This window comes from Elaeis guineensis, chromosome 10, assembly GCF_000442705.2.
Source record: "Elaeis guineensis isolate ETL-2024a chromosome 10, EG11, whole genome shotgun sequence".
Taxonomy (NCBI): domain Eukaryota; kingdom Viridiplantae; phylum Streptophyta; class Magnoliopsida; order Arecales; family Arecaceae; genus Elaeis; species Elaeis guineensis.
In genome coordinates, this window is record NC_026002.2 from 32,943,329 (window position 1) to 33,087,507 (window position 144,179).

General features: G+C 35.8%; 5 protein-coding genes across 11 annotated transcripts; 3 read left to right on the top strand and 2 right to left on the bottom strand.

The window, feature by feature from the left end:
• Window positions 1-48,780: 48,780 nt before the first annotated feature.
• LOC105052734 (protein ALTERED PHOSPHATE STARVATION RESPONSE 1) lies at window positions 48,781-65,217 on the bottom strand. Its single transcript, XM_010933661.4, has 5 exons — window positions 65,089-65,217; window positions 63,922-64,991; window positions 60,322-60,497; window positions 58,618-58,841; window positions 48,781-49,782 (listed from the first exon to the last, which is right to left on the bottom strand). The coding sequence occupies exons 2-5, from the start codon at window positions 64,949-64,951 to the stop codon at window positions 48,990-48,992; spliced, it is 2,223 nt and encodes a 740-aa protein (XP_010931963.1). The 5' UTR covers window positions 64,952-64,991; window positions 65,089-65,217; the 3' UTR covers window positions 48,781-48,989.
• A 4,046-nt stretch (window positions 65,218-69,263) lies between these two features.
• LOC105052735 (uncharacterized) lies at window positions 69,264-80,065 on the top strand. 2 transcript variants are annotated; one of them, XM_010933663.4, is made up of 11 exons: window positions 69,264-69,493; window positions 69,575-69,622; window positions 69,844-70,011; window positions 70,117-70,183; window positions 71,040-71,098; window positions 73,157-73,235; window positions 73,852-73,970; window positions 74,077-74,156; window positions 77,933-78,002; window positions 79,431-79,508; window positions 79,608-80,065. In XM_010933663.4, the coding sequence occupies exons 1-11, from the start codon at window positions 69,317-69,319 to the stop codon at window positions 79,662-79,664; spliced, it is 1,002 nt and encodes a 333-aa protein (XP_010931965.3). In that variant the 5' UTR covers window positions 69,264-69,316; the 3' UTR covers window positions 79,665-80,065. The 2 variants fall into 2 exon arrangements, with proteins under 2 accessions (XP_010931965.3, XP_073100405.1); XM_073244304.1 differs by lacking the exons at window positions 77,933-78,002; window positions 79,431-79,508; window positions 79,608-80,065 and adding an exon at window positions 75,355-75,541.
• A 1,510-nt stretch (window positions 80,066-81,575) lies between these two features.
• Window positions 81,576-96,722, bottom strand: LOC105052736 (nudix hydrolase 16, mitochondrial). The gene is made up of 4 exons (XM_019853251.3): window positions 96,306-96,722; window positions 94,771-94,885; window positions 84,264-84,347; window positions 81,576-82,068 (listed from the first exon to the last, which is right to left on the bottom strand). The coding sequence occupies exons 1-4, from the start codon at window positions 96,374-96,376 to the stop codon at window positions 81,775-81,777; spliced, it is 564 nt and encodes a 187-aa protein (XP_019708810.1). The 5' UTR covers window positions 96,377-96,722; the 3' UTR covers window positions 81,576-81,774.
• A 5,597-nt stretch (window positions 96,723-102,319) lies between these two features.
• LOC105052794 (calcium-binding protein KIC-like) lies at window positions 102,320-104,685 on the top strand. Its single transcript, XM_073245177.1, has 2 exons — window positions 102,320-102,452; window positions 104,225-104,685. The coding sequence occupies exons 1-2, from the start codon at window positions 102,320-102,322 to the stop codon at window positions 104,683-104,685; spliced, it is 594 nt and encodes a 197-aa protein (XP_073101278.1).
• Window positions 104,686-106,932: 2,247 nt separating this feature from the next.
• Window positions 106,933-129,847, top strand: LOC105052737 (cyclin-T1-5). 6 transcript variants are annotated; one of them, XM_019853415.3, is made up of 7 exons: window positions 106,933-107,832; window positions 107,957-108,038; window positions 114,470-114,604; window positions 120,618-120,796; window positions 127,307-127,452; window positions 127,550-127,615; window positions 128,911-129,847. In XM_019853415.3, exons 1-6 carry the CDS (start codon window positions 107,297-107,299, stop codon window positions 127,579-127,581), a joined length of 1,110 nt encoding a protein of 369 aa, XP_019708974.1. In that variant the 5' UTR covers window positions 106,933-107,296; the 3' UTR covers window positions 127,582-127,615; window positions 128,911-129,847. The 6 variants fall into 6 exon arrangements, with proteins under 6 accessions (XP_019708974.1, XP_010931970.1, XP_073100190.1 ...); XM_010933668.4 differs by lacking the exon at window positions 128,911-129,847 and adding an exon at window positions 128,534-128,814; XM_010933667.4 differs by lacking the exon at window positions 128,911-129,847 and having other exon boundaries at window positions 106,934-107,832; window positions 127,550-127,855.
• The last annotated feature ends 14,332 nt before the right edge of the window (window positions 129,848-144,179 follow it).

The window sequence follows — 144,179 nt, forward strand, 5'->3', positions numbered from 1 at the left end:
CCCTCAAAGGATAGAATTGAAAATATTCCAATCTATCACAAAGAGTTTCGATGATATTGTGATAGAGATCATAATATATCTCACTACCAGATAGAATAGAACCTATGGGGTCACACATTAAGGGATTTAATCTCAAATTTATCAATTGGACTTATGAAGTTTCAATTGGGTTAGGGCTTATTAAAATCCTATTAAGTTTATGAGAACCATGCTAGCACACGGTTAACTTAATTCTTCTCGAGATTTTGATTTGATCAAGTCCATAGCCTTGAACCTAACCTAAATTTATTTGAATTTAATTGGGCTCTTAATTGTGAACCCAAGAGGATTTGATTAAGTCAATTAGTTGGCATAATTATCGTAACATTATCTCTTCTTTATCTTCTAATTATCTCTAAGTATGCATGTAAAATAGATGGAAGAATATGTGGCGCATCTTTTTCTTTTTAAAAATTATTAGGTGCCATATCCTAGAGGGGCCCACCCCCTCTTATGTATCATGGCATGGAGGAGAGAGAGTGGGATCCACGCTCCATCTCTTTTGGCTAGAGATCCCTTTGAGGGGTGCCAAAACCACCTGACATGTATTCTATGGATACCTGTTGTACATACTTAAAAAGGCTGATCAATTACCATTTATATCTGATTTTATTTGATATAAATTAGATTTAAAAGGTAGAGGATTCTTATGAGATAAGAATCTATCTTTTTAAGTTGATAGGATTTCTGATATGTGTCAGGATAGTGTCTATATATAAAGGGTGGTCTCTAGGATTTTATAGAATAAAATTTTGATCAACAAAACTCTCCCTCTCTCCATCTCCATGCCTCCTCTCATCATTTTCTTCCTTTTCATGTCCAAAAATTGGGTCCTCTCTCATCCACATGCCTAGAAGAAGTTCTGATGACTTAGAGATCAAAGATCGAGGAGAAGAAGAAGAAGGCTGCAGATCAAGGAGTTGATCTCGCAGTTAAGATCAAAGGAGTTGATCAAAGACTTCAAAGTTAAGATTTTTTTTGACAAGAAGAATCTCATATGAGAAGAAAAAGTTTAAGATCAATCCCGGTGGATACCCATAGAGGTCAGATACGTGTGCGGCTCAATCTTCTACGAATCCGAAATCATCAATAGCGGTGAATTTCTACCTGCGCAAAGATAATGAGATCCGATGTTATAAAATTTTACTAAATTTTAGATTGATGATATGTGCTTTCTCTTAGATTTGGATAGATTTGGATCTGGTATCTAGCATGTGGGGTTAAAGGGTTTAACCTATTTTATTTTTTGCTGTCTATTTTTAAAATTTTAAAATCTACACATGCTGCCTATCCAATTTTTTAACAGTGGTATCAGAGCCACAGATCTTGAAAATACATATGATCTAATTTTTAGATTAGATCTGAAGGTTTTAATAATTGAAAATTAATTTTATGCTGATATAAGGTTGTCCTGGTATAAGGTTTACCTCCTATACTGCAAAGGTTGTCCTAGCACTAGATTGATTGATTTTAAAAAATTATTTTTGAAATAATTAAATCAAATCTTTTAGATCTAAAAATTAATATATATGATATATTTAATTTATATTTAGATCTATAATTAAAATGATTAAAAGCTCAAATCAAACTGATATAAGATTTATCCCCTATATTGTAAAAGTTGTCCTAGTTTGATGTGAATCAATTTTTGAAAAGATATTTTCAAAATATTTTGATCATTATTTTAAATCTGATTTTATACATATTTGATATATGTAAATTTAGTTTTAGATCTAAAATTAATGTATATGTGATGCATACTTGATTTAGATCTGAAACTACATATATTCGATATATGAAATTAGGTTTAGATCTGAAACAATTTCAAGATCAAAAGTCATTAATTGCATGTAATAAAATATAATCTAAAAATTATTTTTAGATCTAAAATTTTGTTGTTACATGTGGGTATGAGTTGAACAAATTAGGTCTAAGTGCACAAACTACAATTAGGGTCTAATTGATTAGATCAGGCTAGAATCTATTTTTTAATTTTGAGCAGTTGATTGAACCTAATCAATAGATGATTAGGATTAAATCAAAGGGGCTCAAAATTGACTGTGATTGTAGTTGGTCGCATCGATTCATATTTTGATGTGAGTTGATTAACTCAAGATCGAATTTGGCTCAGTGGTTCGGACCCATTTTAATAGGTTAATCTAATCGATTCTAATCGATCAATTTGGTATCTAACACAAGTATTTAAATGGTGATTATTTAATTGATTTCGTTGTCTGACCTGGTTAATTTTGATTGATGTCTAAGAAAAGCAATGAGGGGATCCCCATGCATCTTAACTTATCTGATCATTTTGGAAGATTCAGTTTCATGTTAGGTTACTTGTTGACTCGAGTTCATCCATGCCAACTAGGATGGTTAGACATATTGATATGCTGACCTGATTTAATCAATCGAATATCAGATCTGCTGATTTAGAAGAGATCTAAACTCAAATCTCCTCATTAAATATTAAGTCTAGAGATCTTTCATCATTGTAAAGATGCAGGTATCTTCCTGACGTTGATCATTCTCAGTTGGTTACAGTATTTCAGTTACATCGAGAAGGTATAATCACTCTATTGACATTTGATGTCTTGGGATACAGATGGGGTTGGGTCCAATAACTATTAGGTGAGGATCCTAATGACGGTTTTGCATTCGCTGGCGAACAATGAGTCTGACTTAACTAAGAAATATGCCAATAACTGTTAGGTGAGGCCATAGGACTCAGAGACCAAGCTCACTGCATCTTGCTTAGTGAAACAATGGACAAAGTGTTGTCCACTCATCGTTCTGGACTCATCAATAACTATTAGGTGAGGTGCGTATAAATTAATGGGACTGCAGTACCCACTTGAAATCGATCGCGTATAGATTTTTATTTCTCCACCCGAGAAGTATGAGAGATTCGATAAAATAGTAAGAGTCATTATTTATTTTTAAAGTTTTTAGAATAAATATTTTTATAAGTACAAAATCTAATCAGAAACTGTTCTCTCTGTAGATAGTCATGTCGAGTTCAAACCCCTTAGCCCGAATTCTTGATACAAATAGGTTGATCGGTATCAATTACAAAGATTGGCTCCAAAATTTGAGAATTATTTTTAATTTCAAAAAACTCACCCATGTCCTCGACTAGGAAGCGCCTGCATTACCTGCTCGCCTATCCACTGATCAACAAGCTACACTTGAGAAGTAGATAGATGAAGATAATAAGGTAAAGTGCTATATCTTAGCATCCATGTCCAATGGTCTTCAGCAGTAGCATGAAGATATGAGGACTTCCAAAGAGATGTTGGTTCACCTACAAGAGTTGTATGGTAAACAGAGTCGCACAACTAGCTTTGAGATCTTTCGGAGATTTTTCAAAGTGAAGATGCATGATGGGCAGGCTATCAATGATTATTGTTTGACAATGATCAAAGACATAGAGGAACTTTAAAAGCTCAGGATGAATATGGACAAGGAACTGTAGGTGGATTTGATCCTCCAATTTTTTTCTGATTCATATGGGTGGTTCATCATGAACTACCATATGAATAAGATTGATGCTACTTTACCAGAGTTATTGAATATGCTGGTGACTGTAGAGGACACCTTGAAAGTTCAAGGGGCATAGTTCTAGCTGTGGAGCGAGCTTCCTCCAAAAAAAAAATCTTCTTTCAAGAAGAAGAAAAAGCCCGTAAAGAAGTAGAAGAATAAGACCAAGCCCAAAAAATAGGTTCTGAAGAAGGTTGATGATAAAAAAAAATATTTTCATTGCAATATCAAAGGCCACTGAAGAAGGAACTGTCCGGCCTATCTAGTGACTGTCAAGAGTAGGAAGAAAAATAGATCTTATGAAAATACATCTGAGTTACTCATTATTGAAACTAATCTAACGATTTTCTCTTCTTCTAGTTGGATTTTTGATTCTGGTTCAAGTGCTCATTTATGCATTTCAATGCAGGGTCGTGAAGAAGTTAGGGGGCTGAGGAAAGGCAAGATCACTCTCTAAGTCGGCAATGGAGCAAGGGTTACTGCTGTGGTCGTCGGGACCTACCCTCTGCGACTACCATTAGGATTTAGTTTACTTTTGAAAGACTATTTCTATATATCTGTAGCTAGTAGAAATTTAATTTCTATCTCTGTGCTAGCACACGATAATTATAATTTTTATTTCAATAAAGATATATGTTCTATTTATTTTAAAAATAAACTTGTGGCATATATTTCTTGATTGACGGTCTTTATCATTTGCATACGGATGCAAGTGTAAACATTAACGAGCAAATAGTAAATACTATAGGGTCTAAGAGATCTAGAGATAGGATCAGCCTAAAATATCTGTGGCACTTTAGGCTAGGCTATATTGGAGAAGATAGACTCATCAAACTGGAGAAAGATGATCTTCTTGGATCATTGACTTTCGAGTCTTATCCAGTCTGTGAATAGTATCTTCAAAAAAAAAATGGTCAAGCTGCCCTTTGTGGGACAAGAAAAAAGGGCCACTGAGATATTAGCCCTGATACACACTGACATATGTGGTCCATTTGATGTATAAGCCAGAAGTGGCTATATCTACTCCATAACTTTTACTGACAATTATTTATAGTATGGGTTCATATATCTGATGCATCAAAAGTCTGAAGCTTTTGAAAAGTTCATAAAATTCAGACATGAAGTAGAAAAACATATCGAAAAATCCATAAAAGTTCTTTGATCAGATTGAGGAGGAAAATACCTTGGTAGAGAATTTTGGACCTATTTAAAGGACAATAGCATAGTCTCACAGTGGACACCTCCAGAGATGCCTCAACTCAACAGGATATCCAAAAGGAGGAATCGGACCTTATTAGATATGATCCGATTTATGATGAGCTTCACAGACCTTCCTGACTTTCTCTAGGGACATGCTTTACTTTCTGCGATTCATCTCTTGAATCAGATTTCTTCTAAATCCGTTTCTACCACACCATATGAATTATGGCATGGTAAGAAGCCAACTCTTGAATACCTCAAGATCTGGGGATGTCCGGCCCATGTCAAGTGACAGTAGATGGACAAGTTAGAGGCTAGGTCTTTTAGGACTCATTTTACAGGATATCCTAAGAAAACTATGGGATACTACTTCTATCTTCCTGAGGATCACAATGTGATTATAAGCTGCTATGCCGTCTTCTTGAAAAAGGAGTTTATCCAAGATAGAGGTAGTGGGAAGAAGATTAAGCTCGAAGAAAAAATCTTTGAAGAGCATCAAGTCCAAGGACCTGAATCCAATAATAAGCCAGTAGATGTGATACCTCCTCCACCTCGTAAATCAAGTAGGATCTCCAATCCTCCTGAAAGATATTTAGATATTCTTACAGAGGATTTAGAGGAAGCATTCTTTATGGGAGATAGGGATTATAGGAATGATCCCAAAACTTACGATGAGGCAATGTTAGATGTAGACTCTGAGAAATGAATGGATGCGATGAAGTTAGAAATTGACTCTATGCATTTCAACCAGGTTTGGTCCTTGCTAGATCGACCTGAAGGTATTGTACCTATTGGGTGTAAATAGTTTTAAAAAGGAAGATTGGGTTGGATGGTAAGGTAGAGACCTATAAGGCAAGGCTAGTCGTGAAATATTATAGTCCACGCAAAGGCATCGACTATCATAAAATTTTTTCGCCCGTAGTCATGCTGAAATCCATCCATACTCTGCTTGCCATAATAGCTTTTCATGATTATAAAATCTGATAGATGGATGTGAAGACTGTCTTCCTAAATAGATATCTTGAGAAAGATATCTATATGGAGTAACCTCTGGGTTTCACATCCAGTGATAGTGATCACAAGGTCTGCAAGCTGCAAAGGTCTATATATGGACTCAAGCAAACATCTCGAAGTTGGAACACTCACTTCAATGATGTGATCAAAATATTTGATTTCATCAAAAACGAAGAGGAGCCGTGTGTGTACAAAAAGATCTGTGGGTGCGCTGTCACATTCTTCATATTCTACGTGGATGACATCTTCCTGATTGGAAATGATATTTTTATGCTGACGTCAGTCAAAGTATGGTTGTCAAAAGAGTTCGCCATGAAAGACCTAGGAGAAGCTTCCAATATTCTTGGTACAAAGGTCTATAGAGATAGATCCAAGAGAATGATAGGACTCTCACAGCATATGTACATAGAGAAAATGCTAAAGAGGCTCAGCATGAAAAACTCTAAGAGATGTCTTTTGCCCCTTCGATATGGCATTCATCTCTCCAAGAAGATGTGTCCTGACACACCTGAGGAGATCCAGCACATGAGTAAGATCCCTTATACTTCGGCAATAGAAAGTCTCATGTATGTCACGTTATATACACGCCTTGATATAGCACTTGCCGTGAGTGTCACGAGTAGATATCAGGCGAATCCAGGTGAAGAACACTGGATTGCTATTAAAAATATCCTTAAGTACTTGAGAAAGACTAAGAATTTGATGTTGGTCTTTGATGGAGGATCGGAGCTGAAAGTTAAGGGATACACTGATTCAAACTTTATGGCTGATGTCGATGATAGAAAGTCTACATCAGGGTGTATCTCCGTGTGTAATGATGATGCGGTTAGCTGGAAGAGTTTCAAGCAGCCGATCATTACAAATTCGATCATAGAAGTCGAGTACATCACCATCTCTGAAGCTGTTAAGGAAGTCTTTTGGTTCAAAAAGTTTATTGCAGAGCTGGATATGATGCCATCAAATGCCATTGCACTGCACTGCAATAACAATGGCACCATAGCTCTCGCTAAGGAGCTCAGGTCTCATCAGAAGTTCAAATATATAGAGTGGTGGTTTCACATCATATATGAATATCTCGAGAAGAAGTTCGTCGAGGTGCAGAGAGTCGACTCTGTACTGAATATAGCAAACCCACTAACCAAGCCTCTCAGCCAGCAGAAGATCGAAGCTCACCATGAGAAGATGGGTCTTAGGTATATGGTCAATTGACTTTAGGTCAAGTGAGAGTTTGTTGGATTTATATCCTAGAAGCCAATTGTTGCCTGACACATTATGTAATTCTTGGATCTATACTTGTATTTGTAATTTTTTATTATCAATAAAAAAATTTTTCTTTTCAATCATATTTGTGTGTTCATGATTTATCCTAGAAATTAACAAAGATGATTTTTGTATATTCTTAAAGAGTTAAAAATTTGAGACATATATTAATTAGTGGTTAATTTCTAAATGCTCCCAATCAAAGGATTATCACGGAGGATAAAGATTAATCCATTTGAGATCGGTGCATGATTTGAAGAAAAAATAGATAATTCAAAGCATGTATTTTTAAAATTTTACAGTAAAATAATAAAAGATTAAATTTTTTAATTTTTTAAATATATTTTAAATTAGATCTAAACTATCATTAAAGATCTATGATATAAAAAATTTATATATAAAATCTGATATAAAATAAAAAAATTACATCGATCACATCGATGCCTTGAATCTGATCTAACTTTTAGATTATGTCGATAGAGTTCCGAACTCATCACCTTTTTATGGATTGATAATCTTCACTGCTGGTAAGTATGGTACAAAGCTCTCACTGATGTCGAGCAGTCGTACAGATCGTCCGGCCTCTACAGATCGTTCACTCGAAGCTCTAATCGGATCTTCCTTTGTGGAAGTGCTAGCTCGTGTCGAAGGCTCTGGATGACTGATCCAAGCTCGTTTCTTTAGATCTCCCGGACTCCTTTGGATCAGAAGATGAAGCTTTACGAAGAGGTGGAGGTGTGAAAGATTGGACAAGACTCACTCTTGTATTTTTCTTCTCACAAAACTTGGAGATGAAACTCTAGAACCCACAGCTCACGCCCGAGAGGAAGAATACTTCCTCTGTTTCTCATGCATGGAAGCCCAACCCACTCTCAACTTTTTACGTCCGCTCTCTTAGATTTCTCATGCCAAAAATCACTTCTAATCTCATACAAAACTAATCTCTTTTTGAGGTTGGCGTCCTATGGAAGATAAGGATAAGAATAAGATAGTTTTGATTCAAATTCAAGTATTGATTGATCTTTATCACCAATTCAAATCAAATTTGAATTAAATTTTGAATCAAATTTTATTCTTATCTTATGAACTCAAAGAGGGGCTAACCAACATCAGAATAGTATAAAAAATCTCACATAAAAATATTTTATGCATGGAGAAATGTGGTGGCGTGAAGAGGAGAGTCCAACTCAATTTGGACTCTAGATTTTCATTCAAATTCAAATCAATTTGAACTCAAATTTAAACCAACCAATTTTTAATTCAAAAAGACTCAGATGAAGATATGAAAAAGGTATTTAGGCATGAAAAAAAATTATATAAAATATTTCTCATGTGAAAAATAAGAGAGCGCAGATAAAGGAGGTGCAAGGGATTCGAATTCGAATTATTTTTCTCATCCAATTAGATTCTTAACCCAACCAAATTAGGTTAAACCCAATTGGATCATTAAATCTAATCTAATTAGGTAATAAATAGTTTTGATCAAATCTTAATCAAATCAAAAATTAATCGAGCTCAAATCCTGATCATATCAGGAATCGAACACCCTTAGCGATTTGATCATCTCATAACCTAATCGGATCAAACCAAATTGAATCTAATTCAATTAGATTTGATCCAAACCTCAATGTTCAATCAAATTAAATTAATTAGCAATCTAATTACTAATCAATCCTCCCATAATTCACCAATAATTAGCAAATTAATTTATTATAACTTTTTTATGGGATTAGTCATCAATCGAATTGACTGTTTTATCCTAGAATGATTCTTAATCGTTGATCAGCTATATGATCAGTCAGAAACTTCTTTTGAGTGTGACCCCATAGGTTTGAATCTAAACCGATAGTATAGAAATAATCTTTCTATACCAATCAAAGTGACCATCTAGCAATGATATCCGACGTCCGAATAGGTCAAAAGATTGTAAAGCATCATTCAAGAATCTATTGCCATATGGTTACCGTATAATTCATCCCTTTATCCCAAATGCTCAAGATGACCTAGGGTTTAACTGTCAATCCTGATATGGTCATCCATATTATATTTTAATTTTTAAAATCCATCACATAGATTATCTAGATCAAGATTTTACTGAATTGAAACACACTAATATATTAACTTTTACTTATTCGGAGGGGTCAATTCCATCTTAACTCATACACCGACTTTGCAAGTACTTGACTATGTCCAAAAATTTTTCATCATTGAATTAAAAATTTAAGTAGTCTAACATCAAAGCATAGTGAGTTGCTTGCAAGTCACCGTGGTGATCTCAGGTCGGAGGGACACTTATACCCATATCCTTCGCGAGCTACTCTTGACAGCAGAGTGCTCAGCAATTGGTCACATTCAGTGAGATGTACTCTTATATCTCACTTGCATGCCATGCCAGTATCTCCACACTCTTTGGTTAAGAGGACAACCAACGTATATGGCACACAATGACCTATACTTGATATAGCTATCATCCTAATAATAGTATATCATTTGGTCATAAACTTAAGGTTTAAGGACTCAACGATATATCCTCCTATATCGAATCAAATAGTCCTAAGGACTTCATCACATAACATGAGTTCAAAATGAGATGTACACAGTGATGAGAAAATTAAATAATATTTATTAATTTAATAATTTATATATAATTATAATGATAAGCACAACCATCAACAGACTGACGATTGATTTTGGGATATAATTTTCAATAACTTTCACTTGGACTAAAGCCAATCGGTACAGTATCGTATACTCATCTTTGATTTGTAGTCTTCAAACTTTTTGACGTCGAGGGCTTTAATAAATGAGTCGATCAGGTTTTTCTTTCCATCGATCTTCGAAAGCTCGACGTCACCTCGATCCACGATCTCTCAGATTATGTGGTAGCAGCGCAGAATGTGCTTGGTCTGCTGATGTGACTTCGGTTCCTTCGCTTGAGCAATGGCACCAGTACTATCGTAGTACAACAAGATGAAGACATCAAGGGAGGATGCCACTCTGAGCTGGTTGATGAACTTTCATAACCACACAGCTTCTTTCGCAGCATCGGATGTCGCGATATATTCTACCTCACAAGTAAAGCCAGCCACAGTGTGCTGCTTGAAATTTTTTCAGTAGATTGCTCTACCATTTAGGATATAAATATATCCCGACAAGCTCTTATTGTCGTCATGATCTGACTAAAAATTGGAGTCCATAAACCTCACAAGTTTTAAGTCAGATTCTTCATAGATAAGCCACTGATCCTTAGTATTTCTTAAATACTTAAGGATGGTCTTTACGACCTTCTAGTGATTCTCATCTGGATTAGACTGGTATCTGCTCACTACTCCTAATGAGTATGCCACGTTCGATCACGTACATGTCATGACGTACATAATAGATCTCGCTATCGAAGTATATAAAATTCTACTCATACGCTCTCTCTCTCTTGAGGAGTTGTTGGACAATCACTCTACGAGAGAAAAATTCTTTGGCCTATCAGAAGATAGCCTTTCTTAAAATTCTCTATACTGAACTTTTTCAGCACAGTATCAATGTATGTCGACTAGGATAATCTAAGCAATCTTTTAAATCTATCTCTATAGATCTTCATCCCAAAAATGAAGGATGCTTCTCTCAAGTCTTTCATGGAGAACTGTGATGACAACCAAACTTTTACTCCCTGCAATGCAGGAATATCATTTTCGATTAAAAGAATGTTATCGACATACAAAATAAGAAATACTACCATAAAGTTATTAATCCATTTGTATATGCAGAATTTCTCTCCATTCTTAATGAAGCCATACATTCTGATCATTTTATCAAAATACATGTTCCAACTCCGAGATGCCTGCTTAAGTCCATAGATGGACTTTTGAAGCTTTCACACCTTAAACTCATTTGTGGATATGAAATCTTCAGGTTGTATCATATACACCTCTTCTTCTAGCTCTCCATTTAGGAAGGCTATTTTTCCATCTATTTGCCAGATTTTATAGTTCAGATGTGCTGCTATTACAAGTATAATCCGAATAGACTTGAGCATTGCCACAGGAAAAAATATCTCATCATAGTCAATACCATAATGCTGATGATAATCTTTGGTAATCAGATGAACTTTATAGATCTCCACCTTTCCATCTGCACCCCTCTTCTTTTTGAAGATCTACTTACACCCTATGGGTTTTATCCCTTCAGATGGGTCAACCAATATCCATACATTGCTGATTTTCATAGACTTCATTTCAGATTTTATGGCTTCCAGTCATTTATCGGAGTTAAACCTCTGCATCGCATCCATATAGATGATCGGATCCCCATTGTTCTCATCGAGTTCAATTGGATCTCCATCCTGGATAAAGAAACCGTAGTATCTATCCGGTTGATGTGGTACTCTATCAGATCTCCTTAAAGATATTTTTATAATAGATTTCAGATTTGATCTAATCAAGTCCGACTCTATGGGTTTACTAGATTGTGTTGGTTCTTCCACCGATCGAACTTCATCAAGTTCAATCTTTGAGGCATTAATTCTTTCACCAAGAAATTTTTTTTCTAAAAAGACTATCCTATTGCTGACGAGCACCTTCTGTTCGTCAACAAGATAGAAGTAATATTTTTTTTTATCTCTTTTGGATACCCTACAAATAGATATTTGTCAGACCTAGGTCCAAGCTTGTCAATTTTTAAATATTTGACATAAGTTAGATATCTCCAAATCTTAAGGTGAGAGAGTGCTGGCTTACGCCCTGTTCACATCTTATGTGGTGTTTTACTTACAGACTTACTCAAAATTATATTTAAAATATAACAAACTAACTCGAGTGCATATCTTCAAAAAAAATCGACAGACTTGCAAAGCCCATGATAGATCGAATCATGTCTAATAGGGTTTGATTCCTCTTTTTTGATATACCATTATGCTGTGGTGTTCCAGGAGGGATTCACTGTGAGAGAATTTGATTCTCTTTTAAGTATGTCAGAAACTCACTGGAGAGGTATTCTCCTCTTTGATCAAATCGAAGAGTTTTAATGCTCTTTTCAGTTTGTTTCTCTACTTCATTACGGAATTATTTGAATATTTTAAATGATTCTGACTTATATGTCATTAAGTAGATGTGTCCATACCTCAATAGATCGTCTGTAAATATAATAAAATAATAATATCCACCTCTGATATTAGTATTCATTGGTCCACATACATCAGTATGTATCAGACCTAGAACTTCACTGGCTCGCTCATCTTTTTCGGTAAAAGATGATTTGATCATTTTTTTAAGAAAATATGACTCATAGGTTGGGAGTGATTCACAATCACTAACTTTGAAGATTTTCTCTTGTGTCAACCTATTCATTCTGTTCTTGTTAATATGACCTAACCTACAATACCACAGGTAGATATCGGAGACATCACTAATTCTAGAATATTTATTGGATATGTACATTATACTAATAGGTTGTGACAATACATAAATACTATTATTCAGCTATCCATTCATCACATTAACATCATTCATAATTATATTAAAATTATTTTTTTTATTAAAATTTTATAACCGTACATGGCTAAAAAGCCTACAGAAATAATATTCAATAAAAAAGAAAGACAAAAGTGACATTCACTTAAAATAATTACATTAGACTTGAATATAAGCTTAATAGTCCCTAACGCTAGAACTGAAACTAATCTTCCATCTCCAACATTAAGAAACCTTTTATCTTCTTCAAATCTCCTACTAACTTGTAGACTCTGTAATAAATTATAAATATTAAAAGAACTTTCGGTATCTAATACCCAGATAGTAGAATTATAAATTGAGAAATTATAAGGTGTTATCATATAGTTACCTTGTCCAGCAACAACTTGCTTCTTTCTCGACCTGTTCGGAGCCAGAGAGGTAATGTATTAAGGATAATTCTTTTTTCAGTGCCCCTGTTTCTTACAGTAGAAGCATTCCACCTAACTCTAGTCGGACTTGAATTTTTTGATCTGATTGGGCTTGGGTGCCCCAGCATTTTGCACCATTTTCTTGTTCTTCCTGTTCTTCTTTCTTTTCTTAAAGGGTCGACATCCAGAAGAAGATTTTTCCACAACATTCACCGACTCCTTTTGTAACTAGTAATCCTTCTCAAAGTTTTGTAGCAACCCCAATAAACCGTGGTAGTTAACTGCAAGCTTTGTCATTTGAAAATGAGTAAGAAAAGGGAGGTAGGACTTGGATAGAGAGTTCAGAATAGCATCTTTTCCCAACTGCTCTACAGAAGAAAGTCAAGCTTGCTTAGGTGCTTAATCATCTCGATCATGTACAATACATAATCAGTAACTGATGCTCCTTCTCTTATTCGAGCGTTGAAGATGGTACAACTAGTCTTGAGCCTCTCAACGTCATCGAGTGTGCCAAAAGACTCGTTTAATATTTGCAACATGTTCTGTGGTTGAACATTCTTGAAACGATGGCTAAATTCATCATCACCAGCATAATACAATGAACCATAGTCCAATTATTAAGCCATTTTTTATAAGTATCTCTGATCGAGCTACGTGCATTTGGAGCTAGCTCCTCGGGTGTCGAATCAGTTAATACATACAAGATCTATCCGTGCTCCAGAATAATTTTAAGCTTTCGATATCAGCTATCAAAATTTGGTCCCATCAATTTATCACTATTTAATAGTGATCGGAGCGACAAAGTGGTGGCCATAACTGTAAAAAAAATCAGAACTAAATTAATATATAAATTAATTAAGCCTAAAGGTATGGATTTTAGTCTAAAGGTTCTTTCACTATTTTATTCGAATTGATAGCCTCTACCTTCAATTCAAAGAATTACACTAATTTCTTAGTGGGTACTAAAATCCACATGGACTGCACATAGATCCGAGTGTGGTTCGACCAACTCATATGTACCCAAGGGTAGGTTCTTAACTAATTATTTAATCAAATAATTTTTAGTATTTAATTTTACCTCAGACACCTCTTCAGCAGGCATATGGCGTCTCTATTGAAAGTTCTGATTAGATCCAACAATTAATATACCAAAATTTAGTGTATCTAACAAACAAGTAACCAAGCCCGAGTGTGGCTCGACCAACTTGATCATCATCAGAAAGATAACAAAAATAATATATTATGAATGATAATTCTGACAGTCAGATGAGCACCAAACGTGTGGCACCTCTAATGATCATCTAAATCGTTGGACTCATTATCACCCAACTTAATGAGAGGTTATCATCTAGTTATCACCATAACTATTTCATTTTTAGGGACCTAATAATTTTAGAAGATTTAATTAATTGAATTGAGAGATAAGAATAGACTTGACCAGTTAATCTTAATCCTTCCACTGACTTCACCAAGTCAGATTAAAGAAGATTAGGCTAAAGCTGATCCAGCTAACCAGTCATAAATCCTCCCATTGACTTCACTGAGTCATGAAGAGGACTCAAGATAAGTCAAACTAGAGGCACCTAAATCAGTCACACTGATTTTTTAGTTAGCATGGGTCAACTCCGATCATTAAGTGACCTAATCAAGATATGATTCATCATATTGGTCAGGTAAGTGAGATCGATGGGAGGGATATGACATTAACTCGACATAGACTCAATCTATGCGAGTAGCTCTCAATTAATGACTACCGATCAAAGCTGCCATACTTTTCTTAGACACCAACTGATTTGTCATTTTTAATTTGATCAACTTATAGACTTGGATTCAACCATAGAGCTACGATCAAAGTCCATATTGGTTTAATCAAAGACATGGACTTGACCAACTACTTCTATTGAAATTGATCAAGAAAAAAAATTGATCCAATCAGAATTAACTTTTAATTAGATTTGATCAATTACTAACATGATCCATTATTAATGATTTCTAACCCTAGGTCTAACCCAGTTAAATGGACTTGACTCGAGCTAACCCATTAATCCATGAGTTATGAAATTAATGTCTTAGATCCTTGATTCTCAAATCTAGATCACTTTGGCCTCCCAAGTCCTTGATAAAGACCTAAGAATCTTTCTCATGAGGTCACTGTTAGAATAAGACTTACCAAGACTTTTTAAACCATTAATAATATCAGTAAAATGAGTAAATATTTCAGTTATTGACTCATCATGCTCCATTTTAAAAAGTTCATATTTATGCACAAGCATGTTGATTTTTGATTTCTTCACTTGATTAGTTCCTTCATAAGTTACTTCTAATTTATCCTATATTTTTTTAGCAAACATGCATGTTGAAATATGATTGAATTCATTAGCATCTAGAGTACAATACAAAATATTCATGGCTTTAGCATTTAGTTAAGCCATTTTCTTATCAACCTCATCCCATTCTTTTTTGAGTTTGGTTGATTCCACACCATCAATTAATTTAGTGGGTGTGTGTGATCCATTTACTATGATCTCTATATATCATAGTCAAGTGCTTGAATAAAAATTTTCATCCGAACTTTTCAATAGGTATAGTTTGACCCATTGAAAAGTGAAGGTCGGTTTGTGGACTGCCCCTCGGCTAGAGAAGTGCCAACTTGAGTTGTCATAGATCTTTAACTCTTTGATGGTTAAATCAAAGTAGGGCTAGAGCACCGAGCTCTGATACCACTTGTTGCCCAGCTATACAACCCAAGAGGGGGGGACGAATTGGGTTTTAAAAATTTTAAACTTAACTTACAACTATGAAGATTATTTAACAATGAGCAAGATAAGTATGGAGAGTGTAATTTATGCAAGGTGTAGAAGTTGGATGTAAGAATGCAAGAGGATAAAGAAATTTAAAAGGAGAGCAAGTAAGCACAACACAAACAAGAAGATTTACAGTGGTTTGGTGCCAACCTTGCATTTACATCCATTCTCTAAGCTCCTACTTGAGAATTTAAATCTACTAGACTGTATTCAATCCAAATACAATGTCGGAACCTCTGACTCTAGCTATCCCAAGCTAGAATACTTATTTTTCGGGTACAAGCCAATCCAATACAATCCGATTCAAGGTTCGGATCAACCTTTCCACATTTTAGATTCCTTCCAAAATAAACTAAACAACTCAAAAATAGAGTATAGGAGTTAATCACATAAAAGTACAGATGTAGCTCTTTAATGAGCAAATAATGCTTTAAATATACTTTACACAATTAGAAGAAAGCTCTTTCTAATTTTCTCAAGGTGGTTGGAGACTTGAATGAGCTCTTGAGGAGTTGGTGAACTTAAAAATAAAAGCTTCTTTTACTTCAAAAAGGGTCTTTTCTTAGGGCTGAAATGAATGCTTGAAGAACCTCTTCAAAATCTCTTTCTTATCTTTGATTTTCTCCTTTAAGTGCCTTTTATAACTTCAAATAATGGTGGAGAGTAATCTGGGCTGAAATAGAGTCATTAGAGCACATTAAATGAGCATTAAATGCAGCCAAAACGAGCAAAAAATTAGCCGTTACGAAACTTTTCCATCGCAGGGGTCGACTCATGCTCATGGGTTGACTCATAGGATCGACCTCTGTGGAAAAGAGCAGAAAATGACTGTTCTGTAATTTTGGCCTGTAGAGCAGCAGAGGTCGACTCATAGGATCGACTCATGGGATCGACTCACAGAGTGTGCCAGCCAAAAATTTTGCATGCCGTTCAGTCCTGTTAGCCATGAGTCAACTCATGGGATCGACTCAAAAATATAAACATGATTTTCTTACAAAATATACTTCCAAAAATATTAAAATTACCTCCAATAGATTACATATTTTTTATTCTTGCTCTTGAGGCTTCCGAATCAGGTCTGATAAAATTATGATTTTGCTCCTGAAATACAATAAATCTTTTTTCAAGTCAAAATCATTAGTAATCCCTTCAAATGCTTTGTAATCATCAAAATCAATTCAAGGAGCAACAGGATCCTAAACCGAAGGGCATCCCATGGTTTTGGAACTTCTTTTATAGGTTTTGTTCGTAGTTCAGATCAGCTCAACCCTCAACTCTTTAGCTTGGTTCATTACCAATCTCACCTCCAGAACCTTGCAGCAACATACACACACACACACACACATATATATATATATATGTATGTATGTATGTACATACGTATGTATGTATATATATGTATATGCATATGCATACATGTACTTACATTTTGGTCTTTTTAATTGCAAAAGGGAGAAATCAAACAGAGGGTAATCAACTATAAGCCATCTTGTTCCACGAAAATCCTATCATGTCATTAAGGTTAGTAGTTGTTATTAATAAGTTAATTTTTTTACAATATATTTGTTATGATTTAACATCTATACTATGTCTAATTACTATTGTTGGATTTTTTTTCCTCCATGATTTCTTGCTACATGGATACTTGGATAACAAAAATAATGATTGAATATATATCCTCTTTTACGTACAATTTGTCATTTTTGTATAAAAATTTTTTGAAAAAAATATATTTTTATAATGGAGTTTAGAGGTACTAGCAATTGAATGACCTAAGTTTCATGTTTGTCAATTTGGTCAATAAAGTGGTAAGATCAATAAAAATTAGAAAAATAGATAGACGGAGCTTAGCGCTGTTTGCCAATGACCGCACGTTGCCCACTAAACAAGCAGATATGGCAAAAAAATTGTTAAGCACTACTGACATGGCATCTTATTATTTTATTCAATAATTAAAGTTGGAATATAGTCAAATTTCAAGCAGCACCTCTCTTTTTTCCAATCTTTTTGTCGTCCTCATCTAGGGCTTCAAATGGAAAGAAAGGAGAATGGAGATGGAAAGAGAAAGAGAAAGGCAAAGGAGAAGCTGTTCATTCCAAGTATTAAAGAGAAATTTCACTCTTTCTCATGATTTTGATCCTTTCTAAGCCTTGAATGTAGTCATCTAGCTGTAGTTCGGCCTCTTCATCAACAAGCAATATTCCACCTTCACTCTGATAATCTACTCCATTCGAGAAGAGCACTGTTTATTTGGAAAAAATGTAACTATAATATATTTGTTGGACAATGGATATCATGGACTAATGATAATCCTGATAGGAGATTTATAGGCTGCTCTAACTATCATATAAGTATGATTTAATATAATCAAATATTATGTTTCTCAAATATTGATTATTTTTTAGTTATTGAATGGTTTCGTTGTGTACGATGGGAGTCATATTATAGATATTTCGATTGGATAGATCCTCCTATATGTGCTCGATTAGTGATGATGATCTCTGAATTATGTGATAAAATTTAGAATTTAAAAAGAAAAAATATAAATTTACGGGCTTCTGCTTATCAAACAAAGTTTACTATAGCTGAAAAAAAAGCAAATAGATTTTGTGAAGTTGAGTCAGAGTGGATTCAAAAGTTGTAAAAATTAGAGGCCTGATATAGGAATTTTAGAAAAATAGCTTTGTTTGCATTGTTTCTATCATGGGTTGTGATTTTTTGGATTGTGGGCATATTGGTATAATCTATAAAGTGAAAAAGGGGCAAGGGTGGTTGTCATTTAGATTGAGTATGTTCATAATTTTGGATTATTCAGAATGTTGATTATAATTTCATATTCTCTGAATTAGACTTTTCCTATTGTTAATGGAAGAAGCAAAAGCATTTTGATCAATTTTAGTTACATCTGTTTAATGATCGAGTTTTTAGTAAGCTACATTAATTATGATTTTCTTCATATTACAATTGGAATGTTTATTGATTACATCAATTTCATCTACAATTGTAAAATGTTCATATATTACATGTGGGTTGTGATTCTTAGCTATCATGTTTATTTGGTAAGGTAAAATCCATGACGTGGAAGGTGGGATCTTATAATATCGAGTGATTCTAATAGCCGGACCTTGTAACAAATTAATGAAAAAAATAATAAAATCAATCAGTATATTCTCTAAGATATTGGAGAAATAAACTCCCATCCCCTTTTATATTTATAAATCAAACAATGCAGAATATGTTGAAAAATAGCAAATAAAGCTACTAATACAAAATTACATTATACTAGTTGCCTATAGCTATTGATTACTTTGAATATACTTCTTTTTCAATTACAGATAAAACTGCCTACAACTATTGATAAATATATAAAATTACATTATACTATCTAATACATTATACTAGCTAATACATGATACCAACTAATACTTGTGAGCACCTACAAGCAATGTAAATTTACATGATACCAGCAAGAGCCTTGATGTAAAGTTACTTGTTATAGCAACACAGTAACTTCAATCATTTAGTAGCAAGAGCCTTTATTCCACCAAATCATAGCAGCTAATATTTCAACTTCGCATACATCCTCACTATGCTCACGTATTGATAGTCCATTTTGTCAGTTGACATCAGTATCACAGAGTTATTATATCCCTATTTTCTATTAAACTACCAGCTTCTTGTTAAGTAATGAATAGACATGGACTGACAAAACAAATAGCAATGAGATGGGAATTCATAAAGACTTGTTAAATTTTATTGAATCGGCCTGCACATTGTATCCAAGCATATAGTGCTATGAATAGCATAGCAATAATTTCAATGGCCCTAAGTAATTTGAAACACACTAGAGTTGATCAACCCTAACATTATAAACAGTCAAAACAATTTTAGTTTCCATTGGTCAATGATAACATTCACAAAGTCATAACAATAATAATTTCAATTGGCCAACTCTAACATTCACTTAGTCAAAACAAGAACCATTTATATACATACAACTCTAACAATTTCATGTTCAATATACATATAACTTTAATAAAACGACAACCATAACCCAAAACTTTAACAATTCATATTTGCTATTGTGATATTTGGCTTGATTGATTGGAAGTATTTAACTCTATCAGTGATGTCTGAGTGCTGACAATAATCCTCCTTTACTCATGTGGATTCATGGCATTGTCCCTTATGGTGCAGTACCTTAAAATATGGTCTTTGTTAGGATCTTACAAAGTCATATGTAATATGTTAGATGATTGATGAATTAGCATAACACCACATTGACCATAATCTTTCTCACTTATATTATGACATTAGGCATGCAACTTACATTCGTCTTGCACCTTTCAGCCATAAAAAAGATTTCACTTTGATCTGAAACATATATCCCATAGCCAACAGGAACTGTTGAGGCCTATATCACCCATTAAACAGTCTTTGTTAGTATGTTTTCAAGATAACTTCAGAATAAACTTAATCAATCAATTACCTTTCTTTTATACTTCCTCTTTTGTTGTTGATTTGTTATTAATTTTTGCTTTATATTGCTACTCTACCTCTGAGATTCAGTCTGAGATGACTAATGCAGAAAGTCATTTAGATAGTACATGGTATCCTTATATGAAGTGAAAATGGGCAAACATATACCTACAATGTCTCTTGAGAGCTATGATCCTGTGGACTTATATACTACCTCTTCTATTACTTGCACATGTACTACCTCTTCTATTACTTGCACCTTATCTCTTCTTCGCTTGGCTGTTGGTAGGAGTTGTAGTTTGACCTTTCATACTCTTTTGTTATGGCCAACCATATGACACTTAGAGCAGGTCACTGTTCCCCCTTCTTAGATAGCCTATATGGATTATTAGGCTTATCCGAGTCTCTTCTCTGCTGCTTTTTGAGTCTATTAGGGGGTCTTCTGAGTGATGATGGTTCTGATGGCTCGTACCTAGGCTATGCCCATAGTCTTGATCTATTGACTGACTCTATAGCATAGTCATATATCCTCCTATAAGCTTAAGTTCTAAAATAATGTGCCACATAATCTTTCACAACTTATCTATTAAACTATATCATTATTACTGTATGGGGGCATGGGATTCCACTAGACTGTCATGCCCTATAGCTATACATTTCTTTGCTTGGATCTATGATCCAACTATCAACCCCATGCCTAATTGCATAACAACTCTTTTCATTGTTAGTTAAGATATAATATTTGATATCCATCTTTATTTTTTCTATCTTTACTTGGATGTCAAGACAAATAGGTGATGCATTGTCGTCAGTGCGTAATAAGTAGTAAATTTTGAATCAGCTAGATAGCTAGAGTCGGATCTAATCCACAGGGATTATAGACTAAGTTGCATTTAAAAAATTATAAATTTTGAAACAAAATTTTATAAGAGAATTAAAGAGATGATGCAAGAAAAATAAAATCAAAAAATTAAAATCTTAATATAGATCAAGCAAAAGAAAAACCTTAGGATTGAGAATCCATCTTGAGTAAACAGACTGGTATTCTTTTCACATACAAAGATAGTTTGAGATTTAGATCTTGATATAACTTATCCTTTATGAGCACGAGTCGTATCCTAAGATCACGGCTCATCCTTTGGAGTATAAGTTATTCAAGTTAGTTCTTACGAAGAGAGTTAAGTTGGGAGACAACCTATCTCTTTTTCAAGTATGAATCATATCTTTAGATGATCACACTCATCTCCACAGAGCATGGATTGTACCAAACTTGAGAAAAATACTTAAAACAAGAGATTAAGCAAAAGATTACTCTTCAATAAAAAAAAATTGATTTATTGCATAGAAAAGAGATACAAAATAAATATGAAAAATAAGCAAAAGACTCTTTACTACAGGACTTCATCTATCTCCTAAGATTGATGACTCTAGCCGCTCATGTTGTAGATCTTGCTTGCTAAAATTTTTTGCATGCTTGCACTTGAAGAAGATTCCTTGGCCATCATTTGCTAGAGGATGAGTTGGAGAAGGAGGCTTAGATTGGAGGAAGTAAGAGGGCTTGATGATGGTGCAGGAAGCTAGGTGGAAGGGGAGGCTTGATGAGAGGAAGAGGCTAAGATGTAAGGCTTTGCTTGATGCCTCTAGGATAAGGAAAGGGAGTGTTATTTATAGAGTAGGAAGTGGGGCTCTAGGGTTTGGAGGCTAGGCGTGAGAAGGATTTATGGCCTAAATATGGGGCAAGGAATTTGTGTGAAAAAAATAGCATGAAAGACTTGAGAATTTTATGGTAAGAAGTTGGCTTGGAGGAAGCTGGTTGTGTGAGGACTCTTTATTTGGTTAGTGTGAAATAAGAGATGCATGGGATATTAGAAAAGAAGGGGATTTAGGACTTCTTTTGGCATGGAAAATCATGAGTTGGTGTGGAGGATTCCTTAAGATATGGAAGAATTGAAAGCACTAATATGAAAAGAAAGAAGTGGGATGAAAGAAGGATTCTTGGAGGCATGATTTCTTAGATGCGTGGAGTAGATAGACGAGTGAGGGGAGTTTGAATGAAAGATGGATGTTGGTGATATGGCATTAGGGTGTTGGCATGAAATTTGAATTGGGATGGGGCATTAGATTAGGAAGGAGGGGGAGCAAGAGTTGGGTTTTTGCATGAGAGAAGATGAGGGCATGGACTTCTTTTGGAAATAAGTGATGCAAAAAAATTAGAAGAGGTGTTTGATTAAGAGGAGTCTTGGGGGCATGAAGATAAGGTAGATAAGAGAGGACGCATGAAGAAGATGGAAACTTTGGTGTTTTATGGTAAGAAATTGGCGTGAATTAAAATAGGAAGGAATGGGGTGTGCATGAGAAATCTTGGTGAGAAGACTTGGCATGGAGGAATTTGGGTAAGAGAAGACGACGCATGAGAGATCTTTGGAATACTTTAGGGTGCTTCTTTCATTCCTTCTTTTTCTCCATACTAAAAAATTTTGAAGTAGACTTTGTGGCAATGTGAAGAGCTAGGGCGGCATCCTTTCTTTCTTTTTATTTCCTTAAGTAAAAAAAAATTCCATGCCAAAAAAAGAGAGGTCGGGGCGGCACAGGATGGTTGGATATGGCACCTCCTTCAATTAGGGCTTCTTTTGGTTGTAGCTCCTTGAATGTTAGCCCTTAGATTAAAAAGATTTGCTTCCGAGCCATTGATCATGACTAATCCTTCAAATGGCTAAACTTAATTCCTTTAATGTTTGATTCCTGCTTTGAGTTTGAGCCAATTTAAGCCTGGATTAGCTTGTATGAACCCAATCTTCAAATTAGCTGCAAAAAAGACTAAGAAGCATCAAATTCTTAATAATAATAATCAATTAATAATAAATCAGGTACTTCTAGCATCCTAATTCATGTATTTATCACATCTCCTAGCTTAAGTTTTACTCATCCTCGAGTAAAAGATAAAATTAGAAGTATCTATCCACCCGTTTAGATATAAAAGTTTATTCAGACAATTTGAAAATTAACTGATACCTGATCAGAGAATTAACAAAATACGTCATCAGATTATTAATTCAATTTCAAGTAATAGTTAATTTGAGAATATAAAATTTTAAAACTTTTTTTTACCAACTCCCCACTTTATTCTTTAAATCCTCTAACTTTAATCTGGGCTGGAGTTTGAGTCATAGCTTCTTTTTTTTTGACAACCAGTACAATGTCTTAACTATTTAAGCTTTCTAATTAATTTTTATAGAGAGTGTTAGGCCAATGACTCCTAAACCAGTTGACTTTAGGGTATTAAGTATAGAACATCCCTCGGACTTACTAATTCAAGTCAAACAGGCTACGAGTCAAGACTAACTATATGACAGAGTTTCTTCACATCTTTATTTTTTGATGTATGACTCACCGCTTGCTTAGGCGAAAAAGTCTGATTACTCGATGAGATAATGTTAAAAATTTATCTTTATTTAATTATATTTTTTACGTATATTGATATTTTTCACTCATATCCATATAGAGTAGATTCTTTATTAATATAAGTTGGAAGAAGATTTTAGAATCACTCAGAAATTTATTCTATTCTAGACTTAACCATTTATTGAGTTTCTTTAATAATTGAATCTTTGATATTTTAAAAATTCTCTAGACCATTAATCAATCATTGATTAAATTTCTTGATTAACTTCAATCGAGATGAAATCAGGTATATAAGACTAATTGTTACCATACTTGAGGACTTAATTAATTTATTTATCCTCCCTCTAATTTAATCAATATTATCCTTAATGGAGGAGAGAAAATAATAGATTAGAGGGGTAGATAAAAGAAGAAGTTCACCTGAGCTTGGTTTATTCTTGGCTTTGCCCGAGCCTTAAAGATAGCAGGTGTGGTTCTCCCCCCAACTTGACTTTGATAATCCTTTCTGGAGTTGGGTTCCTAAATAAATTGAAAATAAATAAAAATAAAATTCAAAAATTTGGATTGCCTCCCAAGAGCGCTAAGTTTAAAGTCTTCAGCTAGACTTTTATTAAGATTACTCCTAAAAAATTGGATTGCCTCCCAACAAGTGCTAAGTTTAATATCTTCAGCCAAACTAAACTTGATACAGGGTCAACCAATACCAGACTTGAGGTGTTTAAGGAAAGCTTTAAGATCTAACTTGGGTGCTTCCTTAGTCGATGGTTGGTATAATGGTTTGCCTATTGTCATAAGTGGTTGGACTGGTAGTTTTCATCTTGGTTGAGTCTTATGTTCAATAGATACTTCATTGACGCTTTCTAATTTTTGGTCGAATTCTTCATAACTAATATCAATAGGCTCATACATAGTGTCTTGGATTAGGTTCACATTAAAGGAGTGTTCGAATTCATTTCCCAAGTTAAAGATATTCAAATCAATGGTCATGTTCTCAAAGGAAATCTTCATGAGTCCATTGCGACAATTAATCAAAGCGTTGGCAGTTGCTAAGAATGGTCTCTCTAGAATAACTGAAATGTGACCCTTAGGATTTGATATTGATTCAGTTTTCAAGATTATAAAATCTATCGAGTATATGAGTTCACCTATTTTGATCAATACATCTTCCATTATCCCCTTTGGAACCTTGACAAATTGGTCTGCTAACAGAAGCATGATTCCTGTTGGCTGGAGTTCTCTCAACCCTAGTTGTTTATATATGGAATAAGGCAAAATGTTTGCACTAGCCCTTAAGTCCAATAATGTCTTCTCAATTATGATCTCTCCTATGACACATGAGATTATGGGAGACCCTGGATCTTTATATTTGATAAACGTGTGGTTTAACAGGTATGAGCTCACACCGACAGTCAATAAAGCTCTTTTGGACATATTAGTGGTTTTTTTCTTCGTGCATAGATCTTTGAGGAAGTTCCCATAGGTTGGGATTTGCTGGATCACATCTAGCAGAGGAATATTCACCTTAACCTATTTGAAAACTTCTAAGATTTTGTCCAATTGGATTATATATCGGTTAGACCTCAGTCTATTACGAAAAGGAGCTACAGGTCTAGTGGTCGGTTCAGCTACTCGTTCGGATCTTGACTCTACAAGTGGGTTAAATGACTCATCCGATTTGGATGGCTTGGTATCCTTAGCCTGGCTCTGAGTGACGAGTGGTTCAACAAATAGTTCAGAAGATGGGTCTTCCTAATTTTCAATTGTACCTATTTTGTTATTTATCTCTTTCCCAGATCTTAATGCATGAATTTCATTAACCTGGTTAACCTGATTTCCTAACTGAGGTCTTGAGTTATTCTGGGCTCTGGGGTTAGGCTCAGGTTGGCTTGATAATTTATCCTTCTCTTTCTTACTGACGGTAGTAGCTAACTGACCTAATTGCATTTCTAAACAGACTATTGCTTGTGTATTTGCTGTTAGCAATTAGTCAGTGGTTTGCATAAAATTATTAAGAGTAGTTGCACTATCAAAAGTTGATTTTACCTAGACCGCTAACTATTTTTCCAATGTACTAAGCCTTTGGTCATTGCTGAAGCCTAGTGGATTATTCAGTGATTGAGTGGGCCTTGGGTGGGATTGATTAAGGGCAAGTTGACAAGAGTTTGACCCTTGTAACCTAAAAATATTTGGATGGTTCCTCCATCCTGGATTGCATGTTGGTGCGTAAGGATCATTCATCATTCTCTGGTATGCTGCATTGACTTGTTCAAACCCATTTTCAGTTGGGCTCATTAGTAAGGGGCACTCCTCCAAGACATGATCAGATACACTTCATCCATTGCATATGGGTACAAAAACTTGGTTTGCTTGGGGTTATCCTCGAAGCTCGAGGGCTTCAATTCTCCAGGTCAAGGTCACAATTCTAGCCTCTGCAGCTAAGGATGTTAAGACTTGGTGCATACCACCTCTTATCGGTGTAGGTTCCCTAGTTGCTTCTGTTGAAAATTGTATCTCAAAGTCAATCATCGGCCTATTAATAATTGTGCTCACAATCGTTATTGTATATAAATTTTTATTAATAAAAATTATTTGATTTTTTCATCACATTTTATCCATCTTATTTGAACTCCTGTGTTGTGATAAAGTCTTTAGGACTATATTTAATCGATAAAGGAGGATTTATCATTTAGTCCTTAAAATATGTTCGCGATCGAATGATATGCTATTAATAGGATGATAGATTTATCAAGTATAGGTCGTTGTATGCCATATGGGTTGGTTGTCCTCTTAATCAAGGAATATGAAGATACTGGTATAGCATGCAGGTGGAATATAGGTGTACATTTATACCGAACGTGACCATTTGTCGAGCACTATGCTGTCAAAAGTAGCTCATGAAGGGTATAGGTATAAGTATCCCTCCGATCTGAGATCACCATGATGACTTGCAAGCAACTCACTGTACTTTAGTGCTGGATCATCTAAATTTTTAATTCAGTGATATAAAATTATTAAGTACAGTCAAGTACTTATCAAGTCGGTGCATGAGTCAAGATGGAATTGATCTCTCTGAATAAGTAAAAAATATGCATCAGTATATTTTAATTTAGCAAAATCTTGATCAGGATAATCTATGTGATGGATTTGAAAAGTTGAAATACAATATGGTTGACTATATTAGGGTTGATAGTCAAACTCTAGGTTATCTTGAGTATTAGGGTCAAAGAGATGAATCATACGGTAACCATATGCTAGTAGGTTCTAAAATATTGCTTTACAATCTTTCGACCTATCTAGACGTCGGGTCCTATTGCTAGATGGTTACATCAATTAGTATAGAAAGTTATTCCTATGCTGTTGGCTTAGGTTCGAACCTATAGGGTCACACATATTAGAAGATATGGTCTGATTTGATAGCTAAAGAGTCCAATTAGATTGTGACTCTAGTGAAGAGTCCCACTGAGACTGAGACTCTGGATGAGAGTCTCACTGGACTAGGATTCTACTATTAATAAAAAATTAATTAATAATTAGATTTCTAATTGACTCAATTTGATTGAGCAAAGAGCTTTCGATCAAGTCTAATTGAATTAGACTCAGTTTGACTTAGATTGGGTTTGATTTGATCCAACCTGATTGCAAGAGAAATTTGATCCTGATTTGATCAGGACTTGGGCTCAGCTAATTCTTAATTAGGTTAAAAATTTATTGAAATGATTAGGCTCCTAATTAGATTGGATCCATTCCTATCAATGGGTTCAAATCAGATTTGATTTGGTTTAGAATTAAATTAAAAATGAAGAGTCCAAGCCAATAAGGACTCTATCTCTTCTCCTTGCGCCACCTTAGATCCACCTCTTCTTCTTAATGCCAAATTGGTTTTTGCATAAGATTTTTGGTGTGAAGAGAGAGGGCCCAGTAAGGGTGGGTGGCAAAGTATGATTAGTCATGATCTTATCTCCTACCTAATTTGAATGCAATCCGAATTAGAGATAAGGAGATAAGAAGGAAGAAGATTTTTTATGTTTGGAAACAAGGGTGGCGCCAATTGATTTTTTTTCCTCATTTTCTTTGAAATATTTTGAGGCATGAGAAAGATCAGATCTCTTTCTCATGCCATCATCAAATTTTTGAAAATTTGGGATGCCAAAAATTATTTTAGGCATGGAGTCTTTGGCGCCCTCCCTTTTGACCAAAACCCTAATCCCTTGTTATAAAAGGGAGGCTCCAATAGTTGATGCCTCATCTGGTTTCCAGTTCAAGTTTTTGTTTCTTCTCCATAGCCTCTATCATTCCTCTCTTCCTCCTCTAATTCTTTATCTCCTTTGGAGCATCCCAGAGATCTAAAGAAAAAGAGGGAGTTCAGCTTTTGAAGATCTTTACAAGCTAGCACTTCCAAAGAGCCTGACCTGCACCGATCTTCATATGGATGATCTGTAAAGATCGGACATCTTCGTGTGGCTGCAAGCAACCTAAAGAAACTTTCTCCTACATAAGAAACTTGTGGAGATCAGCAACCCATAATCTGGTAATGAGTTTTCAACTTGTTAGACTAGTTTTGATAGATCAACGATTAGATCTAGTCAGCAGCATTGATTAGATCGATGCAGATTTTTATTTTCAGATCTTAAATTCATGTTAAATTATATTATAGTTCTTAGTATGGTAGTCTAAATTAGATCTTATGCATATAAAATAGATTAAAATATTTAATCTAAATAATCCACCATGAAAAATTTTAAAATTATATGCTTGAAACTGTCTTATTTTTTCTTCAATTAGTATCAGAGCCTTGTTTCTTATGATATGATTTTATATGCTTTTAGATCTGATTATATATCATTAGATCTGATTATTTATTATTTAAATTAGATTTAAATATATTTTAATTTTATATCTGATATTTGATCAGTCCTGTACATGTTAGATTAGATGATCTGAGTAGTAAAGTACTCGGATGGGATAATCACTAGGCCATCCGATCATAGGAGCAAGTAGAGTTATATGACTCTCTCCTCCCATTCAATGGGGTACTCTTATAGGGTGTAGGGGTGCCATTGTGAGGTCCTGTGAAGAAAAAAGTAAAAAGAAAAACTTACTTTCTTGCAAAATCTTAGATCTTGAAATCCTAAGATTTGTTGTATATGATATAAATTGCAAAGAAAATAGTTACATCTAATCTTAATAATCAAAATTATTTTGATTTAAAATTATTAAAATTTAGATGTGATCTAAAAGATTAATTTTATGATTGAATATAAAAAGTTTTAATGAGAAATAGTTTCAAAACCTAAACCATGTTGATGCTAAATTTAATTAAGAATTAAGTGTTGAATTGATTAGATCTAGAATTATGATTTAAGATCTAATGACATTGCATAAAATATGGGGCATGGGTTAGTTCAAATCAGATCCTCTTTATTGGGTTAGACCTAAGGTTAGAATCAAAGAGCTAATTGACTATATAGAGAAATTGATTAAGTCTAACCAAATATTGAATTAGATTAAATCAGAATTTCTCTAATACAATAGTTATAGATGGTCAAGTCCATATCTTTGATTAGACCAAATGAACCTTGATTATGGCTCAGTGGTTGAATCTGAATCATTAGGTTGGTCAAATCAAAACTAATTAATCAATTGATGTCTAAGATAAGTTTGGCATTTCGATCAATAATTTTTAATTGAGAGTGGCTTATCTAACCATTTCGATAGTGTCTAAGGCAAGCTTAGCAGATCCTCCCATCGATCTCACTTATCTGACCAATTTGATTGATTATATCTTGATTAGATCACTAAGTGATTCGAGTTGACCCATGTCATTAAGATTGATCAATGTGACTGATTTAGGTACTAGTTCGACCAGCATAACCTTAATCCAATTCAATGACTTGATGAAGTCAGTGAGAAGATTGTGGTTTACTGATCGATCTCTTCTTTTCTCTTCTCTTAATTTATAAATTAAAATTTTTAAATTATTAGATCCCTAAAATGAGATAGTTATGATAATAACTAAACCATAGCCTCCCATTAAGTTGGGTGATAATAGGTCCATTAGTATGATGATCATTGGAGACCCAAAGATCTGGTGCTTATCTGCTATTGAAATTATCATTCATAATATGATGACTTAGTCAAGTCTCTCTAGCAAGTGGTTAAGTTCGCCGGCCAAAATCGAGCATGATCATTTGATAGTTAGATTTTTAAGTATGATTATGTTAACAGTTGGACCTAATCAGGACTTGCAGAGAAGATCAAAGTCAACTGAAAAATTATCTGAGGCTCAATCAAATATTAAAAATTATTTGATGAAATAATTGGTTAATGAACCTACCCATAAATGTACATGCGTGAGCCGACCAAAGTCGGGCTCATGTGCAGTCTGTGTGGATTCTAGTATCTGTTAAGAATTAAGATAATTCCTCGAATTGAAGGTAAAGGCTGTCAATTCGTATAAAATAATGAAAAAATCTTTAGACTAAAGTTCATATCTTTAAAATTAATTAATTCATATATTAATTAGATTTTAATTTTTTTTTTGTGCAAATATGACCTCAAACTCGCAGCAATCATTATTGGATAGTAAGAAATTGATGGGATCCAATTTTGATAACTGGTATTAAAAATTTAAAATTATCCTAGAGCACGAGCAGATTTTATATGTCATTACAGATCTGGCACCTGAGGAGCCTACTCCCAATGCCGTGGTGTGGTTCGAGACACTTATTTGAAGTAACTCAATGACCATACTATGGTTCGTTGTATAATGTAGGCTTCCATGAATGACGAGTTCGGCTGAAAGTTTGAAGAGACTCAGTCAGAAGACATGCTCAAGGTATTGAGAGAGTCTTTTGGTACTCTCGATAATATTGAGTGGTACAAGATTAGTTGCATCATTTTCAATGCTCAGATGAGGGAGGGAGTATCGATCACTGATCATATATTGTATATGATCGAATAGATCGAGCGTCTGAGCAAGCTCGACTTTTTCTTGCATGAATAACTTGGAAAGAATGTGATCTTAAACTCTCTGCCCAAATCCTACCTGTCTTTTCTCAGTCATTTTAGAATGACAAAATCTGTAGTCAACTACCACAGTCTGTTGGGGTTGCTACAGACTTTTAAGAAGGATTATCAGCTCTACAAAGAAATGGTGAACGTAGTGAGAGGATCTTCTTCGAATGGACGTCATCCCTTTAAGAAAGGGAAGAAAAAAAAAATAAGAAGGTGCAAATTACTGAGAGTCAGACCCAGAAGCCTAAGTCTAAGATCGACCAAAGTCAGACAGAGTACTTCTATTATAAGAAACAGGATCATTAGAAAAGAAACTATCCTTAATACATAACTTTTCTTGACCTAAACAGGCCAAAGAAGAAGAAGCAATCGATTACTAGACAAGATAATTATATGATAACATCTTGTAACTTCTCAGTTTTTGATACAATGACCTGGATATTGAATACTAGTAGCCCTATTAATATTTGTAATTCATTGCAAGATCTTCATATCAGTAGGAGATTTGGAGACGGTGAGAAATTTCTGAACATTGGAGATGGAAGATCAGTTTCAGTTCTAGCTTTAGAAGTTATCAAGCTTGTATTCAATTCTCATTTTATTATTCTAAATAATTATCATTATTGTCTTAGTTTTCTTTTGAATGTCAATTCTGTAGGCCTTTTAGCCAAAGCAAATTATGAAAATTCAATAAAGAAAAACTTTTATGATATCATTTTGAATGGTGTTACAATAATATGTGGATAGTTGAATAATGGTATTTATATTGTATCACAGCCAAATGTATTGTACACATCTAATAGCTGTCCTAGAATAGTTGATGTCATAGATGCCTATCTTTGGCATTATTGGCTAGGTCATACAATAAGAACAGGATGAACAGGTTAGCTCAAGAAAAAATTCTTAATGACAATGATTATGAATCATTGCCAACCTATGAGTTTTGTCTACTTGAAAAGATGACTAAGTCACCTTTTACTGAAAAAAATGAATGAGCCAGTGATATTCTGGATCTTGTACATATTGATGTATGTGGATCCATAAGTACTTGTGACAAAGGGTACTACTATTTCATTTTGTTCACAGATGACCTATCTATGTATGGGTATGTCTACTTGATGAAACACAAATCTGAATCATTTGAAATATTCAAACGATTCCATAATGAGGTAGAAAAATAAACTGAAAAGAATATTAAAATTCTTCGATCAGATCGAAGAGGTGAATATCTTTCTGATGAATTTCTGACATACTTTAAGGAGAATGGGATTCTCTCTCAATGGATACCTCTTGGAATGTCACAACATAATGGTATGTCGGAAAAGAGAAATCGAACTCTATTGGACATAGTTCGATCCATGATGGGCTTTTCTAGTCTGTCGATATTTTTTTGGGGATATGCACTCGAATCGACTTGTTATGTGCTTAATAGAGTTTCTAGTAAATCTATAAGTAAAATACCATATGAGATATGGATGGAACGTAAGCTAGATCTCTCTCACCTTAGGATTTGGGGATGTCTGGCTTATGTCAAATATTTGAAAACAGACAAATTTGGAGTCAGGTCTGATAAATATATTTTTATAAGATATTCTAAAGAAACTAAAGGATATTATTTCTATCTTGCTGATGAACAAAAAGTGTTTGTCAGCCTTAGGACGGTCATTTTAGAAAAAAATTCTTTGAGGAAGGGATTATGCCTCTAAAGCTGAACTTGAGAAAGTTTAACAGGTAAAACTGACACAGTCTAGTGAATCCACAGAATCAGATTTGATGATGTCAAATTCGAAACCTATGATAACACTTTGTAACTTCTCAGTTTTTGATACAATGACCTGGATATTGAATACTGGTAGCCCTATTAATATTTGTAATTCATTGCAAGATCTTCATATCAGTAGGAGATTTGGAGACGGTAAAAAATTTCTGAACATTGGAGATAGAAGATCAGTTTCAGTTCTAGCTTTAGGAGTTATCAAGCTTGTATTCAATTTTTATTTTATTATTCTAAATAATTATCATTATTGTCTTAGTTTTCTTTTGAATGTCAATTCTGTAGGCCTTTTAGCCAAAGCAAATTATGAAATTTCAATAAAGAAAAACTTTTATGATATCATTTTGAATGGTGTTACTATAATATGTGGACAGTTGAATAATGGTATTTATATTGTATCACAGCCAAATGTATTGTACACGTCTAATAGCTGTCCTAGAATAGTTGATGTCACAGATGCCTATCTTTGGCATTATTGACTAGGTCATACAATAAGAACAGGATGAACAGGTTAGCTCAAGAAAAAATTCTTGATGACAATGATTATGAATCATTGTCAACCTTTGAGTTTTGTCTACTTGAAAAGATGACCAAGTCACCTTTTACTGAAAAAAGTGAATGAGCCAGTGATATTCTGGATCTTGTACATATTGATGTATGTGGATCCATAAGTACTTGTGACAAAGGATACTACTATTTCATTTTGTTCACAGATGACCTATCTATGTATGGGTATGTCTACTTGATGAAACACAAGTCTGAATCATTTGAAATATTCAAACGATTCCATAATGAGGTAGAAAAATAAACTGAAAAGAATATTAAAATTCTTCGATCAGATCGAAGAGGTGAATATCTTTCTGGTGAATTTCTGACATACTTCAAGGAGAATGGGATTCTCTCTCAATGGATACCTCTTGGAATGTCACAATATAATGGTGTATCGAAAAAGAGAAATCGAACTCTATTGGACATGGTTTGATCCATAATGAGCTTTTCTAGTCTGTCGATATCTTTTTGAGGATATGCACTCGAATCGACTTGTTATGTGCTTAATAGAGTTTCTAGTAAATCTATAAGTAAAATACCATATGAGATATGGATGGAACGTAAGCCAGATCTCTCTCACCTTAGGATTTGGGGATGTCTGGCTTATGTCAAATATTTGAAAATAGACAAATTTGGAGTCAGGTCTGATAAATATATTTTTATAAGATATTCCAAAGAAACTAAAGGGTATTATTTCTATCTTGCTGATGAACAAAAAGTGTTTGTCAGCCTTAGGACGGTCATTTTAGAAAAAAATTCTTTGAGGAAGGGATTATGCCTCTAAAGCTGAACTTGAGAAAGTTTAACAGGTAGAACTGACACAGTCTAGTGAATCCACAGAATCAGATTTGATGATGTCAAATTCGAAACCTATTATAGGAGTATCATTAAGGAGATCCGATAGAGTATCGCATCAACTGGACAGATACTATGATTTTTTGATCTAGGATGAGGATCCTGTTGAACTCGATGAGAATAATGAGGATCTGATCACCTATATAAATGCAATGCAAAGGTTTGACTCTAATAAATGGCTTGAAATTATGAAATCTGAAATAAAATTCATGAAGGTCAATGATGTATGGACATTAGTTGACCCAACTGAAGGGATTAAACCCATAAGATGTAAGTGGGTCTTCAAAAGGAAGAGGGGCGTAGATGAAAAGGTAAAGATTTATAAAGTTCGTTTGGTTGCCAAGGATTATTGTCAGCATTATGGTATTGACTATGACGAGATATTTTCTCCTGTGATAATACTCAAATCTATTCGGATTATGCTTGCAATAGCGGCACACATGGACTATAAAATCTAGCAAATGGATGTGAAAACAGCTTTTCTAAATAGAAAGCTAAAAAAAAAGTTGTATATAATACAGTCTTAAGGTTTTATATCCACAAATGAGACCAAAGTATGCAAGCTTCAAAGATCCATCTATGGATTGAAGCAGGCATCTAAGAGTTGGAACATGTATTTTGATAAGGTTATCAAAACGTATGGCTTCATTAGGAACAGAGAAAAACTCTGTATTTACAAATGGGTAAATAACTCTGTAGTTGTATTTTTTGGACTGTATGTGGATGATATTTTCTTAATCGAAAATGGCATCTCTGCATTATAAGGAATAAAAATCTGGTTATCATCTCAGTTCTCTATGAAGGACTTGGGAGAAGCATTCTACATCCTTGGGATGAAGATCTATAGAGATAGATCAAAAAGATTTCTTGAATTGTCTCAGTCCACGTATATATATACCATGCTGAAGCAGTTCAGCATGAAAAATTTTAAGAAAAATCATCTCCCGATAGGCCATAAAATTTTTCTCTCGAAGAGGGATTGTTCGATAACTTCTCAAGAGAGAGAGCATATGAGTAGAGTTTCATATGCTTCGACAGTGGATTCTATAATGTACGCCATAATATGTATAAGATCAGATGTGGCATACTCACTAGGGGTAGTGAGTAGATACTAGTTTGATCCAGGAGAAAATCACTGAAAGGTCGTAAAGATCATCCTTAAGTATTTGAGAAATACTAAGACTAGTGGCTTGTTTATGGTGAAACTGATTTAAAACTAGTGGGGTTCACTGACTCTAGCTTTTATTCAGATCATGACGATAGTAAGAGTATGTCAGGATATATTTTTATCCTGAACGATGAAGCAATCTACTAAAAAAATTCTAAGTAGCATACCATGGCTGACTCTATTTGTGAGGCGAAGTATATCACGGCATCCGATGCTGCAAAAGCTGTATGGTTGTGAAAGTTCATCAACGAGCTTAAAGTGGCATCTTCCGTCGATGGCTCTATCCTGTTATACTGCAACAGTACTAGAGTCATTGCTCAAGATAAGGAGCCGAAGTCCCATCAGTGCACCAAGCATATTCTATGCCTCTACCATCTTATCCGAAAGATCGTGGATTGAGGTGACATCGACCTTTAGAAGATCGATGAAAAGAAAAATCTAGCCGACCCATTTACTAAAGTTTTTGAAATCAAGGAGTTTGATGATCACAAGTCAAAGATGGGTATACAATACTGTACCGATTGGCTTTAGTTTAAGTGAAAGTTATTAAAAATTATATCCCAAAGCCAATCGTTAGCTTGTTGATGATTGTGCTCACAATTATAATTGCATATAAATTTTTATTAATAAAAATTATTTGATTTTTTTATCATATTTTATCCATCTTATTTGAACTCCTGTGTTATGATGAAGTCCTTAGGACTATCTTTAATCAACAAGAAAGATTTATCATTTAGTTTTTAAAACATGCTCACGACCGAATGATATACTATTAATAGGACAATAGCAATATCCAGTATAGGTCATTGTGTGCTATATGGATTGATTGTCCTCTTAATCAAGGAGTATGGAGACACTGATATGGCATGCAGGTAGAATGTAAATGTACATTCGTATCGAACATGATCATTTATCTAGTACTCTACTGTCAAAAATAGCTCGTGAAGGATATGGGTATAAGCGTCCCTCCGATCTGAAATCACCACGGTGACTTGTAAGTAACTCACTATACTTTAATATCGAACCATCTGAATTTCTAATTCAGTGATGGAAGATTACTGAGTGCAGTCAAATACTTATCAAGTCAGTGCGTGAGTCAAAATAGAATTGATCCCTCTGAATAAGTAAGAGATATACATCAGTGTATTTCAATTTTATAAAACCTTAACCAAAGTGATCCATGTGATAGATTTGAAAGAATGAAATATAATGTGGTTGACTATATTAAGGTTGACAGTCAAATCCTAAGTCACCTTGAGCATTAAGGTCAAAGAGATGAATTATACGAAAATCATACGCCAGTGGTTCTAGAATATTGCTTTGCAATCTTTCGGTCTATTCGGACGTCGAGTCCCATTGCTAGATGATTACATCGATTAATATAGAAAGTTATTCCTATGTTGCTGGTTTAGGTTCGAACCTATGGGGTCACACCCATTAGAAGATACAGTTTGATCTGGTGGCTAAAAAATCTAATTGGATTGTGACTCTGGTGAAGAGTCCCACTGGGACTAAGATCTGGAGGAGAGTCCCACTAGACTGAGACTTTACTATTAATGAAGCATTAATTAATAATTAGATTGCTAATTGACTCGATTTGATTAAGCAAAAAACTTTGGATCAAGTCTAATTGAATTGGATTCAGTTTGACTTAGATTGGATTTGATTTAATCAAGCCTGATTGCAAGAAAAATTTGATCCGAACTTGGGCTCAACTAATTCTTAATTAGGTTAGAAATTTATTGAGATGATTGGGCTCCTAATTAGATTGGGTTCATTTCTATCATTGGGTTCAAACCAGATTTGATTTGATTTAGAATTAAATTAAAAATGAAGAGTCCAAGCCAACAGGGACACTATCTCTTCTCCTTGAGCCACCTTGGATCCACCTCTTCTTCTCAATGCCGAATTGGTTTTGGCATGAGATTTTTGGCATAAAGAGAAAGGGCCCAATAAGGGTTGGCGGGAAAGCATGATGAGTCATGATCTTATCTCCTGCCTAATTTGAAGGCGATCTGAATTAGAAATAAGGAGATAAGAAGGAAAGAGATTTTTCATGTTTGGAAATAAGGGTGGCGCCAATTGATTTTTTTCTCATTTTCTTTGAAGTATTTTTGGGCATGAGAAAGATCAAATCTCCTTTGGAAATTTGGGATGCCAAAAATTATTTTAGGCATGGAGTCTTTGGCACCCTCCTTTTTGACCAAAACCCTAATCCCTTGTTATAAAAGGGAGGCTCCAATATTTGATGCCTTATATGGTTTCCAGTTCAAGTTTTTGTTTCTTCTCCATAGCCTCTCTTGTTCCTCTCTTCATCCTCTAATTTTTCATCTCCTTTGGAGCATCCAAGACATCTAAAGAAGAAGAGAGAGTTTAGCCTTTGAAGATCCTTGCAAGCTAGCACTTTCAAGGAGCCTGATCTGCACCGATCTTCATGTGGATGATCTATAGAGGCCGGACATCTTCGTGTGGCTGCACGCAATCTGAAAGAACTCTCTTCTACACAAAAAGCTTATGGAGATCAGCAATCCATAATCTAGTAACGAGTTTTGAACTTGTTAGACTAGTTTTGATAGATCTAACAGTTAGATCTAGTCTGCAGCATCGATTAGATCGATGCTGATTTTTGCTTTTAGATCTTAAGTTCATATTAAATTATATCATAGTTCTTGATATGGTAGTCTAGATTAGATCTTATACATATAAAATAGATTAAAATATTTAATCTAATTAATCTACTATGAAAAATTTTAAAATTGCATGCATAGAACTGTCTTATTTTTTCTTTAGCCTCCTGCTACAGACTTTTTTTTGTTAGGTCCTCTAAAAATTGTCAAGCCTCATTAGGTTCCTTGTGCATGAACTGACCCTGGCGTATTGACTCTAGCATAGTTGTGGAACTTAGGTCCAAACCTTCATATATGATTTGGCACAACCTCCAAGTCTCTGTCCTGTGGTGTGGGCACTGACTCAAGAGATTCTTAAATCGATCTAAATATTTTCAGAAAGGCACTCCCTCTAACTAATAAAATTGATTAATTTTCTTTCTCAAATTGGCTGTTTTATGATGTGGAAAGAACTTCCTCAAGAATACTTTTACAAAGCCCTCCCATGTTGTGATCGACTGGTTGGACAAACTTTATAGCCATTTCTTGGCATTTTCTCTGAGGGCAAAATTAATCAGCCTAAGTTTAATAGCATCTTTAGGGAGTTGGTGTACTCTCATGGTATCACATACTTCCTCAAATTCTCTAATAAAAATATATGCATCCTCAATTTCAATGAATTTGGGGAGTATGTTGATAATTTGAGGTTTAATCTCAAAATTAGTTGCAATAGTCTGGGATAGTCAGATACAAGATGGTTGGACTGATCCAACTGGGTAGCAAAGATCTTTCAAGACTTGAGGTTCATGATTGAGTTCATCCATAGTGGACTCGGAGACTACTTGGCTTAGGATAAGGTTTAGATCTATTCTCACTAGTCGATCAAATTTTTTTTTCTAAGTTATAATTTTGTAAGATTTAAAAAAAAAAGAGAAGAGGAAGGAGAGGGTTCTAAAGATGAGTTGTAAAGAGTCCTAAATCTAGAGATGAAAGAGAAGAGTATTTTAATTAGGTTTAAATTTAATAAACAAGTAAGTTATACACATAAACCTAACTAGAATTAGCCTAAATCTAGATAACTCCTAATTGTCAAGATTACCTTCGAGCCCTCCAAATTCAAAATCGACTAATCGAATCGACCGGATAGATGTAAGATCGATGGGAGGATCTCCGTGCTTTTACAATGGACCTAATTAAATAATCATCTTTCTTCATAATATAGTTTCTGAACGATTTTCTTAGACACCGACAGGCTAATCAACTTGAACCCGATCAAACTCTTGAGTTTTTCTATCCTAATGAACTTGGATATCCCTAGGGTTGACGTCTAATTGATTTTATTTAAGGATTAAGTTATGCAGATGCAAGGAAGTAATTTATGGATAAGAAAGGATGATTAAATCTTCATCTTATCTTAGTTAATGGGCTGTACCCTTAAAATATTTTATGAAAATATAATGCAGACAAAGCAAGATGTCCAAGCACAAGTGAAAAATTTTTAAATTTTAATTTATTACTCTATATTAATTAAGTATTATGATGTGTTAATATTCTTTCTTTTTTGAATTTGTATATAGCTAGGGAAATAAAGAAAAGGATGTTTGAATTAGATTCAAATACTAAGAATCCACTAGATATAAAAGATAGAAATTAAAAAAGTATAAAAGAGGGAATTAATCAATTATGAATATAAAGTAGTAAACAAAAAAAAAATTGATTTTTTTTTAGAAAATTGAAGCAATCGTGCTATAATCCCCAGCAACGGTACCAAAAATTTGATGCGTAATCATCAGTGTGCAACAAATAGCAAATTTTAAATCACCTAGATAGTTGGAGTCGGGTCGAATCTACAGAGATTATAGGCTAAGTTGCATTTGAAAAATTATAAATTTTAAAACAAAGTTTTATAAGAGAATTAAAAAGATGATGTAAGAAAAATAAAATTAGAAAATTAAAGTCTCAATGTAGATCAAGCAAAGAAAAAATCTCAGGATTAAGAATCTGTCTTGAGTAAATAGACTGATATTCTTTTCACATGCAAAGACGATTTGAGATTTAGATCTTAATATAACTTATCCTTTATAAGCACGAGTCATATCCTGAGATCATAGCTCATCCCTTGGAGTATAAGTTATTCAAGTTAGTTTTTATAAAGAGAGTCAAGTTGGGAGACAATCTATCTCTTTTTTGAGTACGAACTGTATCTTTAGATGATCACGACTTGTCTCCACAGAGCATAGATTGTAACAAACTTGAGAAAAACACTTAAAATAAGAGATTAAGCATAAGATTACTCTTTAAAAAAAAATTGATTTATTGCATAGAAAAGAGATATAAAATAGATATGAAAAATAAGCAAAAGACTCTTCACTACAGGACTTCATCTATCTCCTAAGATTGATGACTCTAGCTGCTCATGTTGTAGATCTTGCTTGCTGAAATTTTTTGCATGCTTGCACTTGAAGAAGATCCCTTGGCCACTCTTTGGTAGAGGATGAGTTGGAGAAGGAGGCTTGGATTGGTGGAGGAAGGAAGAAGGCTTGATGATGGCATGAGGAAGCTAGGTGGAAGGGGAGACGAGATGAGAGGAAGAGGCTAGGGTATAAGGCTTTACTTGATGTCTCTGGGATGAGGAGAGGGAGTGTTATTTATAAAGTAGGGAGTAGTGCTCTAGGGTTTGGAGGTTAGGCGTGAGAAGAATTTTTGGTGCAAGAGATTTGCGTGAAAAAAATAGCATGAAAAACTTGGAAATTTTATGGTAAGAAGTTGGCTTGGAGGAAGCTGGTTGTGTGAGGACTCCTTATTTGGTTAGTGTGAAATAGGAGATGCATGGGATTTTAGGAAAGAAGGGGATTTAAGACTTCTTTTGGCATGGAAAATCATGTGTTGGCATAGAGGATTCCTTAAGATATGGAAGAATTGAAAAGCACTAATATGAAAGAAAAAAAGTTGGATGAAAGAAGGATTCTTGGAGGCATGATTTCTTGGATGCATGGAGGAGGTGGACGAGTGCGGGAAGTTTGAATGAAAGATGGATGTTGGTGATATAGCACTAGGGTGTTGATGTGGAATTTGAATTGGATGGGGCGTTAGATTAGGAAGGAGGGGGAGCATGAGTTGGGTTTTTGCATGAGAGAAAATGAGAGCGTGGACTTTTTTTGGAAATAAGTGATGCAAGAAAATTAGGAGAGGTGTTTGATTAAGAGAAGGAGTCTTAGGGGTGTGAAAATAACTTAAATAAGAAGAGACGTGTGAAGAAGTTGGAAACTTTGGTGTTTTACGGTAAGAAATTGGTGTGAATTAAAATAAGAAGGAATAGGGCATGCGTGAGAAATCTTGGTGAGGAGACTTGGCGTGGAGAAATTTGGGTGAGAGAAGACGACGTGTGAGAGATCTTTGGGATACTTTAGGGTGCTTCTTTCTTTCCTTCATTTTCTCCAAACTAAAAAGGTTTAGTGTGGACTTTGTGGCAATGTGAAGAGCTAGGATGGCATCCTTTGTTTCTTTCTTCTTGTTTCCTTAAGTAAAAAAAAAAAAAGAAAAATCCCAAGCTAAAAAAAGAGAGGTTGGGGCGGCATATGATGGTTGGATACGGCGCCTCCTTCAATTAGGGCTTCTTTTGGTTATAGCTCCTTGAATGTTGGCCCTTGGATCAAAAAGATTTGCTTCCTAGCCATTGATCATGACTAATCCTTCAAATGGCTGAACCTTACCCCTTTAATATTTGATTCCTGCTGCGAATTTGAGCCAATTTGGGCCTGGATTAGCTTGTATGAATCCAATCTCCAAATTACCTATAAAAAAGACTAACAAGTATCAAATTCTTAATAATAATGATCAATTAATAACAAATCAGGTACTTCTAGCATCCTAATTCATGTAATTATCAATGGGTCCACTGAAATTGTGCAACTCTTCCTTTTTCTATCTTAACTTAATCATCATAAGGATCTTGATCTCTTCCAATATTATGATAATAGGCCTATCTTTGCTCTTCAAGATGTATAGATTAAAATATTCTACAATGTTATGTACCATATCACTACATATTCTGTCTATGAAGAAAGCTCTAGCCTATGTTTGAGGAGGAGTATCTTGATTTTTTGTGACATCCTTACAAGCATCTTCACCTAAGACTCTTCAAGTATTCCGATGCAGCCTCATACTTCTATACTGTGTAGGCAAGTGATACCTTCCATAGTATATTTTTAAGGACCTTTCATTTGTGCTTTTTCTGAAAATTACTTTGTTTGTGCCTAATATAAAATTTATGCTCAACCCATCCTAAAACTTTCTGAAAGTATGGTACCAGACCCTGTATTGCGAGACAAAAAAATACAAAATAAGTTTGTGTGATTGGAATAAAAAAATATAGAAAATAATTGAAAGAAAATAAAAAATTATTTGCTCAATATTATCTTTTATTGGATTGACATGAAAACCCAACATTTCTCTTGTACAAAGCCAATACCTATTTAAAAACCACTCCTATGACTCTCTTGTTTCTGCTTCTATTAATATCCAAGCTATAGAAAATATTCTTTTATTGACATCTCTCCCAATTTCTATTAGTAGATGTGTTTGGCAAACAGACTTAAGGTATGAGCCTACAACCAACAAGAAATCATTTCTTGCATACATCAAAGCATACATAAAATCTTTGAGAAATAGGTTTCACCTCAAGTTATGACCTCCATACATAAATAATAACTATGTTGTTAGGTTTCGACCTTTTCAATTCTTGAGCATAGTCATACAGTCTTGCATACTGTACTTTATAAGATTCTTGAATTTTTTCAGGTGCCCTCTTTTTTGCCCTATAGCACTAGTATATTGAAACATTAGCAATTAGGTTCTTGTGAACATCATCCTATAACTTTTTAACTTTAACATTAAGATTGCTCGTAAACTAATCTAAGTAGTGCCTAACAAGCCTTGATGAGTTTATCTTGCAGTTTTTATAGCTTCTACTATATTTGTGTTTAAGACAAATACATTCTAATACCAGAACATCATATTGGATGTCATCATTCTAATTTTCTATACATTCAAAGACAAATATATCTACTACATTCAAAGATATTTTCTATACCATAATATCATAATTTTAATATATAATATTATAATTTTGATCAAGGATGTCATCATTCTATATTCGAAGATATTTTCTGTGCTAGATTGTTATAATTTTAATCTATAATATCATAATTTTGATTCAAAATTTTATTATTTTGTATTCGGAGATGTTTATTATATTGGATGTCATAATTTTAACCTATAATATCATAATTTTGATCCAAGATGTCATAATTCTATATTCGATAATATTTTATGTACCAAAATATCATAATTTTGATTTATGATTTATAATTCTATGTTTAAAATTTTTTTATATCAAGATATTATAATGTTAACCTACAATATCATAATTTTATTTCAAGATATCATAATTCTATATTTGAAGATATTTCTTATACCTAATGTCATAATTTTAACCTATAATATCATACTTTTGATTCAAGATATCATAAGTTTGCATTCGATAATATTTTTGATACCAAAATATCATAATTTTAATCTATAATATCATAATTTTGATCCATGATATAATAATTCTATATTCGAGAATATTTCTTATGCCAGATGTTATAATTTTAACCTACAATATGATTCTAGATCAAAATTATAATATTATAGATTAAAATTATGACATCTTGAAATAAAAAATACTTCAAAATATAAAATTATGATATTCTAGATTAAAATTATAGTATTGTAGGTTAAAATTATAATATCCGACATAAAAAATATCTTTGAATACAGTATTATGACATCTTGGATCAAAATAATGACATTATAAGTTAAAATTATGATATCCTGATACAAAAAAATATCTGAATATAGAATTATAAATTTTGAATTAAAATTCTGATATTATAAATTAAAATTATGATATTCTGATATAAAAAATATCATCGAATATAAAATTATAATATTCTAGATCAAAATTATAATATTATTGATTAAAGTTATGATATCTAGCATAATGACATCTTTGAACGTAGAATTATAATATTTTGAATCAAAATTATGATATTATAGGTTAAAATTATGATATTTTGATATAAAAAATATCATCAAATATCGAATTATGATATTTTAAATTAAAATTATAATATTATAGATTAAAATTATGATATTCAGCATAATAAATATTTTTAAAAATAGAATTATGATATTTTGAATCAAAATTATGATATTGTAGATTAAAATTATGATATTCTGACTTAGAAAATATCTTCAAACACAGAATTATGACATTCTAGATCAAAATTATGATATTATAAATTAAAATTATGATAATCTGATACAAAAAATATCACTAAATATAAAATTATAATATTTTGAATCAAAATTATAATATTATAGATTAAAATTATGATATCCAATACAAAAAATATTATTGAATATAGAATTATAATATTCTGAATCAAAATTATGATATTATAGATTAAAATTATTACTTTTTGATACAGAAAATATTTTTAAATATAAAATTATGATATCTTAGATTAAAATTATGATATTATAGCTTAAAATTATAAGATCCTGACACAAAAACCATTGTCGAATGCAAAATTATGATATCATTGATCAAAATTATGATATTATAAATTAAAATTATAACATCCTGTAAATAAACATTCTCGAATATAAAATTATAACATTCTGGATCAAAATTATGATATTATAGATCAAAATTATGATATTCTGGCATACAAAATATTCCTGAACATTGAATTATGACATCTTAAATCAAAATTATGATATTATAAGTTAAAATTATAATATTCTGATACAAAAATTATCTTTAAATACAGTATTTATAGAAATATGATATTCTGTATCAAAATTATGAAATCATGTGTAAAAAACTTTTAAAAAGTAGAAAGTATTATATAATTATGATAAGTCCATACAATATATTTCAAATTTAAGATCATATTTTATTAAAATAATAAATTTTTAAACCATCTATTACAATATATTTTATATTTTGATGAAATTAAAATATCTGATTTATAAATTATGATATCCAATAGAAAATTTATAATATGTTATTTTCATCCTTCACCCTTTCCTCCCTCATTCCTCCTATGCCCCTTTTCTTGCCATAAATCATTGCTTCTATAAGATAGAAATAAGATCTTTTGATCCACCAACAACCTTGCAATAGTAATGAAGAGTAACATCCCAATCCTCCTTCATCCTCACACTCCATCAACTCATTATCTGTATTCGATGCACTAAAAGAAGATGGATTCTTAAGACAACCATCACATAAAGCCTCATCCAACTGATCATTTATAGAAGTCTCTATAGAAGATATACAGAAGATTTTTTGAAATCAAAAAATATATATGAAAGATATAAATATAAGGTTCTTTGAAAATATACTACAAAATATCATAATTTTAATTTAAAATATCATAATTTCAAGCTAAAATATCATAATTATGATATCTTCTTACTTTGAAAGCAATTTTTACTGTAGAATATCATAATTTCAAATTAGAATATCATAATTTCAACCTATAATGTTATAATTTTGATTCAAGATGCCATAAGCTATATTTAGAGATATTTTCTACCTATAAAATTTTATAATTTTAATTTAAAATATTATAATTTTGATTCAGGATGTCATAAAATTATTCAAAAGTATACTTAGGAGGTGTCTTACCTATAAGATATCATAATTTTACTCTAAAATATCATAATTTTAATATAGAATATCATTATATTGTCAAAACTATCTTTGAGATATTTTATCTATAAGATATCATAATTTTAATATAAAATATTATAATTTTGATCTAAGATATTATAAAAATATCAAAAAGTATACTTAAGAGGTATTTTAACTACTAGATGTTATAATATTAACTTATAATATCATAATTATTTATCTAGGATGTAATAATATTATCAAAATTATTTTTAAAAAATATTTTACATATAAGATATCATAATTTAATATAAAATATTATAATTTTGATCTAAAATATCATAAAAATATCAAAAAATATATTTGAAAGATATTTTACCTACAGGATGTCATAATATTAACCTATAATATCATAATTTTGATCTAAGATATCATAATGTTATCAAAACTATTTTTTAAAGATATTTTATGTATAGAATATCATAATTTTAACCTATAATATTATAATATGAATCTATAATGTCATAATTTTGATCTTGAATATCAATATTGTTAAAAACTATTCTGGATATAAATCATGATATCCCAACTTATTATATGACTTTGCAAAAAAATTTATATGACATGTTGTATTTAAAACTAAAAGAAGAACTCCATTTGAACCTACCGAATATATTAACTTTATTTAACTACGAAAGGAGCTGTTGTAATAAAAAAACTACAAAAAGGTTATAATAAAGGATCTACATACGGTATTTTATTTTTTGATGGATAGAACATGTTGCTTGGATAGATAATATTATCTAAATACTAGCCAACAACCTCGGATGCATAATTTTCACTGCAGAATAAATTTTAGACATTCAGATGCTCAGACAGAAGCTCAATAAAATGAGGAAGAAGGTAGAGAAAAGAGCAGTATTCGTTATGTCCAATCAGACTTCAAAATAGTAAAAACACTTCATTTTGAAGGAAAAAGATATTTTTATCATATTTAATTTGAAAGCAGATTGTGACGTGTATTAAATGTATTCGACTATGGAACAACGCATTGCCTCCATTTTTTTTGCATCTTTATATGTCCAGTTTGATGCAAAATGACATCACGTCATGCCATAAGGGTGCTATATGGACCAATCGGATAATGCGGTGCACTCTATGTCGCATTTTTTACACTGCAACCGATGTACAAAGAATTTCGATTATTCTAATATTAGACTCTTCAAATTTTTTATCACTTCTCCTAACATCATCATTATCACTATTAAAATTAACAAAATCAGATTGAGGTATTTTTTTCTTCTGTCATATCCTTAAAAAGTTGATTAGATAGACCTAAGTCTTTGTACATGTCTCTATCTCAAACTTATTTTTGGAGTCAGTACTATTACCATCTTCCATCACACTCACATCTATAAAATCATTATCACAGTCAGCAGTACTACTAGCATCACTATTAAAATCATTATCAATATCACTATTAGCACTACTATGAGCATCATTCTCAGTACTATCAATATTTTTATCAATCTTTTTATTAATATTTTCAACAGAAGTATGTGCATCATTCTTACTAGCACCCACATTCTCATCCTTCTAGATTTATTTGCAAATTGAGTAGTATCAAGGACTTTAGGTCTATCCAAGTAATATCAACAATATGTTCTATATCTCCAAGATTGACTTGACTAAATGTCTCAAAAATCTGTTGGTCATCATATAAAAGTATAAGATTATTCTTGAAATCCCTTCCTGGTACCCCATAATACACTTTTCCATATTACTATAATCCAAATCATTTAACTTATTAATAATACCAATATATGATACTTTGTCTATATCAATATCCTCTATCTCTATCACTAATCCACTAACATAATCGAATGTAGGATAGTTGACAAATGAGCCACCAAGATGAATAATAACTGTAACAACTATATCCATGCTGCAAAGAATTAAAAAATTCATATAAATATAAAGATACTACTTTGTTTCTAAACAAAACATAATAGATAATCTAAACTATTAGATAATAACCAAGTGCAAACATAAGGGGTCTACTGAAATACCATATAATAGGTCTTTTAGCAAGCAAAAGCAGACATTAGGGGTCCTATAGCAGATCAAAAGTAAACATAAGATATCTTATAGCAAATCAAAAATAGACATTAGGGGTCCTATAGCATGTGGAAGCAGACATTATGCTACGTATTTTCAATATTTCAGCATCCCAAAATAGAAATTAGGGATCACAATCATGACTTAGAGAAAAAATAAAACATAAACATATTATAAAAAAATTATAGAACAAATAAAATCCAAAGTCCAACATGTAAAGACTCATGCAAAAATTCTAATGCCCCCTCATCGTAAATCATTTTTTTTTAATCCACACCTCTTGAGTTGCCATAGAACCTTCGATATATATATATATATATCCCAATAATTCTTTTCTACACAATGATAGTGGCATTCCAAGGAGAAACAAAAAGATGGTTGATTTGGCTGACCAAGTTGCCGGATGAAAATGCAGCCGATGTTGGAGAAGAATACTTGCAACTATTAAGTTGGAACTTAGGAGGGAAGTTGGAACTTAAGAGGGATGGAAGAATAGGAGGGAGGTTTTTCTTTTAACAGACCGAAGTTCTTAATTTTAACTTGTCATAGCTGCTTGTTTAGTGAGCCACGCATGGTCATGTGATGATCACAGACAAATGACTTTGACATCCATTTGTCCATTGTTCTGATTTTGATTAATCTTGCTACTTTATTAATCAAATTGATAAATATGAAATTTGAATCACTTGATTACTAGTATCTCTAAATTTCATTGTATAAAAATATATTTTTCTTATATTTTTTTTCTTATTTTTTAATTTTTAAATAATTTTTTTTGTTGTATTAAATAATGAAAAAAAAAGTTTAAAAGCTTAGTAAAATAATTTGGTAGCTACCCAATTTTCATCCAAACTAACCTGATATTCGATCTTTTTAGGCTCTAATATTGGCTATTGCGGTGTCCAGTTTTAATTGGCTTTTGAATCTAACACATACTTTGGGACCCACCAACACCCCTATGCAACATAAAATCTCCTCTCTAAGCAATTTTCCATTCCAGTTCCAGATCAGACAGCCTCTCATACTTACTAAAAGAAAATGCCAACAATATTTGTAGATTAAGACTGGTTACATCTCTTGTACCAAACCCTTTTACGTGGATCTTCTCACTCCTGGGAGATTCACTTCCATCACATGCGGGTTACGTTGAAGGAATAAATTTTTCTTGCAACTTCACAAGATAAGAAAATCAAGGACTAATTTGGGTAGTGTCAGCCCCACATATTCGATAAGGACATTTCTTGCTCTGCTGTAAGCACCTGGCAAGAATAATTTAGGATGCGGATCCAAACCTCAACCCGTTGTTAGTAAAGTAAATTAGCCTTGGCACACAATTTTTGTCCTCTCACAAGCAAACTAAATGAAGATTTTGTAGTATGAATGATATTCAGTAATCAATAGATGTTAACAATATACATTTTTTACATTGACAGACGGTCCAAAATCTCTTCTTCATGTCATACAGAACAAGAAATAAACAGCAACAAATATAAATCGAGAACTTGAAAATACATAATACATACAGATTGAATAACCATACAAAAAACTTCTGGAATCCTGAGCTAGTTAATCAGTGTTCAGTGACCGGGTAACAGATATCAACCTCTTATACATCTCAGAACATTCGAGAGCAAAGTCTGACATGGATCTGAAGAGCTCTGGCAGATGTGTCCTAAGACTCCCAAGCGACTTGTCCCTCACCTGCTTGCACAGCTTTCCATGGTTTTCGTCCTCCGCCTTTAGCCTGGCATCCAAACCATCTACTTCAAGCTTTCTTTCTGCCACACGGTCCTGATTGGATCCTTCACCACCCTCAGGATTGGCCTCCTCACCTGATGCTGCCTTTTTCTCTAAATACTTTTGGTACCAATCGTCGAAAGCCCGTTTCTTTCGCATAAACTCTTTACGCATATCCTCACATTTCTCTTTCATTTTCAGTTCTTCCTGCTGATGCACGACAATTGTACGTATGACTTCTGAAAAGCTATAAATAGCAGACCTGGCCAGCTCATCTGGGAGTTTCTCGAGCTGATCATTCCATGAATGCAGCAGGGGCTGGATAGGGGGTCGAGATGGCCGTGGAGGTGAAGACACCTTCTCCTTCAAGCTGCTCTCAATTGGAATGAGGTTCAACTTTAGCCAGCTATTGAGAGATTTGATGTATTCTTTCTGATTTTTCATTAGTTTTTCAAACTGTGAATGCCACTCTCTCACAACTCGCCAAAGCTGGACGGTACATTCATGGTGTTGTTCGCTTGTTTCCTTGGGAGAAGATGAGATGGCAAATGCTCTGAGGTTTGCAACAATCTTATGCTGGGTGCCATGATGCACATGCATTGTTTCCCACATTTTCGCCATCCTGATTAAAATGCAACATTGAAAATTTAATATATCAGAAGCTCATTGTATTTGAGCACACTTATGGAGGGAATTATCAAAACTGATATATATATTACAGAGTAATGATAAGGAGGCAACTTTTTCTCACACATAGATGTGAGTTGTTTTCTATCATATTAAAAGAAAACTGCTGGCTAATACTAGCGTTCAATTTAAGGAACTTAAGAGACAAAATTAACAAATTATTTAACATTTTTACTGTTCTTTTCATCCCTCCCCACCCCCACCCCGCCCCCACCCCGGCGGGCGGTGGCAGGATTCTTCTTATTCTTGAAAAAAACAAAAGGGCAAAAACAAGAAAGAAATTGAAAACGTGTAAGACATTAAGGAAATACAAACTCCACGACAAGCCTATTTTATAAGCAAACCACTTCCTCAGGGCCAGGATTAATGTCAATATTATCCTTGAAATCAGGAGTTCATAATTCGGAGGTCCCAATTGTTGATAAGCTCGTCCTCATTATGTCAAATGATTGGAACATGAATTAATCTGATACTAATGTTGATTGGGCATGTGACACAAGTGTTAAGTGTTCAAGTGTCCAGAAATATCCGACGTGTGGGAATGGGGAACCCTTTAAAACTCAGACACAGGGAGATGTTCGTATCTTATATATGTCTGTGCAAATGTTTTGATGTAGTTAAGTGAATAACAAGCAGGAGCTATTACCTCTTAAGTTCATAAAACTGATAAAACCTTTGGTAAATTTAGAAGTACACGAAGAAGACATATGATCATATATGATTTGATAGTATGAAGTATCAACGAGTGCCATTAAGTCACCAAGCATCCGTGCATCCAACACACCAGAGAACCTAAAATTTGGGGTTCCCAAGTAACAGAATCCAGTATTGAACTTGTCAATATTAATATTGTTTATATTTTTAATATGAACAGTAATAATTCTTTGCTCTCCTCACCAGACAAATTTTGTAAGTTAATTTAGCTATTAGGCTAACCAGCAAATATGGAGCCCCTAATTTACTGAGTACAAAAAAATGGACAACATAAGACCTCCAGATCCTTAACATTCCTTGAATGTCGCTTCACGTTTCATTTTAAGGGAAATATCATGCATGGGGGTATAGTTGTCATGGAATATGGAAATTTTGCAGCTAAGGCTTATGGTTCTTTGATGACCACCACATTCAGTACAATTATTTCAAATGCTGTCTCTATCATGTAAATAACGAGCAATGGTATTCATTCATCAAGGAGTTCAGTCGCATGTTGAATCTATCAAGACTCGAATGTTGTATTTTATTGTTTCAATTGGACTTCTTTAAAGAAAACATGACTAATATTGTTTTCCTCTTAAAATATATTCCTATGAGTCTACAACCATTATGCAGAAGCACTAGTATGCAAATAATGCTTACATGAAGGAATTTCCTTCTAAGTACATGATTGCATATCATGAAATTGGCCTGGATCATGTTGGAAAATTAAATCCAGCTGGATTCATACCCCAAGGGCATGGGATGTGGTATAAAGTCAATTTTTTACGAGAATTGCAGCCAACTGGAATGGGACAATCCCACAAAGAAAGAATTCCTATCTAATAGGTTATATTTGTTTTACATTCTAATTTGGCACCTCTTATCTCCTCCCTTTCTCCTATTTCTTCCTCTACTTTCACCAAAGGCATGACCCCCACCACCCATTAACTTCAAGCAACCACTGCCCCCCCCCCCCCCCCCCGCCTCCTCTCTTTTATTGTAGCTCCAATGTCACCACCACCTGCTTTTATTTTACCTCTCCCTCTCCTTCCACCTCGATTGCCACTCCTCCATGATCTACTCTCCCCTTCCTACCTCACCACGACTGACCACAACCTGCCCATACTCCTGCCTCTTTCCCTTGCCCACCTCTACCCCATCCATAATTCTTTCCCTTTTGCTCTCCCACTTCTACCACTAGCCAGCCACCACCATCTAAAAGCTCTTTGATCAAATGCTCAATAGGAGCTCAGACATGAGAAGCTATGATAATCTCAACCAAGGTATGCTGAATCGGTACCGTGCCATGTACCGATCAGCTACTAGTTTGGTATGATACTGATTTGATACCATACAAACACATAGTATCATGTGGTGTGCCGATTCCAAACTGGCATGCCTTTTTTTTTTTATTTTTTAACGTTTAACGAAAAATAATTAAATTTTTTGGTGTTTGGACTGATTTTAACTCAAATTTGATGTTTCTTGATGTCATTCGATGTTTTTATTAGGCTTAAAATCCTAATTTGATGTTTCTATCATCTAGTACACCTTTGATAATGCTTCTTGACCCTGAGTTGATGTTTTGGAATGATTTTTTAGCATTATCATGGCATTGCTCTGAAACGATGCTACTTTGAGGAGGCAAAAGTCTAGCAAATCTGTGTCACTAGGTTTGCGTCCCCCAGTCATACCTTTTGCGTGAATGGATTGAAGATTTCGATCCAAAGGTAACCATAGATCTTCGAGTAGGTAGCTAAGTGGTGACAAAAAATTTATAGTATAAAACCAAAACAATGATGGTCTCTAGAGCATTAGGCTGAAACCAAAATGAAAAGAAAAAACCAGCGATCCTAGCTCCTCATGCCAGTATAAGCAATGTACAACATCTAAAATCAATTAGAGAAGCACAAAACATACAATGATACTATCAATTAGATGTATTTAAAGTACAGCATGTATACTGACATCTAAAATCGATGGAGTGCCAAAATCTTTCATAAATATCAAGACCATTAGCATAATCAAGAGGCACATCAATCCACCCCTCTAACTAAATTGCATTGTAGTCCTGTATGCCCATCCATAAGGTATAGATCCTAGATTATTTTTTAATTTTTTAATTCAAAAATATACTTTTTAAAACTAAAAAATTATAGATTTAACGAATATTACAGATTTTAGTCTCATTGTGTAGATCATCCATAGATCTACCACATAACATGAAATCATGCCAAAAACAAAAATTTTGGGATGGCCTTCTCTATTTTTATTTTTCTTTCCTAAAAAAAGAAAAAAAAAAAAGAAGAAATAGAGAGACGAAGGGGAATACCTTGAAAGAGGCTTGGATCTTACATTTTATTGTTGAATCGGTGTTTATTTTTTGATTTTTGGGGGAAAATTGGGTGGACTTCGAAGTAGGGAGGTGTGAGAAGCAACAAAAGCTTCTCAGCCTCTCTTCAATTATAATTGGGGAGGGAACCGATTCAACATCGAACCAATGCGAACTAGATGGTTTGCACCGGTTCGACTCTGAACCACTCAGTTCAGAGTAATTCGCACCGATTCGATGCCTATTTCAAATTTTGGGTGTAACCTCACCTGATTTTTGAGTGGTTTGTTTTGAAGCAATATCACATTCCATGATTTCAACCAAGATGGTTCTCAACATAGCCTATAAGATTTTCAAGCAAATGCCTAAGAGGAACTCCTCACATGAAATGCCACAATCACTAGGCAAAACCATGGTAGGAACTAGTAACCATAGTAGGAACAAGTGCCACAAAGAGGTTCTTGCTCATGTCCAAACATAGTATAGCATCGAAATCTAGTAAAATTTTCCTCCACGAGATATTATTAGGTGCAATCCCATAGGATGAAAATCTATAACTCAAATATCTTATCCTATGGGGCAAAAGTTCTAAACTAACAAAGAAGCTCTATTATTTCGAATGGGATCATGGGCAGTATGAATAGTCACAACTAATACTCCTAGCAGTCTTAATTTCACTAGCAATAACCAACAAATTCCTAAGAAATTATTAAAATAATATCCCATGAAGTAGGGAAATTTAGTCGACCTAGATTTCTCTTTGTTATTTAGACTAACAATAGTAAAGATCTATGAAGTCCTAACAAGAACAGAAACTACAATGTTAGTTGCCCTAAAAATAGTTGTTTCCTTGACTACAATTAATCATACAAGATATTCTTGCTTGATGCATAATTTCTTTGCTCTGTGTGCTTTTTTTTTTTTGTGCATAAATTAACAATACATAGCATTCTCTCACCATGTAACATCTAGAAAATTCTTACAAGATCCAATATCATCTAAAAAGAGATAGTAACACATTTCTAGGACTAATAGAAAAGTATAAAAAATGCAATGAGATATCAAAAAAAATATTACATAAGGTCATGCAGTTTATGGAATATCTGCTAGGACAAATTAGGAGGTAAAAAGAAACATATATGTATTACTTAGGAAGATAAAAAAATAATAGATATAGATTAAGTTAGGTTGTAGTCAGAGTAAGATTAATATGATTTTATTAAAGATACTAAGATTATAGAAAGATGGAAAGCTTATTTTTACAAGTTATTATTTTTAAAAAAAAAATCGACTAGAGGAATGCACTCCATAGATCTAAAATTATGGAGGACATATGCAAACCATCCTTTACTTGGGAAATTGAAAAGGTATACCCATTACCAAAAGTGTAAGAAGTTGGAGCCAAACAAAATGTGAACTATGTTATGAAAAACCATGTAAGTATAGGATTAAGCTGGCTGAATAGCTTATTCAATGAAAAAATTACATATAAATGAAATGCCAAAGAAATAAATAATATTACAATATCTACTTATGAAAAAAAACAGCAGCACACAACATTGCAAAAAATTGAAATGGAATTGAACATACAAACCAATACAACTGGAGATGGCAATGATATTAAAAAATATCAAATAATTTCATTAGTTGTCGGAAGCAATACAGGCTACATTTTTGACAATGTAGAAAAAAAATTGTAACAATGATATCTAAGAAACAATTTGCCAAAATGCCTAGTGGTCAATAATGCAAGCTATACTGCTTCAGACAATTAATGAAAAGATTTTAGAATTGTGAGAGAGAGAATTTACATAAGGTCTTTATCAGCTATTGACATAACAACTGGAGTATTAAAAGCATGATTTGTAGGGAATTTAGGCTTGGTTATGTACTTATGGTTGTGTAGAAGCTGTCAAGGAATGGTATAGAGTAGTAGTGACAACCATTAAATAACAATGACAAGACAAGCAAGTGCTTGTCATTGGGAGCCTACACCAAGGTTGGCCCTAAAATCATCTCTGGTTATATTTTTTAGAGATGAGTTATTCAGAATTAGGTGCTGTATTGAAATGTATTTACATGTAATATTGTAAATTTATGACACAAGCATAGAAGTCAATGCTGAATTAGAATTTTAAGAGCTCAGAACCAACAGAAACAAAAGAAAGCATTCACAAAATGTATCATTCATATTTAGTAGAATTAAAAATAAAGGAGCTGGCTGCAAATATTGTAGTTAATCGATCAACACAACATAACATAAGCAGACGATCCCTGCTCAACTTATCATGGGATAATTCTCCACGTGGGTGGGAGTTGCTGAGAAAAACAGTCTTGCCAGAGAGAAATTTCAATAAATGCTGAGAGAATGCTATTAATCCCAGTCCTAAAAAAGTGGATAACAATGTCCGGAAAAAGGTCATTTTTCTTATCACCAAAAAATAGGGATAATCAAATCAGTAGTTCCTAACTCCCTCACACTTTTTCTTAATCATAATTGGTTTCTCAAAATTTTGCCCATGCTCACAGATAATATTCATGGATTAGGTATTCAGCCATCCAAACAGGCCCGTAAAGAAAATTTGCTGAAAATCAACAATAATTGTCAAGAGCAATATTTTCAATGTTATTGATTAGTTATTTCGGATTCATTATACAAATAACAAGTAATTTTGTGATGGGAAAAGAAAATGGAGATGCATGCTGCAGTGTTTCATGGACATGAATATGAGAATCAGATCCAGATGCATATCCAAGTGCCTGACTTGGCAAGAGGAAATAAGGGAGATATAAGCATATATAAAAATATATATACAATTTAACTACATTACATATCTATACCTTCAGATATTGTTTGTATAAACATCAAAAAGAAAATATTAAAATCATATTGTTTGATAAAATATTCAAATATATATGTCTCTCATTCAAACATCCCAATTAACTTAAGGATAAAGGAAACATAATATTTCACAAAGTTGTTTCAATACCAACATTCTTGCCTGATCTCTAAAACGATTTAATACTCCTAACATCAAAATAAAGGATCAAACTTATTGTTGGAAGAGTTCAACTATTTTCCAACTTCAAAAGTGGTTACCAAAGATCTTCATAGATACCAAAGTGTTCGATACACATATGACAGATTTTTAGAGTTGGATATGAGTTTCCAGGCAGCACACAGATGTTGTAAATGCAATCCTTTAAGGCATACAAGGAGATATGTAGAAAAAATAAAACCCACAATCGTGGAAGGCTAAACCGTCTCGAATTGTCCTATTCGAGGCATGCCAAATCATACTGGCGGTGGACCGGCATGATTCCAACCAAGGTTTGCTGAACTGGTACCGCCGGCCGTTTCGGTCGGCTGGCGGTACGGTTCGGTATGGTTTCATACCGTACCGAACCGACGACCCGAACCAGAAGAAGAAAGTGAGAAATTGAGAGAAATAGAGAGAAAGAAAGAGGAAGAAAAAAAAAGGAGGGGAAGGAGCCGGCGGAGCCGTCGGACGGCCTCCGACTGGCCGCCGTGGCCGTCGAAGGGCGCTGTCCACGCGCGCGGTGCCGCAGACGTGAAACAGGGGCATCGCGATGCCCCTGTTTCGCAAATTTTTTTAAAAACGTGGTTTTAAGTGAAGCCGGCAAATGATTTGCCGGCTTCACGATTTTTGTTTTTTTTTAAAAAAAATTCTTAAGTCGGCAACCCAGTTGCCGACTTCATAAGTTTAAAATAAAATTAAAAAAAAAATCGAAATAGACGACGTCTGTTTCAAAAAAAAAGAAGGGGGCGGAGCCGCGGAGGGGCTCCGCCCGCTCGACTACCCTCAGGCCGTCGGCGTCGGCTCGCCGGCCACCGGGAGCCTCGCAACGGAGGCACCATCTGTCCGGTAGGTTCTCCACCCCCTCCTCCGAGTGCTCTCTCTCTTTTTTGCTCTCTTGAAAGCCCTATCGGGCGATACGGGACTCGGAAGCCCTCCGACGGCCGCAGCCGGCCACCGACGGCCTCCGACGGCTCCCACCTCCCTCTCTTCCCTCCCCTCTCTCTCTCTTTCTCACTTTCCGTTCTTTATTCGTCGGTACCGCCGGTGTACCGATTTTACCGGCCGAATCGTGCCGGTTCCCCGCTAGTCCGGTACGAGATGGGGTGTACCGACCGGTTTGGCACGGTATGGCAAACCGTGGTTCCAACCTTCAAAATGAGACACCGATGAGAAATTGGGGGAGGGAGAAGGAAAGAGAAGAAAAGAGAGAGGGAGGGGGATGGAAGGAAAGGGAGAGGGGGAATGGCCTTCGGAGGCTGCCAAAGGGCTAATGAAGCCACCGCTGCTGCTGGGGTGATGAGCCTCATCCCAATCCAACACGGCTTAGGGAAGAGGAGAAAGAGAGGGGGGAAGAGAGAGAGAGAAGGGGACGGAAGGAAAAAGGAGAGGGAGAAATGGCCTTCAGAGGTCAGTAGCCTCCTAAGGCACTACAGAGACCGTGAGCTTCGGTTCGATCGAAACAGGGGCTTCGGCATTTGTTTCTTTTTTATTTTGATTCTATTGAGTGAGGTCAGCAATGGCCCATTATTTTTCTTTTTTTCAAAGTTTTTTGTTGAAGCCAATAAAAAGTTACCAACTTCAACAGAAAATCCACAAAAAAATAACAAAGAAGTCGACTTCATTCAATAGAATCAAAATAAAAAAGAAACAGCAGTTTCGGCCCCTGTTTGGATCGAACAAAAATCCACCACCCCCACAGCGCTTCCAGTAGCCTCCGAAGGCCGTTTCTCCCTCACCTTTTCCTTTTCTCCCCTTCTCTCTCTCTCTTCTCTTTCCTTCTCTCCCTCTCTGCTTCGTCAAATCAAGATGAGGCCCACCACCTCGACAATGGTGACAGTGGCCTTTGCCGACCCTCCGATGGCATCTGGAGGACGTTTCCCCCTCTCCTCTTCCGTCCCTCCCTCTCTTTTCCTCTCCGTCTCCATCTCCCTCTCTCTATTGTGTCAGTTTGGGCCTGGTACAGAACAGTGCGTGGCATACCAAACTATACCATCGGCCGATTGATCCAGGGTTTGATATCGGCACAGCAAACCTCGCCTTCATACCAAGGTTTGCTAACTGATGCATCCGGCCCCGTACTGGGAACACCTTACCATATCAATACCGAATCGAAACTCGATACGAGGGGAGTTATGCTGAACTAATCCTATATCATGCATACCGATAGTGTACCAGCATGGTATAGTATGAGGTCTGATACCGAGATGGCAAACCTTTGCTTAATACTATTAAGCAAGAAATAGGAGAAGATGAATGAATGAGTTTTGATGATCATATGCGCAAGAAACAAGAAAATGTGAGGAAGTAATGCATTAAAGAAAGAATATAAGCTCTACAAATCAAGGACAAGATGGTGAAACTGGAGATAAATTAATTTAGATATAAAAATAGTGCAAATTAGGGATATAATAAAGGCGATAGGATTTTGTTAGAAAATCGAAGGAATAAAAGGCCTTTGATAAACTAGTAATAACAATGCATGCTTCCCTTAGTGAGTGAATAATACAGAAGGATCAACAAGGATAGCTCAACATAGTACAGTTAAGCTTGTTAGTCATAATTCAGGTTTTGCGACTAAGAACAGTCTATCAAGAATAACCACAAAATAAGAGAATGCAATGATACTTTGAAAAAGTGTACTACTGCCTGATTTGCAGTGTAATCAGCAAAATCATTTTCCTAGAATTACAGAACTACTTACCCTTCGACAAGGTCCACCAACTTTGGATATAGCTGCTTATCACGTAGACGGTTGATTTCAAAAACTGTTGAATCCATGGACTGCATATCAACTATGTATCTTGTATGCAAATGACTTACAGCAGCTTTAGTTTTCTCCAGTGCTTTGGAACTGACACCATGCTTCTTTTGTTTATTCAGTAAAGCAACCCTCCTTTGATATTCAGTCTTCATATGCTCACCTGCCTGCTTCCAATAAATAAAGCTATCATTAGATTTATTATTTGATAACAGCTCAGGCAAGGAGGGGATGATTAAGAAGTTATGTTACATATTTTTCTCTGCCAGCCATGGATCAATTATTCATAGATCAAAAGTTTATATATCCTAATCCACTCAACTACTCAAGCATATATCATTGATCGATCAATGATCTATACAAGTGTCATATCCTAGAAGTGTCTTGCTGCTTAATTTGGACACTAGCTGCCAAATGGAAAAGTATACAGTAAACAATAAAAAACTTCAGATCCCAAAAGATACACCAAACAATGCTGAACTTAATTTAAGTCAAATAAAAACTCGGAATTTATCTTCTCTTTTCTTTTGACATATGGAGAATATATGTGCTACCATCACGAGCATTTTAAAAATTACAATTTTTTACATAACCAATAACATAAATTTAAATGTCATGCTAATTGCCCTTGGGGACTTTTAACTAAGATCTTGAAAGAAATGAAAGATATTGTTCCCGGTTGGTGTAAAATAGAGAAATTAGGTATAGGGTTAACCAATACATGCTCCAACCTGAAATCCTAAACAATGACAAATCCATGCACACCAGCAAGCCTGTAGTGCAAGATGTTGCAGCATGTTCTGTATATTACTGTTTCAGTGTAGCACAAGCACAAAAAAAAGTTAAAAATAAAAAATAAAAAAGCTTTTTGTACAGATGTTCTCATAAAGTTTTATTCCTGAAATATTGTGCAGCCGTCAGATGCTGAAAGACTTGGTGATCACCTGTACAAAACAGTAATGCGAGAAATAACAACCATGTACCTTAAGTCTGGTAAATGGCTGTGGGAATAGAGTACAAACACTTTAAAGATGAGGAGGTTGTATGATAGAACAGAAAGGTTCCAAATATTAAAATTGAGTAAACTAAGGAGTTGCATAAATCGAAGATAAAGTGGTGATTTAATTAATTGATACAGCATTGAATATTGATCTTTTGCAACAAAAGTCAAATGAGGTGACCATTAGAAAGCACTCAAACTTGTACAAGAGTTTTGGGATATGAGAAAGAAACCACTGATAAGTCTACACATAAGTTACAAAAATAGCCCAAGGATTTTGCTTTCATGAGGATAAAAAAATAATTCATAAAGCAATGAAACAAAATGAGGGCAAAGCATGTTGCTCGTAGTGTGATCGCAGCACCATGTGAGTTTACTAGATTATTTTGCAGAAAAGGGAAACACTTTCTTTGGGTAATAATTATGGTAACTTAATGCTTCTAAAAAATAAACAGGAGAAAATGTCCCTTCTAATTTGTCTGGGATGCTTTAGTGTAGCAAGACACATGAAGACAACCACAAACAGTACAGTTAAGGCATGTTGCATATGTGGAGAATCACCAAGTTTGGATGAGTAGGGAAAAAACAAAGGAAAAGACGATTAATGAAAGCAAATGTTAACCTAAATCAAATATCAGATGCAATACCTTCACTTCATCATATAGTTTCTTTTCCCATGCTAGCATCTTATCTAGAATGGTAGCATGAGTTTCCAATTCATCATTGTCAAAATCATCCTTTTCATCATCTGGGTTGGGCATGCCTTTAATTGAGCGATTCCATGTGATAACTCGCATAACTCTTGCAGAATGATCAATATGTCCTGAAAGAAATATGTAAAGCATCATCAAAACATGCATGCTAGAAGAGATGATTTAGTGCCAACTCAAAGAAAATATTGAATCACATTAGTGAAATGGATATATTAACGAACAAAGAAAAGATATTTTACACAAATATTTTACACAACTAACATAACATGTTAACAATGTACTGCTATCACATGTTGTTCCCACATTTCCCATATCAACACAAATCATTAATTCTAGTTCTTACAAATACGAGCAAAATAGGCCAATACCAAATATAGGACTACATCATGACGAAAACCGATGTCATGTGGTATAAACACAATACACACACACACAACCGCCCGCATGCATACATATTTTTTAACTTATATCAGTTTAAAAATTGCAGACAGTGCAAGGACAAGTTTAGAACAAACAAATATAGTTTTGAGAGATATGTAGAAATTTTACATCGTGAACCAGTGAGATACATGCGCCGAATGTTGTTTAACATTGCTCTGTATAATTTCAAGCCACACATACATATATACACATATGCAAATACTTCTAAACTTAATCAATTTAAAAACTTCATACCATGCAAGGACAAATTTAGAAGAAGCAAATATAGTTTTATGAGAAATATAGAAATTTTACATTATGAACCACCGTAGGTACATGTGTTGAATGTTGCTTAACATTTGCAAACTAAGGGTCAGAATACATATTCAATACATACACAATACATATGTAAATACATACACACAAACATACATACATAAAATGCACATAAAAACATATATATACATGCATACATACATACATATATATGTATATGTATATATGTACATATGTACATACACAGAAAAAGTCTCCAATAGGTTGCATTCCAATCCTCCCAATTCAAAAATAGTGTATAATGTGCTGAAGACCAAGAAGGATAGTACATACTATCAGTATAATATGGTAAGTAATGGCACTTTATGCATATTGTACCTATAGCATTTTATCATGCTTTAAAGTTATAAAGATCATATAATGCAATAAGTAACTAAGAAACTAAGTGGATGGATTGACATTGGCATCTTAACTAATATTAATAATATGCCATTGGTACTTCTTCAAAGTTGTCCTATAACCGAAGCCTACAAAGGGAGTATTCTTAAGCCCATCTAGCAAAATCTAAATTAGCTGAATTTCAAAGCATAAGTGCACTACTTAAATATTGTAAAGCAACATCTTTAAATAAAATTGAGTCCAATTGGAATTCTTAGGATATTAATCATGATCTAAACACATGATATGAAAATCTATTTCTAACATAGCTCTGGCAGTTTTTAAGAAAATTAATCAAGGATTATATTAACCTCAATGACTCAAATTTTTGAACATTAAACTAACAAAAATAGTCATAAACCAGAACATAAATATCATGAATACATTAATAGCAAAAAATCACTTAATATACAAGTAATATTTAAAAAATTCAGTTTTACAATTTCTAGTTATCATAGCATATAGTGTGCTAACTGTGCATGAAACCTAATGACACTAAATAAGAATGCATATATGAGGATTAGAGAAGGTTCAGCTATTGATAGTGGATCCAACTTATGTTAAGGGTCAAGAAAAATGAGAAGAACTAAAATAAACCAGCTGAAAATGTATAAGTGTCAAAAAAAAAAAAAGCACCACTTGATGATGAAGGTAAGGTTTGCCATACTGACCCACACCACCACGTATTGGACATACGGTATTGGACTCAGGATATCTCAGCATTTCAATCTCACTACAGAAAAAAAGGCAAGAAAGGAAAGGACAACAGCCTGTGTTTCTGTTACTTCTCAACCAAAACTTCCATTAGGTATAGAGCTTCTTAAAAAGTTTCTAATGTTACCCAATCACGTAGGACTCCTAAAAAGAGGAAAAAAAGTGAAAGTAAGACATAAAAGGGAAGAAGAACAGAACTACAAGGAACATTAGCCTAAAAAAGGACCCCACCTATTTGTATTGATGACTAAAATGATGGGAAACCCATTTATACATAAGAGAATAGAAAAGCAAGGCTTTGGGGAGGAGGGTCCAAGTAATCTAAGAGAGCTTAGGAAACCCATATGGATTATCTATCTAATTTGAATGGTACCGATCCATTAATGGAATAATAAGATTATTGGGCTCATACATATATATCCATTCAAAGAACTTCCAAAAACTTTCAGTTTGATCAAATTATACTTAAGAATGGCATAAGTTTCAATTATTGACTTGTTTTGATATAGCTTTGACCTGCTACTCTTATCAAAAGGAACTAAACCAACTAGGATTTATATTAAAAATGTTAACATGCATGCTTCCCATCATTTTAGTATCTGTTTCATTTAGGTGTTAATAAAATCTAGCACATGACCATAATGTTAAGCAATAAAAGTATGATCTTATAGTTACAAATTAGATATCGTTTATAATGAACATGAAAGAAAATAATTTATCCACCCATTATGTAAATCAAGATTTGCCATCTCGATACCAAGTCCTGTACCGGTGCTAACCTATTATATATCGCTACAGGTCTGGTTCAACATACCAAGTGTCAATACACCCCCTACATCATGTATCAGTACCAAACAGGTATGGCACGATACACCCCATATCTCTTGATTCGATACAGTAAGGCAAATTTTGATGTGAACAATAATTGCCAAGTTTTTCACATATAAAACTATGACAAATTTCATGATAGAACCACAAATTTTACACACCGATGTTGATCAAAAAAACATATATAAGAAGGATTGAAATATATAGTTAACACTTCTTGGGAATAGAACTTGGCATGCTAGCATGCTAGAGAAGAGATCCAAATTCATCTCTCACAAATCCAGCAAAGGTCATATTTTTGAAGTCACAATATAGGAGGCCATACAACTCTCATACCTTTCTTCTCTTTCTCTCCGAAAAACCCGTGATAGACCCAAAAAAAAGAATCTAAAAACCTGCAATAAGTTAAGTTCACCTCCTATTGACATTCATGTGACCAGCAGCCCAAATGCTTCTAATTTTCTCATGACAAGTAAGATTGAAGTTAAAATACTCTTCAAAATTTAAAAAAAGAAAATATGACCAACAAATGAAACAAATTGCCATATTAAGATTAATATTGGACTTACAGGTCATTTTAAGCCTAAACTCTAGAATCCAACCTGGATCCTGGACTGGCTCTGAGAGAAACCACGAAGTCTTGGTTTCTGGTTTTGAAGTTGTAGCTAAAACTTAATAATATGGTCAGTTCATACAGCATCTGTATAAAGACAAAGTTTGAGCAACTAAAAGAAACTGAGCACCGAAAAAAGGTTCCCTTGATTGAAGTATTACAGCTCAAATCAACCGCCAATTCCAATATGCATCATAAACACTTTGACAAAAAAAGAAAGATGGTAGTAACAGAAGGTGGCTTACCTCTATTATCAGCAAAATTGGAGTGGTAGTGCATCCGAGTGGCCTCCAGCATTTTGGACACATCATGAGCACTCTCTGATGCCTTGAGGAAATGATCATCCAGCTCGTTCAAAATCTGTAGCAAATTTACAGGAGGAACGCTGACGGCCACCATCTTGCCCTTCTTGGACTCCGATGTCCCAGCCGACAAAGCATGGTGGTGATGCGCCGAACTACCCCGCTTCGGCTTCTTCACGGCCTTCGGCGGCACAGGCTCGGCGACCATCTTCTCCGGTGCCACCGGGGGTTCAACACCACGGATGTCGTTGCCCACGGCCGGCGGCGGAAGGCGAATAGCCGGGGTCACGATCTTCTCCTCCTCAATTTCCCTTCTTTCTGCCGGCGGCCAGGTATCCTCGGGCTGGCTGAGGGTGGGAGGGGGCGTGTTCTCCTCGGCACGGAAGATGTAATCCAAAGGCCCCAAGCCCTTGGATTCCGGCATTGGGAGCGGAGGCGGGGTGGTGCTGCGCTGCGGCTGGGACGGCAGTGGAGGTGGCGGGGCAGGGGAAGCGTCGCTGCCTGCAGGGGCGGTGGAGGGAAGATCATCGGCGGGGGCGGCGTCTTCGTCCTCCTCCTCCTCACGAATGGAAGCGTCGATGGGCGCCTTCTTCTTGATCTTGGGTATCCCAAGTTCCGGCAAGCTGGCGGAGCGCTGGAGCGGGGCCGGAAGTAAGTCCCCTACGGGCGGGAGAGGGGGCGGTTGGAGTTTCTCCATAGGGGGCTGGATGGCTGTGGCGGCGGCGGAGGGGGCGGCGAAGGAGGAGGCGGAGCCGGCGGCGGCGGTATCGGAGGGGTGATGGCTGGGAGGGGAGACCTCGCCCCGGCCATAGTCGCTGAGGGCGGCGCCGGTGTTCTTGACGGAGACGACGTAGGCTGAGTGGGCGGCAGCGAAGGCGTTGCGGTAGGAGACGGCCTCCTTCATCCACTTCTTCCGCTCCTTGCATCGCGTGACCGCCTCCTCGTTATCGATCTTCGATTGCGCGCAACCCATCGCGATCGCTCAGCTTCTCTCCCGCGCTCTCTCTCTCCTCCTGTTCGCACGCACCCCGAGAAGGAATTTTTGAGCTTCGGGAACATCGAGTCGCTTCTCGGTGGTTAAAAAAGAGAAGAAAAAAAATCAAGTCATACTTTTTGGAAGGCGGTGGGGCGAAAAAAGCAACCGAACGTCGTGCGGGCGGTGAGATCCCTTCTGCATGATAGTGGAAAGTTTGGCCCTGGTTCTTTTGTTTGGCTAAAAGTGATAAAAAGAACCGGAGAACTAAGAATGGATAAAAGATAAAGACACCTGCGTAATGTAAGTTGTATTGGGAGTGGTAGATGGGAATATTAATTATTTTATGTATTTTCTTCGGGTTTGTAGTGTGGTGGGGATTTGTTGAACTGAACATGGGACGCTGAATTGACAAGTAATAGTAGGTGTCATGAATTATTAGATTTTTGTTAATTTATCGTTTGGGAATTTGTGTACAATTTTAAAACTACGAGAAATTTGAAAGTTTTTTCGGTTTCTATACCAATATTAAACTGTGAGAGGGTTCTTTCTTTATCAATAGTAGATGCTTTCCGCAGAAAAGTTCTGAAAGCCAGACATGCCATACAACTTCCCCGCGCGAGTTGTTGGAGGAGCTAGAATTGGGTGGGCACTGCTATCGACATGGATATCTTTTTATAAGAAAAAAAAATATATTGAGTCTCTTTAAAGCAAATAGATCCTACATATCCATCTAGCTCTTGAACATGTAGAGGAATATTATTTAATGAAAAATATGAGAATATATTTGCAACTCATACGAAGATGAACTTGCTTCATAGGAAGTTTTTTTAGTATTCCAATGAATGATCAGTCAAAGAGTTTGACGGATATATCCCTAAGAAAGGTGGACCTCAGTGACCATAAGAAAACATTTTTTTTTTGATGTTGGTATTCCTATTCGATTTTAGTCAGTCAACAGAAAGAAAAAAAAGAGGGGGTGGGGGAGGGGGCAGGGGGCGGCGCGCATCTAGATGGTAGAACATACATACCTTACGAAAAGCAATAATCTCCTTAACCATATTAAGCATAGCCTCATGATTTAACTCAGAATTTAGGAGACTAGATTTCTATAATACAACAAAATTTGATCATCCCATATTATCGGAAAAGTTTTGATATATAAACTCCTTTCTTTTTCTTTCTCTTGATCATTTTAAAATATGAAGACATATATTTATTATTAAAAAGGTGCAACTATAAATATATTATATATATTTCAAAATAAGAAAGGGATAATGGGTATAGTAACACTTATTGTGATAGTTATGACATAAGTTATTCCTATTTTTATTTGGCTATCATGAACCTATGATATTTTTCTTTAATAAGAGAAAAAAAGGCAAGGCTAAATGATAATTTTATTTCAAGACCAGCTTGTGACGGCATTCTCTTAGAAAATTATATTAGTCACCAACAAATTCTACAAGTATGACTATTTACTTATTTGTAGTTGTTTTTTCAAAACTTTTTAAAAAATAGAAACTTTTAGCCTTCTACTAGAAAAATGAAACAGGCTCATATGTGCAAAACTAATAAATAAGAAAATAGATTGGACATGAAAAAAGTTTCTGCAACCTAATATTCATTAGCGAGATCTATGGCTGGCAAAGAACATATTACAAGATTGCTTTATTAAATTTACGAGTTTAGAGGAAATAATACTCAAATTAATCATAAATATCCTGAAAAATATTAATTAAACACTAAAATATTATTTTTGACATTAGATAAATTAGATTAATTTGCTCCCATTTTTATGCAGTACCATAAGGTTTAGAAAATATTTCACTTAGTATGTACGAGACTATAAAAGTTAAAACTCCAAGGCCATTGATTTAAATTATACCGCGGAAATTATAGGAGTAGTTCTTAGTTTGCAGGTACAAAACCGTTAAGACGGTATCACCATCATCAGAAAACACAATGGACAGTAGAAATGTTCCTCTCGGGAACAAATTTCACTCCCTTCCAATTCCCATCCTTCACCCACTCTTCATTTTATCCCACCTCCAAACACTCTTTCTTCTTCCCCCCTCTCCTTTGAATTTCTTTGACGTCGTTGCTTTATTTTCCTTCTCAAGATGGCAGACTTATTGTGGCCATATCCTGTCCGGATGAAACACTGATATGTTGTGAAGCTTATCCTTGGAATAAAGCTATTCCTCAAATCCTGCTTGGGCAACCTCTAGATGGAAACTGTATGATCCTATAAAGAAGGCCATTAAGAGGAGAATATGGATGTTTTGGTTAGGATTACTTTATAGTTTGAGCTTCTTTTTGCAACCCCCACACCTTTTTTATTCCATCATGAGACTAATATTTGGCATCTTCTCAGATATCTTCTTGCCTAAGCAATGGACAAAAGATTCCAGTAAAAGAAAGCATATGATGGTGTGCATATGTGACTAATTGCCTTGGGACATCTGCTTGCATGATGACAAGCAAGGAGAGGATTTCTGGTGGGATCAGTAGATTCCCACTATGCACATTTTTTGTTAAAAGACGGCAATAGTATGCATAATTAAAAAGATTGATCATGAAAATAGTTTATAAATCTCTCTGGGTAAAATATGCATAATGATTTTTGTACTCTCTGCTCGTAAACCACTTGAAAAAGAATATTTATTATTCGATCCATATCCTGACATAAGAAGCCCAATAGAGACAATATGATGATCCATAAAAAAATACCTATACTGAGATCATCTAAGACGATATCCAAAAGAAATTACTAAATAACTTAGTAGAATTGATATGACTGCTATAGATGGTCCGATACTAAACAAACGAATATCTCCTCTAGATGGGAATAGATCCTCCTTAAAAAGTAATTTAGTCCTATCCGTCAGAGCTTGAAGAATTTTCAATGGACCAGCATATTCAGGTCCAATAAATTGCACTTCCATGCAAGTCTCGGAATTTTCTCTCCTCTGAAACCTTTCAAAGAGATATTCCTGCACGGAAGCGGCACGTTAACTTCACAGCAAATGAGTAAACGGTCAATACCAGTTTTTCATTATTATATTCTTTAGTTATTCAACTATTTTGAGATCCTTTTACTCAAAGGATTTTTGGCTGCTTTTTTTTTTAATTATTTTGGAGAGCCCAAATCCATTAAAACAAGATGAAAGCACAACATCTCAAAGAGAGAAGAAAGAAAGAAAGAAAGAAAGCAGAATAGGAAAAGCGAAAAGGAAAGGAATAGGCGGATGACAGCAAGCGCTGCACGGCACCCAAAGGCAACAATTATAAAGGTTGCAAGCAAGAAAAGCAACCCTCAAAAAAAAAAAAAAAAAAAAAAAAAAAGAAAGAGAAAAAGGCAAAAACAACCCTCAGTTGTGATAATTAAGAAAAAACAACTCCCTAAGCCCATATTGTCTATGCACTTGATCATCCTGAAGTAAGTGGAAATCAGTATCAATCTCTGGTCATGTTTGAATTATAGCTTAATGCAAGCATGATTTCAAAGCTTGGTTCAAGCTTGAATTAGCATTCAGTTGACTCGAAGCATAAGAAAATAAATTAATTAAAAACCTTGATTATTCATCCATGATTTAGCAAATAATTTCTCTACTTATTGAAAAAGGATGTATATCTTAAACTTATCCTATATATATTTGCATATGGTAAGGGGTGTGATTGAGTCTGGTCAAGCTTGGTTTATTTAATATTATTATGAGCTTTGTTCGGCAAACACGAGCTTAATTAAGTAGCTTGATAATCTAAAACCGAGTTATATCAAAAAAGATAATCCTAAACCAAGATGGAATATATTTAAGATGGAATCAAGCTCTTCTAGCACATGAATTGTAGCTTAACTCAACCATGTTTTCAAACTTGGTTCAAGCCTGCATTAAATTTTAGTTGCTTCAAAGCATAAACAAAACTAGAAAAACAGAAGCTTTAATTAACCATCCCTTATCTATATAATATGTAATATATAATATATCCTACAAATATATTCAAGTTTTATTGCACCGAGTTTGATTGAGTCGGGTTGATTTTTGGCTTGGTGGCTTGGCTTGAAATTAATTTTGAGCACTTTATTCTGGTTCGGACTTGATCCAAATTCTTCATGGCTGAGTTTGGTCAGAGTTCGAGCTTTGGACAGTAGACTAATTATAACTAGTTGGTTTGATACAACTCAGATCTAACACCGATCTGATCTAGAAGGAGACCCAATCTAATTTGACATGGGCCTTCTGAAGCGAAGGGTTTGATCTGACACCAAGCCACAAGCCTAGTAGAATTGGGAATAAAACTGGACCCAACTCGAATCAACCCACTTGCAGCCGCCACCGGAGAAGCAAAGGAGAAGAAAGTATGGAAGAAGCGGAAGCCGCTGAGAATGGAAGTAGGCTTCATGAGAGCAGCAAGCGGAAGAAGCGGAAAAAGGAGGAGGAGATGAAGAAGAATAAAAAGAAGAAGAACCCAACGGTCAGCATCGCCGTGCCGGGTTCCATCATCGATAACGCCCAATCCCTCGAGCTCGCCACCCTCGTACGTCGCCAAAACCCTAAAAGTGTACCAGATGATATTGTTATGACCAAAAACTTTGACTCAAATCTTTATATTTTTCAGCTCGCAGGCCAGATTGCCCGGGCCGCTACGATTTTTCGGATTGATGAGGTCAGTTTTTTCTTTTTTTTGGGGGGGCTGATGAAAAGTTGGCCACATTTTGGTGTACATAGAAATCATACTTTATGAGTCAATAACATTTTCAGCATTGGAGTTTGATGTTTAAGATTGAGTCCAGCCTTTGATGTTCAAGAATGTTGGAGTTAAAATTATTGATGGAGAGATGTTTGATAAAATGAGCGTTGTGAAAAGATTTCTTTTGAGGTGGACAGGTGGTAGTATTTGATAATAAAGCTGCATCGGATGATGAATTTGTGGTTACGAACGGTGATGAGAATGAAAGTGGTGCGCCGTTTCTGGTGAGGATTTTGCAGTATTTGGAGACGCCACAGTATCTGCGACGCCGGCTCTTTCCGATGCACAATAGCTTGAGATTTGTGGTGGGTAGATTTTTTTTCCCCCCCTGAAATTCTTAGTTCGTGTCTTCTAGTTCTTCGACCATTTGACAAATTTCTATTTACTTGTATTTTGATATTCTTTTAAAGGGTCTGCTTCCCCCACTTGATGCTCCTCACCATGTACGAAAACATGAATGGTCCCCATATCGTGAAGGTAGATTCTTTTTTGTTTCTTTTTCTTTTTTTTTTGATATTGTGCAAATGCTTGAAGTCTTTTAAGTGGACTATACAGAATGCATATCAAAAATACGAAAGTGATCATCTAGTATCTAGGTGATCCAACGTATGTTGGTTGATGGGCATTTCAAAGAAAGACCATGATATGCACGAGTGTTTCCCTATTTGCATGAGAGAACAACACTAGGAACATCAGTTTTGTTGTCATAATATGACATTGCAACAGGCAGCTAGAAAGAATATGAAGGCTTGTCGCTTTGTCCGTTGCTTATTTATTTCTAAATTAAAATATTTTGCCTGCTCAAGAAAGACATGAGTTTGATTCATGTTTTGGCTATTTTATGGGACTAGTGCCTGTTGCTTAATCCTCTATTTGAAGTAAGTTGGATCTTTGGCAAACAATATGTTTTTTGATCATCAAGTCACTTTTTTTTTATCTTCTTTTCTTAATGATCCCACTCGTTGAATATGTTTTACTGTCACTGTTAGCTTTGCCCAAATCCTTCTACTTGTTAACATTTGGGATACGCAAAATTCTATTCACTGATCTGATCAGTTCTAGTCCAATTGACTATAAAATTTTGTCAGGGAATATTGTATATATACTTGGAAAGGCAAAAATGTGAAGTCTCAAATAGCGATCAGACTTGCAACATATAAGAAAATCATTTTCGATTTTTGCTTCCATGCTACACACAGGATGTACATGTTGTCTGAGCATGTTTCCTTTTTTGAAGATTAAAGAACAGTTTATGAGTAGAGTTTCCTCAAGTTTTGATTAACTTTTGTGCTGATAATTTTTACATGATATGACAATTATAACATGAATACAGGTGTTACATTGGAAGGGAATCATTTAAAGGGAACGCTTGTAGATGTTGGGTTGAATAAGGTTTGTTTTCTTTAAAGCTTGTCAGAGCGTTTCTTAGCTAAAAAAAAATCACACATTTAAATTTTCTGATATATCTTGCTCTAATGCTTGAAATAATATCAGAGCTAGCCCTGAATAGGATTACTTGGTGATTGAGTATCCATAAAGCTGATCGAAAAAAGTTGGACAACCTTTGATGTTTGTCACATATCTTGTAGGGCTGAGCAAATAACCAAAATCCAAAGAAACTCATCCAATCCGACCCAATAAACATCGGTTTTAGTCGGTTGAAATACATAAATCTGGTGGAATCGGGTTGAAGTTTGTAAAAAAATCGGTTATTTACGGTTGGGTTTGGTTCCTACACTTTTAACCCGTTTGAAACTGAACTTAATCGATGTAGTATTTCACAAAGTTACTTTCATTTTAGGACGGTGTCATTTAGACTTCAATATTTTATTCTAAAAACCATCCCGTTATCAATTTGGATTCATAAGAATATTAATGTTGAATTGTTGATAGAAGCACATCAATTTGAGATAATTCTAAAGTGAAAGTTTTCAGATATAGTTGCTTTCAGATAAATAAATCTTTTCTTTTTCTATTTTATTTTGTACAAGTTCAAAAATAAGTCAAAAATTCGTAACTTATAAGGTTTAGATCTTTTTTATATTAAATTAATCAAAAAAAATAAATAAGCTTAAGTGGGTCAATATTGGACTTAAAATCAATATTGGATCAATATTGAAATCCAAACCGACACAACCCACCCAAATCCGCTACAAACCGTTCACTTCGGTTTCAAACGGTTTATACATGATGAACGGTCGGCAATGGGTTGAACTTTCTTCAATCTGATTGGATTCGGTTGGGTGAAATTTTTCTCTCAACCCGACCGAATCTGACCCGTGCTCAGCCCTAATGTCTTGCACTGTGTTTTTTTTGGTAACTTCTCACATTTTACTATCCTTTCAAGAGAAATCTGTACCTTTCCATGTTCATTGCATTCAAGCTAAAAGTTTATTTGTCTGATTTTACAGTGCAAGCATTATCTAGTGTTTAAGATGGGTAATAATTGAAACATTGTGGTTTAGTGCAACTTGTGCAAGTTGGGTTGAGTTAAAGGCCAAACTTAAGGCAACCCAAGGAGCCAAAGCCCAGCCATGGCTACTTTGAGTGAAAGAAAAACCTTGTTTACCACCAACTCTTCTCGAGGTGGACTATAGACTAAACAAACAAATAAAATATTGGTAAGTCGTTGAAGGAGACAGACATGTTGGGATTCTTATGCAGATGTGGATGAAAATATCCAACTCCCAGTGTGAAGAGCTTTCCAAAATGCCTAACTTGAAAAACATATCTTAGAGGCATTTCCTCTGCAGTGGAAATTCCTAACAAGATCCAGAATCTTAGTATGTTCCTGATATTGAGTCTTTCCTTACTAAAAGAATTAAAGAATTTTGTTTCTATAGTTTACCAAGCAGGGCTAGGTTTATTTTTTGAACTGAATCACAAGTATCATTGATATGATCCTGTAGAATAAGTCGGTGCTGATAGGATATCTTTAAGGTACCAGGGCATTAAAGGGGTGCTATACTTCAAATCTGGTCTACTTGATAGAAGAAAATTCTGTATGTCAGAGCAAATTTCAATGACTTTCTTGAGATTTGGTAGAATATGAAAATCAGACAGTCCGGCCCAAATATTTTCTCAGCAAGGGATAGATCATTGAATTCAGCCTCTGTTGTAACTTCAAATTGACATGCATTTTCAGAGTTCTATGCATATCCAGCTTCATATGTTATGGAGCAGTCAACATAATAATTCCATTTTTGACATGCAAACATGAGAAATTCAAAAAAAAAAGAAGAAATCTTTAATTACATTATCAACTCAAAATCAGGAATCCTGTAACGATCTCTGCAATTGAAAGTTTTATAGTTGTTCCCATTATTTTAAATAGTCAATATATTATGTTTCTCTTTACCTAAGTGATAAGTTATTTACTATGCAACGGCTATGATAAACGAGCAAACCAATCGAGCAACTTGCATTTGATTCACTTATATGATAATGCAGAATGTTGTGGTTGAGCAAGCTCTTGAACCTGGACAACGGGTAACTGTAGCTATGGGGACTAACCGTAATATTGAATCAGGTAAAATGAATTGTTGATCATTCCATTTATTAGGAAGATTATATTATATTTGTATTTCATATATTGATACTTCCGAAAATTTGCATCCAAATTTGTTTTGATTTTGCAAATAATAGTCAATTTTCCAAATCATATTCACTATGTTAAGTTGTAAAAGGCATTTGGTTTATCATTTGTTACAGTTGTGGAAATCAAAATCAGCCTGTCCATTAACAAAGGATTAAAACCAAAAGATGTTAAATTCAAACTTTGAATTTACTCAAGATGTTGACTTTGCTTGTAATTTCTTACCAGAAAATCATGTGAGTTTCATTAAACCCTTTAGATTATTTTTTTAACTTTTAGAAACACTTGCTCCATTGCATTCTTTAATGTTTTAATGGAAGGTTACATGTATATTGCACTCCTTCCATGATAAGCCTTTTAACTAATTAACTCAGACACGCCATGATTGATTCCTATGCCCCTTGCAACTATCACGTGGACTCATAATTGTTAGTGCATAGATATTTTTGCCTTAAGATTCTTCTGTTGTAGCACATACACTGTTCAAGTAAGATAGAAATGGCCTGCATGTTGCCAATTTTAATAATGCCTTTCATTTACATTCATCCAGATTGTTTGAAAAATGTTGTTACACCCTTCACCCCAAGAGAACAAATGGGATTATATTGGGGTTATAAAGTTAGATATGCTTCAAATCTGAGCAATGTGTTCAAGAATTGCCCATTTAAGGTACAAAAAAGGTTCATTCTTCCGATCATTTTCTTGACGCACCTGCAAGATGACCATGCACAAAGAGTTGTCCTGTTAATGATTCTAAAGATTTTGCATTTCATAGGGTGGATACAATCATATTATTGGAACTTCGGAGCATGGTCTGGTTGTTAATTCATCAGAGCTTGTTATACCTCCATTTCGGTACATTCCTTCATGAAGCAGTAATTAAGTATTTAAGTTGCATCGATTTTTTTACCTAACACTTATATTGCTTTGTCTTTCAATTTTTGTACCATATAGTCTTTGGTAAAGTTTGGTGGCAACTTCAACAAGTTACTTCTTGACATGCTTAAAATAATATCAAATGTTATGTTTCTTGGTTCATATCATGCTGGATTTCTTAATTGGTCTTTTAGTACATGGTTTTGTAGTGTTCTTTTCTGTCTTTGTTCACCTATGCTTTGATACTCATTAATTGGTGTGTGTTACACATCCAAGTATCCAACTGTTTGTGCAATTGTACATGAAAATAATTGGATGCATAATCTATATCGGTTGCCTTGGATTTTCTTGAACAAGTCTCCCTGTATCTGGATTAGTGTTAGGATGGGCTGAAGGTTTATTGGTTATAGTCAAGTTTGATCATGTTTTATTCATGTCATGTGTTAATGCATTGTGCCAACCAAATCCAAAGGGCTATTTGGTCTTTAGGCCATTAGTTATCGTGCCATGTTATAGCACATACAGAAATGGGTTGGCAAAGTCTAAGTAAGTGGAGCACCCCTTCTTCCTTAATTTCTTCTTTTCTGTTCTTTAAGTTACACTGGTGATCCTGCTGCCACGTAATACTTCTTTTTTCTGTTGTACGTCCTCCTATTTTGATTTCCTTCATGGATAGATATGCCATTGAATCTGTGTAAAACTTGAGCATGTATGTGATTGATTCATCGCCTGATGGCTTGTTTGGTTGACTTTTTGTGCCATTGTATTCAAATCTTGAATTTTTGTAAGGATCTTGAAATAATTCATATATCTTCCTAGTGTTATTTTTATCTTAAATCTTATTTTTCTTTCTTTGTTTGGCCAGACTAATGTACAAACTACCATTCCTTTTTTCCTTTTTCTTTTTCTGTTAATTTCTGAGATCTATGTGCACGTCTGATGCATGATGTTTGCGAACTTTATAGGGACAAAACTGATATTTTTCAGCAAGCTCCTTTTTTGCTGTCTAGACTTCCAGTGTTATGTATTTGTCTATGAATAGAGCTTGTTGATTGGCTTTTGAGTTGATGTAGGTTCTTTTTGAGCACAAGTTCTTTGTTTTCTTGGGTCAATGTTGGGTTCTTTGCTAACACTATTGTTTCTATGCACAACAATCATTATCTTTTTCTGGACATAGGAAAGAGTAGTAGTGAGCAACAGTACATCTCTTTTAAGCAGGTATAAGTGTTGAATATTTGAATTTTGGATGGCGTGACTTTGACCAAACTTGTACTGAGGAATACTTGAGTTTCTTCCTGGTAAAATGAAATTGCAGGTGAATGGGCTTCCAGTTGTTGATGTTGATAAAGAGCATGTCAACATCTAGAGTTAAATGTCATAAGCAAAGTAAGGCTAGAGGGAGTTGATCCTATAAATGTTGAATGGAGGATGATGATGCGGTTGCTAATGACGGTCAAAGAATGCTATAATCATACTGGCTGCTCTAAAGCATCCGAAAATACTCTAGGCTATTTGGATTTATCCATCACGCTCATGTTCATCGATGATTACTGGAATTTTGTTTTGTTTATTTTAGTACGATACCAGATTATGCTGAAAATATCATAAGTGTGAGAGACTTTGAATATAGTGCTTGGAATGCATTACACCAGACCGATAATGTGGAGAATTAAACTCAATCAAGGTTTGCAGAACCGATACCGGCAGTCGGATCGACCGGTCGGCGTTACGGTTCGGCACGCTCCCATTCTGTTCCGAACCGAGGCAAAACAACGAAGAAAAATGGAGTCGAACCGGAGAAGAAAGAGAGAGAAATAGAGAGAGAGGGAGGAAGGAAGAAAAAGAGGGAGGGGGGTCTGTCGGAGGGGCCGTCGGAGGGCCTCCGATGGGCCGCCGTGACCTGCAGGTGGCGTTTACGCCCCCTGCGGCTCCGCGGCATGAAACAAGGGCGATCCATCCTTATTTTCGTTTTTTTTTTAAATATATTTTTAAATGAAGCCGGCACTGGGTTTGCCGGCATCACTTTAAAAAATATTTTTTTAAAAAAATACGGGAAACAAGGGTGGATCGCCCCTGTTTCACGCCACGAAGCCGTGGGAGGCATTTACACCGTCCGACGGCCACGACGGCCCACCGAAGGCCCTCCGGCGGATCCCCCTTCTTCTTTTTCTTCCTCTCTCTTTCTCTTCCTCTCTTTTCCTCTTTTTCTCTCTTTTCTTCTCCGGCACCGGCATGTGCCGTTTTCCATGTCGGAACCATCTTGGTTCCCCGTCGGGATGATTCGGCACGTCGCATACCAGGTGGTTCTACCTATTATGGCATTCTTTGGACTCAATCATTGCATGTTTGCATTGATTGATTCAAAAATATAATTTTGAGTTATGAACTTGTTTCCTGAACTTAGATCAAAGGGTTATTGGAAATAACGAGTCTTTGGTATGGACTTTGTTACCTATGCAAGAATTAAGATTGGAGAGAAATATACATATATGTAACACTACCTTGTCTTTGTCAGATGATATTAACAGCATAAGCAAATATGTTAGAGAATGCCATGAATCTTTCTGTAAATGCATGAAGCTGTTAGAATCAACGTTTTTTTTAGGTGCCTGTTGTCTTGCTGAAGGACATGGATAAGCAAGTTTGCTGCTTGTTTTATATTGTTCTCAGTGAATTTTTGTATTTCTAGGAGAACTTTGCGACCACTTGAACAGTACACCATGGAAGTTATTTAAACTTTGGATCATTTTGGTTTAAAATATACAGCAAAGCATGTGTCCTTATTAGAATGCGGTTCCATATCTTTTTCTTGGCCGTGTTGTAATGTGATGTGTCCATTCATGTGGCAGAACAAGCTCTCATGTGTATAATATTAGGGGTGCTAGGACGTGTTTTGTTAATTTTCTTGGTGGTACAAGTGGCACTATCTTTTGGTTGCAACTATTCAAATTTACGTCTGTTTTCACTGGAGCCCGTTATGTATTTGGGTTGGTAGATCAATATGCATTAACGGATCATTTCCAGTTGCAGATGGTATCAAGTTGATTCACTTGTGATGCCAATACTATGGAAACATGTAGATGCAGAAACTTTTGCCTGTTAATTGTTCTTGGCAAAAGGCTGCAAAAATTAATTTACTTATAGTTTGTCTTCCTATCATGTGATAATTTAGTGGTCAGGTAATGGAAATACCTCAATTATGCAGTGCAGTTGCACTGTATTGATATGAATCTCCTGAAAGTGTTATGTATGTTAGAAATCAGGAACAAGGAATTATCTAACCACAGCATATGAAGGAGATGATCAAAACATTTTATAAATCAGTTATCTGTAGTCTCACAACAATCCATCATCCAAGGATGCAAGTGCCAGTATAAACATGCCTTCGATTCATATGATGCGACAAGGATATAAGTGGCAGGATAACATGAATAGCTATCATGTATTTGCCTGTCTGAATAAGTTTTTGTCCATAATGGCTTCTATTGTGATGCCGCCATTATGGTAAAATACAAGGGTGTCAAACAGCTTAGTTGAGGCCAATCAGTGGACCCCTATATGGCCTAGGCAGTTTACCTAGGCAATTGGGCAGCCAACCAGGGAAGAAAGCCTTCCAAACTTTATTATAAATGCCTTTAATTGTATGCATAGATAGACATTTGCATATCGCATATATTATATATATGAGTTTCTTAATTTGACTTTTTGTTTTTTGTTGATTTCTTTTTCTTTTAATTGAATGCATAATTTTGCAGGCACCTTTTGATTGCCTTTGGCGGACTTGGAGGTTTGGAAGAGAGCATAGAAGAAGATAGTAATTTGAAGGTGTAGATAAATTCATTAACTTTTAAAACCAGATTCAGAATGTTTGCATGGATGGAATAGTAAAGTTTTAATTATACTAAATATAGTAAAGATTTTCCTTTGAACCTTTTCGAGAAATGCTTCATGCTCTTTCAATTATGAAGAAAATTTGTCTCTGATATGATATTGCTTAAAAGAAATGGTGAGCCAGATGGAAGCAAGACCAGACCTTAAACATAACTAGTGAGTACTTTATCACTTGGATATTGCAAGCGTGCATTGTTGCTTCTTTGAACCTACGGTTGTACTTTTTCAGAAAAAAGCTTCCTCAGTCTTGTCTTAGGCGAAGTAGCTGCCATAGAGTTGGCCTATTATAAAGATCACTACAAATAACAAGCCTTGGTTCTATCTATCTATATGTAACTAAAGAAACTTCTATAATTAGGGAGTGTTTGGTTGGGGGGGGTGGAGGTCTGGATCGGAATCGGAATGGGTGACTCCCATTCCAATCGTTTGGTTGGGAGGAATCCCATTCCGATTCTGGGGTGGAATAGGAATGGCTCAATCTATATAGAACTCAATCCCTACTCTCATCTATGGATTCAAATTTCTATTCCAATTCTAATACCGATTCCGATTCCGGTCACGAACCAAACGCCTCGGGGGATTTGGCCATTCCAATTCTGATTCCAAGTCATTCCGATTCCCATTCCGATTCCGGTTGTGAATCAAACACCCTCTTAATTGACTGGCATGAGAATACCAATTATGGTACAAGTGACAAGTCACTTTATCTTGTGTATCGACAAATTTACAATTTCATATGGAGTTTATTGCCAACAATATTGCAAATTTGAAATGCCTTAGATTATAAAACTTTTGCAGTGTTTTCACATGCATTGTAAAAAGGAGAACAAATCTTTTGTTTCTCTTAGAGGAACCATAACATTTTCAAGTATTCTGTGAAACTGAAATGTAATCCCTCCACATCAGAGTTAGAGAGAAAGGGAGAAATTCCATATCCATGAAACTAGTGCCAGTTAGACGTGTACTGTATTGTGGAACTTGCTGATCATTTGAAATTCCAAAAAATGGCCTTAGATTTGATATATCTAATAGCTGTCATCAAGCAGATATTTCTGTGCATTGAATTCTCATCATTAGATGACTGGTAACATTTTTTTGGGTAAAGATGATGAGTGACACTCAAGCCATGACACATTATGCATGCATCCTTAGCTCACTGGATACAGTTTTTATCTTCAGGTACTTGGCTTTAGTTGTAAAGATAGCTTGAGAAGTATTGTTTCCTAAAATTGAGGCTGGCAATAGTATAATTTTATTTCTTCCATGTAAAGCTCACATATATAATGTTGCCACTTATTTTAATGAGTCCTTTTTTGGTAGAACTTGGCTCATAGATACTTGCTTATATTTTTGTTTCTGCAGGGAAAAAGTGTTCATGATGTATTCAGTTCTTACTTGAACACATGTCCTTTTCAGGGAAGCAGAACAATAAGAACCGAGGTATCTGTTTTTGGCAGATCAAATTGCTTGTACTTCCAACTTTTCATTGATATTTGCAACTGTTTATATTTTAAATCTTGTGACATAATTCATCCTCAGGAGGCCATTTTTATATCCCTGCACTATTTCCAAGAGCCAATAAAGCGAGCCGCATAATCAGACAAAGGAGAGCAGCAGTCTGCTGAATCCGAAAAAGAAAAAGCACTCAGCTTTGAAGAAGCTCAAATGAGATTGTGTTCCTGTCTATTGAAATCTTGCAAGCAGGGTTGTTATGGGAAGTGACATGAATGCAAGATATCAATTGGTTTCCAAAATGCTTTACTCTTAAAGCTTGTGATTTTTTATTAAAAATGGAAGCCATGATCAGTGTTGGAAGGAGTACTTCGTGGAAGCAACCAGACACGGGATGATCAAGTGATCAGGATAGAAACAAGCTGAAAATGTAAAATTTTGTCAAAACTATAATTTATTTTCCAAATTCTTGCAAGTTTGATGGGGATATAGAAGTGTAGAAATTATAATTATAAATCCTCTAACTATTGTGTTAGTCCAAGAAATGATTTGTTGCATATTCTTTAAGGCTGTGTTTAGAAGCGGAATAGAAGATCGAGAATGGTTGGATTAGATGCAGTAAGTTGAAGGGAAAAAAAAAGGGAAGGGTTCAATTATACTTTTTTGCTAGTGTTATTCCGGAGTTTAGTGGGGTAAAAGGGATAAGTGTGTTAGAGAAAAGATAAAGCATTTATAACGTACTATTTTTTCTGAAATATCCTTTCTTCTCATTGGAAATAGTGATTTCTTCAATCAAATGACTGGCTCAAAAGAGGTGGAAAAGATGAATTAAGAAACTCCTATTCCTCTTTATTCCACTTTCTGATACAGACTAAGGTTGCAAAGGATTTCCCTCTTCCCAACGGAGGCTTCATTTGACTGATTGAATTGCGTTTAAATTTAGGCCCATTTTCCTATTTAGGCTCGGGTTTGCATCAGTCATTATTCAAACAACGCGAGACCAAAACCAGATCTAACCAAAGTTGCTTACTTATAGACTGATGTGCATGACTGTTAGATTTCTGCAAGCCATAATCACATTTAGTTCTACAGTAAATCAAATTTTAGATGACTCTCTTATTTTTCACATGTGATGTCATATCATTTAGAGTGAAACCAGATGGCCAATAATGTGTTTGCAAGATCATTTTAAAACATTCTAGCTCCGATTCAAATTAGAATAAAGGTATTGATTAGGATTTAATCATCCAGGATCCTTGTAGTAAACTTGATGCCACTTCTTCATTATATCAGAAATTTAAAAACTTACACAGGATCAGTGTGAACAATTGCTTATATGACCTTAGCCTAGCATGATCCTGTCCAGTCTGAAGTTTCTAGGACAGACCTGAAAATATATGAGGCTTAATAACTAGTTGGGTGTAAATTTTGAAACTAAATATGGTTACCCTGTTCATTTTTCTGTAGAATCAGATTATTCAGAAATCAGAACATCAAGATTAAGTATACGTTAATGATCATAGGTACACATGAAGACAGGCAATTCCAGTTTTAGGACAACAGTTTAGACTCGATCCGCTCCAGCATGTAGGCAACTAGATCTCCTGCCAGTGGATAATATACACTGACCTATACATCAAGAATTCCAAGGGTTGCTTAATTTCCACTTGGACTGCAAAATTATTGGTGCCACTGCTCCTGTCATTACATATTTACATTCTTGCAAGCTTACAAATGCACATCTTAGTTCGTAAGTAAATCACATGGTCCTACAAATTAAATTCTGCGAACACTAAAACTGCATTTAACCGAGAGAGAGACGCAATTGAGACAGATGCAGAAATAAATTGGTTAAAGATGCTTCCAATCTTTTCTTGGATCAAATGACCAAGCTTGTGCAAGAGACAATTTTATCATGAGAATCATCAGACGACATACAAGAGGAGCACAGGCATTCATCCACAAGCATGTTTATTGGAGTCAAAAAAGCATATTGCAAAAACATCAACAGTCAGGCAGAACAAGTCCAACTAGCATGATGTCAACAGCTAAACATCAGAAGAGCACTGGTGTGTGTTGTCTCTGGATCTTCTTTAAACAAAAGGGGAAAAAATGTGCAAATACATCCAAAGTCAGCAGTACATATTCAAATAAGAAGAGGTTAAAAAGTAAACATCTGGATATTGGTGTTGTTTTTGTATCTTCATGGAAAAAAAAGGGGAAAAAAAAAAAGCCTAGGACTCAGAGAGCTTGGTCATCTTGCTGGGGTGGAACTGATGGGGCCAGGATGATCCTCTTCGGCACTCATCATTTTATTGGCATGCCACTTTGAGAATCCCTCAAGAAGGGCTTCCCGCATCCATGGATGCCTACATTGCTCCCCAGCTTCAGGAATGGTAAGCCATCTCCGATGGCGTGTGCTTTGTTCTGGCCATGAGCCGAGCTCCTCCTTGACATGCATAGCAAACATTGCAGCTTTGCACAAGCCTTCTGGGCTGAACTCATCTTGATGACTTTTGCTTTTGAAGTAATAGAATCCCAAAAATTCCTGAGATGGAAGCACGAACCAGTTTGCAACTCAAACAACAAAAGAAGAAAAGTTTATAGAATCCCTTCAAGAAAAAACAAGGGAGTTTGCAGAACCAAATAAACAAAACTTGGGCATCGCATGAAGGAAAACATCAGTAATAAATATAAAACCTTCTTTATGGTGAGAAAAAGGGGAGAGTCAGCAAAGCCTTGTCACAAACTCCTAAGTTGAACATCATTAAATCAATGTATTTCAATATTAAAAGTACGGACTATTTAATACTTCATTGTAATTTCTTCCCAAGCTCTTGCTCAAGTAAATAGCTTCATATCTACTTAAGCAAATAGCTAGCAGCCATCATCCCTTTATCTAATATATTCTGACTCAAGTAACAAGTAAACATAAGAAAAACCAACAAGCCTTATTAGAACTGATTTATTAACTCTTTTCATTCTTCATAACTCAATAATATATAGGTTCTAGGGGTACTGCCACTTTGAGTTGAGCTTTCATAAAAACTCCTTCCTTGAAACTTCCATCTACATTTGATCCCTCCACCTGCTCCACCCTCTTATCCTTGATCTTTTAAAAGAGATCAAAACTGCTTTCTATACTCAGGATCCTCAAATTTTCAGTAATCTCTAAACCATCTCAACTAGGGTGACACACACTTACTCTTGTTGATCCTTTATATCTCCCTTAAATTTTACTGTGCCTCACAGTACTCAGCGCTGCAAAACAATGATCACTAAAACTCATTTAATATGGGTCTTTTTAATATGCAAATCATTATTTGGGCCTTTTTAATGTTGTTAATATTTTCCCCTTAATTTTGAACATATTCCATCAGATTCAAACCAGATCAGAGGCAATCCAAGTCTGAACAAGCAACCCAAAAAATCTGATTTATCCCATCTGACAATCCAAACATTCAGCTTTAGTTCAACCTTGATCGAGTTATGTAAAGAAATGGATACCCGATGGTGGTGGCTGGTGCAGGACCCAAGGTTTGGAGGCATCAGATGGTGGAGACTGGAGAGGAAGACATGGAAAGCAAGGACTGAAGTTTGGGTTGGGAAGTTAGGTGGTTTATATGTATATGGTATGCCAATGTTTAGTCTTAATAAAATCATCATAGAGATATAGTCAACTCCAATCCAAATTCAGTCCGTTACCAGATACTTGAGAGGTTACCAGATCCAACACCCCCTTCTATATATTAATATTATGAATCTGATTTTGATTCAAAATCAGATCCATTGATTGGCCTAGCTACAATGAGACAAACACCTAGAATGCGCTGCCTCCACTCTGTCCGCCCTGCATCTAATGTTTCTTCTACAGGTTCTAAAATTCTTCAATATCTTAATTGGATCCTGCAAGAAGCAACCATCTAATTAGCAGCCACCCCCATACAGTCAGAAATAGATTGTGCCAGCTGAAAGCTCCTAAACAAAGGATTATAGACCTACAACTTGTTTCTCACTTTCTCTATTATTAATTTTTCTCCTATCTGCAATTGATCAGTTCACAAGTATCTCTTTGTTCTTAATCCAAGAGAATAAAAAGAGTGCATACAAATAAATTCGTACCATATTTTACTGCCAGCCTACCAGCATAAGTGCCGAATCTGGTACTGCAGACCTTGATATATATCATAGTGTAATCAAATGTTAAATATTCAGGTCTTGTTTAACACATTGGTTCATCAGCTGGGCTAATATAGTTTGCCCTGAATAGTGTCTTCGCTCAAGCCAAAATTGATAAAATACTTTAAGAAATCCTAAAATATTATAAATAACAAACACTATTCAGCATATGCCACTATATGAGTACCTCACAACAGTGTATTCCATAGTATATCAAAAGGCTCTACAAATCACAGGAAAATGCTAATAATTTTATAATGGCTGAAAATTTCAAGAAGAAAAATTACATCACTTGGCTTTGAATCTTCATTATTAAAACTTTGCTAAGATTAACCTGCAGGGAAATAAAAAGAGAATCCTATCTAGGCTTTCTAGGTAATTGAATTTCAGCGTTGAGCTAATTAAAGCTAATAATTTATAACATATTAGTGTCGCATATATAGTGAGCAACATTCATGTAAAATAATTAAAATTATTATATCTATTTTCACATATATAACATATTCATACAAGTAGATCACAAAGGTGCACTGCAGGAAGAAAGAATAGCAATAACATTGATACCATTATATCCCCTCGAACTCCTGCTTCTTCAAGAGCTTCTCTTACAGCAGCCTCTTCAACAGTTTCATCATTTTCCCATCCTCCCTGTAAAGACAAGATAATTAGAATATAAAATTAGAGCATCCTCAAAAGTAAGAAAAGTCAAAACAAGAAACTAAAAAGAAATACCCATGCATGTGAATGACAACGACAAGACCGCAAGGATGAGAAACATAATGATAACCAATGCCCGCTGTACCGATATCAGACCCCGTACCGATGGCGGACCGGTATGGTACGATACCAGTACCATATTGTACCGACATATGGTACGCTTCAGCGTACCGGTTCAGTACCGGTATTTTTTTTTTGTTTTGTTTTTTTTTTGTGTTCAAATTATTAATTCATAAATACAACCCCAAAATTACATTATATTGCATATATTGACATATTTGGGTTCAATTTTTGAGTTCGGTAGCGGTACAGGGACTCTTGATCCAAAATTTCAAATATATATTTATTTACATTATATTACAACTATATCATCCTAAAATTAAAAAGAAAATATATAAATGTGCATTAAAATATATCTAAATTTTTAAAGTACAAAGCACAAAGAATGATATACTAACCTCAAGATCTGCTCTACATCTAATTTCTCGTCAAGTGTCTGTGACGCTCGTAAATATCTGGATCATTAGCATAATCTGGAGGAACATCAGTCCAACCCTCTAACCAAGACGCACTGTACTCTTGAATATTCATCCCATAAAGCATCCTCTCTGAATTGTAAGACATCTCAGATCTCTCATTCAAACTCTGGCTCTGAGAAGTATCCTCAGGATGATAGTATGGCTGTAGAGGAGCCCATCCGAATATGTCGGTAGCAAAATCTGATCCGTAAAATACTCCAAGCTGCATAGAGTAATAACCACTAGAAGACGATGCCTCGGATGCACCATATCCATATGGATCATAAGGTAGCTGCAGATAATAGAATCCATAATGCGAGGATGATCCAGATACATCCATAGATCCTATTCCACGTGCAAAATCGTCTACAGCTGCATCATGTTCTGGACGATCTCTAGGAGCCTGTCGTCTATATGAAATCGACTCCCCACGGTCTCTACCGACTCGTCCACCATGATCCTTATCTTGTATGGCATGTGTAAACTAGGATTCATCGGTGAATCAAATATCACCCTACGGTTGTGTCTCATAAACAGTGATCTCCTGTCCTCCAGTTCCTCTCTGATCATCAGATCCATGACTACCACTACCAATATCATCATCACTCTCTCTGATCTCTGAATCTGAATCAGATTGCTCCTGTACTCTCGAGAGTGGTGCACGTGCAAGTGTCTTTTCTTTTCCCCCTTGTGCCCCTCTGTGACTGAGTTTTCCGTGATTGGAAAGATGGATGTCTTCTTGCTGACTGCCGAGTTCGTCTCAATATTTGTCGCTCAAACCTATGCGAGGATGTATCGGACATCGAGTCATGTGATGAATGAGTCCCCTGTGTCTCCTTATGCTATGACTGATCAGCTGGAACCTTATGTGAAATATTTATTTCTGCCCATTGTCCTGGATCCACCCTGATCTCCCTAGCTACCACACTGGCTGGTCGTGGAAGAGACCCGGCTCATCAAGCTCTGGCTTCTGCTGCTGACCTGCAAGCCATCCGATGATCGGATCGTCGTCCTCGTCAGCATAATCAGCTAATGTCGGATCAGTGTACTTTAGTTGTACTTCCTTCTGAATATATTTTAGCCTCAACCTCAGATTATAGTGAACATATACAAGATCATTGAAGCATTTTTGTGTCAAACGATTTTTTTGTTTGCTGTGGATAAGGACAAAAATCGATCAATTGCGCTCATAGCCACTAGCAGAGACTGTTTGAGAAAGAATACGGACAGCCACACCTCTATTCTGCGGACATTCCAAAATAAATCCACCATTCAGTTGCAACCTACCTGGGCTATCACTAAAAGACAACCCAAATGTTGCCTCTCAGATAGACAACCCACCTGGGCTGTCACTAAAAGACAGCCCAAGCCCCACACCACTGCCCCCCCTTTTTTCACGTGAAGTGTCGGTACGGTTCGGTTCAACGCCGAACCGAACCGTACCGATCCATACTGCCCGATTTTGGACGGTATGGAGCCGAATCGCACGGAACCACCCGGTTCGGTGCGGTTCGAAGTGTTTTTTCAAAAAAAATGGCTGAACCAGATCGACGGCCAGTACGCCCCGTCTGGGTGGATCAACCCGGTATGGCGAACCTTGGTACTGATAACAATGTTATAGGACTTCAGAATAAAATTACCACACCACAAACCACATGTAAAAAGGCCCTTACAAATATCATGACTTAGCAAGAAAACAAAGAACAGTTTAGCAAGCAAGAATCTGCAAAAAAAATAGAAGTAAAAATCTGAACACAAGATTGTGGGAGCATCAAAATTGACGGAAAGGATATATGTCATAGAGTATATTGAAGTGAAAAAAATATCTCCCTTTCTCTTATCTTTAGCTGCTTCTTGGTTACTATGGACATCATACTTCATCTACCACTATTTAGGACTTGGTCTACCACAACTCAGGAGTTGGCCAAAAAATTTGATAATATGTTTTCACTTGGTGAGGCAACCCAAACCATGGCTCATAGAGATAACAGGAAAAACTTATGCAGGAAAATGGAAGCCCAAGAAATAGCATATGAAGGTTTGAAACTCGTTCTAAAACAAAAGGTAGTCCAAAATTAATAAGGTTTCAAAGTTCAAAAGCAACAGATTGGTCATTATTTAAATTAAGGTTTAGGTCGACCAACCTCCACCAGCAGCTGGACATGGCAGGAATAATAATTTACCCTAATCTCATAGAGAAGAACTATAAAAATGCTTGCTTCCATCACCATAACTGGAGTCTCTATGATGGAACAGTAATTTTGCTTGGTTATCATGCTGCAGCGGGCAATTAAAAAATCTAAGAATCACAGAGATATGCACCTACCACAAAGAAGGGCGGCAAATGGGTCATGTTGGATCAGTTGTTGCATCCAATCCATATAAGAATCACAAGAAGAATTCAAATCCAAGCCTAATTCATACCTGTATGGGTCAGGTAGGGTAAAGTTTTAATATATTTTTATTAATCTACACACTGGTTGTTTAATTATATCATAAATATATTACACAAGAACACAACAATTGAACTACTAAAAGAAAAAATGGCTACTTAAATTCAAGGAAGATTGTGTACAATATATAACATGAGTTTCAGGTCAGGTACAGAATGGGTCAATTAGTGATCCAAATTCTATCCATATTTGAAACAGGTTCTGTTTTCCTAAGCCTAGTCCAAGTAATTTCAGTTCAAATTGGACCAGGCGATGTTTGGGTTGGTTACAGATCAAAAGCAGGTCAATCTAGTCAAGCAAAACAAAAATTTAAGTGCTGCTAGCATGGACCAATGGCCAAAACAGCTTCTGCCGTGCCATGCTGGGACCTAAAAAAGAAGGGAAAAAGGGCATAAGAGACTCTTGGTACCTATGGTACCTAGCCATATCAACCAGAGCAGTACTGGCACAAGTTGATACCTGCAGGGTTTTTGATACAGGTCACCACTACTTGACACCAAGTAGAAAACCTAATATTCAGCAGTACCAACCCAGTGTTAGATGTTAGAACTAGCCTGGCATGGGCCAGCTCACTGTTCCATGCCAACAGTGACCTTTTAGATATTTTAGTTGCAAGTGATTCTTCTCATGGTTGGATTAGCTTAGAAATGATACTAGTGCCTCCCAAAACTTTCTCTGAGCTTCAGCTAGGACTTTGTGGTTTACTCTTTAGCTAACAACTGTACACTTGAATTGGTTTCAAATGTTATATAAGGAAACAATTAGGTGGGTCAAGCTTATCCTAATGTAACCTCTTCTTTATGGTAGACCATGATGATTAGCAACTTATTCAGTGGATGAAAAATGATTGTTTGAGCTAGAAGGATTTTTTGATGGATATAAAACATCTCCCTTTCTTCAATTTCTTCTGCTCACCTATCTATCTCAAGTTTCTAAATTATCACTTTTGAAACCATCCTCTTAAATGTTCATTCAATACAAAAACAAAAAATCATCATTGCTATGGATATTAAGAGAGAGATGTTTGCTAAGATGATACAAACATCACTGGACATATTCATCGAAAGGCCCAAATCATGGTCTACTGAGATGGTGAACCTTGGCCCAGATATTCCTAAGCTTGTAGATAATATCTGGCTAAAGATCTAGTTTTTCTTTCCTTATTATTTTCCTCTAGACTAGAAGAAAATAAAAAAACTTTTAGAGTAGTGATCCACCAAAGCATGTTAAAACACAACCTAAGATTAAAAAAATAGTACTTATCTGTCTTCCAAAATTTGTTGGTTGTGCATCATCTTATAAAGTAAAGAGTATTAGATATTCTACTTCACAAAAATTCATAAATTCTACAGTTTCGGGAAAAAATGCAATGAGGGTAAAGAAACCTTGTTATGGAGTCTATGTTCACAGGAGATGCAAACTGACGATTAGAACAGAATGGCATAGATGTTCTAAAAGATGATGGCAACTAAAAAGAGTATGCAATATGATCACTAATAGGAAAAAAATGAATCAAAAACTTCATTTTGAATAAAATAATAGGACAAATAAGATTATGATTTGAAGCAAATCTTCTAACACAATCAAATAGCAATTACCAAATTATTGTGAAGCATCAATTCCTCCAAGAGATAATACAAAATCATTTAATTTACAATGACATTCATCCAGATGCATGAATCCACCTCAGCATTTTATTATCTATGATATTCATTTATGTGAAGCCTCACTCATATAAATCACAGTATTACCGGCAGATATTTTCTAAGGGTGCCAAAATATGACCCGATCCGCCAGCCCGACCCGCCATAAGCAGGTTTGGGTTTAGATTAAACAGGTTTGGATTATAAACAGGTCGACCTGTTTAATCCATTTATTAAATGGATCGGATTTGGGTTTAAATTTTTCAACCTGCCCAATCTGTTTAACCCGTTTATAATTTTTATTTAAAATATTTGAGATATGGGCTTGTGATAAAATTTAAGCTGTCCATTTGAATTCAGATCCGCGGTGCTCCACAAATTTTAGGCATGGCCACCGAGAGTCCCAAAAGCTGCCTCCCGTCTCCCCAAAATCCCTCCTTGTGCTCCTCCTCCCATAACGCGCCTCCGCCTCCTCCAGCGGCCCACCACACTATCCAACATAGGGGTGGCAAACGGATCGGATCGATCATAAATGGATCGGATCAGAAAATGATCAACCCAAAACCGACCTGTTTATTAAACGGATCAAAAATTCAAACCTGAACCCGACCTGTTTATTAAACAGGTAATCCGATCCGATCCGTTAACCCGTTTATTAAATAGGTCAAATTAGGTTAAACGGATTAAACAGGTTAAACAAGTTAAACAGATCGGATTAAATGGATCAGAAACAGGTTAAACAGGTTAAATGGATTATCTGACTCAACCCAACCTAAATATTAAACGGGTTAAACGGGTCAGATATCTAAAATCCATATCCGATCTAATTATTAAACAGGTTAAACGGGTCGATCCGTTTATAATCCGAACCCGTTTAGCTTAAACCCAAACCTGTTTATGGCGGGTCGAACATGGGTCGGGTTGGCGGGTCGAATCATATTTTGCCAGCCCTAATCCAACACACCGTGGCAGGGTGCGGCTTCGCCATCCAATCTCCCCCATCTGTACCCCCGCCTCCTCTGGCTACCCCTTGTATCTCACCAATACTCTAGGTCCCGTGGCTAGGGTTTTCCGCATTCTTCCCCTCCCTTTCTTTCTTCTCTGCCGCCGTTGTTCTAGAGACTGCCGAGGTCGAGTTCCGCACTTCGGCCAGGCTTGCCGCTTGCCGAAGGGGAAGGAACCGGAGGTCAAGGAGGCAGTAGGGCGTCGACCGGAGGTGCTCCCCAACGCCACCACCTATTCCATCGTCAAATCCCTCTTCCAGGTTCACTCTCTCCTCTCCCTTCTTGATGACAACGGCCTTTCCCTCTCCAGCCACTCCGTCGCTGTGCACGCCGTCCGCTTCCCCTACTCCTACTACTACTGCTCCAACAGCCAGCGCCTAGTGGACGACGCCACCGTGGTCCACTACGCCCATGTGGTGGCGACCGAGAGCTTGGTGGAGGAGACCGCGGTGAAGTTCGAAACAGAGCGTTGAAGCTGGAGGTGGCCAAGAGAGCTCCGATCGGATGGAGCCGGAGGCGGTGAGAGCGCGGTCGAATGGAGATGCGGTAAGGGCGGTCGAGCGGAGATGCGGCGAAGGCGGTTGGCAGAGACCAACAGGTTTTTATTTTTTTTATTTTTTTAAAATAGGTTGTAAACGGGTTGGATTTTATTGTTTTTTTAATTGAATTATAATCGGGTTGTAAACAGGTTAGATCAGGTAACCCATTTATTAAATAGGTCAGGTTCGGGTTTTAAAGTCTGACCTGTTTATTTAAATAGATCGAGTCCAGATTCAGAGTTTTTGGACTCGACCCGTATTTGATCCGACCCATTTATATATCCGATCCGACCCAATTGCTACCCCTAATATTTTCATACTAAAAACCAAAAATATATTTGCCCAATAATGGACCAGCGGTCCTCCTACATCACTTCTAGCCTACATAATTCTCTAGATTTTCATGAACTAGCCTGCTTCATAAATTACAGCCAACCAAGGATAAGCCCAAATGTTTGCAGCTTTGACAAGATCCTCAGAAGTCCAAGTAACCCATTTGGTATCTTGAAATAGAGACTCAACAAACAAGCCAGAGCACCTCGACTTCAGCAATTCATTGCAAATGACTTGTAGAGCACAGTTTTACATGAACTCAATAGTACAAAATATGTAAGGTGGTCTTTTGTGATTTATAATGTTCAGGAAAATTTTAATAGTGCATTAGCATGCTCCTTCCAGCTAAATTGAGTCCAAGAAACTCATTTGCAATCTCAAATTGGAGACCCAACAAAGACGCCAGAGCACCTCAGCTTCAGCAATTAATTCCAGATTGACTTGTAGAGTCCAGTTTTACAAGAAACCCATTAGTACAAAATATGCAAGGTGGCCATTATGATCCATAACTCTTCAGGAAAATTTTAATGGTGTCCTATTGTGCATCTTCCAGATAAATTGATCCTAAAGTTAAGCAGGTCACTTGAATGCCTGTTCACTCAGGATTAAGGGTGGAAATAGGCCAGGCCAGGCCAGGCTTTGGCTTAAACAGGCCAGGCCTGTATTGTAAAATACTAGCCTGAGCCTGGCCTGTTGGACTGGTTCAGGCTTAAAATGAGGCTCGGCCTGACTTGTTTTGCAAAATAAAAAAGCCTGGCCTGGCCTGAAAGCCTATTTAAAAAGACTCTTCCGTCTTCTTGATTCTCAAAAGGACTAAGATAATTAGATATTGATGGATAAGATCAATAATTAATTAATTATATATATTAATAAAATAATAATTTTTATTAAATTATATATATATACAATTTATACAGGCCAGTCTGCAGGTTTTCAGACCAGGCTTTGGAATTTTAGGCCTGATCTATTTATTTAAACAGGCCTTTTTAAAAGCCTATACCTGGCTTATTTAGATAAATAGGTCAGGCCAGGCCAGGCCGACAGCAGACCAGGCCGTAGGCCCCTGACAGGCCGCCTGGCCTATTTCCATCCCTACTCAGGATATATGCTACATTGCACCAAAAGTTAGAAATACAACAAAAAACATAAGAATGAAAAAAGAGATCCTTCAGTCAAGGTAAATTTTTGAAAATGTTGGGCTGAGTTTCAAGTAGTTGTGTCAGGTACAAAGAAGAACAATTTAATAAAAAGGAAACCAAAGAATTCTAAAAGAGAGCAAGCGAATGAAAGTAAAATATTAAATAAAAGTCAATAGCTACCTTAGGAGCCACTTTGGTGCATGGTTGCCAAAAATATGGGATATCCCACTCAAGCGAAAATTTGTAGAAAGGAAACAGGGAAGTGAAGAAGCAAGTGAGAACAAGAAAGCTATCCACCCTGCATTCCATATCTCCAAGATACCAGAAACCATCAAAAAGGTGATTTCTGGTATCAAGGGCCTACCCAATCCCTCAGACTTCACTTCACCCTCCCCCATCTCCTCACCTCTACAGATTCCATGCTTATGTATTAAGATATCATAAGGATGTGGTAGACACATATCCAAACAGCCCCTGAGTAAATTCATTTCAGTACAACTAATGACACTTGAATATTTACAGCTATTTTGCCCTGATAAACTGAAATGTGCACTTAAAACATTGAAAGCAAAGAACAATAGTGGTGTCCCCTGCTTGCAAGAACTAGCTCATAGCATCAATTTCAAACAAAATTACTTCACAGATGTATAAAGGCCAGAGTACACTTAATGCTGTAACAACAATATAAGACAAAAATAATCTACAGTCAGTTTTAGTGAGTTTTGGCAGAAACTAGTTGAAACCACTGAAACTGCACCAAACTGACTGAAACTGACAAAATTGACCACAACCAGAAACTGAGGGTCAGTTTTGATTCGGTCTCGACAAAAACATATTGCTTTGGCTGAAACTCAAAATCTTGTTCGTTGTAATTAAAAATCAACTTGAACTGCAAGGGTAAGCAACAGTTTGATCCCTTCAAATTTTAAAAAGATAAACTAATCATATCACATGAAAGCATATTTGCAAATCTACAACCATTTAATACATGTAATATATATGAAATGCTGATCCTCAGAAATTCCTGATATGCTAAAATGTCATAGTCAGAAACTTACAAAGTGCCATGGTAGTAACTTTTTTTTTTGACTACCAGAGCTTCTTCTTATACATCTATATCAACTTGAAGCTGTGACGATATTTCGACATGTGATACTGGCTACTGACTATATCACATTTATTAACTTGAAGTTGTATTAAATCTTTTTTCATTACCGCAAGGCATAGAAGGGGAGGTCATAAGCACCTATACCGTAAAATCGAAGATGGATAGTCATATGCTAAAGATGTATAAGAACCTCCAATACACATATATCACATGCAAAACTAGTTGCAACTTAGTCAAGTAACAAGATCCAAAGGTATTAGTACTCTGTCCGCCTATTCTAATCCATCTGTAATTGATACCTAGGAAAAAATAAATAAATACATCGAAGATAATTCAGGGTGCTAGCTGTAAAATAATTTGTGTGAATAATTGTACATAACAGCAAGAAGTGAAGGATATGACACTTCAAGCGCTTTCCCCTTCATCAAACCTAATCATTCAAGAGACAGATAGAGGATTTGCATTCCAATCAATCACTTATTTGTGAAGGTACATGTAGTGAAAGTTGTCGCATTCTAGAATGTTATTTTATGGACAAGATAAGGTGAAATGAGTCAGACCAGAACCAACCCAATTTTGTCCAGATGCAAACCAATTTTAGGGCCAATCAAGTTGGGTCTCAGGAGACCTGCATGGCTCAGAGTGCAATCTGGTGAAGCTCATAACCAGCTCACTGGACCACACCAGACTTGAGCGGACAAAAATATATAGCTTAGGAACACATACATGCCAAACATGATAACCAACAAGAAAAGCAAGTGGGTTAATTTGAGGTTCAATTTGTAGATCTAAAATATGACGTAGGGTTAAGTTGGACTAGAGATTGCATCCCTGCATTTGCATGAATATGATAAGAAAACAAAAGGATTATAGAATGCAGGTGATCAAGGCAATGTTACCATCTGCGTTGAAAACAAGAGTGCAGGTGATCAAGGCAATGTTTTGAATTCAATTTGTGTATGTCCATTGCTCAAAAAAATCATGCACATTGATAATACTTAGACTCTTTTATCCAAAAAAGAATGGGACAAATGATCTTTCCTCTGCAACACATAAGTGAAACAAAAAATGCTAAATGCATGGAGATCCTAACCACACCACAAGCCTCAATTTATATTTCTAGATTTCTTCATATTTGGCATAGTCACTGCATTAAAGGAGTGGAAAGACAAGGACACTGCATTAAAGATCTTGGAGGATAAAGGAGAATTTAGTTTTCAGTAACCTTGTGAAGTTCTTTGTGATAACTAATAAATTAGTTGTAAACAATTAAATGCTCACCAAGAGAACGAAGCATATTCTAGTATGTTGCCACTTATTAAAGGAAAGGTAACGTGGTGAAACATTCATGCCTCATTTCAGGAATCAAGGTATCCTTACACATGCTCTCAGGTGACTAAGACATCAATCTATTTCTTCTATGTTGATGTCCATATTCCACTTTGAAGGGAATATTAGTATATACTCATAAAGACATAAGTACAGATGCACATAGGCATGTATACAACCCGACTGTTTGTCTAATAACAATTCTGTTTCTATTTTGCTTCTTTGTCTACCTTCCTCTTTTTAATTATTTGTTGTGATGATAACAATGTAGAGCTTGGAATATCATACCTTTGGAAACAGGAGGCCTGGTCCACTTTGTGAATTTATCATAAGAACTTCAACAATCTTCTTGGGCTTAGAGCCACAACTTTCATCACATTTTCTATATTTGAATGGTATACACCTGTGGAAAGTGAAATGTGTTAGAAAATATATTAGTAAAACTATATATAGCAGTCTAAATTAAAATTTCAAGAGCTTATATTCATAACAATGTGCAAATTTATTAAAAGTTTCGACCGTGCATCACCTACAAACTTAAACACTGGAGCATAATATAAAAATATGTCATTTGTAACCACTTTGTTCAATGTGACAAGAAAAACATCTCTAAAAAATTGTAAGCTTTATTACATTTTTCTGTGCACATAATATTACCAAGACTAGACTAGTTTGGACAATATTGTACCAATGCAAATTCATCAGGAGAACCTCATCATGGTGATGTAAATGTCCACCAATATCAACATGGTACCACAATTATTACCACAACCGCAATCATAAGCCGTTTCCAGAAATTTGGGTCTACCTCCATAATTTTAACATTGTGCATGTATTTTCCAGCACCGAGAATGTTTGGACCTTCCTTGTTTGAGCTAAATTAGGCATTGCATTATTATAATCAAGCAAGCCTTGCTGACATGCAGAGCCATATAATACCCTACAGAGACTAACTAATCATCAATCAGCAACACCACCATCTGCCTCAGTGATGTTTGCAGAATAACTAGAATGCTAAAAATAGCCACCTGATGCTACAAACTAAAGATTGTTTTGAACCCATGACGAGGTTCCATTCAACCTATAGTTAATTCAACATTGCAGGCAATCCTTCTTGAACTTGCTTTCCACCCAAACTCGAGAGTCTACACTCATCCTAGGCTTTCCGCTTGACCCATAATCATAAAACTCGCCAAAGAGGGCTTCAACACAAAAGGAACAAGATATCCATATCAGATTATAGTTCAAATCCCAACCACCTAATTTTTCTCCTTCACCAAACCATATCATTAAACCATGACAATGAAACAAAAGCCGAAATTGGTCAACTAAGATCTCACTTCACCCACATTCAACGCTCATCCACGAAAGCAAGGATATAAAATTAAAAGGTAACAACGATTATTAAAGAAGACAACATATATTATAAGAATGAGCAAAACAGTGGACTGTAAAGAATCAACCCTAAACAATCCATCAAAATCAATCAACCAATCTTCGAATCATATGTAATGTCGCCTTTGAAAAAGAAAAAACGACAGCGAAAGTGACAATCACAAAGATCATCATGTTGCAACCACCACAACAACAAGAACCACCCACAGCAGCGGCCCACGGTCAACAGCAAAAACAATCAATTTATTCACAAAAAAAAACCGTTGACTTAGAAAAATCGTATCCAATTAAATCGTTCATGCATGGATGCATTGAAAAGAAAACATGAAAAAGAAAAAAAATGAAGACAGAAAGCAGAATAATTTTTTTAAAATATATATATGTATACATATATAGGAATAAGGAGATGTATGGGGAGAGGGAGGGACCCGGCAACAAGGCGACAACCGGCCTCGTATCGCTGCTGATGTCGACCCGTGCGGGCCACCAAATCACACATGCTCTTCTCCCTTCTCACCCCCACCCCCTTCTCTCTCTCTCTCTCTCTCTCTCTCTCTCTCTCGCTCGCTCGCTCTCTTTATCCTTCTTTCCTTTTTCGAAGCAAGCGAAAGATATCTATTTCCATTCACTCTTCTCCTCTCGACATCCCGGAGAGACGCCAATGCAGCGGCAACGGCCACGGTAGAAGAAGGAAACTCCGAGGCGAGAAAAAAAGGAAGGGTGCCGAAAGGAACAGAGGGGAGATTAGGAGAAAGAAGTACAGAGAACGTCCAAAATATTAAGAAATAAATAATGGTAACAATAATAAATGATATCTCGAAAAGGCCTTTGGTGGGGGCCGCGGGTACTCGTAAAAGGTTCGGATAGAGGCCAAAAAGAGGAAGCTTTTTGGCTGCTCCCGCGTCCCTCGATGACGACCGAACCAAAGCCTCCGATGTTGAAAGAGTCTGTGGGGAGACTCACTGCGTGCCGCTTCCCTAGTCCCTACTACCTCTCTCCGCCCCATTTTTTTTCTCAAAAAAAAAAAAAAAATCTCCATCATTTTATTTATTTATTATTATTAAGATTAACATGATATAATCTGATCTTTGTCCTCACGGATTTGGCCTATCAATTTTATTTGTTTATCTTGTCCCTAAGGACCATTTAGAGTCCTACAAATAGAGCTGTATGCAATTCAAATTGCAGATATGAGCCACCCAATTTGTTTGAATGCATGCAACTCAAATTGGACAGGAAGACGAATAGCTCGTTAGACCATATCTTAAAGCTATCTTGTAATAAATCAACTCACGATAAAAATTGTCGAGGGATGTATCTAGTCTTCAAGGCCCTCCCAACATACGTGACCTTCACAATTGAGTTAATTCAAGTCAATTAACTTCATCCCTATAACATAATGCATACTTGTGCTTCTAAAAAATTTCTCTCCTAGCAAGAAATATCAATCTTTAACATCGATAAGCTCAAAGATTTAAATGTGTTCCTTCTATTCTAATTTTTGTATCACTATTTGAAATGCTATATTATTCATTGATGTTATTATTAGATGCATCGCTTATCAAGTCTATTAAGTAGTTGCTTAATGCTTTTTTATTATAGAGAATTTGCATCTATCTTTAAGCAACCTCGTATCTTCTTTAAAGTAAATCTCTATCTTTAAAATAACTATAATTGCAATTGGAGGAATATATTTAATATTTATCTTTAGAGAACTCATATCTTTTTTTCTTGTTTTTTATTTTCTGATTAGAAAATCATATCTTCTTCAAAATCAGTATCCTTTAATAACTGAATATAACCATATTTGCCATGTTTTTTTAAGTTCCATGGCATAAGAATATTCTTGTTAAAGATACATAGAGATAAGGCATTTCGTCATTTGTTATATTGTTTTTGCACTCTATCCTTTACAAGCCATATTTTAGCAAGATGAGCATAAATAATTTTGATCCATGTCTAATCAAAAATTTTTCTTATCTCTCCTATTTAAAGAGAAAGTTAGAAGTCTAGCAAGAGAAGGAATGTATATTGAAAAATTCCATACATTGTAATATTGTATGTGTTTGACACATGAAAGCATCCAAATATTGCCATGCTAAATCAATGCGTGCAAGTTATTTGCTTGTCGAATCTTCAAAGTTTTTGGCAGGATTTAGAGTTTTTTTTTCCCTTTTATTTTACTATATTTTCTTATTGACTTATTTCGGACATGTACATATTTTCGTACCTATAAAACTCAGCATATAGTATGCCTCTCGCACCTCCATAGAATTCTGGCTTTATTAAAATATTATCAGAAAGTAAATGCTAGCGTAAGGATTTGAACCTGCTGGCTCCTGAAACAATCGCATGCGCCAACCAAGGCAGTTGGGAAAAAACGGATGGCATGGAATGGGAAAACATGGGGGTAGGAGACGGGGATGACTGACATTCCTGATGCATGGTTCCATCATAAACCAACCAACAACACTCGGATCGACTTTAAAAGGAAACTTTTACAAAGCCGCCAATGAAATAACCAAATCTAATTTCTAGCCCCCAAAAAAAAAAAAAAATCCAAATCCATTGATTGAAGACAATGGAGCCGAGTCCGACTCAGCGGCAACCAAACCACGGCTTCAGTTTGCGTTTAAAGTTATTTTTAAATTTTGAGACACCTAGTCAAACCTATCAAAGAATTCCATGACTTTCCCCAGCTTACATAGAAGTTACACGTACGTCAGCGACACTATATGTGATGGTCCGGCCCGAATAAAAATTTCAGCCCACCAAAATCTAAAAAAAAAAAAACAGGGGAGAAGACTCCCGAAGGGAGTCTTCTTCCTCCTCTCATCAGCTCCCAATCGGAGTCGAAAAGAGCCCCCTCCGGCTCTATTTAAGGAGGAGAACCCTCCTCTCTCCCTCTCATCGAGAAATCTCGGAGCAAAACGACGGCAATCGCCGGAAAATCCTCACGGAGACCCGTCACTGTGTCCATCCAATTGCTCGTCGGAAAAATCTCGCCGGCGTCGAAGGTAAGCCTCCTTCCCTTCCTCTCTTCTCCCCTTTCCTTCTCGTGCCGGTGTGCACGCTCGCTGACGACCGGAGTCGCCGGATTTTGTTGCGGAAGAACCTCTGTTTTTGCCCGTTTTTCTTCGATTTTTTCGATGCCGGTGGTCACCACCGACCATCGGTTTGGCCCTCCTCCTGCCGACGGCCGCCCCATGCCGGCTGTGCCGCCGATCGAAACTCCAACGAGGGGACCTCATGGTCCCCTGTTTCGGCCCAAAGGAACCCACGGGAAGAAGAAAAGAAGAGGAAGAAGAAGAAAGAAAAAGAAGAAAAGAAGAGGAAGAAGGAAAAGAAAAGAAAAAGAAAAGAAAAAGAAAGAAAAGAAAAAAAAAAGAAAAAAAAAAGAAGAGGAAGAAAAATAAAATAATAATAATATAATAATAATAAATAGGATTTTCTCTCCTCTCTCTTTCGTGAAGAAAAAGAAAAAAAAAAGAAAGAAAAATAAAATTAATTAATTAATAAATAATAATATAAATAATAAAATATGAGAAAGAGAGTTTCTCTCTCTTCCCTCTCTTTCTTCAGCCTGAACTAGTATTTTCTCTCTCTAGAATTGGACTTTTTCTCTCTACTTTCTCTCTCTAAAATTCTCCCTCTAGATTATTTCTCTCTCTTAAGATTTCTAGAATTTTGAGAAGAATGATGATGAATTTAAATGATCCTCGTGATGGATTTTTGATCCGTGATCATCGTACGGTACACCGACATCCACTTTGATCAGATCAAATATTTTTAGATTTTATTGAATTGTCTACATGATAATTTCAGCATGATTTGATCCGATCGATCAAATTTGTTGAATCATATTGTCTGAAGAATTCAAGATGAGTTTTCTCTCTCCAGAATTTTCTCTCTCTAAAATTTTCTCTCTCTTGATTGATTCTCTCTCTAAAAAAAGGCTAGTGAATGAAGAAATTTTTTTTAATAGTCCTAATCTTATTCTAATGAAGAACTCTGATCCATGATTGTCAGACAGCGTACTAGCACCCACCTTAATCAGACTATGAATCTTTAGATTTGATCATCCATGATTTCGATCTAGCCATGACTTGATTTGATCATGTTGATTTCACCAATCGAGATATTGGACCCATCGTAATGTTTGATTGTGTCACCTGATCAATTCGAATTGTACCTCATGAATTCTCTCTCCTCTAATTTTCTCTCTCCACTTGATTTTATGAAATCGATGAAGAAACCTCGGTCCTATCTCTTCGAATCTGATTTGATCTGATAGTCAAACTTTGGATCGTTTAGGTCCTAATTAGATTTTGATTAGATGAAATTAGATGATCGGACCCAATCTAAACCGTTGAAATATAGTATTCATATTTTTTCTAATTATTGAAATTAATTCTGTATAGGATTGTGGATGTTTGATCCTGGGATATCGCGATATGATCTACGAACAAAATTTTTGGAAGAAAATTTATAGAATTATGTGGATTTATTGGAATGCATTCAAGGTAAGTAATGTTTCACTTTTTTCTAGATTTATCGGTAAATTATAATGTATTTGTCTGACATGATTTGTGAAACGATGCATGAATTAGATGAATGATATTTTGTTATGAAAATATCTTATTTGAAATGTTATGATGAAGCATGATTGAACATATTGATTTCATGATGCATTATATTGATTTATTTCGATACTACATGATTATATATTTTATTATCGAAATTAGAATATGAAATATGATTTATGAAGAATTATGATATAAGAAACATTGTGAATTGACAACCTGACTATGTAAAGGACCCTGCCAATGGGGGCATATACGTTAGCAATTGATTTGTCCTGAGGGTTCATGTCGCCAGAGAAACCAGCGACAAACCGCCAGAGAGACCAGCGGTTCTGAAGGACTTTGCTGCCAGATGATTCGCAGCTCATCGCAAGAAGATACGCGGTGTTATGATCCTGCCACAGGAAAAATATGGTCATAGCTCATGGTTGATGAAAAGAATTTAAGAACGAAAGAAATTGAAATCTGGAAAGAAATTTGAATTTTTGAAAAAAAATGAATTTGGCATGAATTATATTGCATAATTGGAAATTGATTTCGAATTGATGAACTCTATATGCTTATTTTTTATAAATAATTATTTACTTAAATGCCTGATGAAATCTGTTGAAAAGTGATCATTGCTTACTGGGCTGTTTAGCTCATTACCTCTTATTTTACTGTTTTTACAGATATTGAGGAATTAAGATGATACAAGATATGAATGGAAGAGTGATCAGAAGCAGAATCTCTATACTTTTATTTTCGGTTGAAAGTCTTATTGAATTTGATGTAAGGACTATGAATCATTGTTGAATTTATTGAGATATTAAAGAAGAAATTTACATTGTTATGTTTTGGATTTAAATTATTGTCTAATTATTCCGCTGTTGTTTTAGGATAGCACAATAAGATGCCTTGCATGCTTATGTGAAGAGTTTTCTATGAGCATGCGGCGGTTGCCATGACCTTCGATTCACAATCTCGGGTCGGGGGCATGACACTATATACATACATACATACATACAGAGAGAGAGAGAGAGTTAAACTAGAATTAAACCAATCAGATTTAAATTCAAATATGGACAGGCCAAAACTCCATAATAGAGGTCATACATCAATGATCCAAATCGTTGAATTTGATCTATTATCTCGAAATTATTTATATATAAAATATTATATAATTTAGAGACTCCTATCCTACCTATAAATAAAATTAAATTAAATATATTTGTTGATTAGTTGATGTATAGGTTTGGGATCTTCAAATTATATGATTTTTTATGTACAAACAGTTTTGAGATGATAGATCATTTTAATATCACACACATATATATAAAAAAGATAATACTCTATGGAGGAGTATGGTAGTGTTGCCAATTCAATAAGTCAAAATCCTCCTAACGCACCGTGTCGAGCTCCGGCTTTTCCATAAATATTTTCTTTCTTTTTTTTTCTTACGAAGCTTCCCGACCCCTTTCGACTTTTTTTTCCCATCTTCTCCCCACTTTCCTCACCACCATCTCCCATCGTTCTCTACCATCATCTTCCTCTCCATTGTCACCAACGTCGGCCCGTCCTTTCGATCTCCCTAAGGCACCATCACTTTCTTCCCTCCAAATTTTTTTTTTCTTCGAAGCTTTTCAAGCCCTTCGGACGCCCATCCCTTTTTCCTTTCAATCGAATTCTATTGGATTCCTCCATCTATGTCCATTAAATCTGACGGGCGGAATATATCCTTCACCGGCGACAACGACAGTCTCTCTCTCCAATCGGCCTCTAATCTCTTCCTCTCGAACGGCAGTGAGGATGGTCGCTCGATCCATCGGAAGAGAAAATTTAAGACATCAAAGAAAAAGAAGTTGGTCAAAAGAGCGGCGATGACTGAGGATCTAGGCTTTTTGGGAAATAGGAGGGGATGGCAATGGGGTGGGGCTGCGGAGGGGAGGGGAGAGGGGTTGGTGGTGACGGAGCCAGGAGAGAGAAGGGGCGGTCATCAGTGCTCACGCGAAGGTTTCGCTGGGCCGACAAAGGGAACAAAAACGGACGGTGACGGAGTAGGGCTGTAGAGGGAAGGGGAGGGGGGTTGGTGGCACCGGAGCCGAGGGACACGACAAGGGCGAAGGGTGGGGGGAAACGGCAAGAGAAACGGAAGGGAAGGGGGAAAAAGAAAAAAAGAAAAAAAGAAAAGAAAGAAAAAAAATATTTGGAGAGGGAGATGAAAAAAATATGATCATTTTATTACTAATAATAATTTAATATATTATTTTTTAAAAATATTAATTTAAAAAAATATTTCGGGAGAGGGAAGACGAGAGGACAGAGGGGAAGGGAGAAAAAGAAAAAAGAAAAGAAAGAAAAAAAATATTTGGAGAGAGAGAAAAAAAGAAAAAATATTATTATTTTATTACTAATAATAATTTAAAATATTATTTTTTTAGGATATTAATTTTAAAAAAATATTTAGGAAGGGAGAGGAAAAAAATAAAAAAATATTATTTTATTATTATTAATAATTTGAAGTAGAAGAAATATCAATTTTTTCAAAATATTATTTTAAAAATACTATTAATAATAATAACATATTATTTTAAAAAAATTATTTCAAAAAATTAATAATAAAATATTATTTTAAAAATATTATTTTTAAAATAATAATAAATATATTATTTTTAAAATATTAATTTATTATTAATAATAATTTAAATAATAATAAGAACACAGCAACATCAAAAGGATTATTTTCATGCATCCGATGCGAATGACGGAGGGGCGGGGTCGCAACGAGGGTGGGGCAGTGCCGTGACTTGGGTCTCACGCTATGGGGTCGGAGGCGGCGGAAGGAAGGGAAAAAAATTTGGAGAAAAAAAATAAAAAAATATTATTATTTTATTATTAATAATAATTTGAAGTAAAAAATATTAATTTTAAAATAATAATAAAAATATTATTTTTTTCAAAATATTATTTTAAAAAATAATATTTTTATTATTAATTTAATAATACTATTTGTATAATAACATATTATTTTAAAAAATTAATTTCAAAAAAATTAATAATAAAATATTATTTTAAAAATATTATTTTTAAAATAATTATAAAAATATTATTTTTAAAATATTAATTTATTATTAATAATAATTTGAATAATAATAAGAATATGATAATATTTGAAAAAATAATTTAATAATATTTAAAAAATTATTTTTATATATCTGATCTCACGTAATGTGTGGATCTTCGATTAATTTAATTTTAATATGATCAGATCTGAATCCAAATACGATCCATTTTATTCAAAACTACCCTTATCTGTATAACCTAAGTAAAATGTTGAACGGTATTAGGGGGGAAATTTGAAGATTATTAATCGGCGCCCGGCAGGACCTTGACGAAGCCGTTGGGGGACTCGGAGTGGCCTTTCATCGTCTTGGCCTGGATCTCCATAAGGTTCATCCGGGAGAAGTCTGGTGGCGGCGACGCTTGGGAGGAGATTGAGGAGGCTTGGAAAAAAAATCATTTTTAATCGGCGCCCGGCAGGACCTTGACGATCGCCACCAAGAGGAACAGGAGGAGAGCTATGTTTCCATGCTCTCTTGAAACACCACTGAAATGCATGGTTTTTGAGAGCCGTCTTCGCAGTCCTGTGACCATGAGCTAAATCTAAAAACATTCAGTGTTTGTGACCATCAAATACCAGAACATCTGCTCTGGTCGATCCGTCGATTGATATAAGGTCAAGTCCCTCTCGAAATAAACTCAATTAATTTGGTCCGACGACGGAGATGCTGAGGAGGCGGACGAGGCTGCTGTGGTGGCTCTTGCAGAGGGTGGTGAGGCGAGCGGGGAGGGCTATGGGGTCGCCGCGGAAGTGGCGGCAGGGGAGATGGAGTCCGAAGACTTGATGCCGATGATGGCGGAGAAACTGGAGGCGGAGGAGTTCTTGAGGGAGCTATGTGGGGTGGCGGGGGGGGGGGCGGTGTTCTGGCAGCTGGTGGATCCGGAGAGGGGGCTGATCACGGGGGAGAGCCTGCGGCGGAACGCGGCGGCACTGGGGATGGAGGGGATGACGGCGGAGGACGCGGCGGTGATGGTAAGGGAGGGGGATCTTGATGGACACAGGACGCTCCACAAGACGAACTTCTATATCCTGATGGTGCGGCTTGGCCCCGGGATGATGGAGGACGCAGAGGCCTGGCTCGACAAAGCCATTGCCAGGGAGCTCACCAAACCCTTTTCGGTTTAATTTAATTAGATATGGAAATCGAAGGTGGGGAACAAATTGACATGTTGCGTATGTTTCCAATGCTTGGTGGTTTAGTGCATAGAATATATTTTTTCCAGATGCCATGTCATTGGTTTTTTATTTTTTATTTATTATTTATTTATCTATTATTTAAAAAGATTCCGGATCGTAGTGAAGCGTTGTGGCAGATAAGTGCAGATGGGCTCTATCTTTGCATTTATCAAATTATTAAATACCTCACTGAGGATAATGGAATACCTCTCACGGCAATCAAATTTGAAGTTTGCCTTTTCCCCTCTTTTTGTCCAACAAATCCATGTTAATTTGATATTGGGTTGTGTGCATATGGTCTCCAAATGAATGTTCCATTGTATAAAGATGGATCTGGTGGAAATGCTCAGAAACAAATCTATGGATTAGTACAGAATGTGTACACATAAAGTCATACGTGACTCATGTGCCCGGGGTATGCAACGGCCTCCGTAATCTTCTCTAAACAGGATGATATAGGGATATAGTTTATTCATATACTATGTGAAGTTATTGTACAATAATTTTTGTATTTTGCTCTATAAGATGTCTAGACTATTTACATGCATTGGATCCTTCAATCTATTTACCTGCATCCTTCAAATGCACCATACTTTGCGGCCCTCATTTTCACTTTTTATGATATTAAATTTGAAAATAAAAAATTTTTCTCTTTCTTTGCTATCAATAGAAGAATTCGATCAAAAAAATTAAAAAAATAAAAAAATATTATAATAGTTGTTGGTGTCGGTCATGATTGGACAGTTAGTCTATCTTCCTCTCTACCATCGATTAGAAATTAGAGCTTTTTATTGTCTTCCATCAGCACCAAGATGTGCTCTCTATCTCTCTCTCTAATTTTAGTGATCATATTTCAATTTATGGATGTTCAAAAAATTTTTAGTTTGAATTATTATTGTTTCAATTTTTGATAATATTTTTTACTAATTGAAAATTTTAAAAATAGCTATCATGAAGCATTCGATTTTTCTTCTTAAGCTAATTTTTTAAAGGATTTTAATTTAAAAACATTTGCTATCCAGTTGGACTTAAAAGATAGATTTCATGTTGATTCATAAAAATAATTTTCAATTAATTTTATAGAAATTTCAAAATATTATTAATATTATATATTTTAAACTTTCTAATATTATTACATAGACGATCCGTTAGCGAGCTAAACTACAGTCTGATATCTGAAACTTGAAACTGAAATTTGCTGGTATATCATTGATTTGATTGATAATGGTACTTGATATTAGGCTATATAAAAGTTTCAAAGAAACTTAATACTAATATTAATAGTAAAAAATATTATCATTATTATCGATTAAATCTCCACATAAGTGTTAGTGTGTGTATACAAGTATCAAACTTCTTATTGAATCCTAGATCACAAATCCCAAACAATCCAAATAGCCAAAACCATACAACCACCTATACTTCAAACTTGCGGGTGATGGTTGTATCTTTTTTTTCTATCAATAAAAAACAAGTTTATCAAAATAAAATGTTGACTTGTCTTCTTATTTTGTTTGAATGTTGATCCAGATGCATTCAAAATAGTGGAAATCGGTGCCTCTGAGCTAGGATATGAAGATATACCAAAATAAAGAAAAGATAACATAAAACAATTAATCCAATTTATCTTGAGAATTTGAAATCCAACCCAACAAAATTACTCTACAATCAAAAAAGAAATGCTTTTCATTGTTTCATGTATTTTAAAGTTTCAAAGCGATTTACTTAACCAAAAGTTTTTGTTAAGGATAGATCGCCAATCTACTAAGTTTATTTTACAAAAGGATGTAAAGAACGGATTATAAGGCCAATAAAAAAGTAAAATTTGCAACTAAATTTTTGGATGAAATCTTAGACAAAAACCAACTTCAAATATTTATAGGTAATTTGAACTCTGAACTACGTGTTAGACTACTATAAGAATCTAAAGCCAATAACAAAATCTTTTTATGATAGGCTCCGGAAAAATCCACCCCCATGGATAAATAAACATATCAAGATAGTCAAATTAATCAAAATCAAGTTAAGACGTTACCCTGCCTTGATCTGGTTGATCTAGATGCATTCAAAATAGTGAAAACTGATGCCTCTGAGAGGTATGCTAAAAAAAAGAAAGGATAGTATAGAACAATTAATCTAACTATATATATATATATATATATATATATATAGATAGATAGATAGATAGATATGCCGACCGAGTTGTTTGCCATCCCAACTGATCGACCCGGAACAGGCTGGTGTCCTGATAATCTTAAAATAAAATTCCTAAAACGTCTAATACCATCCGTCTATCCCCTCCCCGGTCTCTCTTCCGACCCTCTTCCCTCGCTGAACAGTCGTCGCCATCCTCTCTTTCTCCTTCCTGTTCCCCGATCTCAGATTTCCTCTCTAAAACCCATCACTCCCATCGATCCATATCTCTTCTCCCTCCAATTCGATCATCCTTCGATCGATAGAGAAGTTTGATCTCAATTCTTCTCTTTCCTCCATCCAGTTCCCTCTTTATATTGCTAAAAGATCAACCACGGTTCCGTAACAATCAAATTGGATCCAAACCATGCCCTTCTCCCAACCTTGCCGCGCGCCCGCCGCCGACGCCGGCGGCTACCACCACAATTACCACCGATCTGCCTTCAGTCGCCCGGCCGCCGCCCCCGGATACGAAGCCGCCGCCGTCCCCAACCTCACCCATTTTCCTCATAGAGATTTCTCCTATAGAAACCACCAAGATTACGCCTTCAACCATGCCGCCGCCTACCCTGGCGCGCCGCCGCCTCTAAAGAGGAGAAGGTCCGATGTCTCCATCTGGGACGAGCACGCCAGTCATCGGTATCGGAATGGGGTTGCCGGTGGCAATGCCCTGTCGACGAGTCACGTTTCTTTTCTTCAGCCGAGGAGGCATGATGATGGTACTGTTCCGGCGCGCAGGCAGGCGGAGCCGGCAAAAGAGGAGGAGGATGTGGCGTTCATGTCGAGGGATGAGATCGAGAGATGCTCGCCATCAAGAAAGGATGGAATAGATACTGTTCTTGAAACGCACCTGCGGTACTCGTACTGCTCCTATCTTCAGAGTCTGGGGATGAGGCTCGAGCTGTAAGCTGCTGATCTGCTTTAATGTTTTTATGATGATTTGCTTGTTAGAATTGCAATCGCTCATTAGGTCTTGTTTTGTATCTAAAATATTTTTGATGAAGAATTTTGATTTGTTGGATTGCAGGCCTCAAACTACAATTGGAGCTGCTATGGTGCTCTGCCACAGATTCTTTCTTCGTAGATCTCATGCTTGTCATGATAGATTTGTGAGTTTCAGGGCCTTTTTGTCTGATGACTGCCCTTCAAATTGGTGAATAAGTAGCTGGGAATAGAATTATCTGTGCAAGCAGGATACATAGTAATTATTGTTTCTCAGATCAATGTATTGCATTTTAAATAATTAATTAGAACTCAAGTGTTCACATCCAATGTTTGATTGTGACTTCATGATTCCTTTTTTGATGTATTTTCAATATTGTGGCTTTCAATCACTGTGGCCTGCTTTTTATTGTCTCCCTTCTTTAATTATTTGTTGTGCTTTCTGGTTGAACCCAATATCATATGTGAAAAGTTCACCTGTCCAATATAGACATAAAAGATCTTGTATTTTACTTTTAGTTATGTTCATTGAAAAAAAAAAAATCTCTGTTCACTTCTGTTCTAAGGAGATAACTTTCTAACAGAGCAAGTAAGAATAGTATGACCAAGCAGGGCTCAAAATTTAATACATGAACATAAAAGGGTGGTCCTGTACTGTTACTCTCTTCGAAGACAGCTCCTTCAGAAAGGAATCAGCCACAAGATTATCCATGGACTCTGCTTCGAGTTATCCAAAGTCTGTTGGAATTTGGAAAGCTATTTTAGTGCATGAACTAATGGGAGTTATTTCGCTTTTTGCATTTTTATGGTTTTCTTCTAGTAAAACCTTTGAGCTTCTTTTGCATAGCTTTGTAATTTAGCTAATGTGCTTATGCATATCTTTCAACTTGTGATTCTTTTGTATATAGCCTTGATTCATCTCTTATCTTTGTGGATAATTCTAGTGCATCCAATAGACTATATTATTATAATTCACAATGAAAAACAATTTTTAATACTATCAAACATCTAAAAATGTGGGGGATTAGATCTCTCATACATTGCCCAAGTCACTAATATAACATAGTTACTTTCTAAGCAATCTACTAAATGTGAATTGAATGGCTAATCTGCATGAGTTGAATAATGTGGAGACTAAAATTTGCATGAATCTGATGAGATCAAACCCACAATCAGCATCCTTGAACCATATTAGTACTGTAGGTAGTGTCTGGCATCTCCTCCCATGCACGTAGACTCAGTTCGGACTTATAATAAGTTAACAACCTTTAGCACTCACTTTATCATCAAGAAACTCTTGATTTGTAAGAAATTCATAAGAAATTGCTTTATCCACAATGTGATCTTAAACAATCTTTGAGAATCTTGTGAATTTAATAGTCAAAATGTTCCTTTTTGGTACCTTTAGTCTTCATCTTTAGCCTTAAAAGATAAAACTCTGGTTTATCCTTTTTAGATATAGATATTTTTTTCAATGAGCAATAGTTTTGAATGTTTACCATTACCATACAATTACATAGAAACCTGAATAAATCTGATCATGTGAAAATATTGGCAATTAATTACTAAAATGTGCCTCCCTTATAATAGTGGATTAGATCAACGAAGGTTGAATCGGTATCGGACAGTGCACCGATCGCCGGCCAGTATGGTACGTACCGATTTAGTACCATATTGAGAGTTGGTATGCATGGCGTGCCGGTCAAACCGGCACATCCATTTTTTTTTTTTAAACTTTTAAGATGTCTAACCGGCACACCCATTTTTTTTGTTTTCTTTTTTCTGACTTCTAAGATATCTAATCAATTTTTTATTATTTCTTGAATGATTTTAAGTCTAAATTATTATTTCTTGAATCTTATTTGATGTTTGTGTCACTCCGATACACCCGCAATTAAGTGTGTGATACGGATCTGAATCTAATATAATATTATGCTAGAGGAAAACAATCTTAAAGAACTATATATTATTAAATCTTAAAATATTCAAATTAATTAAGATATATAAAAAATAAATAATCAATATATATCGAGTTTTAAAATCTCATCGAGCGTTGATGTCGTTCATAAATATCTGGATCATTTATATAATCTGATGGAATATTAGCCCATTCCTCTAACCAAGTAGCACTGTAATCCTCTGCACTTATTTCATAAAGTATGTATGCTGGATTGTACCTTATCTCAGATCTTCCGTTGAAACTCTGACTCTAAGAGATATTCTCAAGTTAATATACGGCTATGGAGGGGTTTATCCAAATATACCGACAACAAAATTCGATCCGTAAGATGCTCCTGGTACATACGGTAGTAGCCGCTGGAAGATTATGCTTCGGATACACCATATTTATATCTATATGGATCATAAGCTGCCTGTGGCTATAGATAAGAGGATCCAAAATATGATGAAGAATTTGATACATCCATGGATCGAACTCCATGTGCGAAGTTATCTGCAGCTGCATGATATTTTGAATGACCTCGAGGGATACGTTGTCTGTATGAAATCATACCCTTGTGATCTCTACCAGCTCATGCCTCGTGGTTCCTATCCTGTATGGTATGCGTAAATTGGGACTCACCAGTGAATTGAAGACCATCCTGAGGCTATGTCTCACAGATTTTAAAGTTATTTTTTGAAAAAAAAGAGGAAGAGGAGAAATGGAAGATAAGATAAAATTGTATACCTCTAATTGATGAGTTCTCCTTATTTGGCTTGTCGTTTGCATTGTAGATAGGGAAGAAAAATGGATTTTGACAAGGAACTGAGGAAGAGAAGTCTTTGACTTCTCTTTTGATTTTCAACTTCATTTAAAGCCACCCCCACCCCCCCCCCACACCTCCACCGACACTTTAGCACCACTAAAAAAACAAAAACATTGTAGCACCATGAAAAAAAAAAGAGGGAATAGGGCTGAACCGATAGGTTTGGCCCCCAATTGTACCAAACCGAGCAGTTCTACCCGGTTCAGAGCGGTTCAAGCCAGTTCAGGTCTTATTTCGAAAATCAAGGTCGAACCATCCCGTTTCTGCGTCGATTCGGCTCGGTACAGGCCAAACCGGGCAATTCGGTCCGATTCAACAAACCATCATTAGATATTATTCTTTCAGATCTATTTTCATATTTGAATCTATCTAGATATACATACAAATTATAGCATATGACTAATATTCCTATTCATATCTATTTTCATCGAAGAAAAGCTCATATGGATATGGATATAATAATATCCAATTTTTGTCTGATATCCAATTCCATTTCTGGTTTTGGTTAGTTTCATATAGCTATCATAAACTCCAAAATAAAGTAAGTGACAAATCAATATATCTTTGTTTTAATCTTTTTTTCACATAGTGACATCTTTGATTTGGTGGATTTCATCCTTAGTAATGAATTTTTTTAATCCAAAATATATTATTTAGCAGAATTGTTGGGATCCGCCAAAAAAGTCAGATGATCAATTGGGTGCAATTATATCTTATTGCTTTTTCTATGAGATCATTTGCTTGTTTCTAAAAAAAAAAAAAAAATTGGGAGGTTTATATATATACAACTAGTGAAATAGAAAATGGAATAATATTTTATCTGTAAAATTTAACTATCTGAGTTGTATCAGTATTTATACTCATATTTGTCAATATCTGATTCATATCTGAATATATTATAACAAATATCTATGCAAATCTAGTGTCCAATTAAAATCTATATCAGTATTTTTACTTGCCAAACAGAAACAGATATGGATATGGATACATTGATATCCAATCTGGTTTCAGCCATAATTGCTATTACACAACTTATCACAATATTTTGTTTGTCTGTAATGCTCTTGTAAATAGTAATGCCCCTAGGCTTCTTGGTTATTGCCTTACCCAGCCTCTTCCTATCTTCCTCACCCGATCTTTGTGAACACCCATGTCCAACTCCTCCATTTTTAGCGCCCTCTAGAAGTAAGAGCACTGCAATCACCTAAACCAAGCCATCAACTATATCCACATAGCACCACCACTCCCCACCCTCCAGTCATTCCCATCCATCTGTTCTATCCTTTCTCAATTTGTGAGATTAGAATGAAGGAAAATAGAAGATAGAAAAGGAAGGTTGTTATGATTCAAACAAAAACAAAAAAACTCTTCCCTCTAGGTCATCGAGGGTGTTGGCTGCTGGAACAATAACTGGCTGTCTACAAGTGCTAGGGTCATTTGGTTGTGTCAATGAAGGCTATGGTACTACACTGCTATGAGGTATTGGGAGCACAGGAAGGAGGTAGAGTTATTGCCATCATCTTTTTTAACCTATGTTGAGGGGTTTTAGAGGTCTTCATGGAATGAAAATTTACCTGCTCAGACCTGTCGCCTAATCTAATTTCTGATTTTAGTGAAATGTGGTCATGTCTCATCTGAATTATTGATACCTGGTCTTATGGACCTGTTTTATTGAGATGGCATATAACCTAAGGTGCAAGAATAAACTGAAATAAGAATTACTTACATCATTTGGCTGGATCAAGCCGGCACATACGGACTCAATGGGGCTGGGCTCAATGTTATTAATGGTGCATCTCAGGTGCAAAGGGTGCTAGGCACAAGGACCGTTGCCTCAGGCACATGCCTCTGCATTGTTCAGAGGCACAATGAGGTGTCCAATAGGCACAGAATTTCAACAAGTATTAATTTTTAGTTTTTAAGAAATAGGAAAGGTTAGTTATAGTAAATAGGGATTGGAAAGGTCAATTATAGTAAATAGAGATTGGAAATGCATCATTGAAAGTCAAACAAGCTTTAAAATTCTACATGCGGCTCTTGGAATCATCTAAAAGAATCAGAAGGCAGAAGCTGAAGCGTCTCCATCAGACTCCATCTCATCTTATTGCCTAAGAAACACCTCCATCTCATCACATAGCTTAACTTTATGTAGGTCATCTCTCCTCCGGTCCTCCTCCTCTTCTTCTTCTGACATGCTCTATTATGCTCTGTTTTCTTCTTCTTCTTCTTCTTCTTATTTTTCTTCTTTTTCTGACATGCTCTGTTTTCTGCCCAGAAAATAGAGCATAATAGAGCACATTAATCTGCTCTCTAACTTTTTATTCTTCTTGTTATTCTTCTTTTCCTTCTTCTTGTTTTTGGGTTAGAGCTAGTTTTTACATGCTGGACTTCTTGCCTATAGCTAAATCTTTTTCTGTTTTTACTTTTTAATAGCAGGGTGCTAGTTTTTGCTTGCCGTTTTGCCTATAGTTAGTTCTTTGCTTTTCTATTTTTGGTGCCTGACTTCTCTTAGGCACGTGCCTACGCTTTGCGCCTAAGCTCTCTAGGGATCCTTAGTGCCTAGGTGTGCCTAGGGCTTTTAACAACATTGGCCGGGCCATTGACTAGACCAATCTAAATTGGCCTTCAATTAAACTAATTACCAATCATACCCCTCAGTGTTTTGGACTAATTGGTTAGATTGAATTCAACAAGATCGAAATGCTTGAGTGGAAATGTCTTGGCCAAGCCTTTTCAAACCAGTCTTGTGTCTCAATAGAAATCTTTGAAAATGCTTTGCTCACCAATGAGCTAGTAGTATATCTTCTGTAAACTTATCTATTGATAACAATGATACTTGTGAAATTGGACAATGTAAGATCTGCTTTTGAAACTTGTATGCTGGCCATTTGGCTAAAGAAGACATGTTTAAATGAACACTTGCTTATTGTAGATGTTTTTATCATGGTTCTTGTTGTGTGTTATATACTAATTTAAATTGGACAAGCAGACTTAAGAAGATTGATAGACTTTCTTTTAAATATTAGTTTTCCATCAGGGTCTGCTTGCAACAAATTGATATGTTTGTCACTTTTTCACGTTTAAGCTCTGATCCCAATATTATTCAAATCATTTAATATGGAAAATTTTGTCTGTCATGTAAAGTGGATACTAAATAGGCTTTTCTTTTTTTAACCATTGAAGTTCCGATTGACCAGTTGCCTATTATAGTTACCATTCCCTAAGGAATTAGGATTCAATTCAATTTACTTAATGAAATACAACCATGAATTTCCAATACCAAAAGTAGAAAAGTAAACATATGGACCTTTTAGATTCTCTTCTCATTGATTGATCTGGTATTTTTCTATGTAAAATATTTGCTGGTGCAAACAACTCTATGATACATCCTCCTTGAGGTTTTGACATACTGCCACCTCCAACTGGTCTTTAACACCATTCTTGTGTTATCATATGTGTGTTATAGAATGATAATTATAGATGGATGTCCAAATGCTCACAAAGTAATAAGGAATAGCAACAAGGTCAAAAGGAAAAAAAGGTAGTTAAACTTGGGCTGCATAAAGAGAAAACTTTGATACCTTGTACTTGACTACTTTGTTGATGTTTTTTCTTGACAATAAATTCTATGTTACATTATTGCGAAGCTTCTGTATCATTCTTGTAAGTTGTAAATGCTCAGCCAGAGTGGTTACCTCCTGTACATCAGCAGACCTCATTGATTTCATGGATTCAACTAGAGATCTGCTCTTGCAAATGATAGATTGTTGGTTATGTTCTCCCAAATTACTAATTCATTAGTTTGTCTATTAACAATCCAACTTTTTGTCCAGTTGATTGCTACAGCAGCGCTGTTCCTAGCAGCAAAGTCTGAGGAAACACCATGCCTACTGAACTGTGTGCTAAGGGCATCCTTTGAAATTTCTCAGAGACAGGAATTTACTTTCTTCCCATATTTGCTGCACAGTGTAAGTGTCATTAGGCTTTGTTCAGTGTTCTGATACTATCATTCTATAATGTCTTGCAGAACTTGCCACAAGCTATTATTATTATGGTAGTCTCAGCTAGAGCTAGAAGGTCTTTTTTTTAACTTTTTAAGTCAACAAGTATTATCCTTGGCTTCAGACTTGTAATGCACAGTTTGTCTGCTGCCCATTTGCACGTAATTTGATAGTATTGATATAACCACAGTCCATTTTTTTATTTAGATATGTCAACATGTATTTCTATTTGAAAATTATTTATTCTTACATTGCTACTGGTTCTTTTAGTGTGTCTTCTTTTTGCTGCATCATATTATCTGTACAACATGTGTAGATTTGACTAAACTTTTTGGATAACTTGTGGATTTTTTTATATCAAAGTTCTCATAAGAGCTGAATGATGTGTGTGTCATGTATATCTATTTTAAAAGAATTTCTGAAAGACATTCTTAAATCTATGATGTTAGATGTCTGTCTTGTGAAACTTACCAATATGTGGAAATGGAGGACTCCGTGTTGCATGGGAAAGGGCACCCATCTCAGATTCTAACACATATATTGCGTTACAGCTCATCAAACTATTAAGACACGGTTTGATGTTATATCAAGGAATATTTTTCCATAATATTCTACATATAGATGAAGTACATAACACAGAAATTTCTCTTTACTTAGTTTAGAGAACTAAAGATTTTTAACAAGGACAAATGACTTATAACTGCTGGCTAGAAGAGCTGGTTGGAGTTCATGACTTTGAAGATCATTAATATCGTTAAACTTCTTAGCCCCTGCAAGTCAGGGATTTGGGTCCTGAGGAGACATCTGGAATTTGCTCATGGAAAGAGAGCTTTATTGCAAGGGTTCTTAACTTGCTTGAAGTTTGATTTTTGTATAATAGTCATTATACTAGATATTGGCAATGCATGAAATATGAATGGCCGTGTTCCTTCTACAAATTGTAGTAGTTGTTGTGTAAGTTATAGCTCATACTTATTTATGCACATTCTATAATTCAAGTAATATTTGCCAAAAAAAAATTTCTATTTTAATAAGGTTTCAGAAACTAGTATCGAGGCCTGTATCGATTCCTGCACTGTATGGTATGGTACCGTATCATGTGTCGGTATGTTGTGGCGTACCCGTTTCGTACCGGTATGCCATAATTTTTTTTTTAATTTTTCAGTTGAATTTGATTTCAAATAAAATTTTTATTAATTTTTAAATTACTTTATATCCAAATTAATATTTATTTATGTTATATAACAACTCTACCATCCAAAAACAATTAAAAGAAATATAAAGACTAAAATAATGCATTAAATATATCTAAAGTGTAAATTATAAAGAATAATATGCTAACCTCGGGTGCTGATCTAATATCTCGTCGAGTGTTTGTGTCGTTTGTAAATATCCGGATCATCCATATACTCCAGAGGAACATCAGTCTATTCCTCTAACTAAATAGTACTATAATCCTGAATATTCATCCCATAAGGTATCCTCTCTGGATTGTAAGACATCTCAGATCTTTCGCTCAAACTTTGACTTTGAGAGGTACTCTCGGGATGATGGTATGGCTGTGGAGGGGCCCATCCAAATATGTCAGTAACGAAATTCGATCCATAAGATACTCTGGACTGCATAGGATAGTAACCACTGGAAGCCGATGTCTCGAATACACCATATCCTTATGGATCATAAGCTGTCTATGGGTGATAAGATCCATAATACGAGGATGATCCAGATACATTCATGGATCCTACATGTGCAAGATCATCTGCAATTGTATCATGTGTTGGACGACCTTTGGGAGGTCGTTGCTTATATGAAATCGTCGCCTTACAGGGTCTATCAGCTCATGCATCGTAGTCCCTATCTTGTATGGCATGTATAAATTGAGACTCGTCGGTGAATGGAATACCACCCTACGACTGCATCTCATGAATAGTAGTCTCGTATTCTCCAGTCCCTTTCTGATCATCAGATCCATGACTACTATCATCACTATCACTGCCCCTGATTTCTGAATTTGAGTCAGTTGACCCCTGCACTCTCGAGGGTGCTGCAACTGACTTTTTTTTGTCTTTTCGAGCTCCCTCGGTGCCCTTTTATGACTAAATTTGCTGTATCTGAAAGGATGGATGTCTTCTTCTTGCTTAAGATGACCGACCTCGTCTCATCATTTCTCGCTCAAACTATGGCTGGATGTCTCAGACATGGAGTCATATGATGAATGACTTTCCTGTGATCCCTCAAGCTGTGGCAGATCAGCTGAAACCTTATGTGGCATATTTGTATTTATCCACTGCCTTGAATCCACCCTGATCTCTCTAGCTATCAAATTGGCTGATCATGGAGGAGATCCTGGCTCATCAAGTTTCGTCTTCTGTTGCTAGCCTGTAAGCCATCCAATCATCGGATCCTCATCATCAATGGCATAATCATTTATCATCGGATCCGTATACTTCAACCGTACTTCATCCTGCATATTTTAGCCTCAATCTCAAATTATAGTGCACATAAACAAGATCATTGAGGTGCTTCTGTATCAGACGGTTTTTTTGTTTGCTATGGATAAGGACGAAAGTTGACCAATTACGCTCACACCCACTAGAAGAGACTGTCTGGAAAAGAATATAGATGGTCATTTTTTTCAAATTTTGTGCAGACTATCCAAAATGAATCCACCATTCAGCTGTCAGGATATTAAACAAAATTACATATCAGATTTTATGATATTAGTAGCTATGTAATGTCAAGAAAGTTCTCACTGTTGATATGTAATTTATCTGGATTCATTTTTTTTTTGCTTACAACAATCAATGAGACTCAAAGCTGTTTGTCCCCTCTCTAAACTGTTTCGTTTGTGAAAAATATACTTATTTTATTAATAAATATATTATTAAGTTAAATGCTCGCACCTTAATTGACCTAACGTATCTCTTGCAGACACATAGATGTAATTTCGAGATCAGGCACCATCTTATATATCACACTACGGAGAGTAATGAGAAGCTCATTATCCATATCTATCCCATATATATGCTGTACTAGAATCACAGATTCAAATAGTAAGTTGAAAATAAATTTCACAAATGATTAAGTAAACTTATACTAGTACAAGAAAAGAAAAATTTTTAAATGATTATTGAATTCATGCTTACCAGCTAGATGCAAATTCCTATCCATCTGATAGTCCTAACAGTGCTTAATGTTGTTGATGTATTTCTGGACATGTTTGAGATCTATCTCATTGACTTATTTATTTATCCTCTCCATCATGTGATACAAGAAGCCTATCTGGGGGTATCTCTCACTGTTCACGGTGCGAAGCATCTCATATAATGGCTTGATAACCTTCATTATCTTATCAGTCCATTGTCAGAATGACCGACCAGCCACTAAGTTCTCCATATGATTTTTCTCAATACTGGCTCCGCATATCTGCTCTCCTGCCACTCGGCACTACCAAACATCTGACGAAGGCTGCTTTCTTCTATAGAAGGCTATCAAGTGCTATGTAGTTTGTAGCAAACCATATGACATCCGATCTCAAGATCTCCTCAGTATATTTTCGCATCAATGACAGTATCCATGTATGATTGTAGATAAATTTAGTAATAGATTGGACTGTATCCACTGCCTGTTGTACTCTACGAAGCTTTTCAATATCCATCAACATGAGGTCAATGCAATGTGCAGCACATAGTGTCCAGTAAATATACGATCGCCGCTCTATCAGTAACTCGCCGGCGGTTTTATATTGCGGTTCATTATCTATGATGACTTGCATGACATTCTGCTCTCCAACTGAATCAATCACTTCCTCTATCAGTCCAAGGATGTATGCGGTGTCGTGCACCCTATCTGAAGCATCAATTGATTTGTGAAAAAATATTTTCTATCATAATATGTCAAAAAATTTATGATACTCGATCTACTAGGACCGGTTCAACCATTATACATCACTGTCAGTCCGTATATGAATTATTTACTCTTGTAAGAAGAAATCCATCTTTTCAAATCTTTTTTATTATTGTCAAGAAGCTGACCATAGATATCTTTGGGTGCTGGAGGATCTACACCGAGGTCGGCAGCTTGTATAGCTGAAATGACGGACTGATAGTAAGTATTGCCCGCTGCATTCGCTGGAATGTGGCTAAAATAAAATCATGATCCAATAGCTCATCATATATCTTTCTTCTTATCCTTCTTCAGTATAGTATCAATCCTTTGCTGTTTTGAATCTTTGTTAGAAAGAGTATGTGGATCTAAATCATGAATGGTGGCTCCTACTGAAATATCTTTATTGGACTTCCTCCTACTGTCAAAAGCCCCCAGCATCGATGAAATACTATACCTGCCTCTCCTGGCTGGCTTCCTGATAGAAGTGGTCTTCCTAAACTCAGACTCTCCTCCAGCGGTCGCAGAGTCAGACCTTAATTCATAGAATGATGGTCCAAATCACTCTCTCTGTCTGTCCATCTCCTCCAGCCTGTACGATCATCCAGACTTACTTGAATGACAGCCTCAATCTATGTCTCATCATCTGGAGCAGAGGCCTCCTCTGACTCTCTGAAATGATAGGAAAGTGACTCTCCAGCTCGACAGTCCACCTCTACCCTCTTCTGCTTTGCCCTCTCCTTTGTTGTTTTAGAATCAGCGAAGTGCTTCTTTATAAGCTGTCGAACATTCTGTGAATATTTCTGACATATGACCACATCCTGATAATCACCTGCCAAATGCATCTTCAATCTAGTCACCCCTCCTCTCTTGAACTCTGTGCTATACCATTTGCATCTTCATTGGTGCTGAGCTGAGAGCATCTCACTATGCTCTCAGCCAATGTCACACTCTAGCTCCTTACTAATTTCTGTAAGTTTAAGTGTTTAACAAAATACGACAGTTTAATAATTATGCCGAAAGTAGCTTGAATCATCCTAAACAATTTTTTAATTTTATATTTTTTTGAATTTAATTTTTTTAATATTTTTTTAAAATATATATATTTAAAAAATAATTAATAAAAATTAATGATTTTAGTGTTATTATGTAGATTGTCTAATGATTTACAACATATAATGAAATCATACCAAAATCATAAATTTTGACATGATTTTTTCTTATTTTCTACTTCTTAGTGGTTGTTGGTCAAAAAAAGATGAAAAATAAAATATTTAGTGACAGAATGAAGGATTACCTTACTTTCGATCGAAATTTATTGTCCCGTCAAAGAAATGAAATTTTTTCTGAATTTTTTCTCATTTTTTTTGGCTTCATTTGCACCTATCGACGAAGCCTGAGAGCATAACACCGGAGACTTCTCTGAGTTCTCTCGGGCTTCTCGGCTCTCACACTGAGGCTACCAAATTATTGGTAGCCTAGCCCCACCACAAAGGCACAAAGCCACAAACACACCCCTCCGGGTCCCCCCCCCCATTCCACTCCCCCCCCCATGTGCCTACATCGACACGGCTTGGTTCGCTCGTGAATTGAGCCGAACCGAGCAATACCACTCGGTTTTGAGCGGTTTGGGCACGAATCATACCGAACTGCTCGGTTCGGTGTAGTATGCATGGTTTTCCCTAAAAAAGGGCCGAACCGAACCGGTTCCCCGCCGGTTCGGTTCGGTACGGGCTGTACTGGCCCGTTCGGGCTTTTAAACATCAGATATTTTTCAATCTTTCAGCTACTTAAATAACTACATCTTTGCATTTTGTTTGGTCTTATTGCAGAAGTTTTGGAATTTTTAATGTTGAACCTAGCCCTTTTTAGATAAAATCCTATATAAAAAACTTTTTAAATATAAGGTTTCCTTTGTGCTATCATTTGGTCATACATCTCTTTCATACTGATGGCTAGTTATGAATTGCTTGTTCTGTATGCATATTGTTTTACCCGGAAGATATTTATTTCTGTCTCAGACAAGCTAACTGAAATGCATTCACCCATATGTCAAAAATGCTGATTTTAACCTATGATATTTTTTGCTGTTTAGCAGGACTGGTTTGAACAATATCGTGAGAAGGTTATCGAGGCTGAACAAATGATATTGACAACCCTGGATTTTGAACTTGATGTGCAGCACCCTTATGCTCCACTTAGATCTGTTCTTGACAAACTAGGACTTTCACAAACTCTTCTTCTTAATGTCGCCTGGAACTTGGTTAATGAAGGGTGAGCATTCAAGTTGCCTGATGTTCTCTGCTGTGCTGATTTCGTTTAATTGGGTTCTTATGAAATGCAATTTAGTAGTTCCAATATTTCTTGGTATGAACAAAAATTTAAAACGTTCTGTCCTTGTATTCTGTTTGTAAGAATCCACAGGACTCTTAAATCTATTTCTTTGTTTTTTGTTTTGGATGGTTTCTTTTGGTGTTCTGTGGGATATTTCAATACCACAGTCAAGGGTTTCCCTTATTATCTGCTGCTGTACACTTTCGTACTTCTTGATGATAGGCCAATAAAAATAAAAAATCATTATGAAGTTCCTATTCTTCTATGTGCTGCTAAATTATGGGAACAAGGAATATTGCATTATACCTCAAATGGAGAAATGCTACATTATAACTCAGATGGTCTTGAAACAATCATCCTATGGCTTTCTGTCTTCAAAAAGGTTAATACTGTCATTGTAGATCATCAAACACATCAGTTTAACCCCTTCTCCTTTTTCGTAATATTCTATGGGCTTATGCTTATTTACCTTTTTGATAAGGTGGAAGAGCATGTGAAAAGTATACCATGCAAATCTACACCACATCTAAGTAATAACTATAGTTGGTTTCCTTCCTTTATAAGTCTGCACACAGTAAAGCATTTACTAGAGGATCTTTCTTTGTTTTTAATTTGAGTTATGCATTCATTTTAATTAGCACATCACCATATGAAGTCTGATATGGTATGTGATGCTTAAAACCCAGAGTTCGCAGCAGAGAATGCTTAAACAATTTGTTTTGGATATTGTAGGACAACCAATTCTTTGGGTGCTTACACCTAGATTTTTTACAATAGTCAGGGAGTTTTGGTCAGCTTGCTTATTGCAATTCTCAGTCATCAATATATAGTTGATCCCTCACCAACAAATGTCTCTGTCATTACACATAGCAATGCTACTTGAGAGCTCATTGATTTATGGCTGTATTAGCAGGTAGGCATGTGCAATGCATGTTTTAGAAAAATTAATCAATATGAATTTTTTGTGATTTTTCATTCTTTTACCAGGTAAACAAAATATAAATAATTAGAAAAATAAGTACAACATAATAAAATAAAAAATTCAAAAAGAAAAAGAAGAAATTGATCTAGATATCCAAGTCAATTTTCTTTCCTAATGTATTTAGATATTTAATTGCATCTTCCTTATATATTATTTTGATTGGGATATCTGATTGCATCTTCTTTCCTAATATATTAAGATATTTAATTGGGCCATCTTCTGTAATATATTATGAAATTTGATTATATTTTTCTTTCCTAATATAACATAAATGGGATTATGGGAGAATTAGATATTTGATTATATTTCTTCCTAATGTAATTATCTGTTTTCTTTATCTTTTGGAGAATTGGAAACATTTTGAACTAAGCTAAGGGCATCTTTTTGCAAAAAGGTGACAGACTGAACCTGTATGAGAATATTCTGAAATTTAATAACGTTTCTTTTCAATATAATCTATAGACATACCTTTATGCTCTTTTGTGCTAGGAAACATTCTGACAGAATCAAGGTCAAATACCTGAATTTGGAGTGGCATCGGAGTGCATCTGGGTGGGAGAGCATGAATTCATTAGGTTTTAGGTGTGAAAGTGCCTAGGATTCACCCATTTAGAATTCTGTGCGTGCGTGTGTGTGTGTGTCTGTGAGAGAGAGAGAGAGAGAGAGATTACTGGTCTCTACCTTTTGGCTATTACACTCAAAAAAAAATATTGTAATTTAAAAAATTGATCAAAAATGAAAGATACATTTATTTTGCCAACTAAAACTTGTTTTAATAAAATAGTGTTAGTGATAAAAGATATTTTAGGAAGTGATAGAAGCATTAGAATATGTGTAGACAAATTCTGAAGTAGGTATGGCATCTTAAGTAGATGTCTCCAGGTTCTAGATTTTAAATCTTAAAGTCGGAGTTTCTTTATTTGCAATCAAGCATTTTTGCTGGGTTAGCTCAAAGTCCAAAGCTTCTAGAGGATGTGGAAAAATTGCACTGTAATATTTTAAAATATCTAGTAGAACAAAAAAATTTTTGATGCAAGTTTTGCTGTCATATAGCTCAAATTTATGGTCACTTCGATTATCATATCTTAGGTTGTTAATGGTATAATACACTAAGAAAATGATTTTATGAACAGATATTATTGGAAAACAATTTTTAGTTATCTCATTGGACATAATTGAAAGAATACATCTAAATTTCTAAACAATGTATTATATTTTGAAATGACGTGAGATGTATTTTCCTTGATTCAGTTTTTTTTTCCTTCTTGGTTTTTGTTGACATTTTTTAGCTCTCTTTAGAATTGTCAACCAAACCACCAAGCTAGAAGTAACCATCAAATCTGCTAAAAGTACTCGAAGCTAAGATTTCGAACCTCAACAAGCCATCAGCACCCCTTTAGTTTCAAGATTATATCAAAGAGTGTTCTCGATTCCTTTCATCCTTCCAAATTTAGTGAGGGTTCTCACCAATCATATTATAGCTTGCTAATTCAGGTATTTATTCTATTATATGCTGCTGAACCGCATAAGATGCATGCATAGATGTACCCATGTAGACTAGAGTGGAAGTGAAATTTTACAAGTTTAAATGAATATTTTGCTAGTAGTTCACCCAAAACTATAAATTACTTTAAAAGAAAAGGATAAGATCTTTAGTTGCTTTTGAGGAAAATCCTGCTCTTGGAACACCTAAATTTCATATCTCAATTCATCGATCATCTAAATTGTGTGTGACATGCTCTGTCATACCTACTTCGTATGTGGCATTTCGCTTGTTAAGAGTATTTTCTCTTGATTGCATAGAAAAATTGGAAAACATTCTCTATATCGTTGTATTGAGATGATTGCTGATGGTGCTAGCGAGCCTACATATAAAGTCTCATGGTGTAAACTGGAGACTTGGGATCAAATGTTGCCTTTGTTAGGATTAGGAAATTTAAGGGGATTGACAGAGTGCTATCCGCTTTTTGTGGCCCAGGATTACCTACAGGCCTCATCACATATATGCAGATATATGTAATTGTCATTTTAAAATTCACTAATTTCTGTTTTTTTTTTTTTCCCTATAGTGTACCATAAACATGCTCTCAAATGTACATTGAATTTCTCTCCCCTTTGATATACATCTTGCAGGCACATTTTAACTCAAATTTATATCATATATATATTGAGTAAGGTTTTGATAGTCCTGAAGATGTCTTCAAATATAGTTGAAATTGACCTTCAAAGTGAAGGTCAAAATGCATGATGTTTCTTGAAATTCCCACCTCCATCGATATTTGTTACTCTGTTTTGATTTCTCCTTGTAAGCAAGCCATGATACTTTCCCGGTTAAAGAACTATTGCTGTCCTTTGGACTTGTATGATAATTTTTTTCCAATTTTACTTGTGGGACAACCCAGTCCTAGCAGATTTACATATAGGGAATGAGTGAGATTTGAAATATTTTCTATTCACGTTGGATGTGTTATTATCGATTAATTTGCTAATTTCACTGCTTTCTATGTTTCACTAACAAAGTATATTTTGTGGAGCCATGTCATGAGGATCACCTTATCCATGCAACTTCAGATATCATCTGGTTTGGTGCCATTAAGTGCCTGTGCATCACAGGCCATCTGCCAGTGACATGATAACATGTGAAAATGCCACCTTGAAAGCATTGGCAGCAGCATTGGCTGATAGTTATCATCATGCGCACTACTGAATATGCCATCTATTTATTGTACACATGAAGTAGTGACTTGGCGGAATAGGAGAGTCTTTCATTACATGGTCTAAATATTTAGTGTATAAAACTGCTAGGCAGACTCTTCTTGTCCTCTTTGATCTTCTGCTTCTCCTTCTGCTTTTGCTGGAGTCTACAATGATGTTCAGATTCCTCTGATTTTTAGGAGAGATTCAGGTACTGGTGAATGTTCTGGGCCCACTCTTTTCCTGTCCAATCCCTTATTTTCTAGATTTTTCTTTCACTAAGAGGGTGCATCTGTAAAACCTGTAAATAAGGATATATCATTCAAAAGAAAATGAACATCTTCGATCACTTCTTCTGGGTCTTTAGATAAATTTTTAGATTCCAGACAAGTAAAATATCAAGGTGCTGGATGTTTCCTTATATATGTGTTATATACTTTGAATTGTTCTCAGTCTTAAATGTGTTATTTTCTTGCAATTAACTATGGGAGATTTAGAGGGCAGGTCTTAGTGCAGCAATAAAGTTGTTCCATTGTGACTGGGATGTCATGAATTCAAAACATGGAGACAGCCTCTCCACATGCAGAGGTAAGGCTGCGTACATCTGACCATCCCCAGACCATTCAGCAGTGGGAACCTTGTGTGCTAGGACTCCCTTTTTTATTAGCCATGGAAAGAGTTATATAACTTACATTTTTAGTGGTACCAAATTTTGCCATGTTTTTGCAAAGAAACTATTTATTTTGTACATTGTTTTTTCCTAGTATGGCATATTGATCATTTGGTATGGCATAAATTGCAGGGTCTTTCTTCACGAGAATCATGTGCTCACCTGTGTGATATTCTTAGCTGGAGCATTCATATGCTGTTCATGGAAAGCCTTTTTTCTTTTTATGTATTTGAAGTTGAGCAATAGTGCAATTTGGACATGATTGCATGGAAAATCTCAAACCAATTATCCAGTTGGTTATTATTAATGACTGATAGATCTCCAGAACATGTTTCATGTGTAGTACAATTCTGTTCGTTCTTCCAACTTGATTCAAGATATCTGACACTTTTATGGTTATTTCTTGTTGAGTTTCACCATCTAGCTCATGTAGTTTGCCTTCCTTGTCTTCTTGAGTTTTATCTAAACCTCTTTGCCTCACTCGTGTCATATTCCAATTTTATTTTCTTGTCCCATTTGTCCTATCTGTTCTCCTTTAATTTTTTGCAAATGTTCAATCATCTCTGCAAACCTAATTTTTGGATTTAATTTTTGGTGGTTCACCGTATCTGCCCTGCAAAGCCAATCAATGACATTTTTTTCCCTCCAATTCAAAGTCTGGGTGAAACTACATTAAATGGATGAAGTCTCAGAATGAATTTTTATCTTGGTTGTGCTTCTATTTTAGTCAATACGAGTCATCTAATTTCCAAGCAGTGTTGTGTGTACAAACAAGTACATCAGTTCTCTCTATTCTGCATCGTGCACGCACAACAGATGAAAATCCCTAGGCAAAAAGGAATCTCGATCATAATTTGAAGATGGTAACTAAAATTAAAAAAATAAAATGAAAGATAAACCCCAAGAAACATCAATGCATGAATTATTTGATGATACAATTTTCCAGATTGATTGCTGTTACCTTCTTAACCTCCCAATATGATATCAACAAGGTGGCCGAATAAATTTATCCTCTGATCCATTTAAGAGGATTCTTGTGGTTGACAAGTTGCTGATTGTCCTACTAATAAGACAAAGTTTTCTAAATTTTATAATTTGGATGTACATATCACGTAGTGAAATATGTGCTATGTTACATGAAAAACTCCAACAATAAAACATATTATGTTGCTAGATTGCAGCTATTATGTTATTGTATTGTTTCCATTTAATCAAAAGATTTCATTTGTCAATCTGTATAACATGGCTTATCTCCTGCTGGTTATAAATTATGAAATTGGCGGTGAGGAAGTGAGATTAGATTTCTATACACCATTCAGTCTTCTATCACCAGTATGGTGCTTTGTTTTATAGTTTGAAATTGCACCTTGCCTCAACCAAGTGGTTGAACCCTATATACTTATCTCCAATTTCCTAGACACAACACAGCATGGAAATGAAATCTCTTTATCATCTTCAGAAAGCATGTGGTACCCATTCACATTTCAACCTAATCATCTTTGCAAATGTAATAGCAGTTCAGGAAAGCATGCGCATGGTCACTATCTTGGCATGGTGCTGGAAGTCTTATTAGTCATTTGTGAGATATTATTGATAAGCAGAAGATAGAAGCATCCATGGGAGAAGCTTTTGTTCTCTCCTCTGTACCACAAATCTCACCTACTTTTTCTGATTGAATAATCTTTTTGGATTTCGGGAAGGGCAAATGCCCCTGGAGCATTCTTGGGTCCAGGCCTTGATGCATAATTCCCAAAGGCGCATCATACTGCTATAGATTAGCACTATGACAGCATTTCTACAGAAGATTCTCAGATAGTATATCACCTGGATGGCTGCTTTGTAGTTGGTAAGGAGACGTTGGCATAATGGCTTGTTTAGCTTCTTGCTATGTGAAATCATTCTGCCATTTTAATCTTTGTTACATGCGAACTGACGTGTTATGTTGATGTGGAAATTTCACAAGACTTTAACTTACCAAAGAAACAACTTTAAGCTTTTCTGCACATGCCAAATGACGGTTTGCCTATTAGTTTGTTTCTTCAATTGATTGGTGCTTGGTTTTAGAATTTGATTTATCTCTTTCAATGTTTGTATGTTATTGCAGATTAAGGAGTTCACTTTGGCTTCAGTTTAAGCCCCATCATATTGCTGCTGGGGCTGCGTTTCTTGCTGCCAAATTCCTAAATTATGATCTTGCTTTCCATCCAAGTTTTTGGCATGAATTCCAGACCACACCATCAATTCTTCAAGGTAGTGGAGTTATTTTCTCTAGTTTGAGAGCCTTGTTGTCTATCTTTATAGATGCCGTCGTGAGCATCATTTTTCAATTTAACTGTTTGCTTTGCAGATATCGTGCAACAGTTGATGGAACTCTTCTAAGGACATGTCAATACTCTTACATGTTTTACTAAAGGTTTGTTATACATCATATTTATATTGGATAAAATATTTTAAATACAAGGATCTCAGGGTGCTATCATGTGGGTGTGTCAGCTAAATATCTGCATAATGCTTCTTATATTTTTTAATTTTTGGAAGCTTTTTTATTCTTAAGGCTTAAGCTACGTATGGTACTATTTGTGCCAATCAACAACCTCTAACATAGCTGTTTAACATTTATAGTTTTACTAAAAGTTGATCTACAATTGCCGCATATTGACTTCTTGGTTGTACTAATCCATCTCCTGGCCTTGTGAGGGAACAAGGGTGTTATGCATCTTGTTGGTAACTGGTGCTCTATTGGTGTCTACGCATTGTGAAATCAATCTACTTTGGGGGTGTTTGGTTGGAAGGAGTAGGGGTCTGAAATTGAAATCGGAATAGGTGACTCCTATTCCAACCATTCGGTTAGAAAGAGTTCCATTTCGATTTTGATTCCGGGATAGAATGTGAATTAGGCTCAATCTATATAGAACTCAATCCCCACTCTCCTCCATCGATTCAATTTTTCATTCCAATTCTGATTCCGATTTCGGTCATGAACTAAACGCTTCAGGAGATTTGGCTATTCCGATTCCGATTCCAAACCATTCCGATTTTCATTTCCATTCTGATTTTGGTTGCAAACCAAACACCCCCTTAGTGAATGGTGAAACAAGAATTAGGATGACTTATTGTTATGGACATGGTTATTGGTTAATATACATTTCTACTGGATCTGGGTGACTGGAAGCTGTTCATTTTGCATGCATCAAATTAAAAGAATCTCGCCGATATTAGCCCTGACAAGTTTTTGGCAAATGGCACAACCCTAGTTATATAATTGAATGGCAAAGCAGGAGTCTTGTTGACTGGTCTAACAAGATTGGACATGACTTGCTTGTGTTTGTAGGCAGAATAATGTTCTTGTTACACTTAACGGGTATCAGCTGTTATGGACTGCCAAAGACTGGGACCCTTGGCTTAATGCAGTGGTCTCTGAATGATGTGTTGGATAAGAACTGCATTTGGGACTTCAGCCTTCTCACCAAGTAGCAGATATCTGGTTCATATACTTCTAAAATGATGAATCCCATCAACTAGAAGCGCAAATGCTTCGAATTGCATCCACTGTTTGTGATGTGTATTGAATGCTGATACCTGTTGGATGTTGCTAGAAATACACCATATGTTATTTAAAATTATTATATTTTCTATTTTTAAAAAAATCAATATTTCTTAGATGATACATCCAAGATATTTTTCTAATGTCTTCAGTATTATTTGCAGCATCAGTTTTGATGCCCGTGTTGGTACCATGCCGATAAAGTGTTGGAGGCCATGGTTCAACTAGTGGACCATATCGTCCCGTGCCGGATATATATATATACACACGAACTATATTATATTATTATTATTTGAAATTGGAGGAGGGCTTTAGTGCCCCCGCTTTATATATTTTATATGAAGTGTATATTTACAATAGAACCACTGGACATTTTATTGTCGTGAAAAAGTGGCTTCAATGCGAGCAACGTGAACAAGAGTGCTCTTCGACCCATGCACGTAGCCGCTGCTTTATAAAAACAGGGTTCTTACAGAACACCGTGCAAGCGAAAGAGCTGAAATTTGGTCGTAGTGTAGGCAGTTCCTCCAGAAGACGTCTGCAGCCTGTAGCTCAGTTCGGTAAGATGGTTGTTTCAGCTGTCTTCTTAGAACAACGAACTCTTCTTTCTGGATTTGAATCGTCCAGTTTTCATAAAGGAGGATAACCTGTCTAGTAACTTGAGAGGCTGACAATGCTTGGAGGTTAAATGCTTTGTTGTTGCTCCAGCCAAAGACACCAGCAGACATTTAGCTAACAGCGAGTCGTGGGCTTTGTTTGCTGCTGTCTTTGGGTAGACCTCGCCTCCATTCCTCCCAAAGGTCGGGCAGTTCTTGATCCATTGTACTATTTGAGTCCAAATTGAGCATGAGTAGCAGCAGGTCGCTAGTGGATGGTCCGTTGTTTCTTTATGATTTTCACACAAGGAGCTTTGGACCCTGTACTCCTTTCTTTGCGGATATCTGCGGAAGAAGTTTTTTTTTATGGAAACATAAACTGGGGAAAACTTTAAACTTCTCCAAGATCGGTAGTTTCCAAAGTATCAATCCAATTTGTGATCTGGTTCCTCCATATTTCAGAAAGTGGTAAAATTATATTATATTATATTATTATATTTTGGTGGCATTTATTGTATTTGTAATTCTGCATCCATATCCGTGTTCATGCTTGATTGCCTAAAGGAGTATGAACCCGCTGGGTTGTATTGGTTTACATTTTTATACTTCCTTTTAGCTCCTTGGGACATGTCTGTGGCTAAACCACAATTCATCTGTGTTTAGTTTTTTGTTCATATCTTTTTATCATTGCTTTAACATTAAATTTCATATCATGAGGTCCACTTTGTACCACTAAAACGTAGCCCCAAGCATAACCATTAAATCCTGTCCAGGCTCTCCGGTGATGCACAAAATCTATTTTCCTAGTAGATGATGATTAAGGCCTTGCTTGAAGTAAGGAAAATAGCTTCGGGATTTTATTGAGAGATCTTGCGACCCATCATGAAAGCTTAAATTCACTGCATGGAATGTCGCGGATCTTCACGTATATTAATCAGCATTTTGAAAATACGTAGCATAGGAGGAAAGCACGTTCTCTCTCTCTCTCTCTCTCTCTCTCTCTCTCTCTCTCTCTCTCTCTCTCTGGGGTACATTTCACATCCGATCAAAAAAGAGGATGAACAATGCAAAAATTTTTGACCTTTTTTTAATCTCATAGCCATTGAATTTTCGCTGTCTTTTACCAGCATATTATATCAGCGGTTGCACACCACATTATAGTGGTTAGCAGAATTTATCCTATTGCCAACCATAGGATATGATGAGTTGCCAACAGTCTCCTAACTCATGAACAGACAATGAGACGATGATAATGACAGACTAACATGGATTCTATATTTATGGAATGTTTCGGCAACTCATGGAAATCTAAAAACTTATCACAAAACAAATTCTTTTTGGAAGTCTATGAGTTGAGATTGAATTTAGATTGCATTTGGTGTATTATCAGACAATCTTAATCTTAATTATCTGATAATTTGAATTATTTATAATCTGAATAGATTATCAGTAATGTTGATTACTGTATTCGGTACACACAGGTAAATTATAATAAAATTATTGAAAATATTGATTGACATATTTGATATGACAACCAGGTTATTGATAATATAACATCAAATTTTTAAAATATTTTTAAATTAAATTTATTAAAAATCACACCTCATACACAAAATTTTTATTTTTTTAAAAAAAATAAAAATATATTATATATTATAATATATATTATTATATTATATATATAATATATAATATATAATATAATATATTTTTATTTTTATTTTTTTTCCTTCCTTCTCCTTCTCCCGCATGCCCCAAATCTCCCCCAACCTCCAGCTGCTCTGCCCCCGGCCCCCCAACAGTCACGTCTCCAGCACCACCCCCGACCATCCACGCCACCCCTTGCACTGTTCCCTAGCCCCCTGGCGAACCCGCACCCCACGTTTTTCACAGCCATCTCCATTGCTGCCTTCACCCACCCGCACTACCGTCCTCACACGTGCCACGGTCCCTCGCACCCCATCCCCTACAACCTCTCGTGCTGCCTTTTGGCCGCCCGCCGGTCGCTCACGCTGCCCCCATAGCCCCTCAGTGAGGGCTACACAGCCATGCTCCCTTTTTTTTTGGAACGGTCGGCCGCTCGTGCTATCCCCGCAGCCCTTCGATGAAGGCTACGATAACGGCCCATTGATCAGCTAGTTTCCAACTGCCGATGGTCAGATTTGTAGTAGAGGATGCTGGTTTCGGCCCCTCCTCTTTCCGCTGTTCATCGTGAGGAAGAAGATTGTGGGATTTTTTGAGAGTATTTTTATTTAAAAGATATTACAAGATTATCAAATATGTGATAATTTAGATAGTTACTTCTCTCTAAGATAATTTAGATTTCCTCCTAAGAGATAATCTGGATTGTCAAATAAGATAATTTAGATTTCCTCCTAAGAGATAATCTGGATTGCTTTGACAATCCAGATTGCCATTTATTGCCGGCAATCTATCCAAATTGCTGGCTATCAAACACAACCCCAAAGCCTCAATCTTGCAATTACTTGGAGGCACATCAGCTGTCATATGAAGGCATTTGATAGCCTCTGTAAATCATAACTTGTTATTTGTTCAACTAACTCATTTAAATTATTTATATGCAAAAAAATGGATTGCATAAGGGACAAGCGAAATATGTATATTTATCAAAATTAATAGACCACAGACAATCGATCCATTTGAGGTCAAACACTGTTTGCTTCCCAAGAAATTATGATAGAAAGGTTTTCCCTAAGATTAAAAGTTGATATGATCGAAATACAAAATAGGCGTACCAGCTAGACGAGAATGGATTAAAACTGCCGGTAGATAGAGAACGCGAAAGACTTGAATCAAATTGTATTTGAATCATAACATACTAGCATCAACCCTTTCAAATCATTAAAGCAACTAAAAGTCACAAACAGCGACCCACATGAAAACCCTCCAGTGCATCATTTATCCTAAATTATATAGTCTCATCTAACTCAAGTGAACCAAGCATGACAGGCTTCGTGTTTTGCTTTGCTTGCAATTTGTGGTTTACAGAAATATCTCAACAGTTACTGTCCTTTTGGTCATGACAACAATAACCGGTTGAGAAAAAGTTTATTAAATTTATGTAGAAGATTAGAACATAAAATAATTACTCAACAATAGATCTCAAAAGAAGAATAATAATAAAAATGAATCATATCTTGGAATCCTTGAACAGTGATCAATGATCGCTATACCAGCATCCTATAGAAAAAATCAACAATAGCGGCATAGATCTTCCTCTCTATCTCCATCTTATGCCTGTCTCCTCAATAAGATGGATTCACCCTAGAAACATAGAGATCTTAATACTCTAGGGTTTCACAACAGACATATATATATATAGGAGTGGAGTGAGGACCTAGCTAATTAGTAATGCTAATGGATTCATCTATCACAGAGCCCATTAATTGAGTCAGGCTTACACCGATATTTGTTACATCATATAACTAAGACAATAGGACTCAAAATAATATGATCACAGGTAATCATGGGCTTCTTAACCATTCATTCTGATGACAATTTAATCCATATTTTTGTAACAAATCAGAATAAAAAATGAATTTATAATTAATGGAAGCCCATTTTATAAGAATTTTCAACATTCTTCCACCTGGGCAACATTAATTGAGACCTTCTTTTTTTAAGAAAATATATTTATTATATATATAGTTTGAAAATGATTTTCAGACTAAGTGCACCTCATATGGTTATAGAAGCAAATATTCTGAATGAATAACATCTTTAGTCAAGAAATCCGATCAGCTAAAATCACTAACATTGAATCATAGCAGCCTTCATATCATTTATTGATATAAGATCCCTTTATGATTACAAATGTTAGTAATTTTATCGATATGGATTCCAGTGATGTAGTGTGTATGGTATGAACTTTATAGTCATATGATCAAAACATATAAAACTCATCATCAGTCCAGTTTACAGTTTCAAATGAAACTCTTTTATACTTTCTAATAAAAGCTACAACAATTTTAAGCTTATGTCATAATTTCATCATATATCTCAAGATGAATCCTTTGTGTCTCAAGATGAACTATGATATCAATGATATCAATAACCATATAAGTAATACCTTTATGCTCAAGACTTTGATTTAAACAACATATTTATGCTTAAACAACATCTTTATACTTAAGACTTTTATTTAAACAGCATTTACAATCAATCATATATACACAAAAATAAATGCAATATTCCAATATAAAAATAGTGAAAAATAAAAGTTTTATGACATCCATATGATGTTCCATAAAAACAATGCTTCCACTAACCAAGCATTTCAAAAGATTCCCCTAAATCCATATTTTTCATAGATTTAATAAATATAGTAAATCTAAGTTCTTTGATCAATGCATCTATAAGCATTGTATCTGTCTCTGTGTTAAATTATAATGACTCTCTTTTAATCAAATCTCTAACTGTCAAATATTTTATCTCTATAAAGATAGAGGTGTTGGAAACTTTTATTGTACTTTGAAAAGAACATAGCTGCACTATTATCATAAAAAATCTAAAGTGATTTCAAAATAGAATCAGTAATCACAAGTTCTAGGATGAGGTCCCTTAACCAAAAGCATGAGTTGCAATTCTTAACATGCCACAAACTCTGCCAACATAGTATAAGATGCCACAAGAGTCTGTTTTGAATCTTTTTAAAAAATAGCTCCTCTAACCATCATCAAAACATAACAAAACTGGATTTCATATCATATATGCAACTAGCAAAATTCATAATCACAATATCTAATCACCTCAAGATGATTAGACTTTCAATAAGTCAGTTTACATTTTGTTTTGGTATTCTATAAATATCTCATAACCTTTTAGCTATGTTTTAAATACTCTGCATCCGAATTTGTTATATATTCATAAAGTGTACTCACCATATACACTATCTCTAATCTGGCATAAATCTTTGCATATATGAAACTATATACAATAGTTGAATAAGGTACATTCCTCATGGATTTTTTTCTATATTATTCTTAGGACACTGGTTTCTACTGAATTTATCTCTCTTGACCACATATGCATCTCCAGATTTATAATTATGAATACCAAATTCATTCAGTATACAATCAATGTGAGCTCTTTGAGATAATCCTAATATATTACAGACTATTCCTATAAATCTTAATACTAAGTATAATAAAGCTTCTCTAAGATCCTTCATTTCAAAAATCTTAGATAGCATAGTTTGATCTCATATAACAACACAGTCACTACTAGTAAACAAAACAACATTCACATATTAAACAAAGAAGATAAACTTACTTCTACTGACCTTTAGATACATGTATTAGTCCATTTTATTATCTTCAAATCCCAAAAAAGGCTTAATGTCATTAAACTTGAGATATCATTTTCTTGATGACTGCTGAAGACTATAGATATACCCCTTAGGTCTGTATACCATATTTTTTTTTCTACTCTCAACAAAATCTTATGGTTGATTCATATAAAATTTTTCTGATGAAACGTTCGGTCAAAACAAATTACCAACACCATGATTACTTTTAAAGAATCCTTACAAAAGACCGAAGAAAAAGTCTTATTATAATTTATTCCCTTTCTATGCACTCTTATGCAACTAATCTAGCATTGAAGTATTTAATATTACCTCTAGAGTCTTTCTTAATTTTAAATACTCACTTATATCTTACATGCTCAGATTCTTTAAGTAATTTCATCAGATCCCATATTTTATTTTTATTTTTAAATGGCATTGTATCATACATAGCTTCAAGCTACTTAGTTGACTAGGAATATACAATAATCTGGTCATATAAGAATGAATTAACCACATGGCCAATGCCATAGTCATCCTCATCAAAACAGACCAAAGTCATTAGGAATGACAAGTTTGCTTTTTTTTTTTTTAATGTGATTTCTTTACTAGTACTCCATTAACTGGCTATGGAGGTACTATAATCAGTTCATATATCTGATGTTGCTCTCCCATTGTCCTTCCAGGATGATATATGATATTTTTTTTGAACAACCGGAATAAAAATAATGATCCTCTTTTTTTTATTTTAATATCATATCTTCAATATGAGAGCATTTGTAATTATCCATATCAAACTCTAGAAATATGACATTATTAAACTCAACAATTTTTATGCCTTTTATTAGGACAGTGGAATCTATATCCTTTAAAATTATCTGAATAATTAATTAAATAATAATAAATAGTTATAGTTGAAATTTTTATTGTCGGATTATACACCTTATCTTTTGTAGGATAATCTTAGATAAAAAAATAATAGTACCAGATTTCTCATCAACCGACAACTCAAAAGATGTCCTGTAAACTGTCTTATTAAGAACTCTATTCGAGATATTGATGGCACTCTTTAGAGCCTCACATTAGAGATATCACGATAAATTGCACCCATTCATCAAGCTTCTAATCATATTTTTATGAGTGTAATTATATCTTTTAGTCACCATTTTACTTAGGAGTTTCAGGCATGATGTATTGAGCAACTCTTTCTTTTGGAACCACATCCTTTTCTTATTATGTATGAAACTCTTAGGGTATGACCGATGTATTATATTAGCACTCTCATCCTTTTTCCTAAAGTATTAAAACTCTTGAATAAAAATAGAAATAAAGTTGTTCACATTCCATTTATCCTTCTATGCATTATATATGGTTTTAAACTGACCAAATTACACAAAGAGAGAATTAAGAGATTAATAAGCAAAAAAAGTATTAGGGATAAGGATCTCAAACTATTAAACATAGGTGCAATACTCTCTAGTTTCATAATATAAGCCCTAAAATCATCATACAATCATACCTCATATTGATTGATTTATTTATTAGCTATCCAGCCTCTGTCCTATCAGATTCTATGTACCTTTTGATAATGAGGTCAAAGAATTATTTATCATCACCATTCTTAAGTATAACATTCAAAATGGTATTAAAAATAGACTGTATGATTCCCAGGCTAAGATGATTCACTATCTACTACTTTTTATTGGTAGTTTGTATTCTATAGTACTCTCACTAATGACTTGAGATGGAGGATCATCATTCAATGCAACATCCAAATTCCATCAAACACAGTGCTAGCTTAATTTCATACTTTCATATTTTATAGTTTATTTCAATCAAAGTCTTAATGGAAGCATTAATATTACTCAATATAGAGTGTTAACCGTTAAAAAATCTTTATGCAGTTAATCAACAGACAAATATGAGAAATATATATGATTGAAAAATTTTATAAGTATTATTTTGATTAGAGCCCTTGATGCAATACCACAAACCTCTTTTGGAAAGAAAGTGAAACCACATAAGGTGTCTCTCTCCAATATGTAATGTTATTCAATACAAATGTGCTAATTGCTAAAGAACCTTTATGCAGTTAATCAATGAATAAATATGGATAACATATATGCTTGAAAATTTTTATAAGCATTATTTTAATGAGAACCCTTGATGTAATGCCACAAACTTTTTTTAGAAAAAAAAATGACCTGCATAAGGTTTCTCTCCAACGTCCAGTAGAATCAACTTAGCAAGATATTATAAACTTTCGGAGATCCATCTATTTTAGTATAATAAATTTATAGACTATGTACTCTCATTAGTCATAAAATATTTTACTTCAAAATTATAACATATAATAAGTTTTTTTTAGGGAGATGATTGTATGCAATAATTTTGCAATACTTCTTGATCCCTTTAAGATATCATACAGAAAAATCTTACAAATCTTAGTGAATAGGCCACCATCCATTGAAATCCACAACTCCTTAAATACAGATCAACCAGTCATACCCATAAATCCATTTATCCAACTTAATGCACCAATGACAAGCAATTAATCAAAGATTAATATATCTAATCCTATGAAATGTCAGATAGAGGGATTCTGTAAATCTCAATAAATGAACCACTTTAGTGATCATCATCCATTGCAATCTACAATCCTCAAAATCATGGATCAACCAATCATACATATAAATACATTCATTCATTTTAATATACCAATATCAAGCAATCTATCAAAAATTTAACATGTTTAATCCTTTTAAATACCAAATAGAGGAATCTTACAAATCTCAATAATGGGCCACTTTGGTAGTTATCATCCATTGAAATCCACAACCCTCTAGATCAGAGATCAATACAAAAATTTATCATTATTCAAATCAAATGTGAGAGTATAAAATTTATAATAACATATTTAAAGATCTTTATATAATTAAACTATATTGCAAGGATTATAATATAGTTATCATTTCAATATTATGTAATAAACTTAATGACAGGGACTAAACTGTAATAGAATCTCTTCAACATATAATAAAGTCTCATCTCAGGGACTAAATATCAATTTTTTGAGGACCGTTATCAAAAATAAATATTGTCAGAGATTAAACAATAATATAGGGATCTTTATATATAGTAGTTTTTATCAAAAGGACTACAATGTAATTTATATTAGGATTGATAACAAATAATATATTTAGCAGAGACTACTATACAAATATCTCATAAAACTGAATTAGCAAATATGATTCAGATCTTGGGTTGAAATCCAAAATCCATTATGGCCTTCTTCATTCTCACGATCAGTGATGGGAAGGGGTGCCAGAACTGGCACTTCCCTTCTCCTTATTTGGGTCTGGCGGCCGGTAAGAAACCTTAATAGGCTAACCACTAGCCCCTCTCTGGCCATCTCCAGTAGTCACCGGCTCTACTCCACCACCCACCGCCAGTAGGGACGAAACCCGATGGTTCCTAAATCCTTTTTTCTTCTATCAAAAGAGATGGGTGGAGAAAGAGGTTTGGCACCCAGCATCACCACCCATCAGGGTCGCTACCACCTATCCAGACGTCGGTCTACAGCCTCCACAAGGGAGGAGGAGGAGGGCACGGTGACAAGAATTACTGCTCCTCATAATTCCCCTCTTTTTTTTTTTGTATTTAGATCTTTAAATCCGGATGGGGATCACTGACCCCTCGCCATCGGTTCGTCTCTATTGCTAACTATCGGCAAGATGCTGCCTAACTATCGGCAAGATGTCGCCTATCGGACAGCGGCCTCCAGTCAGGCTATGGAAAAAGGAGGACATGGTAGGGAAGAACCTGGCAGCCCTTTATCAAAAATTTTTCTTTTTCTTTTTTTTTGGTATGATTGAACCAAAATAAAAAATAAAAATTTTGATTCTAATCCTCTATAAAATCTTTGATTTTGATTCTAATCTTCGACAAAATCTAGACTCTGACACCAATTATTGAAAAAAAAAATTTCGATCTCATATAAAATATTAGAACATAAAATAATTATTCAACAATAGATTCCAAAAGAATAATAATAATGATAATCAATCATGCCTTAAAATCTTTGAACAGCCATTAATGATAATTGTGCCAGCATCTTGTGGAAGAAAAAAATCAATACTGGTGGTATAGATCTTCCTCTCTATCTCCACCTTATACTTATCTCCTCAATGGGATAGGTTCATCCTAGGAACGTAAAGATTTTAATACTTTAAGATTTTACAATAGGCAGATATATATATATGAGTAGAGTGAGGATTTAATCCAGTTAGTAATACTAATGGGTCCACCCATCACAGAGCTCATTAACTGAATTAGGTCTACACCGATATCTGCTACATCACATGACTAATAGGGTCCAAAATAACATAATCACAGATAATCTTGAGCTTTTTAACCATTCATTCAGATGACAACTTAGTCCATATTTTTATAACAAATCAGAATAAGAAATTGATGTATAATTAATGAAAACCCATCTTATGAGAATTTCCAACATAATCTCCACTATAATAATTTCTTAATGCACGATAGTAAAGAATGATAATCCTTATAATCCCATAAATACATCATGAAAATGGTAAGGCAATTAACTTTGCCCTTCTGGTTCTTGAGTTTGTTCCAAGAAGCTGCCCATATTTGATTGAAGGTCTCATAGTGAATTGAGTTGATTGGCTCTATTTTATGGCCTGGTTTCATCAGAATTTTGTGGTGCATTGTTTTGATTCTAAACATACAATATGACACTACGCAAAGAGAGCACGGATTTAGTTTGGTTATAAATGTGGGAGAACTATGATGTCAGAACATTCAGATCCATGGCCAACCGCATCCACCTTTTCATTGGCCTTCTTGGTAGTGGCATGTTAAGTCATAGTCCACTACCAGACTCTGTGGGCATGTTTGATGGGATGAGATGGGATGGGGGTGGGGGAGAGTTAGACTACTGAATAGGAATGAGAATACCTTGCAAAATCCAATCCTTACTCCAAATCTTCAAATTCTATTCTAATTCTAATGCCAATCACAAACCCAACGCGCCGTTTATTTCATTATTTCTTTCGATATTTTTTTATCCTGCTCTTCAGGAAAAATAGTTTAAAGTTTATTGGTCATTGGATGATTCTGATAAGCTTGCATCTAGAAAAGCTAGCTAATTTGTAAAACATACGCTGATTGCTTACCCTCGGTGTCCCGTGGTGGGATGGGGGACGTGGGATCGAACTGTAGGCCTCAAGATTGACCATGATAGATAGAAAATGTTCTCCAAATCCCTGAGTTTGCCCCTAACTATTGTGAGACAAGACTCCACTACCAAGCTTATCAGAAGTGTGACACAAATTAAGTTGTCCAATAAACTATGATAGCAGAGCATGTCAATTATGCAGCTCTAACATTCTTCAATGTTGGGTGGATGTCTGGTCAGGACACCATCTCTCAAGATCCTTTCAGTACCACGCGATGCAGTAGGAAGAAAGAAGAAACAAAACAAAAGGACAAACAATCAAAATACGTGGATCAGCCACAAAAGGGCTCGTCTCCACGGGGCATGCAAACTTCACTATGAAAAGAAAATTTTACAAGAGGAGACCTCACCCTCAACCCTTGTACACCCAATTCTCTCTCATCTGAAGTTCCCCTCACAAAAGCTCTCTCTCTCTTGGAGACCCCCTGAACCCCTGAAGAGCCTGGCGACCGCTGTCCAGGAGCCTCCTGCTCCTTTTCTCTCAGCTCCCTCGCCTCTCTCTCTCTTCACGGGTTCGTACGGCCTTCGTACGGCGAGAAACCCGAGCACCTCCCTTCTCTGTTCGTCTCAGTACCCTTTTAAAGGGTTAAACCGAGTTTAAACTTGATTAGAAAGGGATTAGGAGTCCTAAACAAAGCCAAAAAACCTCCTGAACTGTCGGATCAAGACTGGGATCTCTCTGGGCCGTTGGATTGCGCTCCGGACCATGGAATAGTGCCGTGGATCGCGAGAAACGTGTGGAAAATGCCCACGCGGTCCACAGGCCGCGCCGTGGACCACCCGATCCACGGTGGACCGGGGCAAGGGGGCCAGCAGGCCGCTGGCCTGGGCCGGCCCCCGCGCGCGGGCCTGGGCCGCACGCCCGCCTGGGCCGCCCGTCCCGCGCGCCACTGCCGCCCGCCGCCGTTCGTCGGCGATCCTCCGCCGCCTCGATTCTCATGCCGACTTCAAAAGCTCGTATCTCCTCCATCCGAGCTCCGATTCAGGTGATCTTGGTCTCGTTGGACTCCGTTTTTCGCTGCGAACCTCATTGTGGGCTCAATGTGGGTTGAATCTTGAGGCGTCAAATCCTAACAATCTCCACCTCGACTCGATATTCGGCCTCCTCCAAACTCCGAGAGCTTCTGGATCTCCTCGCCCCCATGCCCTGGGGCAATCGCCTGCTGATCATGGATGGGCAAACACGGGAGTCGAGCCAGGCTGCTCGATCCCATCTCCGTCGTATGCTGTGCTCCTCCTGATCTGAGACCTGCTCGGGGCATCATCCTGCGGCAATAGGAATCTTACCTTGCGACGTCGCCTCTCGTCCTCTTGAGTCTCCTGTCTCGGGTCCGATCCGCCTCCTGGAGCTCCACCTCGCTCTGGGCTCCGCCTGGCTCCCGATGCTCCACCTCGCACTGGGCTCCCTGCCAGGTAATAATGTTCTCTGCTCCCCTTCTTCCCCTCCAGCACAATCCTATTGCCGCGTAGCACCCTCAGGATTCCTCCACCAGCTACCATCCTGTAGCCTCTCGAATCCAGTCTGCTAAGTGAGATAAGATTCCGTCTGAAATCGGGTATGTATCGGACCTCTCCCAATCTCCTCACTGCACTGTCATGTGTCCTCCAACTGACCGTCCCAATGCCTCTGATCGCACAGCTCGATCCATCTGGCAGATATACAGTGCTCTCACTGTTCTCCAGGGAGTCAAACTGCTCCTCTCTGCAACACACATGATAGGGGCATGCAGAATCTAATATCCACTGCTGGGAAGAAGTAGATATCTCGTCAGATATCTCCAGGACATCTCCATCTGAATCGCTGCCGGTCGTCGCTACAGCAGCCACCATCTGATTTTTCAGTTGAAGGCAATCTCTGGCTAGATGCCCCAACTCCTCACACCGGTAACACTTGGTTTTGCTCAAGTCCCTCCTGGACTTAGATCGCCCCGTTGCGATCTCCTGTCGCTCCGTCTACCGCCTCCTGCTCCCCCAGAAGCCACCAAAGCTGAGCTATCGCCACCTGAGCTCGAAGCTGGGTTCTCCCTCCTGAGAACCTCGTTCTGGAGTATCGCCGCAGTGACCTCGTCCATCTTGATAGTGCTCTTCCCCACTAGAAGAGCAGTCACCAAGGACTCGTACAAAGGGGGAAGCGACGCCAGCAAAACCAGCGCCCTGGTCTTCTCCTCAACGTTCTCGCCAACACTGAGAAGGTCGGTGAGGATCTTCTAGAAGTGGCTCAAATGCTCCTGCACGCTCTGTTCCTCAGTCATTTGCAGTTGGTAAAACTGCCTCCAGAGGAAAAGTGTGTTGGTGAGAGACTTCGCCATGTACAACTCCTCGAGCTTCGACCACAGCACCGTCGGGGAAGTCTCGCTCAGCACATGGATCACCACCTCATCCGCCAGGTACATGCGGATGGAACTCACCGCCTGCATCTGTAGTCGTTTCCAATCCTGCACCTTCATAGTGGTCGGCTTCTCATCGCACAAGAGAGCATCAATCAATCCCTGTTGGATGAGCACGTCCTTCGCCCTTGCCTGCCACAAGGAGAAATTGCTCTTACCATCAAACTTGTTGATCTCCATCTTGATTGTTTTTGTTTTCTCCATCTTCAGTCTTGCTCACCACCGCTGCAATCTACGTCCTTGTACCAACTTGCTCTGATACCACTTGTTGGGGTGGATGTCTGGCCAGGACACCACCTCCCAAGATCCTTTCAGTACCACGCGATGCGGCAGGAAGAAAGAAGAAACAAAACAAAAGGACAAACAATCAAAATACGTGGATCAACCACAAAAGGGCTCGCCTATACGAGGCATGCAAACTTCACTATGAAAAGAAAATTTTATAAGAGGAGACCTCACCCTCAACCCTTGTACACCCAATTCTCTCTCATCTGAAGTTCCCCTCACAAAAGCTCTCTCTCTCTTGGAGACCCCCCTGAACCCCTGAAGAGCTTGGGGACCGCTGTCCAGGAGCCTCCTACTCCTTCTCTCTCAGCGCCCTCACCTCTCTCTCTCTTCACGGGTTCGTACAGCCTTCGTACGGCGAGAAACCCGAGCACCTCCTTTCTCTGTTCGTCTCAGTATCCTTTTAAAGGGTTAAACCGAGTTTAAACTTGATTAGAAAGGGATTAGGAGTTTAAACTTGATTAGAAAGGGATTAGGAGTCCTAAACAAAGCCAAAAAACCTCCTGAATCGTCGGATCAAGATCGGGATCTCTCTGGGCCGTCGGATCGCGCTCCGGTCTATAGAATAGTATCGTGGACCGCGAGAAACGCGTGGAAAACGCCCACGCGGTCCACAGGCCGCACCGTGGACCACCCGATCCATGGTGGATCGGGGCAAGGGGGCCAGCAGGCCGGCCTGGGCCGGCCCGCGCGCGCGGGCCTGGGCCGCGCCAGCGCTTGGGCCTGCACGCGCCTGGGCCGCGCGCCCCGCTTGGCCGCGGGCCTGGGGCGCGCGTCCCGTGCGTCGCAGCCTGCGGCCGCGCCGCTGCCGCCCGCCGCCGGTCGCCGGCAATCCTCCACCGCCTCGATTCTCGTGCCAACTTCAGAAGCTCGTATCTCCTCCATCCGAGCTCTGATTCAGATGATCTTGGTCTCGTTGGACTTCGTTTTTCGCCGCGAACCTCGCTGTGGGCTCAATGTGGACTGAATCTCAAGGTGTCAAATCCTAACATTCAAAGGAAAAAGCTTTGATAGTTTTATCCAAAAATCCAACAGAGTAAGACCCTGTGAACTTTTCGATGGAATCATCTTTTAGGCATTAGATTTGGACCCTCCAATCAAAATCACAAGCATATTTTAGCTGTAAGAATTCTAGCTAGGCCAAAATCGTGCCTTAGCAATTATGACAATCCACCCAAATGGCACACCTACTGAGACACATATATCACAATTATGCATATGAATAGTGCGGCGCTAAAAAGAAAAATAAAAATTTCAGTCTCTATCACCAAAGAGCAAAGGCACGCCACAATATTACTTATGAAAATACCATTGAAGAAGATTTATATTTATATAGAATTTCTACATTGATATACATTAGAAATGATCCTTTTTTTTTGTTGTTGTTGTTGCACACTATTGTATAAAGAAAATATGGAACGTATAATGCTTGTATATTGTTAGGATTTGACGTCTTGAGATTCAGTCCACATTGAGCCCACAGCGAGGTTCACGGTGAAAAACGGAGTCCAACGAGACCAAGATAATCCGAAACGGAGCTCGAATGGAGGAGATACGAGCTTTTGAAGTCGGCACGAGATTTGAGGCAGCGGAGGAC

What these genes read in the sequence shown, in the direction of transcription:
- LOC105052735 (XM_010933663.4), top strand. Translation starts at nt 69,317, where the DNA reads ATGGAAGAAGCGGAAGCCGCTGAGAATGGAAGTAGGCTTCATGAGAGC. An exon ending in ATGGTCCCCATATCGTGAAG is followed by an intron (nt 70,184 to 71,039) that starts GTAGATTCTTTT and finishes ACATGAATACAG; the next exon opens with GTGTTACATTGGAAGGGAAT. An exon ending in TCAAGAATTGCCCATTTAAG is followed by an intron (nt 73,971 to 74,076) that starts GTACAAAAAAGG and finishes TGCATTTCATAG; the next exon opens with GGTGGATACAATCATATTAT.
- LOC105052734 (XM_010933661.4), bottom strand. Translation starts at nt 64,951, where the DNA reads ATGGGTTGCGCGCAATCGAAGATCGATAACGAGGAGGCGGTCACGCGA. An exon ending in CAATTTTGCTGATAATAGAG is followed by an intron (nt 60,498 to 63,921) that starts GTAAGCCACCTT and finishes TATTTCTTTCAG; the next exon opens with GACATATTGATCATTCTGCA. An exon ending in AACTATATGATGAAGTGAAG is followed by an intron (nt 58,842 to 60,321) that starts GTATTGCATCTG and finishes TATTGGAAGCAG; the next exon opens with GCAGGTGAGCATATGAAGAC.
- LOC105052736 (XM_019853251.3), bottom strand. Translation starts at nt 96,376, where the DNA reads ATGTGTGATTTGGTGGCCCGCACGGGTCGACATCAGCAGCGATACGAG. An exon ending in GGTTGTCGCCTTGTTGCCGG is followed by an intron (nt 94,886 to 96,305) that starts GTCCCTCCCTCT and finishes CACTTTCCACAG; the next exon opens with GTGTATACCATTCAAATATA. An exon ending in CAGGCCTCCTGTTTCCAAAG is followed by an intron (nt 84,348 to 94,770) that starts GTATGATATTCC and finishes TTGTCTTTACAG; the next exon opens with GGAGGATGGGAAAATGATGA.
- LOC105052737 (XM_019853415.3), top strand. Translation starts at nt 107,297, where the DNA reads ATGCCCTTCTCCCAACCTTGCCGCGCGCCCGCCGCCGACGCCGGCGGC. An exon ending in ATGCTTGTCATGATAGATTT is followed by an intron (nt 108,039 to 114,469) that starts GTGAGTTTCAGG and finishes CTTTTTGTCCAG; the next exon opens with TTGATTGCTACAGCAGCGCT. An exon ending in TGGAACTTGGTTAATGAAGG is followed by an intron (nt 120,797 to 127,306) that starts GTGAGCATTCAA and finishes ATGTTATTGCAG; the next exon opens with ATTAAGGAGTTCACTTTGGC.
- LOC105052794 (XM_073245177.1), top strand. Translation starts at nt 102,320, where the DNA reads ATGACTGAGGATCTAGGCTTTTTGGGAAATAGGAGGGGATGGCAATGG. An exon ending in TCATCAGTGCTCACGCGAAG is followed by an intron (nt 102,453 to 104,224) that starts GTTTCGCTGGGC and finishes CCGACGACGGAG; the next exon opens with ATGCTGAGGAGGCGGACGAG.